The 144,179-nt window shown below is 40.0% G+C and overlaps 9 protein-coding genes and 1 long non-coding RNA gene across 15 annotated transcripts in view; 6 read left to right on the top strand and 4 right to left on the bottom strand.

The window, feature by feature from the left end:
* Nucleotides 1-2,096: 2,096 nt before the first annotated feature.
* Nucleotides 2,097-14,047, bottom strand: LOC141757822 (G protein-coupled receptor kinase 3-like). The gene is made up of 7 exons (XM_074618670.1): nucleotides 13,955-14,047; nucleotides 12,681-12,782; nucleotides 11,173-11,247; nucleotides 4,795-4,856; nucleotides 4,637-4,688; nucleotides 2,484-2,575; nucleotides 2,097-2,378 (listed from the first exon to the last, which is right to left on the bottom strand). Exons 1-7 carry the CDS (start codon nucleotides 14,045-14,047, stop codon nucleotides 2,153-2,155), a joined length of 702 nt encoding a protein of 233 aa, XP_074474771.1. The 3' UTR covers nucleotides 2,097-2,152.
* On the top strand, nucleotides 8,572-10,066 carry LOC141757532 (uncharacterized). The gene is made up of 2 exons (XM_074618062.1): nucleotides 8,572-9,526; nucleotides 9,569-10,066. Exons 1-2 carry the CDS (start codon nucleotides 8,606-8,608, stop codon nucleotides 9,950-9,952), a joined length of 1,305 nt encoding a protein of 434 aa, XP_074474163.1. The 5' UTR covers nucleotides 8,572-8,605; the 3' UTR covers nucleotides 9,953-10,066.
* On the bottom strand, nucleotides 9,848-10,492 carry LOC141757533 (uncharacterized). Its single transcript, XR_012591666.1, has 3 exons — nucleotides 10,342-10,492; nucleotides 10,078-10,104; nucleotides 9,848-10,021 (listed from the first exon to the last, which is right to left on the bottom strand). It is a non-coding gene; the product is annotated as an uncharacterized LOC141757533 (long non-coding RNA).
* Nucleotides 14,048-19,687: 5,640 nt separating the features above from the next.
* On the top strand, nucleotides 19,688-28,727 carry LOC141757821 (scavenger receptor cysteine-rich type 1 protein M130-like). The gene is made up of 6 exons (XM_074618669.1): nucleotides 19,688-19,750; nucleotides 23,104-23,206; nucleotides 25,673-25,705; nucleotides 25,820-26,110; nucleotides 27,230-27,312; nucleotides 27,438-28,727. Exons 1-6 carry the CDS (start codon nucleotides 19,688-19,690, stop codon nucleotides 27,489-27,491), a joined length of 627 nt encoding a protein of 208 aa, XP_074474770.1. The 3' UTR covers nucleotides 27,492-28,727.
* Nucleotides 28,728-54,422: 25,695 nt separating this feature from the next.
* wdr45 (WD repeat domain 45) lies at nucleotides 54,423-60,573 on the top strand. 4 transcript variants are annotated; one of them, XM_074616742.1, is made up of 12 exons: nucleotides 54,423-54,577; nucleotides 54,706-54,831; nucleotides 56,181-56,255; nucleotides 56,532-56,636; nucleotides 57,718-57,823; nucleotides 57,920-58,014; nucleotides 58,090-58,169; nucleotides 58,250-58,458; nucleotides 58,609-58,710; nucleotides 58,796-58,941; nucleotides 60,148-60,279; nucleotides 60,335-60,573. In XM_074616742.1, the coding sequence occupies exons 2-11, from the start codon at nucleotides 54,783-54,785 to the stop codon at nucleotides 60,255-60,257; spliced, it is 1,077 nt and encodes a 358-aa protein (XP_074472843.1). In that variant the 5' UTR covers nucleotides 54,423-54,577; nucleotides 54,706-54,782; the 3' UTR covers nucleotides 60,258-60,279; nucleotides 60,335-60,573. The 4 variants fall into 4 exon arrangements, with proteins under 4 accessions (XP_074472843.1, XP_074472842.1, XP_074472844.1 ...); XM_074616741.1 differs by having other exon boundaries at nucleotides 54,432-54,577; nucleotides 60,367-60,573; XM_074616743.1 differs by having other exon boundaries at nucleotides 54,432-54,577; nucleotides 60,361-60,573.
* A 4,554-nt stretch (nucleotides 60,574-65,127) lies between these two features.
* Nucleotides 65,128-68,573, bottom strand: lage3 (L antigen family member 3). The gene is made up of 3 exons (XM_074616745.1): nucleotides 68,430-68,573; nucleotides 66,011-66,139; nucleotides 65,128-65,931 (listed from the first exon to the last, which is right to left on the bottom strand). The coding sequence occupies exons 1-3, from the start codon at nucleotides 68,462-68,464 to the stop codon at nucleotides 65,817-65,819; spliced, it is 279 nt and encodes a 92-aa protein (XP_074472846.1). The 5' UTR covers nucleotides 68,465-68,573; the 3' UTR covers nucleotides 65,128-65,816.
* A 2,624-nt stretch (nucleotides 68,574-71,197) lies between these two features.
* On the top strand, nucleotides 71,198-110,068 carry LOC141756839 (cGMP-dependent protein kinase 1-like). 2 transcript variants are annotated; one of them, XM_074616738.1, is made up of 21 exons: nucleotides 71,198-71,450; nucleotides 72,320-72,561; nucleotides 72,748-72,883; nucleotides 72,958-73,024; nucleotides 98,332-98,431; nucleotides 101,187-101,300; nucleotides 102,671-102,776; nucleotides 103,327-103,390; nucleotides 103,523-103,600; nucleotides 104,683-104,777; nucleotides 105,506-105,571; nucleotides 105,668-105,742; nucleotides 105,959-106,055; nucleotides 106,158-106,297; nucleotides 107,325-107,414; nucleotides 107,941-108,082; nucleotides 108,163-108,326; nucleotides 108,882-109,004; nucleotides 109,097-109,159; nucleotides 109,251-109,317; nucleotides 109,392-110,068. In XM_074616738.1, exons 2-21 carry the CDS (start codon nucleotides 72,348-72,350, stop codon nucleotides 109,488-109,490), a joined length of 2,100 nt encoding a protein of 699 aa, XP_074472839.1. In that variant the 5' UTR covers nucleotides 71,198-71,450; nucleotides 72,320-72,347; the 3' UTR covers nucleotides 109,491-110,068. The 2 variants fall into 2 exon arrangements, with proteins under 2 accessions (XP_074472839.1, XP_074472838.1); XM_074616737.1 differs by lacking the exon at nucleotides 71,198-71,450 and having other exon boundaries at nucleotides 72,285-72,561.
* A 1,991-nt stretch (nucleotides 110,069-112,059) lies between these two features.
* Nucleotides 112,060-120,676, top strand: LOC141756840 (scavenger receptor cysteine-rich type 1 protein M130-like). Its single transcript, XM_074616739.1, has 9 exons — nucleotides 112,060-112,181; nucleotides 114,687-114,719; nucleotides 114,835-115,128; nucleotides 115,403-115,717; nucleotides 115,811-116,098; nucleotides 117,005-117,328; nucleotides 117,422-117,715; nucleotides 118,823-118,905; nucleotides 119,031-120,676. Exons 1-9 carry the CDS (start codon nucleotides 112,139-112,141, stop codon nucleotides 119,082-119,084), a joined length of 1,728 nt encoding a protein of 575 aa, XP_074472840.1. The 5' UTR covers nucleotides 112,060-112,138; the 3' UTR covers nucleotides 119,085-120,676.
* A 4,832-nt stretch (nucleotides 120,677-125,508) lies between these two features.
* stc1l (stanniocalcin 1, like) lies at nucleotides 125,509-129,436 on the top strand. Its single transcript, XM_074618019.1, has 5 exons — nucleotides 125,509-125,711; nucleotides 127,359-127,501; nucleotides 128,269-128,376; nucleotides 128,471-128,574; nucleotides 128,687-129,436. Exons 1-5 carry the CDS (start codon nucleotides 125,606-125,608, stop codon nucleotides 128,985-128,987), a joined length of 762 nt encoding a protein of 253 aa, XP_074474120.1. The 5' UTR covers nucleotides 125,509-125,605; the 3' UTR covers nucleotides 128,988-129,436.
* Nucleotides 129,437-136,178: 6,742 nt separating this feature from the next.
* Nucleotides 136,179-144,179, bottom strand: part of fgfr1b (fibroblast growth factor receptor 1b) — a 19,572-nt gene continuing 11,571 nt past the window's right edge. For both annotated transcript variants that reach the window (XM_074617607.1, XM_074617608.1), the window contains exons 7-17: nucleotides 142,861-143,005; nucleotides 142,582-142,772; nucleotides 142,351-142,496; nucleotides 140,913-141,034; nucleotides 140,587-140,697; nucleotides 140,311-140,501; nucleotides 138,428-138,550; nucleotides 138,275-138,345; nucleotides 138,021-138,158; nucleotides 137,771-137,876; nucleotides 136,179-136,878 (exon numbers count right to left, since the gene is read on the bottom strand). In XM_074617607.1, the coding sequence (XP_074473708.1) occupies nucleotides 136,807-136,878; nucleotides 137,771-137,876; nucleotides 138,021-138,158; nucleotides 138,275-138,345; nucleotides 138,428-138,550; nucleotides 140,311-140,501; nucleotides 140,587-140,697; nucleotides 140,913-141,034; nucleotides 142,351-142,496; nucleotides 142,582-142,772; nucleotides 142,861-143,005 (1,416 nt within the window). In that variant the 3' untranslated portion in view covers nucleotides 136,179-136,806. The remainder of the gene's footprint in view (nucleotides 136,879-137,770; nucleotides 137,877-138,020; nucleotides 138,159-138,274; nucleotides 138,346-138,427; nucleotides 138,551-140,310; nucleotides 140,502-140,586; nucleotides 140,698-140,912; nucleotides 141,035-142,350; nucleotides 142,497-142,581; nucleotides 142,773-142,860; nucleotides 143,006-144,179) is intronic.

Here is a 144,179-nt window from a genome sequence, read left to right as displayed (position 1 = left end):
GGGGCGGAGGACGCCGTGGAGCTGTAAGTGCCAGGTGACTCCGGGGTGACACTGTGATTTACTGACACGACTCACAGTCACGGAGCTACTGTAACATGAATAATATACAGCAACAACAATATCATGTTGGGAGGTGGGGACAGATTCATACTGCTGGAAACTCTGAAGCAAATCAAAGGATTTAAAGAGTAAAAATAGACGTATTCAAACAACACACCTTATTACTGTCGTCATTATTACTAAAGGAGTCGTGCTTTAAGAAGCTATTTATCGTACATCCCATTATACTACTTATATCACTGTATAACCACCAGAAAATAACTAAGTACATTTACTGAAGTATAATTTTGAGGTACTTTATTTGAGTACAGGAAGGTCACGATACCAGAAACTTAGTAGTGAAATACCACGGTAATAAAGAAAACAATAAATGACACGTTCTCCAACGTCCACTCCTTTATTACTGTTATCATACTGGGTTTTGTTAGGAAGTTAAACAACTCATAATTCCCTCTATTATCTATTTTATATTGTTGTTAAAAACAACATCTTTTATGAAACTAAGAGAGTAGAACATTTAGGTTTCAAATAAAAAAGGTTTTGACAAGATACAGCGAGATACAATAAAGAACACATTAAAAAACATACCATTTAAAAGCAGACATGAGAAGAGGTTTGTTGCTCAATCAGCCAGGATGTGGTAGATCTGTAGAGTGATGAGGCTCGCAGCAACTTTCAAGTGATCAGGAAGCGACTTCCAGAGGCCTGCACCACGAAGCAGGATTTGGCGTTAGCGAGGTAACTTCAGGGTTTTCCGTCCTACGAAGCTGGATCACTTCTTACCAGGTAGATCGCCATGGTAACTGATGCTGAACAGCTGACCTGCTCCAGATCGCCATGGTAACTGATGCTGAACGGCTAACCTGCTCCAGAGCACCATGGTAACTGATGCTGAACGGCTAACCTGCTCCGGATCACCATGGTAACTGATGCTGAACGGCTAACCTGCTCCAGATCACCATGGTAACTGATGCTGAACGGCTAACCTGCTCCGGATCACCATGGTAACTGATGCTGAAAGGCTAACCTGCTCCGGAGCATGTTATGTTCCAGATAAGAGATCAACTCGTATAAAAGCACCTCCTACTGACCAATCAGAGCACGGTGCGGTGATCGTATAATATTACACAAACAAGAAGTTACAGTCATAATCAGACTAAAAACAAAACTGACAGATGGTATATATATATATATCACATTTATATATATATATATATATAGTATAGTCTAAGGTATGCCGTTCCCTGATTCTCTTCACGTCTTATGTATTCATATTTATTTTATTGAAATAGTTGTTTGTGTCTCTGGTGCTGCTGTAACGAGTCTGATCTCATCTCATCGACTCTTCTGTGTTGAATGTAAAGATGAGTGTGAGAAAGAGAGTAAAGAAGAGATAGAAGCACAAAACCAGAGGGAGTGTGTGTGTGTGTGTGTGTGTGTGTGTGTGTGATAATCCAATAACACATAAGGATGTTATCCTGTTAGAAAGTAGCCGTTGTGCTCGGGGGTCTGCTGTGACATGGTTAAATGTCAGACCCCATCTCTGCAGAGACTAATCGCATGAGAGGAAAACACACACACACACACACACACACACACACACACACACACACACACACACACACACACACACACACACACACACACACACACACACACACACACACACACACACACACACACACACACACACACTACTCATTGTGCAGTAAAATGTATTTAAAGTATCAGTAGTAAAAGTACTCATTGTGCAGTAAAATGTACTTAAAGTATCAGTAGTAAAAGTACTCATTGTGATAAGGTTAACATGTTTTTTTTAATGTAAAATCTTATTCTGTAAGGTAACTAAAAAGTACAAGTCACTCTGAAATGTAGTGAAGTAGAAGTAAATAAAGAATGATGAAATGGATATACTATATATATATAAATAACTGTAGGTATGACTCATTAATCTGTGCGTACATGGAGAGATGTGTGTAATATTATTGATGTAGTTTGAAGGAGTGTGAATGATGCGGTCGTGTTGACCTAACCGGTCGTCCAGTCTGACGTGAGTGGTGTAATGTAAGATAAACAGCTCGTATATTACCTGTCAGTGAATGTTGATTAATTCACTGTGTGATGCAACCTTCTTTAATGAATCTCCTCTGAGTTCTAACACACTGAGTGTTTCCTGAACGTAGTGAAGCAGCTGCAGGTGTGAATGTGTACGACTCACCCCTGTGCTGACTAACGACAGCATGATTCTCTCGTTGAGCGCTAGAGTCTCCCCCTGCTTCATCTTGATCCTCTTCTTGTCCAGACACTTCATGGCGTACCTGACATTCAGACAACAAAACGCCACAGGTTACACACCATTGGCAAAGGTCACGGCGCGGCGACCTGACCGTGTCCCTTTACAGACGTTTATTCTGCGTCCTTACATCTTCCCCGTGTCGGCCTTCCTGCAGCCGTACACCTCGCCGAAGCCGCCCCTGCCGATGATCCGATGCACGCTGAAGTCGTTCATGGTCAGCTGAGGATGGACAGAAGGAGAGGACGGACTTAAACAGACAAGAACCCCAAAACAACCTGTTCAAACAAAGTCAGGTGTGAAAGCTGTCTGGTACGGTCCGATTAGACGGGTTTATCGGCTATCGGTGATTGGATCAGTACATCGTTGGTTGCTGTTTTTTTCTGCGAATTTTGTCATTTTATTTTGCAAATTGAATAGTCTGCTTCCGAAGATATGGAGGACTGAACCAGCCAAACAAATAAATAAACAAATAAATAAATGTAGCATTAAATGTAGCAAAAATAATATTAAAAATAAATGTAGCCATTAATTAATTGATAAAATGTAAAATTGATATTTCTGTTTTAATTTGCTTCTTAATTTATTTATCTTCGCAATAATTCCCTTATTTATTTACTCTTTTGTTTAGTTTTCCCTTTATATTTATTTATGTTTACTTTTAATCATTTTTTTATTTATTTGCATTTATTTGTATATTTTTATTCATTTTTTAATTAATTAATTATTTATTTATTTTATAATGTAAGTATTTATGTAGCTATGCATATTTATTTATTTCTGTATTCTCTTTATACATTTCTGATTAATAAATAACTAAAAAATAAATGCAAAAATAAATAAATACATTTAAAAATTCATAAAGATAAATACATAAATAAATAAAAGGGAAAATTAAACAGAAGAGTAAATATATAAGGGAATTAATAAGATAAATAAAGACAAATAAAACAGAAATATAATTCCCTTATTTATTTACTCTTCTGTTTAATTTTCCCTTATATTTATTTATGTGTTTATTTTTTATTGATTTATAAACTAATTAATTAATTAATTAGCATTTATTTTCTAATATTTATTTTAAGATGTATGTATTTATTTATTTATTTATTAATGCATGATTTTCCCTTTGCATTTCACCCCTTATTTATTTCCCCAAACTTATTTATTCCTGTATTCTCTTTACTGTGTATATTTCTGATTAATAAATAAATAAATAAATAAAGAAATGCAAAAATAAATACATTTAAAAATAAATACATAAATAAATAAAAGGGAAAATTAAACAGAATAATAAAGAAATAAGGGAAATAATACAAAGATAAATGAATAAAACACTGTTCTGATTTTGACCCTGATGATGCAGGTTGAGTCCAATGAATGAGCTACCTGTCAGCCCGTATGATGTAATGTTTACACCTCTTGGTTCATTTGTAGTAAGTCAGTGTGAACATGAAATGGACTGGAACTAAAAGGCAACAGTGCATCTTTTATTTCTGTGTTTTGGTCTGGACCAGATGTTTTCATACGGAGGCGAGAGAGCTGAGGCAAAGATAGATGTCATAACGCAGTCAAATCTAAAAACACGCAGACATGAAACACACATTTTAGGTTCAGTTTGAATTACACTTTCCGAGGGTTTCATAATTTCCGACGTCCACCACAAATAAACTCCCAGAAATCCACTTAGAAATCAGAGGAAAAAGACGCTCCTTATATTACAGAACTGGCTTGAGAATAGTCACGTTTTTAACTTTTCTTCAGTATCACAGTGATAGTTGTCTGTACATCCATGAGTACACTGCAAACAGGAGCTGCTACTAGTTAATTCGGCATACCTTTAATGGTGCTAATTTGCAAATATGGGTTTAAAAGTCTAAGCTAAGTGTTGAGTGAGAGTGGTGTGAAAAAACAACGGCTTGTATATCCGCCGTCCTCGCTCTTCCTGTTGCCCTTTCCTGAATGATGGATACAGATTACCGCCGCCTGCTGGCGTGGAGAGTTATTTCGCAGAACGTACGTGCTAACTGGCCGTCGGCTTCAGTGTTTGAGGTGTGTTCAAATGCAACTTGTCGGCCAAAACAAAGGAGAAGTGAGGCGACGCAACAGTCGGCCTTCGTCACCGCTAGTTCTCTGATGTCGGCTTGGTCTCACGATGCATCGACACTGTTCTTCTATTCCTGGACACTCTCCTCTATCCATGCATATACAGATCATCTGAACCTCTGGACCAAATGAACCAAACTACAGGTTGAGAAAGTGACGTTTAAAGCGTGTACTCACATGGATGTTGAGCTCCACGTTCTTCCACTGGCAAAAACGAGTAAACTTGTCACTGAGGGAAGAAAAAAAAACAAAACACAGAATATAATGTGAATTTACTGTATTAGGTGAAGACATGATGAAACTATTCCATCCTTCACCTCTCTCACCAGCCTCACCTCTCAATGAACTTCTGGAAGATCTTTCCTCTCAAGCTGTCGCAGATCTCCACTATGTATGGCTGCAGGGGGACAGACAGGTTTCTCTCAGTTACTGTGAGTGTGAATACATCCTCATGCAGTGTTGAAGTTAATTCACTTCACAGAAACGTCACAGAAGACGCCTCTTTGTTTCCACCTTACTACATTTGAGCGACACTGAGGGGCTCATAGAAACACACAGGAAACACTGACATGTAGTCAGCGAGGAGCTCCAGAAGAAGAGCCATGTTGTCTTCAGACGGAAGAAATAGTTGATTAGATTTACTGAGCTGAAAGAAAACAACCCTTGTTTTTAAAGTTGATTTTCCTGGGTGGCCTTTATGGCAATTTATGCTCCTCTCTATAAATGTATAATTACCAACGGCACGAATCGGGAGAATCTGAAAACAATGTTGACTCCCCGAGCTCGCACCCAAAGTTCAGCTGTGACGAATCCCCGCGTGGCGAATAGAAACGGGGCAGCCAGCCAGGCACGGAGGGCAAGAATGGAGGAATATTATTGTGTCTGACTGAATTCTCTGAACTGTAAAACACAAGTTCACGCTTGAATCGACACCTCGGGAGGAAAAGCACCGTCTCGGAAACACGTTTCCAACCAAGCAGGCATATCGGGTGTGTTTTAACAGGTAGGCTATATAGTGTAGAGCAGGGGTCTCCGACAAGTAGCTCGCTACCCGCTGACCGTATGGATATACATTTAGCAACACAAAGTCTTTTTGTGAACCTGTTTGAATTTCTATCCAATCAAATTCACAGACATCCCGCCTCCTTCCGACACAAAATGATGTCAATTAAACGAGTTACGCTGCGTTCAAGTTCGGTTAACATCAGGCCGGTGGTTCACAAACTATTTTCCTAAAACCTCGAACAAAATCTTCAGTTTGAATAAATGAATTCAGTGTATTAAATGAGCTATTTGTTTTATTAAATCAACTTTCTTTAATGAATAGAACTCGTCAGTTTCGTCAACATAAATAAAGTGATGATGACAGATTTGCCAACCTAATGCAGTTACATAATATGATCTTTTACTTATTTACCATAATATGATACGACTAAATTAATTTACTATAAAAAAGCCAAAATAATTTTTTTTTATTGTGATTAAAAAAAAATTGTTTATAGTGATAATACAGTTATGTGACATAAATTTATATTTCTGTTTTAATTTGTTTCTTCATTTATTTATATTTGAATTAATTATTTTATTTATTTACTCTTCTGTTTAATTTTCCCTTTTATTTATTTATTTATTTATTTTTATGATTTTTTAAAATGAATTGATTATTTTTTTTTGCATTTATTTATTTATTAGAAATGTATAAAGAAAATAATACAGAAATATATAAGTTTGGGGTAATAAATACGGGGTGAAATGCAAAGGGATAATTGAGCAAAATAAATACATTAATTTTAAAATAAATATAGAATAAAAAATGCAAAACATTAACAAAAATAAAAACATAAATAAATAAAAGGGAAAATTAAACAGAACAGTAAATAAATAAGGGAATTAATACAAAGTATAAATAAAGCAAATGTGAGCATGGCTCACTATTTTTATACTGTAAAATACATTTGTAGAATCTTTTGTAATATACAAAATCTGAACATGTTTATGAACCTATTGTATTACATTTTTATATATAGATAAATAAAAAAAAAAAACTTTGAACCTCCATTTTTCAGTTTTTCCGTCTGGAGAAGTCATGTGACCACAGTGCAATGTGACATCACATTTTGAAAAGTGACATCACATCACATTCTGAAACGTGACATCACATCCTGAAACGTGACATCACATCACATTCTGAAACATGACATCACATTCTGAAACGTGACATCACATCAGAATGTGGCTTAGTGACATCACATTAAACAGAATGTGGCTTAGTGACATCATAAAGTCACTAGAATGTTGTGTGTGCACCAGTAGAAGCTCCCGCAGTCTAACAACTCAGTTATAGTCGAACCTTCACCAGAGAAGCATCTCTCAGTGATAACAGAGCGTGTGATCAGAGCGACAGTTAGTCAATCTACTACATACCTGCTATAGCTACTTCAATACAGCGTTACTACTGTATTGTCCTCGTATAATACTACTGTATTATACTCCGTACAGCGTTACTACTGTATTATACTCCGTTACCACAACTAACACCTCCGTTGTGCTACGATGGAGAAGATCGTCCGTTCAAGAAACGAGGTGAGATCTTCTCAGCCAGACACCTTTAAACACACTTTGTTCAGCGTTACACTGATCTAGGCCTTTAAACACACTTTGTTCAGCGTTACACTGATCTAGGACTTTAAACACACTTTGTTCAGCGTTACACTGATCTAGGCCTTTAAACACACTTTGTTCAGCGTTACACTGATCTAGGCCTTTAAACACACTTTGTTCAGCGTTACACTGATCTAGGCCTTTAAACACACTTTGTTCAGCGTTACACTGATCTAGGCCAGCCCACAGTTTCATCTGTTGTTTAATCTTTTGTCTAAACTTTTGACAAATGCATGAGCAGTATAAGATACGTATGTGGACTAAAACAGGGCTGTTTTTTACAGTTAAATTAACAAAAAACAGAACTGAAAACATATTCTAAGCTTCACCAAAAGATTTTAGATCAACCTGATCTCCAAAAAACTGATCTGAAACTGAAGTTATTGACAGTATAAATGGTGTTCTGTGTGTATAGTATAAAGGAAACAGTAGAAAGATGTGATTCTGTGGTGTGAGGCTGAACTTGGCTAGACTCTTGTGACCAACTGAATCAGTGTGTTTCAGAAAAAGTAGCTTCACAGTGCTCTTTAGAAGCAGATGGAGTTGGCTTCAGTACTTTCAGCTGTCTCTTTGTGTGATCCAACATTAGGACGGGACTGTTTTCTCAACCTTTACATTTGTGTCTTTCAGTCACTTAACCAAGAGCTGGTTGAAGCCGCTACCCAGCAGGCTCCCAGCAAGGAGATGCAGTATCTCAGGAGAGCCCTGATGGACGTCCAGAAACAGAACTTTGAGCACGCCGCTGAAACCGCTGCCCTGAGGGAGCAGATGGCCGCCAAGGAGTCCAGCTGGGAAGAGGAGAAGATGAGGATCCTGAAGGCTCTCAGGTCAGAGAGACTCATCAGGAAAGAAGCCCAGAAGGGCCTCAAAGGACAGGATGAGCACAACCCTGACCTCCAGGTTCAACTCCTCCAGACTCCCAGCAACCAGCTGAAGGACTCTCACCAGCACATCACTGAGCCGGCCGCCGAAATCGCTGCCCTGAAGCAGCAGGTGGCCGCCAAGGAGTCCTGCTGGAAGCTGGAGAAGAACAAGATCCTGACACAGGTTCAGAACTACCTGCAGAACAAGGAGAAGGAGAATCAGAAGGTGATCAACTCTCTCAGGCAAAGTCTTCTTGAAAAGCAGAACGAAACGATGATGGTCAAACAGACTCCCAGCAACCAGCTGAAGGACTCTCAACAGGTCACCGAACTGGCCGCCGAAAACGCTGCCCTGAGGGAGCAGATGGCCGGCAATGAGTCCAGCTGGGAAGACGAGAAGATGAGGATCCTGAAGGCTCTCAGGTCAGAGAGACTCATCAGGAAAGAAGCCCAGAAGGACCTCAAAGAACAGGACAATCAAAACCCTGACCTCCAGGTTCAACTCCTCCAGACTCCAAGCAACCAGCTGAAGGACTCTCAACAGGTCACCGAGCTGGCCGCCGAAAACGCTGCCCTGAGGGAGCAGATGGCCGCCAATGAGTCCAGCTGGGAAGACGAGAAGATGAGGATCCTGAAGGCTCTCAGGTCAGAGAGACTCATCAGGAAAGAAGCCCAGAAGGACCTCAAAGGACAGGACAAGCAGAACCCTGACCTCCAGGTTCAACTCTTCCAGACTCCCAGCAACCAGCTGAAGGACTCTCATCAGCACATCACCAAGCTGGCCGCCGAAATCGCTGCCCTGAAGCAGCAGATGGCCGCCAAGGAGTCCTGCTGGGAGCTGGAGAAGAACAAGATCCGGATGGCTCAGAGAGCCATCAAGATACAGGCTCAGAAACAGGAGGTGACCGACTCTCTCAGCCAAAGTCTGTTTGAAAAGCAGAATGAGATCATGATAGTCAAACAGACTACCAGCAACCAGCTGAAGGACTCTCACCAGCACATCACTGAGCTGGCCGCCGAAAACGCTGCCCTGAGGGAGCAGATGGCCGCCAAGGAGTCCTGCTGGGAGCTGGAGAAGAACAAGATCCTGATACAGGTTCAGAACAAGGAGCAGGAGAAACAGAAGGTGACCGACTCTCTCAGTCAAAGTCTGCTTGAAAAGCAGAATGAGATCCTGATGGTCAAACAGCGCTGGACTGAAAAGTGTATAAAGGCCTGTGAAGCTTGGAAGGAGGAGAACAGGGAGATCAGAGAGACCTGTGAGAGAGAGCTCCAATCTGCACTTGATCAAAAGAATCTGATGGTCAAATCTCTGCAGGACGAGTCGGACAGGAAGGTGAGCCAGGTCGTCCTGGAAAAGGATGATCTGATCACCCGAATGACGACAGCCAAGATGGCTCTGGAGGCCGAGTGGACAACGAAACTCGCCGCTCTGGAAGATCAGACTCTAAAGAACGAGGTCCGGCTGAAGGAGAAGGAGATGCAGCTCCTCCAGAGCGAGGTCCAGCTGAAGGAGAAGGAGATGCAGCTCCTCCAGAGCGAGGTCCGGCTGAAGGAGAAGGAGATGCAGCTCCTCCAGAGCGAGGCCGAGTGGTCAACGAAACTCGCCGCTCTGGAAGATCAGATCCGGCTCAAGACCGACACCACCACAGACCTCCAGGCACAACTCCTCTGCCTCCAGGAGTTCCACCAGAAACTTGACCTGGGAGCGCTGCAGATGACCGCGGAGGAGATGAATGCCAAGAAGAAGGAGTTAAAGAAGCTGATTGTGGAGAAGGAGAAGGAGGAGAAGAGACAGAAGAAAGAGAGGGAGGAAAGAGAGAAGAGAGAGAAGAAGGAGAGGGAGGAAAGAGAGAAGGAGGAGTTGAAAAGTGTGAAGAAGGAAAAGGAGGCTCTGGAGAAAAAAGAGAAGGAGGACTTGAAAAGGGAGAAGAAGGAGAGGAAGGAGAAAGAGAGGAGAGAGAAGTAGCATCCTTTCTCTCCACATTCTTCCCCCATCCCCCTTCTGACCATCCCGCCCCTTCACCCCCTACACCCCCTACACCCACACCCCCTACACCCTACAACCCCTACACCCCCTACACCTACACCCACCAACCCCTACACCCCCTACACCTACACCTACACCCTACAACCCCTACACCCCCTACACCTACACCCACCAACCCCTACACCACCTACACCTACACCCTACAACCCCTACACCTACACCCCCTACACCCTACAACCCCCTACACCCTACAACCCTTACTCCCTACACCTACACCCTACCTGCTCTATGTGAAGTGATTTCACCCCCTTCACCCCCTACACCTACACCCTACAACCCCTACACCCCCTACTCCCTACACCCTACACCCCCTACACCCTACATGCTCTATATGAAGTGATTTCACCCCCTACACCCTACACCCCCTACACCCCCTACACCCTACCTGCTCTATATGAAGTGATTTCACCCTCCTCCCCACGGTGACGTGGTCGCCTCCTACCATCACCCCTCCATACTCTCTCCCTCCTCCCCACAGCGACATGGTGGCTGAGTGATTCGGCCCTTGTCTGCTGGGTTGAATCCGGGTGATCCGGTTTCCTCCCATAAATCATAGTATATAGTATATCATTAAAAAAAATATTAAAAAGTCATAGTATATAGTATGTCATTAAAAAAATATATTTAAAAGTCATAGTATATAGTATGTCATTCAAAAAAATATTAAAAAGTCATAGTATATAATATGTCACTAAAAAATATAAAAAATCATAGTATATAGTATGTCATTAAAAAAAAAAGGTGATAAAAAGTCTTAGACTTAAAAACGTAATTAAAAACAAAATCTACTACATCCATTTAGAAAAAGCAGCAAAGGTTAGTGTTAGTGTTAGTGTGTGTGTGTGTGTGTGTGTGTGTGTGTGTGTGTGTGTGTGTGTGTGTGTGTATAATTCACACCCTCACATGTGTTGAGGGTGTGAAGTACCAAAATAAGGGAAGTGTACAGTATTTCTAGTCAGTCATTGTCGACCAACACTGACCGGAGATCAAATCAGTTGTTGTGCTGAGAGTTCAGCTGTTTTCATTCCATTATTCTTTTACTGTTCCAGGTTATACAAATATTATTTTGAAAAATAATATCCGTATATTGCACAATAACATTAATATGTGATAAATGTGTAGGAAGCTTGTAGTTTTACCTGGAAGAGAGTCGGGGGAACCTGTTTCTTTGCTAGGTGGCTCTGCACGTGGTCCACGGCTTTCTTAGAAAATGGCTGAGACAAAGAAGAACAAATAAAAAGGAAGGGTCATTAAAAACAAAACAAAAAATGCAGCTTTACCAGTATTTTCACTTCTGTTTTCTGTGTGTGAGGATGTACAGTCCCCTAGTGCAACATGACCAGGACGCTACCACCAACAACAACACTAATATCTGTGTTTAATAACTTCCTCTCTTCAGACAGCAGCTCACTCATATGGACGACGGACGACGGTAGAGGAGCTGTGAGGATCTTCCCATCATCACTCTGGGTTCCAGTATGTGCTCGGATGTTTAACTTAACAATAAATCCACTTTCTTTGAGTTCATCATATGTACAGTGATTTTATTATATTATCAACTGATCCTGGTCTCAAGTCTGTGACTTCATCTGGACAACATTTAGGAATTATGTCAACTTGATAAAAAAACACAACAACTGAGAAATCAACAAACACTACTGTTGAACAGTTAATAATCAGCTGTTCTATTGATGCTTTCTTCTTTCCTTCAGTAATAACTATTATATTATATTATTATTACTTATAACAGAGATAAAAACAGAATAATTCAGACACCAAATCATTTATTTACATCTAATATCTAACATCCAACATCCAACATCCAACATCCAACATCCAACATCCAACATCCAACATCTAACATCCAACATCCAACATCCAACATCCAACATCCAACATCTAACATCTAACATCCAACATCCAACATCTAACATCTAACATCTAACATCCAACATCCAACATCCAACATCTAACATCTAACATCTAACATCTAACATCCAACATCCAACATCTAACATCTAACATCTAACATCTAACATCCAACATCTAACATCCAACATCCAACATCTAACATCTAACATCTAACATCTAACATCCAACATCTAACATCCAACATCCAACATCTAACATCTAACATCTAACATCCAACATCTAACATCCAACATCTAACATCCAACATCCAACATCTAACATCTAACATCTAACATCCAACATCTAACATCTAACATCTAACATCTAACTCAACTGTAGAGGGAAAACCATAGAAATATGAAATAGGAGTAGAAGGGTCGTTGAACTGTTCGACTATTACAAAAGAAAATGCTGATTGTTGTCATGGTGACAACAGAATGGGGCCATAAAGTGTGTGGTCGCAGCTCGCCGGTAGAGAACGGACGCAGCGCCAGGAGACAGCTGGCTGGCTAGTTAGCTAGGTAGCTTCTCCCCAGGCTCAACGCCACACTGCTTACAGAAAACTTGAGAAAAAAGTCGTCACTCATCTGGCGATAGCGTTGTGCTTTCCTACGCTGTGACAAGAGTGTGTGGACGTAGCATTAAGTTGTTCAGTTTGACTCATTTCCTCTGGCTCTCTATGCTTAATAACGTTACTGTGTACTGTGTGTGAATGCGGCCGTGACGGCGCCCTCACGTGTGAACAGGACAGCAGCTCCTTCATGATGTAGCCGTCGTAAATCTGCCGGCTGCGGCTCAACCTCTCCTCCTCCGAGTCCAGCTTCTCGTAGTCCTTAATCTGAAACACACGAGACACACGAGGTCATCGTCAACGCCGCAACAAAACAACGCTTCCTGGGAGAGCTAAAACCCAGAATGAGCGGGATTACAGGCCTAATCTCTCACCCATCCCACGATGCCCTCTAATCCCACACACACACACACACACACACACACACACACACACACACACACACACACACACACACGTATATGTTGTTATTGTTATTTAAGTTACTTAAATCAAAAAGTGATGGTCCCGTTTAGACCATAAAGCAGGGGATGCTTTAGGGCGGGGCTACCTGGTGATTGACAGGTCACCACCACGGCGTTGTCCGTGTTTTCGTCGTAGAGCTTTAACCCTTTCACAGTGTAAAGTTAATTATAACATTTTAGTCGCCTAAAAATGTCTTATTCAGCGTCCGGTTGCACTTAGCTCCGCCCTCTCTGTCACTTCTGGTTGCAAAATAACAAGAGTGACGGACAAAAACAAGATTTATTTTTTTATTGAAGATAATTACTTTACAAACATTAAGGCATTAGAATCTAAACTCAATACTTCTTACATACAAGGCACAATTGGATAGGAAAGAACTTAAATTATTAAAAATACTATAATAACAAAAATAAAAGAGGAAAGAAAATAATGAAAGGAACAAAAAAAGAAATGCATAAATAAATAAATAAATAAATAATAGTAAGACAGCACTCTTCCATAGTAGCTCTAGGGGTCATCATCATATATGTTCAGTACTTCATCAACTCTGAGGAGACACTTTGCATGTTGTCTCAAAAACCAAGATGGCGACGGATAAAAACCAAAATGGTGACTGCCAAAATGCCGAACTCGAGGCTTCAGAACATCACAGACCAGTTGGTGACGTCACGTTGACTGCGTCCACTTCTTATAGACATCCTTTGGGGGAAACGGAAAGCGGCCCGTTTGCCTTTGCGACAGCAGCGCCGACGATAAAACCACAAGAAGTGAAAAGTTTCCTGTTTCCACTTTAACAAGATAAACTCTCTCCGCTGCTCGTCACAAACAATCTACATATTCACCATCTCTTCTCTCGCCTCTTCAGCTGCAGCGGCGGCGGCGGACTGTCAGGTGTTAAATAACACCGGGACGGTTAACAGCAGCATGATGTTTTTAGTTCGTGGAACCAGCAGGTGAGTGTTTGGAGTGTGCACCTCCAGGACGAGCTGGAGGGCCGTGGAGCAGCACGAGGAGCAGCACGAGGAGCAGCACGAGGAGCTCATAACTGATTCGCTGGATATTTCCATGAGCGGCTGCTCGCGGAGAGCTCGAGGTGGCGGCTGTTAGTCATGCATTTATGCCGCTGGCAAGTCGAGCGATCTCTGCGAGACGCGTTGTGCTGACGCGGCGCTCCTTTAGGGTCACAGAGTCACGCTTTGCTTACACATTTCTCTGGGGGGGGCGGTTTCTGGGTGTTTAGCAGTTTTTCAACCTGAGTGGTTGTCATCGGTGTTCACTCTGCTTCCTCCAGCCATCTGTCCTGAGAGGCAGAACTGATGAAGTGAGCTGGATGAGAAAACCCCGTAACTCCACCTAACCGGGAGGTTAAGAGAGAGATGACCACGTGTGTTTATCTTCCTGTTATTAATGAATTAATCACTGCCTGAAAACAACAGTTCAATTAATATAATATGAGGATCAGACATGTGGCACTATTTAAGACGGACAGTAATAAAGCTTTATTTGTATAGCACTTTTCAGACGAATCAAATGTAACACAAAGTGCTTCTGACTATACGATATAGAATAGTTAAATAAATAAAGACTGAAAAGCTAGATACATACATAAATAAATACACAGATAAATAAATAAAGCTCATTTAAAAGCAAAATTAAAAAGGTAAAATACAACAAATAATTAGCCAGATAGATAGATCAATAAATATATTAATTAATTAATTAATAAAGCTCAGTTAAAAGCCAGACTAAAAAGGTAAAATAAAATAAATAAATTAACAAATACATATTTTAAAAATTGCGGAAACAAAACCTCACAAATTTTACATAAAAAAAACAGACAAACTTGGATATTCTCTGAAATTAAAATTGTAAATTTCAGAGAAAAAAATGCTAATTTTTACGAGAAAATAAACGTGGATAGTCTCTGAGATTAGAGTGGTACATTTACAATATCTGTCATTGTTTTGTGTTGTTAATTGATTTCCAATAATAGATATACATTTGCATAAAGCAGCATATTTGTCCACTCCCATGTTAAGAGTATTAAATACTTGACTAATCTCCCTTTAAGGTTCATTTAGAACAGACTAATGCGGTTAATCTCGATTAACTATGTTAATCGATGTACTGCCCTAACGATAAGGCTTTTCATCTCGCTCTTAGACAGAAAGCAAAGAAAGTGTATTTCTAAACATGTTGAATTATTCCATAAACTATACTGTTCTGTAGGAGTCCGTTTTTAGAAACAGTCATGTGGGCAAAGAAAGTAGAAGAAGCCTTCCTCTTCACCTCCTCATCGCTTTTTCACGTGTGACGTCAATCTGTGGCTGTTTTAAAACCCGACCCTCGGACCATTTTCTCCCTTCAGCAGCGTCCTCTTCTCTCCACCGAGGGTTTCATGATCCACTCTGAGCAGAGAAGATGATCACATCTGAGGGAGCTTCTCCTCATCCTGCCTTCATCATGCCCTCCTCCTCCTCCAGGTCACGCTGTGTGACTGTACCTGCCTTCAGCTCAGACACAGTTTTAGACTCCTAAAGAGGATAGTAGCCTCTTCCTGCTGCCGTCAGACTCTCATCAATGTGCTGCCTGCAAGCAGCAACTCTTCCAATATGTGTCACAGAAGAACTTTTTGAGGCCAAAAGCAGTCTGTCTGGAGGCAGCGCTGCTTTTTGTGTTCGTCTCCGTCTTCAGCCTTCAGACGCTGTGAACTGCCAGGTTTCTATCGCTGTGCTTCGGGCTCAGAGAACATGTGTCACGGTCCGGATTTATCAAACCGACGCAGGAGAAATGAAATGTAAAACTCACAAACTTAAAGTGAGACAATGGAAGTTTTGAAAGAAGAAATAATGGTAATAATATATAATAATCATTAATAAATGAGAAATTGATAGTTATTTAAACTTAATTAATAGTTATTTTACTGTTAACAGTCAGACAAAACCAAGATGGAGACGGCCAATGGTAATTTATAATAACCATCATTTATAAATGGTAACTTGATTAAGTTTTAGTTAATAAAACTTAGTTAATAGTTATTTTACTGTTAACAATGAAATGTAATGCTATAATTTATGTTATTTTAACAATTTATTGATGTATATATAACATATATAATATAAATATATATATAGTCACTCTTTATACTTCCTGGTTCAAGATTATGTGGATTATATACGAAGTACAGTGCTTTACTTTTATAAAATTTGTGAGTTTTATTGTTCAAGTTTTGTTTTTGTTTTGTTTTTTATTTATTGTATTTTACCTTTTTAATCTTGCTTACAACTGAGCTTTATTTTTTTGTATTTATTAATTCATTCATTCATTTATTTTCGGCATACTTTTAATGGAGACAGTTTGACTAAATGTAAACAAATAAAGGCTAAAAAGAGTTGTAGTCCACCGCTAACTGACTGACGCATGGCAACATCACACTTCCTGTTCACGTCCCCAAAGCATCATGGGAACTGTAGTTAGAAAAACTTGCACGCATGATCATCCCCTCAAATAGAAGTCAGACAAAGAAATCCTAGCAGTGATAAAATTCATGAATATTGATTCTATTGATAGATATAAAGACGATGGTCAACCTGTCTGGCATTATGAGAATTAATCTGAGAATTCAATTTGAAGAAGTTAAAGATACGAGAGAGAAACTGGCAAATAAATATACTGTATTTACTTTGTTACAGTAGTTTCTACCACTGAAAATATACTTAACTTCACGTTTATATAATAATATCACGAGTCTCCCCTTTACAGACATGCCCACTTTATGATCATCACATGCAGTTTGGGGCAAGTCATAGTCAAGTCAGCACACTGACACACTGACAGCTGTTGTTGCCTGTTGGGCTGCAGTTTGCCATGTTATGATTGGAGCATATTGTTTTATGCTAAATGCAGTACCTGTGAGGGTTTCTGGATCAATACATTTAAAGATTATATATTCTAATTGATTGACAGCCCTAGTTTTGGACTGTTGGACGGACAAAACAAGACATTTAAAGACGTCACCTTGGACTCTGATGAACTGTGCTGCACATTCTTCACTGTTTCCTGATGTTTTATAGACTCAATGATTGATTACTTATAGATTCATCAACTATTAATATAGTTGCAGCTGTAATTCAGTCTCCTCTCAATGACTCTCTGCTCATGTTAACACGTCCACCGGACACTGACAGCATTAATCTGAGCGGAACATCTCAGTCCGTCCTGGTTGTCATGGTAACAGAAACCACAGTTTTATAATCTGTAATCTGTCAGCATCTTCTTATCAAAATGATCAGTTCCACAGATATACAGCTCAGAGAAGTTAAAGGGACATTTCGCAATCCTTTACGTGGCTGTTCACTGACGGAATAAATTCATGCTACACTGACCCCTTATCAGTCGTGATGATTTAATTCTGGCTAGTTTCCAGAGTAAGTGATCAACAGAGGATTTATCTAGCTGTGAATGTGAACACATGAAAAAAAACCTTTTGATCTTTAAAGGGCCTATATGTACGTTTCTACACATATAAACATGTTTTAATTGTTTTTTATTGCCAGTGTGTGAACAGGTTGTAACTCAACCTAAAAAATGACTTTCTGCAACACAAACTCCACGGAAACACCAAAACAACAACGTTATATCTGGTGAAGCTCGTCTTAAAAACAGGAATGTGACCGGCGTCGGGGGGGAACTAGGAGGGACCGTCGTTTGGTTTTGGGTATCAAAGCATCACCGAGCTGGCAACATCCTATCGGACAGGTGAGCTAACGTTACTGCCCGGCATGTGAAATATACACTCACCGGCCACTTTATTAGGCACACCTGTTCAATTGCTTGTTAACACAAATAGCTAATCAGCCAATCACATGGCAGCAACTCGATGCATTACGTCATCTAGACGTGGTGAAGACGACTTGCTGAAGTTCAAACCGAGCATCAGAATGGGGAAGAAAGGGGATTTAAGTGACTTTGAACGTGGCATGGTTGTTGGTGCCAGACGGGCTGGTCTGAGTATTAAACTGCTGATCTACTGGGATTTTCACGCACAACCATCTCTAGGGTTTACAGAGGATGGTCCCAACAAGAGAACAGATCCAGTGAGCGGGGGTTGTGTGGACGGAAATGCCTTGTTGATGTCAGAGGTCAGAGGAGAATGGGCAGAGTGGTTGGAGATGATAGAAAGGCAACAGTAACTCAAATAACCACTCGTTACAACCAAGGTATGCAGAATACCATCTCTGAACGCACAACACGTCCAACCTTGAAGCAGATGAAGACCACCCGGTACTAGCAAGGTGTACCTAATAAAGTGGCCGGTGAGTGTATAGTGATGTTGTGGTTTTAGCTGCTAACGCTAATCAATATGAAGCCTGTCAATCACGTTCAGTCTCGAGTGCGTCGCCTCACCGTTTAGACCAGAGTTCAGCAACCTTTACTTTCAAAAGAGACATTTTAGGCAAAAACAACCAACGAAAAAATCTGTCCGGAGCCACAAAACTTGTGATCATGTGATGAAGGTGACACAGATTATAGTCTAAGTCAGCGGCGGCTGGTGGACATTCTTCTAGTTATGGCTGTGGTGCCACATCCAGTCAGTTTCAGCAAACATCCCGGTATCATTTAATGCAAGAAAAGTGAAGGTGTCAAAAACACATTACTACTTTTCAGTTAAAGAATTAACAATTATTTTATTCCAACAAGAGGAGTAAAGAATGCTTAGAGAAACACAACAGTATAACATGTACTCAGTGGTGGAATGTAACTAAGTACTTAAATACAATTTTGAGATACTTCTACTTTACTTGAGTATTTCCATGTTCTGCTACTTTCTACTTCTCCTCCACTACATCTCAGAGGGAAATATTAGACTTTCTACTGCACTACATTTATCTGACAACTTGAGTTACTTTACAGATTCAGAGTATTAATACAACATATAATCACATTACAATCTAATTACACATATTACTGGGTGCATTCCATATTTAAAACACAAATATTGACATTTTGTATAATTTGTATTATTATTATTATTATTATTATTATTATTATAAGTAGTAGTGTGTTTTTTTGTGTGTGACTAAGGGTCTAAGTATACAGTATAGTATATAAGTCTAATGCAGTGAGGGCCAAAGAGACAATGTACTGCGGAGTATTAGGGCCACATTGAGGGAAAAAACATCTGAGATTTACAGTCATAACTTTACGAGAAAAAAAGTTGTAATATTACGAGAAAAAAAAGAAAATAACACGTAAAATGACTACTTTATTATATTATGACTTTTTTTTCTCGTAAACTTCTTACTTTATTCTCTAAATCTCAGATTAATTTTTTTCCCTCAATGTGGCCCTAATACTCCGTCGTACCGTCGTACCGTCGTACCGTCGTACCGTCGTACCGTCGTACCATAGACCTACAACAATGATGAATAAAAATGAAAATGTAAACAAAGAAGAGTTATTCATTTCCATTTCCAAAAGTCCACAAGGAGCCGCTGGAGAGGAGCTGAAGAGACGCAGGTTGCTGACCGCTGGTTGCTGAGCGCTGGTCTAGACCGACGCTCGCTCACGTCTACGTAGTGCGAGAACAAGCGCGAGCAACAGGACGCTGACTGTCGTTGACTTTGGCTGTTAACAAGCTAGTTCTGATTCATAGAGCCCCTTTAAAGGTGAACAGACGGCCTTTAAACCGTTAAAAACATGTTGACATGTTTGCGTATAACAGCGAGTTCAGCAACATCTGTATCTGTTCAGACAGCAAGAATGATCAGGTGATCAAAATGATCAGATTATCCCAGAAGAGGAAAATCATTACTGAACAAAACTATTTGCATTGCAGCCGGACTAAGAACACACGTATGCATCATAAAGACACAAGCCCATGTGAATGTATGTTATCTGATTTATTTATTTATTTATAATCCCCCTGGTTAGTTCTTCTTTGTCCTCATGTTCATGTTGTTGTTCTTTAAATTGAATTCTCTAATCAGTCAGTAAAAGGAGGATTGCAACACTTTATAGGCCTACTGTATAGACACATCAGAACACAGTGGAAAAACAACATTTCTATCTGAGACGTAGTGGAGTAGAATAGTACTGCAGGCTAAAATTAAAGTACAAGTAGTAAGTATCTCAAAGAATATGGTACCTTATTTTATTTTATTTATTTATTTTGCACATATTTGCAACAGCATCGAACCAGACAGTCAATTCAAGAGGAGAAAGGTTTAAAACTTACAGAACTAATTTAATAATTATTTATTTAATGTTTCTTGTAAGGCACTTTGAGCTGCGTTTTTATTGGAGGATGGAACCTGCCAAAATAAAAAATAAATAAAATAAAATATACAAATGACATGTCATTAAAAATATAAAAAATAATATCAAAAATAAATGTAGACATTAATTAATTGATAAAATGGGACATAAATTGGTACTGACCTCATGACACATGTTGAGTAACAAACCCCTCATTTGCATAATGAGGCAGAAATGCATAAAGAAATATAAAAAGAAAAGAACAGAAATAAACATGCTAAGGAAAAATTGTGCATGAATAAATAAAAAATAGAATTAAAACCAATTAAAATGCATAGATAAATGCAAAAATAAATAAACTTCAAATTTATTAAAATAAATACATGAATAAATACAAGAGAAATGTAAACAGAAGAGTAAATAAGGGAATTGATACAAAGATAAATAAATAAAAAAGCAAATTAAAACAGAAATATCAATTTATATCACATTTTATCAATTAATTAATGGCTACATTTATTTTTATATTATGTTTTCTATATTTAATGACATATGTTTATTTATTGAGGCATTTATTTATTTATTTCTTATTATGGCAGGTTCTGTCCTCCATACTTTTATGTATGAAAGGTGCTGTATAAATAAAGTTTATTATTATTAATATTAAATGCAACATGATTAGACATCCTCCAGAATTAACTAGACATCGTTAATGAAATGTGATGAATTCATTGTGACTTACACTTCTTTCTCTCTGATGTCCATCGTGAATAAACGTCCATAAATCCTCTTAGAAAGCAGAGACTCCTCGTAGCTGCAGAACTCGCCTGAGAATAGTCCCGTTTTTAACTTTTCTTCAGTATCACAGTAATCCAGTGATAGTTGTCTGTACATCCATGAGTACACTGCAAACAGGAACTACTAAGAGATAATTCGGCATACTTTTAATGGAGACAGTTTGACTGAATGTAAACAAATAAAGGCTAAAAAGAGTTGTAGTCCACCGCTAACTGACTGACGCATGGCAACATTACACTTCCTGTTCACGTCCCCAAAGCATTATGGGAACTGTAGTTAGAAAAACTTGCACGCATGATCATCCCCTCAAATAGAAGTCAGACAAAGAAATCCTAGCAGTGATAAAATCCATGAATATTGATGCTATTGATAGATATAAATAAATTAATTAATTAATTATATCTTTAATTAAATATAACAAAATTAATATACAAAATTAATGTAGCCATTAATAATTTATCAAATGTGACATGAATTGACATTTGTGTTTAAATAGGCTTCTTTATTTATTTATCTTCATATTAATTCCCTTATTTATTTACTCTTGTTTAATTTTCCCTATTATTTATTTATAATATTTTTGCATTTATTTTTAATTTATTTATTCATAATAAATTTTCAATTATTTTATATCTATTTTGTAAATGTATTAATGTATTTATTTATTTATGCACAATTATCCCTTTGCATTTCATCTCTTATTTATTCCCCCAAAGTTATTTATTTCTGTATGCTTTTCTTTTTACATTTCTGCCTCATTATGCAAATGAGGGGCTGTCACTCAACGTGTGTCATCGTGGGGTCAGAGTACATAGATCGGCTATATGCTGGCCAGCTAGCTGCAATAAATGTAGAAATACATACAAAATATGAGCAAAAATAAATGCAAATTATGTTGCAAAAATTAATACATACATTTTAAAATTAATAAAAATAAATACATGAATGAATAAAAGGGAAAATGAAACAGAAGAGAAATTAAATATATAAATAAATAAGAAAATGAAACGGAAGAGAAATAAATAATGAAGCAACAAAACAACATTTCTATCTGAGATGTAGTGGAGTAGAATAGTACTGCAGGCTAAATTTAAAGTACAAGTAGTAAGTATCTCAAGGAACATGGTACCTTATTTTATTTTATTTATTTATTTTGCACATATTTGCAACAGAATCGAACCAGAAAGTCAATTTAAGAGGAAAAAGGTTTCAAACTTACAGAACTAATTTAATAATTATTTATTTAATGTTTCTTGTAAGGCACTTTGAGCTGTGTTTTTATTGGAGGCTGGAACCTGCCAAAATAAAAAATAAATAAAATAAAATAAATGACTTGATAAATAAACATGTCTTTAAAAACAGCATAAATAAAGTGAAAAATAAATATAGACATTAATTAATTGATGAAATGGGACATAACTTGATATTGTAAAGAAATGTAAAAAGAAAAGAACAGAGAAATAAATACGCAAAAGAAAGAAAAAATCGTGCATTAATAAATAAAACAAATAAATATAAAACAAATTAAAATACATAAATTAATGCAAAAAATAAATAAACTTCAAATTATTAAAATAAATACATGAATAAATAAAAGGGATAATTAAACAGAAGAGAAAATAAATAAATGAATACAAAGATAAATAAATAAATAAAGAAGCAAATTAAAACAGAAATGTCGATTTATGTCACTTTTTAATCAATTAATTAATGGCTACATTACTTTTTAATATTCTTTTTTCTACATTTAAACACATATTTATTGATTTATTGATTGATTTTTGATTTTGACAACCACAAAGAGACTCTCAACCTTCCTCCTACTATAGTTCTACACTACTACTGAGCAGCAAATACAAATAAACACACAGATTTGTGTGTCAGCCCAAAGAGAGAACAGAGACTGGACACCAGTATGAAAACTGTGTGATCCTCTGGTCAAACTGTGAACACGGCTGACAGGAAAACAAGGTGAACACGTGACAGAGACTCAGTCGGACGAGGACTATTGGCTGTAAAACTGCAATCAGATATATTCCAGTAAAGCTCCACCTCTTCCTGTACGCAGATATACACTGAGGACAGCACATGTGATGATCAGAGCAGAGAGACGGTCTACCTGGACGTCATGGATCACCTGTTGGTGCTGATGCTGTTGCTGTGGAGCTCAGGTAGGACTCTGCTTTAAACATGATGAGTTATTATTCACATATTTCATCTTTAAATCAGAGAACAAACTGATCACACACACCAACATCACATCAAATGTTCAAAGGACGACTAAAAGGGGAAATGTCCAGGGTTCATACAGCTTTTATAAAGTCAAATTACATACAAAAAAAGTGGGATTAGCTTGTGATTAATCACGATTAACTATGGACAATCATGTGATTCATTTGTGATTAAATATTCTAATTGATTGACAGCCCTAGTTTTGGACTGTTGGACGGACAAAACAAGACATTTAAAGACGTCACCTTGGACTCTGATGAACTGTGCTGCACATTCTTCACTGTTTCCTGATGTTTTATAGACTCAATGATTGATTACTTATAGATTCATCAACTATTACTATAGTTGCAGCTGTAATTCAGTCTCCTCTCAATGACTCTCTGCTCATGTTAACACGTCCACCGGACACTGACAGCATTAATCTGAGAGGAACATCTCAGTCCGTCCTGGTTGTCATGGTAACAGAAACCACAGTTTTATAATCTGTAATCTGTCAGCATCTTCTTATCAAAATGATCAGTTCCACAGAAATGCAGCTCAGAGAAGTTAAAGGGACATTTCGCAATCTTTTACGTTGATGTTCACTCAGTGCTGATGGTAAATGTAGTCCACCGCCATCTTGGTTTTTAGCTGTCACCATCTTGGTTTTTGGTCCTTTTTACTGTTTACTCTCCTGCAGCCGTATCATTAATTTACTGCTAATGCTAACACAACATTTCCTGCTGCTACTGCTTCACATTAAAACACCTCAACTGGACGAACCATAGAAGAAGTGGACCGCCAACTGGTTTTGAAGCCTTGAGTTTGCCGTTTTGGCCGTCGCCATCTTGGTTTCTGGCCGTTGCCATCCTGTTTTTGGCTTCTGCCATCTTGGTTTCATGTCGCCACCATCTTGGTATTTGGCCATCCCCATATTGGTTTTAGGCCGTCGCCATCTTGGTTTTGGCCGTCGCCATCTTGGTTTTTGATCGTCCCCTTCAGCATTGGCTTCACTTCTCAGACCTGGCGGTAGCCCACTGGGACAAACACGTAGACAGACGGGGCTTTTATTGTGAAGCAGTCACAGGAAACACAATGTATTCACAAAACAGGACAGCAGCCATTTTGTTAATTTTGTTGTCTGTGGATCAATCTGAAATATTATCGGGAGTAACAGACGGATTATGAGACAGCGTGCAATAACAACGCCATTCTTACTTTTGGCGTGTCATTTCACGCCATGTAGTCTGTACTGAGAGAAATGTAAATGCATCCGTGTGAACAACAAATACCAGAGTTTTAACCAGGAGACCAGTGTCTTGACTTGTAAGTTACGTTAGTGACTTTGGCACATGACGACTGTCACGTGTTCTTTAGTGACGTTTGTGACATGTTTTCCGTCGTTGTGTTACGTTGATTCCGTACGTTGATTCTGTACGTATTTGATTTCCGTACTTATTTTAAGCCCAACAATGAAGTTTTTCCTAAACCTGACTGAATGTAATGTTGTGTTATTTGTACGCTTCCCCGTGAGACCGGGTTTCTACTTCACAACTAGTTACCTTAATTATTTAATTGTGGCTGTATAAACATCTTAACTGTGCTGATTGTGATTGTTTTAAACTGTAGCATGCAGAGATTCCTTTTGTGATTATTGCTGCTTCTCAGCTAAATGGGAACAGGTTGGAAATAGCCGCCTACAGACGGCATGAGGTTAGACTTGATCAACACGCCGTCCTTTGGTTAGTTAGTTACTCACTGTTTGATGATCCACGATGGTTCAGGTGGTCCAAGAGATGTTTGAATGGTGTACTGCGAGATACTGGGTTAGGCTATAAACTGCTTTAGCTGAATGTAGCGTCATGAACAAAATCAAAACCCCAAACAAACTAAATAAACACAATAAGTTCAAATCAGTGAAACAAATTCATCCAAGAAAACTTTGATGCCGCAGTACAATTAGCCAAAACACATGGCGGGTGAAGGCTGTTTCCTTGTGGCGTCTTCCATAGTCCACTGATTTCAGCACACCTGCCTTCAATACGAGCTTCCTGAGATACGAGGTCAGGTGACACTGTGCACTTGGTTTAACTCCAAAAGTACCACTATTTACTTTAAAGTAACTGAAGCTAATATGAAATTATAAGAGCTTGCTAGAAATGGCTTTAACAGTGATGTTGCACTGTAAATGAGCTGAACTGATGAGGACATGTGATGAAATGTTGAAGTATTCCTTTAACTCTGTATGAACTGACTTGTGTTCTGTGTATCCACATGTTCACCTGTTAAACTGGTCAAACGGCTCCAGAGTGAGTTCACTGAGGGGTTTCTGAGCTGCTAGGAAATGATTTTTCAAAACAACCTGAGAGTGTTTGTTCTGTCCACGGCTGTGATCCAATCATGCTGCTTTATCATTTTCTCCTCAGGACTCCAGGCTGAAGGAGAACACAACTCAACAGGTAGATAGAGAAAGAAAAGACATTAAAGAATCATTAAAGCAAAATCAATCAAGTTTTAGTTTGATCTGAATTAAATTCACTTCTTTTACTGATGACTCTCTTGTTTCTGTTCAGAGTCTGATGATGTCAGGTTGGTGGGAGGAGACAGTCGCTGTGCAGGAACACTGGAGGTGAAACATCAGGGAGACTGGAGACCAGTGGGGGGCTTCGACTGGACCCTGAAGGAAGCAGCTGTTGTCTGTAGAAAGCTGGACTGTGGCTCTGCTGTTTCTGTAGGATGGAGAGTCTCCTCAAAGAGATCTGTGTGGAGGATCAGGTACCGCTGTGTTCAGTCTGGATCTGCTCTGGGGGAGTGTGCAACAACATCAGGGTCCTCTCCCTACATCCTGGATCTCACCTGCTCAGGTAAGCCCAACGGTGACATCATCTATGACATCATCTATGACATCATCTATGACAGTAATGTACCCAGGTTGACTCACACATGCAGCAGCTAGAATGGCAGCAGACTGACTCCAGCAGCCATGACGGAGTCTGATGAGCTGCTGCCTCCGTAAATCAGCTGCTGAATGCAGCGTGATATATATCTGTATATATGAAACATACATGTCTGCTGCTTCAGGAGTCCCCTGGGCCGACCAGCAACCAGCCTGAAAGGACTCCTTCTTCAGCTTGACAGCTTTCTTAGCCACTGGTTTCCACCAGCAGCTTCTTTGGTTGCCACCATAAAGGCCCAGACACACCAACCCGACATCAAAGAACTAGCAAAGGCAAAGACGAAGGCCACCAGTCACGTCGCCTCACGTCTCCTTTGTCTTGGCCAAAAAGTTGAACTCGAACTCACCGCAAAGACGACAGCAGACGGCCAGTTAGCACGAACGTTCTGCGCCTACGTGAGATGAAATAACTCTCCACACCAGCAGTTCACGGTAGTCTGTATTTGTCATTAAAAAATGGGACGGCGGATATAGAAGCCGTTGTTATGATACGTACATAAAACAAAGCGGCGCTTGTCGACCATTTTCACACCACTCTCACCACTCAGAGTAGACAGATAGGCCAGTAGGACAATAACTAGAGCTGTCAATCGATTCACATATTTAATAACGGTTAATGACATGACCATCCATATAGTTAATCCTGATTAATTGCATGAATCGCAATTTTTTTCATCTGTCAAAATGTAAATTAAAGGGAGATTTGTCTAGTATTTAATCCTCTTATCAACATGGGAGTGGACAAATATGCTGCTTTATGTAAATGTATGTATATATTTATTATTGGAAATCAATTAACAACACAAAACAATGACAGATATTGATCCAGAAACCCTCACAGGTACTGCATTTAGCAGAGCAAATCTAAGCGCAAGCAGGGGCTATTTGAGTGCAAGGACAGGGTTTTGAGGGAAAGCATTACAAAATGTGGATCTGAAAGTCATGATCTCAAATTGAAAGACTACACTGTTGAATGAAGATAAGAAAAAAGCTCTATAATGTGTTGACTGTCCATGTGTTTGATCAGATCTAAGGCCTTTCATCATCAGAGCCATCGTCCTGCCGCTGATTCTGCTGTTGGCGAACATTGGCCTTTACTTCTACTGTAAGGTACTGACACACGTCTGTTGTTCAGACCACTGACTGACATGAAGCTCTCAGTCTGTGTTCATTGAAGTGAAGAGAGAGAGGAGTGATGCAGGAAGTCACATCTGTGTGCTGTCATGTGTCTCCAGGCCACCAGGGGGCAGAGGCCGGGCAGACGGGAGAAGGCCGAGCCGGATTATTAGAACCTGGGTGTTCCTGCAGCTGAAGGAGGGCCGACTGAAGAGGAAGGAGCTCAGGGAGCAGAGTAGCACCTCCACGGAGCTCATCTCACATCCAGATGGATTTATAACACACAACCCAGCAGCAGATCATTTTATACGCATGTTCCCTTTAAACAAGCTGTACATATTATATTACATTATATACTATATTATTATTACTCTCAACATGAAAACCAACAATGTGTTCGTCTCTTCATACGTTCTGACTTCCTGTCAGCTTCCATCCCATTGGTTCCTACTGAAGACGTAATTCTTTAAAAACACCTCACAAATATTTAGTTTCATTTGAAAACTAGCCTTTAAAGCAGGAATACCGAAGTCCAAGCAGCCGGCACAACTTGAAACTAAAGACACACCGACCCAGGCCGATGGGAACATCCATCCATCCATTATCTGTAACCGAACATTAATCTACCATGTTCAACCCAAAATACAAGTATGAACCTGGAAATGAGCATGATAAGTCCTCTTTTGCTTAATTTTGTAGTTAAGGAATATACTTAAATTTGTGAACAAGACATTTGCTTATTTTATATGAATTTTGCTTAACTTTGTACATTAAGGGATATATTTAAATTTGTGATCGAGAATTTTACTTATTTCACAAGAATTTTGCTTAATTTTGTAGTTAAGGAATATACTTAAATTTGAAAAAAATAAATTTGATATTTTCATGAGAATTTTGCTTAATTCTGTACACAAAGTAATATACTTAAATTTTTGTACAAGAATTTTGCTTATTTCATGCGAATTTTGCTTAACTTTGTACATTAAGGGATATGTTTAAATTTGTGATCAAGAAATTTGCTTATTCATGAGAATTTTGCTTAATTTTGTACACAAAGTAATATACTTAAATTTGGGATCAAGAAATTTGCTAATTTCACAAGAATCTTTGCCAAATTTTGTAGTTAAGGATTATACTTAAATTTGTGATCAAGACATTTGCTTATTTTATATGAATTTTGCTTAACTTTGTACATCAAGGAATATACTTAAATTTGTGAACAACAATTTTGCTTATTTCATGAGAATTTTGCTTAACTTTGTGCTTTAAGGGATATATTTAAATTTGTGATCGAGAAATTAGCTAATTTCAAGAGACTCTTGCTTAATTTTGTACATTAAGGAATATACTTAAATTTGAAAAAAAGAAATTTGATAATTTCATGCGAATTTTGCTTAATTTTGTACACAGATATATACTTAAATTTGTGATCAAGACATTTGCTTATTTTATAAGAATTTTGCTTAATTTTGTAAATTAAGGAATATACTTAAATTTGAAAAAAAGAAATTTGCTTATTTCATGCGAATTTTGCTTAATTTTGTACATTAAGGAATATACTTAAATTTGAAAAAAAGAAATTTGATAATTTCATGCGAATTTTGCTTAATTTTGTACACAGATATATACTTAAATTTGTGATCAAGACATTTGCTTATTTTATAAGAATTTTGCTTAATTTTGTAAATTAAGGAATATACTTAAATTTGTGATCAAGAATTTTGCTTATTTCATGAGAATTTTGCTTAATTTTGTTCTTCAAGGATTTTGGGACAAGATGTCCTCATTACTAATCCAATAATGTGAATAAAAATATGAACACATATGCAGCAGCAGCCTTCAGAGATGATAAAGATTAAAACATTAATAAAAATGTGGTTTATTCTACGTGGAGAGGACGTCACTTTAGGACGTCTGATCAAAACCATTTAAAGACAATATGAGAACATTCTTATGACAGAATAAAAGACAAAACACACATACTTGTATTGCACAGAGACATTTAGTACTAGTACTACTTTAACAAAGTTCTTTTTGAAGTCGGGTCCAGGTGGATCATTATTGGACGACGCATGTGACCCGTCCGCTCACAACCATTTAACAACCAAAACCAAAGCAGAGCGTCATCAGAAGGAGAACTTTACACTCACCTGTGCAGATCTGTGTTCAGATGTGCTCCAAATATTCAGTTCTCAGGTCACCATTGTTGCTGTTGGATCAGGACTCATGTTTGCTGGGAGAGATGAAATGATTCAGATCACTGTAATAAATGTATCACCATCATCTGCTGTGTTCAAAGAAATAAAACCGCTTTCAGAAGCTATGAAACTCTGTGAATGAGCTCATTTTAACGTTGTGAAAACGTAAAATACATAATAGCTAACGTACATTGGCTAAGTTTAGCTAGATACCAACATTACACATGAAAACAAAGTCATTTTGAGGTTAGCGAACGCTAGAAAACAAGACTTACTGCTCCCAGTTGCTGAATTTCTGAAGTTCGTCCTGCTGAAGTAGGACCTGACGAAGCAGCTGGGTGTACTGAAGCACCAGCTATCAGCCTCGCAGGGTCCTGACCTCCGTCACAGCTCCGGGAACATGGAACCCTCCTCCGGTGCAAACTGAGTTTTCATTACAGGTTCAGCAGTGAAGTGTCTGCAGCTGAATGCTGAATGTTGAAATGCAATCGGAAAACTACCAAAAAAGGTCAGACTCACTCATAACGCTCAGTAAAGATGAACACTGGGAAGTACGGCAAAATGCAGTGCACTCAAAGTACCCGGATGTTGTACTCAGAACGGTCAGATCGTTGAGTGTGGAACGCTGGACACTTTCCATACTCAGCTGCCTCCATCTTGGCTGCGTAGCGGAAGGGGCGGAGCCACGACCACGACCACTATTCAAACATACGTAGATAACAGAATAAAACAATACGTAAACATACCAGTACATTTCCAGCCAACAGGAGGACACATCGTAGGCGACGACGTTGGAAACGATTTCCACTCTGCTTTCATTTTTTTCTTCAACAAAGCAGGCAGATATGTTGGCGGGTAGTTGGCGGGTAGTTGACCATGTAGTTGGCGGGTAAAACCTGAAGGAGGCAGCAGCAACACAAAGGATGCCAGCACCGTAAAACCCCGAAGAAGATATTTTGGCGGGTAGCGAGCCGCGGTGAAATGTAGCGGTCGTCATTTCCGGTCAGTGCGCCGCAGAGTATTCCATTTGAGACGACCCTACCCCGCTGAAATACACGCACTACTCCAGTAAGTACAGAGTCACACAGTGCACTACATTGAAGTGTACTTCAGGAAGTACGTGGATTGGAACACACTCGTACACATTAACACACTAACGTGGCTAACGTGCTAGCGAGCTAACTGGTTCTTTGGTGTTCACATGTGGTGGTGTTGACCGTGTTCACGGAAGAAACGCCCCCCCTCATGTCGTATTCACAACAACGACTGAAAATGTATGCAAAAATAAATAAATAAATAAAAAATAAACACAAAAATTAATTAATTAATTAAAAATTCATAAAAATAAATACATAAATAAAAAGTAAATTAAAAAGAAGAGTAAATGAATGAGGGAATTCACACAAAGATAAATAAATATCAATTTATGTCACATTTTATCAATTCATTAATGGCTACATTTATTTTTAATATACTTTTTGCTACATTTAATGACATTTATTTATTTATGGAGTCATTTATTTATTCATTCTGGCAGGTTTCCTTCCTCCATACGTTGTTAGCTGCCGTCTGTCTTTAAATATGACTCGTTCTCTCTCTGCCTTTAGTGCGTTCATGCTGCTGTACGTTCACCTCCGCATCACCGCTCAGTATTTGCAGATTCATCATTTCATCAGCCTCCCAGTCTCAGCAGAATCACCACCACCAGAGTCTGGCCTCCATTTATCTTTCTGCTGCTCAGAGCAGACGGCCCTCGATTACAAATCTCCCAGTAGAGTCTACGACTTTCTGTCAAGACTTTATTATCTCACATCATCTGTTATATTAAATAGTTATCCGCTCTTCATTCACTTCTCTCTCCTGATTGAAAAGGCAGCGAGTGGAGCTGGAACGTCTGTTCAATGGTTCACTTATAACGCAGGAAACACGGTGACAAACAGATATGTTGTAGACTCCACTTGGACTCTAGCTCAAAGACTTGAGACTTGACTTGGACTCTACTGAGACCCGACAAATTACTACTTTATAATATTATGACTTTATTATCGTAATATTCTGACTTTTTTCACGAAACCTCAGATTTATTTTTTTCCTCAATGTGGCCCTAATACTCCGTCGTACCGTCGTACAATAGACCTACAACAATAATAAATAAAAATGAAAATGTAAACAAAGAACAGTTATTCATTTCCATGTTTAAAATTCCACAGAGAGCCACTGGAGAGGAGCTGAAGAGACACAGGTTGATGACCTCTGACCTAGAACAACCTGACCCTAAAGAAGACTAACATGTTATGTTATTATAGGTTTACGATGGCACTGAGGCACCGGTATATAAAATCTACCTCAGCTACAAACACATGTACAGAATATAAAGAAGGAACGACGGGAACGAGCATCATGAGATAATCAATCAGTACAGAAACACTGCAGATATACCAGCGTCAGACATACGACCCCACCGACACAGACACACCGGCAAACTAAAAGCAAGCTTGAAAAACATTAAATGATGGCGGCCATTAATTTCAGATTACTGCACAGAGCACATAAAAGTCATCCATTAAGGTGAGCCAGCATCGGGGACGGAAATGAAAGCGGTTGCCAGCATTATTAACCACAGTGAGATCTATCATGGCGGAGAACAAACACTATTCATTTCTGTCCAGAACTGCAGATAAAGATGAAACACAAACGCACACGTAAACGGAAACTGCACTCTCTGATCTAATGTGTTTGGAGGTTATAATTACTCCACTTTTTTATATATATATATATATGTATATATACATATATATATATATATATATATACATGTTTTTCTCTTACTACCGAAATCTTTTTTTCCATGTTGGAAACATAATAATAAATCACAAAGTAAAAACATTAACTCTGATGGAGAGGAGGTGGTGAGCCAGGAAAGAGAGGTGAAGCACGGGGCAGTCAGCTGGGAGAAATGACGGATGGAAGGTAGGTGGGTGGTGCAGTACGGATCTAATAGGATGCTACATATTAAATGTATGAAACTGAGGGATTCATGGAGAACATTTGCTCGGATTTATCCGGGCTGTTCTGCTCTGGACTGAGAATAGTAGTAAAGTAAAGTAACAGTTATAGACTGCATATATAAGAAGCAGAAGTAGTCACCGTGACGTCACCCATTGATTTGTGGACGGCTGTTTTGAAGCCTCAAGTGTGAAGTCGATCGGATGAACGGTTGTTGAGGACAGACGTACGGCCTGACTCTCCGAAAAACTACAAACACCACGTAGGGAGAGGGTCGGGGTGGATGGGAGGGTCAAAAAACACCAGCCCTTCGCCCAAGAGAACACATGTCCCGTGTGAAACCAGTGATTTATTCTTCACGTAACTTCCGTACTTAAGTAACGCCACTTACAACGAAGTCGTTTTTGCTACAAAACTTCCGCCACTTCCAGTGTGGCGTAACTTAACCAGGATCTTTTCCTAAACCTATTTAAGTAATTTTGTTGCCGAAACCTAATCAAGTTGTTTCCTGTGAAGACGGAACTTTATTTTGAAAAGACTGGAGCGAAAAGTGACGATGGACATTCGTAGAAAAACGCACGAAAAATGAGGAATAACTTTTCGTAAGATATCATACAAACCGTTGTATGAGGATACGTTGGTATTTAATGTAACCAAACTTTGGTTTATGTCCGTCGTCATCTTGGTTTTTAACCCACAACCCAATCTTTTCCTAAATCTAACTGAGTCGTTTTTGTCACATAACTCCCGTTCTTAAGTTACGCCAATTCCGGTGTCAACTTACCACTTTCGGTGTGGCGTAACTTTTGTATAAGTATACGTTGGTATTTAATGTAACCAAACCACTCCGACCTCGACCATCATTTATTTGTTGTTATAGACATTTTGCAGAATCGTCCAACACCAATGTTCTTTCCAGGCTCCGTTTTAAGGTCACTGTGGTTAAAACAATCCTTTTGTCCAACATTTGAATAACAATGCTTTTATTGAAGCCTGCGGTGGCGAGCTGCAGTCTAGCCCACACTGAGGGGGCCCTGACGCCGTTTCGGCGGCGCTGTGGGTGGAGGGTCCGAGGGGTTGTCCACTTCACAACTTTAACGCAACACTTCATCATCCGAGTCTGTGAGGAGGTTGTTTTTCTTTTGGCACCGAGCTTCGTAAAATTTGAAATGTAAATTAAAACATGAAAGCAAACACACATTGCCGGAGCGCTCCTCGCACTTATGTGAGTTCTACTGTACGTGTTAATTTATGCACAGAAAAACAGCTTCAGCCTTTAAGAGACCGTCCTGTGAGAATATTCTCCTCGTTTCCAGACGTTCATTTATCTTAATTGATGTATGAATTATGTATAATCTGTCCAATCTGTATTGCTCCTCTCTCTTTTGTCTTCAGGAAACAGAAGCTCACAAATGTCTTTTTTTTTTTTTCTGACACAACAGACAAATGATTCACTCACCAGGAGGATGGGCGCGATTTTTTAATATGCCACCATTAGGAGCGCTGCCCACACCTCCGGAGAACTCCTACATCGTGAGCTTCTCCCCTGTGAGACCTTATGTGGGTGCTTTTAATTCTGCCTCGCCGTGGGAAGCCATGGTGCTGCCGTCCTTCACTGTCACTCCTGATTGTTCACATTCAGAGCAGGAAAACGTACGATTTCACAATAAAATATGATGTTATAGATTAAAGTGCCTTTACTTGAGTATTTCCATTTTCTACTTCTACTCCACTTCATCTCAGAATATAATCAACTAATAGATTATTATGTCATATTAAACTTTAAGATGAGACTTTACCACAGACTGTATATAAGAAGTGGACGTTATCTTGGTTATCTTGGTTCTTTTAGCCGACATCATCTTGGTTTTTGTCCGTCGCTATCTTGGAGTGTGTTCCAATCCACGTACTTCCTGAAGTACACTTCAATGTAGTGCACTGTGTGCACTCTGTACTTACCTGAGTGGTGCGTAAATTTCAACGGGGTAGGATCGTCTCAAATCGAATACTCTGTGGCGCACTGACCGGAAATGACGATCGCAACATTTGACCGCGGCTCGCTACCCGCCAAAATATCTGCCTGCTTTGTTGAAGAAAATAATGAAAGCAGAGTGGAAATTACGTTTCCAACGTCGTCGCCTACGATGTGTCCTCCTGTTGGCTGGAAATGCACCGGTATGTTTAAGTATTGTTTTGTTTTATTCTGTTATCTACGTATGTTTGAATAGTGGTCGTGGTCCCGCCCCTTTTGTATTGGTTGTGTCTAGAAGGTAACCTGCAAATTGCAAAATCTGATCTGAGATATGCAGAATCTCTCGCAAGACTAGCTGCCCGACGAAAAGGTATTTCTGATTTGTAAAAGACAATCCAAACCTAACTGAGAATTTAATTCAATTGTATGGGAATGTCATTTTTAAGAGACAGGGCTGACCTGCGTATACACACCACCATACCTCTGAATGTGTCCTGTATGTGGAGAAGCTGACGGATGAATCATTCCAGCTGAAACTGAGCGATGTCAGGAACGATTCGCCTCTTCACACCGGGCTGACGGAGTGCAGTGAACCGCAGATGAACGAATATGTGCTCTGCAGCAGCCGTGGTATTAGATGTGAAACAAACATTCACCACACTTCCTACCAAACTCAACTCTCTCTCTCTCTCCCTCTCTCTCTCCCTCTCTCTCTCCCTCTCTCCCACACTCTCGTTATTCGCCGGCTGCACTTTGGACTCTTTCTGGAACAGACATGAAAAAAAAGGCAGCAATCGCAGGTCAAAGGCAACGACTCCTGCTGGATGTTTCTTCCCTCGGTGAAGTCTGAGTGCTTCTAACCAGAAAGATGCTCTCTCACCACTTCCATTTGGTTTTTATTGTCCTTTACACCACACAGTATTTCTGTTAATATTCCAGCAGAAGCTTCTGTTGAAGAACTCACAGAAACCTCCTCTGCAGATGAACATACGTAGTCATACAGTACGAGAGAGAGATCCGTCGTATGAAGTGTTAATGATCATTAGTGTGCTTTCATATCGTGTGCACTGAAAGGCTCAGCTGGTCTTATAACATATTAATGTTACGCACATGTTTTCCAATTCACTTCTCAGGCTGCTATCTGCAGCTGTGCATGCTCATTGTGTGTGCCTGTATCTCCATTATCATCCTGTATCTTCCCAGAGGTGTTCCTCATGTATCCCAACGTTCACATGTTGCTCAAAGTGTGTTTGAGCATCAAAATGATGTTTTCCTTCTAAAAACCTTTTTCCCACATGATGACCTGACGGAGGTTTCTACATGATGGCGCTGCAACATGTACAATATATATATATATATACATCCTTATAGTCAGTGTATTAATACAGTAACTGAGATGGCGGTCGGCGTGCTCCCAGTTTGGGGAAGCAGACAGGAGTAGCAAAAACAGTTACTGTATCGATTTCAAATCATTGAATCGTATCGTATCGTTACACCCCTAATATTTATAGCTACTAACGGTGGATGAGAACAGCATGAAATGTAACAAGGAAAACTACGACACACAAACCACAATAACCATTAGGGATGCACCGATACCCGATACCAGTATCGGGTATCTGGGCAACTGTGCTCATGTACTCGTACTCGCAAAATGGCTCCGATACAACGGCACTGATACCACTTTACGGCAGCGTGACGTTAACCTCTCATCACCATCTTCCTCACGCTCCACCTCCCCGACGGTGCGGGCGAGACGGGCCGGTGGTGCGCCCGACCCCGCTTGGCCGGGATCCCACCTCACTTTCATTGCGCCACGGGGTTTTGCTTGCACCCTCTGACTCGCGCGTGCGTTAGACTCCTTGGTCCGTGTTTCAAGACGGGTCGGGTGGGTTGCTGACCTCGCCGCAGACCCCTGGCGCCTTTTACATGGGCCGCGGCACGACACGGTTGGAGCGCACTGAGGACAGTCCTCCCCGGTCGACAGTCGCACCGGGAGCAGGGAACCCCGTCACGGTGCGGCGAGGTCCGGGCGGGGAGCGCTGTAAAGCACCTCCGCCCCGAGCCTTTCCAAGCCGACCTAGAGCCGGTGGCGGCGCAGCGCCTCGTATGCGGGACTCCCCAGCCTGCCGTGTGTCGCTCACACCCTCCAGCTGGCTGTTAACGAGGGTCTTTAGACACAGAGAAGTACTCGTATCGGTACTCGGTATCGGAGAGTACCCAAATGTTAGTACTTGTACTCGGTCTGAAAAACAGTGGTATCAGTGCATCCCTAATAACCACCATCAAAAGGATAAAGGTGAATAGACTCGCACTCTCTGGGAGGATCCGTGGTCACACACATCTATAAAGATATTTTATGGTCTTGAAAACACAAAGGTGACCCAGCTTCACCCGCTGATCATCGGCCTGATCGCTGGAAGAATTAAAGAGAGCGATCCACAGACGATTACCCTCCTAAACTATATCACCACCTATACCGTACATACATCTCCATTATAACACGCAGGACGAGTTAGAGCCAAATGTAGAGTCATTACCTCGACCACAACACCGTGGAGTCGGAGGCTGATACTCCTCATCCTGCTACTGTGAAATGTGCAAATGCACGAGGAAAGAAAAGCAACGTGAAAAATGATGAGAAATATCCATTCATTACAGAGACTGCTGACCTCGCCGGCAGAGAGGCACACGGCGAGGAGAATCACTGAGGAGTAGATTCAATCTCCCTTTATCTTTCTGCAGCGCTCTGCCTTTATCTCTTCCTCATCTTTACAATCTATTTCTCTCCTACTGCTTCCTCTATTTGAGTTATTCTTTCATCACAGAGATCATTCCTCCATGAGTCATTGATATAATGTTTCCTCTCCTCAGCTTTTCCTCTGCAGGATTTGATGCTGCTCTGAACGTAAAGATTCATTCCCCTTCAGTTGTGTGTAAAATGCAACAAATGTTCCATTTCCATTAAAATGGCCGGTGTTGTTTTTTTTCCCATGAGTGGCGGGTACAAGCTGGCATTTCCGTGGCTTTCAAAGAGCACGGCGAGCGTGAAGAGCTGCAGCGCCACATCCCATAAAGACAGCTTTATTGTGTTGCCGTGTCCAGGAGGTGAGGATGATTACAGGTTTCCTGGTGACCTGCTGTCGCCGCCGAGCTGTCTGCTGTCTCTCTCTCAACAAGAGAGACAACAACCAATATATATATATATATATCAGTGCTCCGGGTCCATGTAAACGTTTATCACTTCAACTTTACAATCAAAAACATTCAAAATAGCCAACTGATGCGATGCTGAGCCTGCCCCCTTAATTACTGTTTACAGCCGACGATCTCTCACAGTACAACAACGGGGCTGAGTCCAACATGATAATCACGACTGTTACGATCAATACTGAGGTCACACCAATGTACAAATCATCACATCGAAAACCAAGATGGTGACGACCAAAAACCAAGATGGAGACAACCAAAAACCAAGATGGTGACGACCAAAAACCAAGATGGAGACAACCAAAAACCAAGATGGAGACGGCCAAAAACCAAGATGGAGACAACCAAAAACCAAGATGGAGACGGCCAAAAACCAAGATGGAGACAACCAAAAACCAAGATGGTGACGACCAAAAACCAAGATGGAGACAACCAAAAACCAAGATGGTGACGACCAAAAACCAAGATGGTGACGACCAAAAACCAAGATGGAGACGACCAAAAACCAAGATGGCGACGAGTTGGAGAAATTTCAAGTAACCAAAAACTGTTCAACTTCCTGTCTGTGCTTCCCTCCGAGTGCTCGCCGTCTGCATGAGTCATGACTCTTGTCACCATGTGCGTATGATGAAATGAAAGGAAGGCGTACCCGTCAGCCCGTCTACATATTACCAATCTTGTTGGGAAATCTGCTCGCCGTTCTTCTTCCCGGGCCGCCCTGCTGGAACACATATACATCTGTTCCATGTATTCATGACTTCTCTGTGGCTACAGACGTATACACCCATCAGATAGATGGAGGGGGAAAGTCATTTTAAATCAACATGAGCAGCAGACGAGAGATCTATTGTGTTCTCAACAAGAGAGGAAATAGATATGAGGAAGAAGAAATATGGAGACTCCCCTCTGGTCTCTTTATATCCTCAACAAAGACGGAGCTTTCTCGCTCTGCATGCTGTCCATCGTATCGTTCAAACGTTTTAATCAAATCTTCTTGTTCAACCCAGTTAACAGAAGAAAGCTGCATGTCCTCGACACTACAAACTGGAGACAGTGAACGCAGCATCGTAGCTGCTGAGTTAACGCTCCCAGAGGGTGAACTGGAGACAGTGAACGCAGCATCGTAGCTGCTGAGTTAACGCTCCCAGAGGGTGAACTGGAGACAGTGAACGCAGCGTCGTAGCTGCTGAGTTAACGCTCCCAGAGGGTGAACTGGAGACAGTGAACGCAGCATCGTAGCTGCTGAGTTAACGCTCCCAGAGGGTGAACTGGAGACAGTGAACGCAGCATCGTAGCTGCTGAGTTAACGCTCCCAGAGGGTGAACTGGAGACAGTGAACGCAGCGTCGTAGCTGCTGAGTTAACGCTCCCGGAGGGTGAACTGGAGACAGTGAACGCAGCGTCGTAGCTGCTGAGTTAACGCTCCCGGACGGTGAACTGGAGACAGTGAACGCAGCGTCGTAGCTGCTGAGTTAACGCTCCCGGAGGGTGAACTGGAGACAGTGAACGCAGCGTCGTAGCTGCTGAGTTAACGCTCCCGGAGGGTGAACTGGAGACAGTGAACGCAGCGTCGTAGCTGCTGAGTTAACGCTCCCGGAGGGTGAACTGGAGACAGTGAACGCAGCGTCGTAGCTGCTGAGTTAACGCTCCCGGAGGGTGAACTGGAGACAGTGAACGCAGCGTCGTAGCTGCTGAGTTAACGCTCCCGGAGGGTGAACTGGAGACAGTGAACGCAGCGTCGTAGCTGCTGAGTTAACGCTCCCGGAGGGTGAACTGGAGACAGTGAACGCAGCATCGTAGCTGCTGAGTTAACACTCCCGGAGGGTGAACTGGAGACAGTGAACGCAGCATCGTAGCTGCTGAGTTAACGCTCCCGGACGCTGAACTGGAGACTCCAGCCAACGAATATCTGTTGTGCTCCTGCAGCTGGTACACCGCTGCATGCGACGCACAAATGTTGTCGGTTAACGGTTAATAATCGGTTAACGAGGGTCGATTATCGGTCAAGAACTTCGGGGAGGAACGGGGCCCCCTGCTCCCGGTGCGACTGTCGACCGGGGCGGACTGTCCTCAGTGCGTCCCAACCGCGTTGTGCTGCCAGATCGGGGCTCGGCCCACGTGAAAGGCGCCAGGGGTCTGCGGCGATGTCGGCAACCCACCCGACCCGTCTTGAAACACGGACCAAGGAGTCTAACGCATGCACGAGTCAGAGGGTGCAAGCAAAACCCCGTGGCGCAATGAAAGTGAGGGCCACCGCGCGCCGGCTGAGGTGGGATCCCGGCCCAGCGGGGTCGGGCACACCACCGTAAAGTGGTATCGGTGCCGTTTTGCGAGTACGAGTACATGAGCACAGTATTGGACCCGATACCCGATACTGGTATCGGTATCGGTGTATCCCTACTCACAAGATGGTTAATGTTAGGCGTTGACCTCGAATGGTTGAGGTTAGGATAGGTCGTTGGGCAACGAGGCTCACCAGAGATTTTGCACATTTTTTTGCGGGTGACCCCTGGACACGACCCCTAGACACGACCCCTAGACACGACCCCTGGACACGACCCCTAGACACGACCCCTGGACACGACCCCTGGACACGACCCCTAGACACGACCCCTGGACACGACCCCTAGACACGACCCCTGGACACGACCCCTAGACACGACCCCTGGACACGACCCCTAGACACGACCCCTGGACACGACCCCTGGACACGACCCCTAGACACGACCCCTAGACACGACCCCTGGACACGACCCCTAGACACGACCCCTGGACACGACCCCTAGACACGACCCCTAGACACGACCCCTGGACACGACCCCTGGACACGACCCCTAGACACGACCCCTGGACACGACCCCTAGACACGACCCCTGGACACGACCCCTAGACACGACCCCTGGACACGACCCCTAGACACGACCCCTAGACACGACCCCTGGACACGACCCCTGGACACGACCCCTAGACACGACCCCTGGACACGACCCCTAGACACGACCCCTGGACACGACCCCTGGACACGACCCCTGGACACGACCCCTAGACACGACCCCTGGACACGACCCCCGTCCTCCCAAAGCAAGGAGCTCATGAGGTGTCTGGGTTTTCCTCTGGATGTTACATTAACCCACATGAATGGACTGAACTGACCTCAGAGAGACACGCAGAGTTCATTATTCAATATTTCCCATCAGCTGTATATATATAAATATATATACATATATATATAAAACACAGATCACATATTCAATCCCGAGGTAACTCCTGTTGAATCGTTGATGCCGAGGTGAGGTGACTTTGAGCCGAGGGTCCGACAACATCCCAGCAGCGTGACTGCAGTGGCTGAACCCTCTGAATACTGCATGTCCACGTTCTCCTTTATTCAGGGAGGTCGCCGCATCAGGTCTCTATTTATCTCTCTTCTCTCTCGCTGCACAAACACAAAGACGCGTTTAACAGCCATAAAAACAGATGTACAGTGTTTAGGTTGGCATTAACACTCGTGCATGAAACTTTTCTGGAACGCTTTTAATACTTTAAATCACCATCGCACCGACTCATCCGCCGCTTTCATTAACCTCCGCTCATAAAGAGCTGCTGCGAGAAGAGATGCAATATGACAAGAAGACAATGAGCGTCGTGTCGGAGGAAGCCGGAGAGATGTATTGCAGCCGAACTTAATAAGATCCGTTTAATATTAATGTACCATCCTGCAGTTCGTCGACGCCTACGCGGCCACGGTTATGAGGACAGAAAAGCCATATTCATTAAAAAATATGATCCTATCGTCAATTAATGGGCTTTTATGTGTTATATTTCTGTTTAGTGTTGTTGTGTGTCACCTGGCTGTCGGCAGACGTTCCTCATCACCACGACTACAAGCAGACAAACACAATAATAAACTGCCTGATCCGTCACAGGACTGTCTGGAGACGCTGCTCTTTCCTTTATACTGCAGGTCATTCCTGTTCTACAGCAACATGTCAGCCTCATGACTTCCACTGATACCAGCTCCTCATGAAGGAGGTTAAATACGCTCCAAAGTTACGCTAAATGTTGGCGATGGAAAAACTGCCATGTCCATTTTCAATGGGGTCCCTTGACCTCTGACCTCCAGATCAGTGAATGTAAATGGGTTCAATGGGTACCCACGAGTCTCCCAGTTCAAAATGAACCTTAAAGGGAGATTAGTCCAGTATTTAATCCTCTTATCAACATGGGAGTGGACAAATATGCTGCTTTATGCAAATGTATGTATTTTAGGTCCGTCAGCGTTAACGCGATAATCATTTTAACGCCACTAATTTCTTTAACGCAACTTGTGTTTTTTAGGTTGTAGACAGATCAGTTTTAAAGCTACAGTGAAGATAGAGGTATCATATGAAAATCACCAAAATGTATCCGAAAAAAGGCGGAAGAAAGACCGAAGAAAGGTCCAAAAAATGTCCTTAAAATGTCCGAAGGTAAAATATCCGAAACATTTCTGAAAAATGACCGGAAAAAAACAACCATGTCAGACTAGCTGGTCATGAAGGAGGTTAAATAACGCTCCAAACTTACACTAAATGTTAGCGAGGAAAAACTGTCATGGTCATTTTCAAAGGGGTCCCTTGACCTCTGACCTCCAGATCAGTGAATGTAAATGGGTTCTATGGGTACCCACGAGTCTCCCCTTTACAGACATGCCCACTTTATGATAATCACATGCAGTTTGGGGCAAGTCATAGTCAAGTCAGCACACTGACACACTGACAGCTGTTGTTGCCTGTTGGGCTGCAGTTTGCCATGTTATGATTGGAGCATATTGTTTTATGCTAAATGCAGTACCTGTGAGGGTTTCTGGATCAATATCTGTTATTGATCTGTGTTCATTGATTTATAATAATAAATATTAACATACATTTTGCATGAAGCAACATATAAGTCCACTCCCATGTTGATAAGAGGATTAAATACTGGACTAATCTCCCTTTAAGGTTCATTTAGAACAGATAAAACATGTGAGATTAATTTGCGATTAATCGCGATTAAATATTTGAATCGATTGACAGCCCTAATATATATATATATATATATATATATACACATTTGTAATCAGAGAGAGTTTAACATGGCCTACACATTAATTAAATAATATTTTGCATATGTTTTAATTTGATGGTTTATAATTCCTGCAGAAGTTGATCACTTTGCACCGGAGACGTGGTAAAGTTGAGCACATGTAGTGTTTTTAATGTGCATTATTCTTTATTTATGTTCTAAAGAAGACCTTAATCTGTAATTTAAGACATTTGTTATAAATATTTGACAGATTTTAAAGAGAATATGAGGAAGTAATTCATGGGGACAGAAGTGTTGCCCTAATGTACTACAGTATGTGAGAGTTAATCAGTGTCTTAATGTGTGTCCTCGCCGGGTTCTTCGGTAGAGACGGCGTTCATGAGGTGGCGCTCGCTGTAAGTGGCCATCACGTCTTCTGAGAATCAGGAGTCTCGTCATTCTCTGTCTGATCGGTTACAGGAGACGTCGTCGTGGTTAACCAGCACGCTGTTCTAATGTTAGAATAAACTGTAAAAGGCCTGAATACCAGGAATTCAGATCTCAGTATTTACCATAAACTCTCACCAAAGTCTTTCCAACTGTCTGGTGGAGATACCCGCAGGAGTCTGGGACGCTGATGTGTCTGCCTCGGTCTGTCTGTTCAAAGCTCATTAAAGCTCCCACACAGCCGTCACCATACCAGCAGACCTTCTTACAATATCTGTCATTCACTGAAACTTTATGACTTCATGATCCTCTGACTTTCCATCTACCGCCGTCATCAGGTCGTTTAACGTCTCCAAGACTCTGGTTTATGAATATAGACTGTATCTATAGTTTACCAGGAAAGTCGTAATATTATGAGAGTAAAGAATCACTCGTCTTGTAGGCTGTGAATAGTTATAAACAATAACAAAATAGTCATCCATTAATTCTTATTATCTTCCTTCATGCCTTCAGAGAACATACCAGAGCTACTAAATGGTTCCCTGAGCTTTCAGCTGTCACAGCGCTCCAGATGTTCCGTTTAAAGCGAGGCCGACAGCGGAGCAGCGAGATGATTTTATCTGCTTCCTGTTTAGAGGTGGCGTGGCCCCGCCATCACTCACTGACCCCTGAACGCACGCTTCACTCCGTCTGCCCATACTAGGAGTGGAGGTGTGAAGAAGAGGAGGATGAAGAACGAGCTGCAGCTCTTTCTCCTCATTGTTTGGAGGAGGTGATTAGTTCTGGCTCCAGTCTGCCTCGACACAGCGCTGTAACGTCTGGGTGAAGAAGGCCATGAAGAGCCGGTAGAGAACTTTAAAGGGCCGCTCCATTATGTGATTTTAGGTTTTTATACTGTATACTGTATATCCTTATAGTAAGCATATTAATACAGTATATATATATATATATATATATACATCCTTATAGTCAGTGTATTAACGTTACACAAGGTAACTCAACTATACGATGACTTTTTTTATGACTTTTAATTTAAGTAACGTACTGCTGTTGGTTCAGATCAGAAAGTCACACAATAACACAAACTAACTAACCGATGGATGCAGCGGTCGACCAGCTCTCCTCTTCTGAGAGGTCAAATTACTGTTTTTGTGGATGGAGTCTGGTGGCTTTGACGACGGCGATATAACGGCTTTAGTTATTTTAGTTAGGGGAAAATATTCCGAATATAGCGTACACTTAAACGGACTGTTTGTAACTTTTTAAGCGTATAAATGTACCGGGTCGGGACACATGCGCGCTGTCTCGTCTCCTCTGCCTGCCTTCACTCACACACCGCGCTCCTTCTCTCTCTCTCTCTCCACCTCTCACGTGCATGCTGCTCACTCCACACTGCAGAAGAGTTAGTTTAGCTCTGAGAATATCTAGTGAATGTTCAGTGGACGTTTGTGCAGAAATAACTGCTGCAGCTCCTCCAGACCAACAGAGGTTTCCCGTGTCTTGTGAAGTGACGGGGCTCCGCAGAGAGAAACGTTATCGTCTCCCCCGTTCCCTCCGGCCGCGGTCGGGAGGCTGAGGCGGGAAAAGCCAACACTAGGATCAGCATTGATTCATGGAGAGACCTTGGTCTGGTCAGATAACATTACTGCCAAGCAGCTGAAACATAGAGTGATATTGTGCTTTTAGCTGACGTGTGTCTCCTCACTGTGTTGAGCGATGCTCCTTCATGTCTATGTAGAGCGAGCACAAGCGCCAGCAACAGGACGCTGACTTTAGTTGACTTAACGGCCACAGGTGAAGCTGTTAACAACACATTAGGATTCTTACAAATAGTCCCTTTAAACGGATATTGATTTTTTTAGGAGGAAAAAATATGTTTTTCTTTCCCTTTACTTTGCGGTCAGACGGCCCTGTCTGACGGGGAACTGAAGCCGTTACATCGCTCTCTTCAAAGCCACCAGACTCCATTCACAAAAGCAGTAATTTAACCTCTCAGAACACGGGAGTATACATACTAACCCTTTAACATTGACTCACACTCACTACATTATATAATGAATGATTAATATTAAAGTCAGGTCCCCTGGAAGAAGTGTCTTCTTCTTCTTCATGGATTGTTTATCTGGCGGCGTTACAGAGGTCATCGCCACCTCTCCTCCTGGATGTGACGCTCATCTCTCTTTAATCTCGTTCATCTCTTCCAAGTGAGATTGATGTCATGGGAGAAGCAGATCAATATCCACGTTCCCCCGGGGACAGAGATTAATGCGGTTGGAAGGCAGTTAAGTGGAACCCCCCCCCCCCCCCCCCCCCCGAAGGAGATCATTCACATCTTAATTAGCTGCTAATGGGACAGAAAGTGACATCATGTGTGCATATGTGTTTCTGTCATATCAGCACTTAATAAGATTGAAAGTCGCTGTATAAACTCCCCGGTGGGCGACAAAGAAGCTCCCGTCGTTGAGGGATTATTAATTAAAGACGACGCAGCGTTAAATGATGATAATAGTACCTGCACCCTGCAGGGTCTGCCTTTACCTACAGGAGGATCACAACATGGAGGGCTCCATGTGAAAACTACTCATCAATAATCAGCCCGGTCGTCGATCACAGATGGATCTTACCGAGGAGGTTTCGTGCCGTCTGCACCGCTGACTGAATGAATAAAGTACTCGGAGAGCTAAAGCACCTAAATCGGCCCTTTGAGGCGGCTCTATAACACCTCGTTGAGATCATCAGTCGCTGTCTGTCACTTTAAAGCATTACTACAAGTTCAGTACTTTCATAAAGCTGAAGGACGCGTTAGAGACAGATTCAATAAGTTTCAAGGCTTCAAAGGTGGATTAGTCATCAACGTTCATAAATCAGCTTAGAAATCTGATTTGACTTATAGCTGCAGAAGTGTTCTTCAGTATCACAGTAATCCAGTGATAGTTGTCTGTACATCCATGAGTACACTGCAGACAGGAACTACTAAGAGATAATTCAGCATACTCTTAATGGTGCTAATTTGCAAATATAAACCCAAAAGTCCCTGTCTGTTACTTTAAAGCAGCACTACAGCAATTTAGTAATTTGCTGCTATAGAGCTGAAAAACTGAAGAGACATATTCAACAACATTCAAGGGTTTCTTCGTCATCAATAAACATCCATAAACCAGCTTAGAAGTCATCAGACAAAGACGCTCCTTATAGCTGCAGAACTCGTCTGAGAAGAGTCACCTTTTTAAGTTTCCTTCAGTATCACAGTAATCCAGTGATGGTTGTCTGTACATCCATGAGTACACTGCAGACAGGAACTACTAACAGATGATTCAGCATACTTTTAATGGTGCTAAACTTAAACGGGCGGCACCAACGGCTAAAACTTAGCCATCCATGGTAACTTCCTGTTTACATCCCAAAAAGCATTACAGGAACTTTAGTTTAGAGTATTATCCCAAATATTGTTTTACTTCTATCCCCCAATTAATCCATCCATCCATCCATCTTCAACCTCTTATCCGGGATCGGGTCTCGGGGGCAACAGCTCCAGCAGGGGACCCCAAACTTCCCTTTCCCGGGCCACATTAACCAGCTCTGACTGGGGGATCCCGAGGCGTTCCCAGGCCAGTGTGGAGATATAATCTCTCCATCTAGTCCTGGGTCTTCCCCGTGGCCTCCTCCCAGCTGGTCGTGCCTGGAACACCTCCCTAGGGAGGCGCCCAGGAGGCATCCGTACTAGATGCCCGAACCACCTCAACTGGCTCCTTTCGACGCAAAGAAGCAGCGGCTCTACTCCGAGTCCCTCACGGATGACTGAACTTCTCAGCCTATCTCTAAGGGAGACGCCAGCCACCCTCCTGAGGAAACCCATTTCGTCCCCTTGTACCCGTGATCTGGTTCTTTCGGTCATGACCCAACCCTCATGACCATAGGTGAGAGTAGGAACGAAGATTGACCGGTAGATCGAGAGCTTTGCCTTCCAGCTCAGCTTCTCTTTTCGTCACGACGGTGAGGTAAAGCGATGCAATACCGCCCCCCGCTGCTCCGATTCTCCGACCAATCTCACGTTCCATAGTCCCCTCACTCGCCAACAAGACCCCGAGGTACTTGAACTGTCCCCCAATTAAGTGAGACAAAAAACATTAATAAGGATAACAAAATCTAGTTTCCATGTGTTTCTATCCCTGGAATACTGACACTATGTCTGAACTCCTGCTGCCGCCCCACAGAGGACGTTACACAACTGTCTTATATGTAAATGATCAACGCACCAAGACACTATTTTTACATGCTGGTTCCATTTGTCTGCTCTAATAACAGATTACCGAACACTTCCTGTAGAAACCAGAAGAGCGACCACATACATCTCTGGAGTGGGCCCACTCAGGAGTACGCAGCACTCCACGGTGTTGTCAGGAATGTGAGTCATGTGCTTACACAACATGTAGTCCTGCAGGTCCGTTAATGTGGAGGAAAAAAGGAACCGTCTTCCTGCCTCATCCGGGCCGGAGCAGCCCGACCGACCGGCCGAGCTCCGGGCCGAGCAGAACGAGTGGGAGGACGCTCGATTGTTTTCTAGTGAGTCAGACGCTGCTGTCATGTAACGGTTACAAAAGGGCTCAGATATTGTTTAACAGCGATTAATGCTCCGGGGAGACGATGAATGGCAGCATGCAGCTGTTTAACCAGCTGGCCTTTATTCCTACATTACTGAGAGAATACACAACTCTGGGTGACATTTATTCTGCTGATATATTAACCCTCTGAGACCCGACTCTACTGCCTTCAGCTGGCTCAGTGTTAAGGCTAGAGTGAAGTTACTGGTATCATATGAAACTAGAAAACCTAAAGAATCCATCGGTACCAACCATGTCAGACTAGCTTGTCATGAAGGATTTTAAATATTGCTCCAAAATTAATGCTAAATGTTGTTGAGGAAAAACTGTCATTGACTTCTTTAACGCAACTTGTGATTTTTAGGTTGCAGTGGGCTCAGTTTTAGAACGAGAGTCCAAAAAAGGTCCTAAAAAGGTCCTAAAAATTACCGCAAAATATCCCGAAAAATGTCTGAAAAATGACGGAAGAATGTCCGAAAAAAAAAGGCGGAAGAAAGGCAGAAGAAAAGTCCGAAAAATATCCTAAAAAGGTCAGAGAAAAAGGTCCGAACAACGACACTAAAATATCCGAAAAATGTCTGAAAAATAACCGAAGAAAGACAAAAGAAAAATCTAAATAATGTCCGAAAAAGGGCAGAAAATATCCAAAAAAATTCTGAAAGATGACTGAAGAATGTCCGATAAAAAGGCGGAAGAAAAGACCGAAAAATGTCTGAAAAATTACCGGAAAAAAAAAACTGATGAATCCATCGGTACCAACCATATCATACTAGCTTGTCGTGAAGGAGGTTAAAAAACGCTCCAAACGTGTGCTCAATTTTGGCGGGGAAAAACTGTCATGGTCTGTCAACTGTCAAAATCACAGCATGGCTTCTTCTATGGTGTTCCTCAAGGTCTTGGTGTCTTAATGTGGTATTTTAGAGGGATTATTGATAATTTTTATGAATTCTCCAGCGGTAAAAAATGGTTAAATTTAGCTCCGAATCTGTGTAACAAATGGAATCAACACAAAACCTGCTGCAACAACTTATGAGACATAATAGAGCATGGGGATGACCATCAGATATTTCTATCATCATGTTCATAGCACTTATACACTAGAACAACTAGACCCTCACTGCTGACCTGCTATCTCCCCATAAAGACCCCCTGGACCCCCTAAAGAAGACTAAAACAGCCTTATTGTGGGTCTCAGAGGGTTAAAAAGAGATTTGTAGTGATGATAAGAGCTTGGCGCCAGATCCCCGTGCTCCACCGCCGGTGACTTATCTACATGAACATGAAGCGTTTATTACGTGCTCCAGATATCCTGTGAGCACATAAAATCAGATTAAACCGGATCAGAAGGTTAACTGAGGATGACATCATGGCTCGTTAGAGATGAAATAAGATCGTCTGCTGATATTTTACACCACAACTTAATTCTCGATTGCGCCTCCTTATCCGTGTGACCCCCCCGGCCCGAGCAGCTGAGGCTCTGAGAGGCAACACTTCACTTCACTGTTGATCTGATCTGAGCAACATGAAGCCTGAAGCCTGAAGTCTGCAGAGAAACCACGTTCATACGCTGCTAACAGCAAATATGTCCTGAAGAAAATTAATCAACAATATCGGACGGATTGCCGTGAAATTTGGTACAACCATTCATGTTCCCCAGAGGATGAATCCTAATGACTTCGGTGATCCTCTGACTTTTCATCTGGCGCCACCAGCTGCTCAAAGTTTGCGCTTATCCAGTTAAATATCTCAACTAGTATAGGTATAGGGCTGTCAATCGACTAAAATATTGAATCTCACATGTTTTATCTGTTCTAAATGAACCTTAAAGGGAGATTAGTCAAGTATCTAATACTCTTATCAACATGGGAGTGGACGAATATGCTGCTTTACGCAAATGTATGTATTTTATGGCTGTCAAAGTTAATGCAATATACGTTTAAACGCCCATAATTTCTTTAACGCAACTTCAGATTTTTAGGTTGTAGTGGGTTCAGTTTTAAAGCGAAAGTGAAGATACTGGTATCATATGAAAATCACCAAAAAAATATCCGAAAAATGACCGAAGAAGTAGGTAAAGGGCTGTCTGACGGCGAGGTAAAGGACTGTCTGATGGTGAGGTAAAGGACTGTGTGATGGTGAGGTAAAGGACTGTCTGATGGCGAGGTAAAGGGCTGTCTGATGGCGAGGTAAAGGGTTGTCTGATGGTGAGGTAAAGGGCTGTCTGATGGCGAGGTAAAGGGCTGTCTGATGGCGAGGTAAAAGACTGTCTGACGGCGAGGTAAAGGGCTGTCTGATGGCGAGGTAAAGGGCTGTCTGATGGCGAGGTAAAGGGCTGTCTGATGATGAGGTAAAGGGCTGTCTGATGGCGAGGTAAAGGGCTGTCTGATGGCGAGGTAAAGGGCTGTCTGATGGTGAGGTAAAGGACTGTCTGATGGTGAGGTAAAGGACTGTCTGACGGCGAGGTAAAGGACTGTCTGATGGCGAGGTAAAGGACTGTCTGATGGCGAGGTAAAGGACTGTCTGATGGCGAGGTAAAGGACTGTCTAATGGCGAGGTAAAGGGCTGTCTGATGGTGAGGTAAAGGACTGTCTGATGGCGAGGTAAAGGGCTGTCTGATGGTGAGGTAAAGGACTGTCTGATGGTGAGGTAAAGGACTGTCTGATGGCGAGGTAAAGGGCTGTCTGATGGTGAGGTAAAGGGCTGTCTGATGGTGAGGTAAAGGACTGTGTGATGGTGAGGTAAAGGACTGTCTGATGGCGAGGTAAAGGGCTGTCTGATGGCGAGGTAAAGGGTTGTCTGATGGTGAGGTAAAGGGCTGTCTGATGGCGAGGTAAAGGGCTGTCTGATGGCGAGGTAAAAGACTGTCTGACGGCGAGGTAAAGGGCTGTCTGATGGCGAGGTAAAGGGCTGTCTGATGGCGAGGTAAAGGGCTGTCTGATGATGAGGTAAAGGGCTGTCTGATGGCGAGGTAAAGGGCTGTCTGATGGCGAGGTAAAGGGCTGTCTGATGGTGAGGTAAAGGACTGTCTGATGGTGAGGTAAAGGACTGTCTGACGGCGAGGTAAAGGACTGTCTGATGGCGAGGTAAAGGACTGTCTGATGGCGAGGTAAAGGACTGTCTGATGGCGAGGTAAAGGACTGTCTAATGGCGAGGTAAAGGGCTGTCTGATGGTGAGGTAAAGGACTGTCTGATGGCGAGGTAAAGGGCTGTCTGATGGTGAGGTAAAGGACTGTCTGATGGCGAGGTAAAGGGCTGTCTGATGGTGAGGTAAAGGACTGTCTGACGGCGAGGTAAAGGACTGTCTGATGGCGAGGTAAAGGACTGTCTGATGGCGAGGTAAAGGACTGTCTGATGGCGAGGTAAAGGGCTGTCTGATGGTGAGGTAAAGGGCTGTCTGATGGCGAGGTAAAGGACTGTCTGATGGCGAGGTAAAGGGCTGTCTGATGGTGAGGTAAAGGACTGTCTGACGGCGAGGTAAAGGGCTGTCTGATGGCGAGGTAAAGGACTGTCTGATGGCGAGGTAAAGGACTGTCTGACGGCGAGGTAAAGGGCTGTCTGATGGCGAGGTAAAGGACTGTCTGATGGCGAGGTAAAGGACTGTCTGATGGCGAGGTAAAGGACTGTCTGATGGCGAGGTAAAGGACTGTCTGATGGCGAGGTAAAGGACTGTCTGATGGTGAGGTAAAGGACTGTCTGATGGCGAGGTAAAGGGCTGTCTGATGGTGAGGTAAAGGACTGTCTGATGGCGAGGTAAAGGGCTGTCTGATGGTGAGGTAAAGGACTGTCTGATGGCGAGGTAAAGGACTGTCTGATGGCGAGGTAAAGGGCTGTCTGATGGTGAGGTAAAGGACTGTCTGATGGCGAGGTAAAGCAGAGAAAATATTCTAAATATAGCGTACACTTAAACTGATATTGATTCTTTTAGGTGACGACCAGATAAAAATATGAGCTTGTAGAAGTTTGAAACAGAAAATGATGGCGGTATGAGAGGAGGCGGGAGCTGAGAGGATGCTCGCCGCTTCATTCTTGTGAAACTAGTCTCATGCGGCACATGGAGGAGGGTTTATCACGGAGGTCACAGTGTCAGAATAACTGAATAAATTCACTAGAATGAATCATCAAAATCATTACAATAAGTTAATTACGTAGACATCTGGTTCCCAGCTTTCTTTTGAAAATGTGGTTATGTAGGAGTTCAGTATTCAGTTTTCTGAACGAGCCTCCGTCGCAGACAGCGACCTTTAACCCCAAGGACCGACCTCTCGGAGAGGAGGAGGTCGAACTCTGATCACGGACGCTCTCCGTCTTCTGGCAGCCGCTCAGTGAAATGTTGTTTTTCTTTTTCTCTGCAGCTTTAATTATCAAAGACGAGCAGCTTGTTCTCCTTCTCTCTTTGGTCTGTTTCCATTTTCCTCCCACCTCATTCATCATGTTTAACGTCAGCTTGATTTGTTTTTCTACCGTACATTCGTGAAGCCGAGGGAACGGTACAGCGTCAGGTGAGAGGGGACAGGTGCATGCAGGTGGTGGGAAACTAGTTGTTATAGTTTGGCTGCTGACTTGACGCTTAATTAAAAATCACAACACATATCGAATCGGGAGAATCACAGGTGAATTACAGCGTTATCATGATGTGTTCAATTGTAATCTTGTAAAGTTTAGTTTTAGTTTGGAAACTTGAATAAATGCAGTTGTTTGAAGGAGATGTTTTCACATCAATATTAAATAGATATTAGAGATTTAACTTGACAAACAGCTTATAATACATCACTAAACTACTAATGCCAAAAACATTTAATCAAAGCAAATATTTAAATAATCATAATTATTTGAATTGTGTTTTTTTATGCAAATAACCACTATAGATAACAATAACAAAGTACAGTACAGTACTGTGTACAACATAGGGCTCCCCGGACGCTACGGTGTATATGTATTTTACGTCAAATATATCGAACATTGAATCGCTGGTGCATCCGTAACAGTTCAGGCGGAGAGCGGTACATCCGTAACAGTTCAGGCCGAGAGCGGTACTGCAGCGCGGGAGACGGCGAAAACAAAAACCCACAAAACGTTGATAAACTCAGATGAAGTTCTGTGAGAAGTTGAAGCAGGAAAAGCTGCTAAAATCCCGTCTCTGCCATCCGGCGGTTAGTGAAACAAGTTATTCAGAAACTTAATCTCAGCTGCGGTTGGACAGCATCTTATTTCACAAACTGAATTTGTTCAGTGTCCTCTGATTAAATATATTTTTTATGGTCTGGACGCGGGCCAAAGAGGCTTCCTTTAGTGCCTCCATGCTTATAATAAACCAGGTGAAGCTCCTTCGCCACAGATATTCATCATAGATTTCAGTTTGTGTGAGACTTCTATATATATATATATATATATATATATATATAACCTGAGGGCATTTTTATTGGCTGTTTTACAGGAGGTAAAAGAATCTTTACTGGCGCACAAGCAGCAGTCTGTAAAAATGTCTGACGTGACCCATTTGGACGGCATTAAAATGATGGAGATGCTCTGGTGGAAGTTATAATTCCCCCCGCCCAGATCCAAACAAACGGTCTGTTCTCATCCACTCACAGTCACTTCACTTCACTTCAGAGTAAATCAGTTCAGAGTTAAGAAGTAAAGGTTGAAAACTTCAGCTCCGTACGTTATAATCCATCTTATCTCCAGTTCAGATCACTTATATGTCTACAGATCAGAGTCTTCTGATTTAATCAATACAGACGGTACCAACTGAGTCTGCTGAGGCCTTTCACACATTAATTATATTCTGTTTGTGATGAAAGTGGGGGTTTAAATAGGGTCACTAGTCATACATATAATATGGTTCAAACTGCCCCGTTATCCCCAACTCACTGCCCTCTGTGCATCGTTGTTTTTTGTCTGGTCAGGTCTGTTTTTTTAATCATTATTTTGCTTATTCATAATAATAATAATTATTATTATTATTATTATTATTTTAATATGTTGATTTATTATATCATACTTGAGTTTCCCTAAAAAAAGATGACAAGTTTTCTTGTAATTTTGTATACAAAATACTTTTTTAGGTCTGTTTTTTAAATTATTATTTTGTTTTATTATTATTATTATTATTAATATTAATATTATTACTATTACATTATTATTATTATAATATGGGTTATCTTATTATATTTGAATTTGTTTGTCTGTTTGTTTCCTTAACATAAAAAGGTGGATATATGTGTTCCTGTACTTTTGTATACAAAATGTTTTTTAGGTCTGTTTTTAAATTATTATTTTGTTTTATTATTATTATTTTGTTTTATCATTATTATTATTATTATTATAAAACTAATAAGTGGGTAAAAAATTCATCATTGCAAAAATTACATTTATTTTCAATATCTAAGAATTTGGAGAAATAAAGATTTATTGAAATATTTAAAAAAAAAACATTTTAAAATTAAGTATAAAGTCCGTCATCATTATATTTAGGTTATTAGTTTTTTTTATTTTATTTATATATTTAAATTAAACTGTCTTTACGTGTGTTTTCATTCATATTTCATCACCTTTATTTTTTTTACATTTTAATTTAAAAGGAGAACAAACGAACAGGAAGCGGAACAAAACCGGAAGCACGTGTCGGTTACGTCACTGTTGGAAAACCAAAACAACTCAGATCTCAGCAGCAGCTGCTGTTGTTATTGTTGTTGTTGTTGTTATTGTTGTTGTTGTTGTCGTCTCACGCTGTTTGTCGACCTTTTAAAAGCCTCCGCGTCGTCTCGACTCTTCGTGTTCATGGTGAGACTTCATTTATTTAAAATATCGAAGTAAAAACGGAATCCGCCTCGTTTCTATCACATTCATCTGATGCTAATGGGAGCTAGCAGCTGCATGCTAACTGGATGTCTGTCTCTTTCTGTCCGCAGCTCGTCCCGGTACCGGGGGTCCAACCGGAGCTCTAGTTCACCGGGAACTTCACGGTGACGGTAGTTCAGCAGCCAACATGACTCAACAGAGAGGAGTCAACAGCCTGCAGTTCAACCAGGACCACAGTAAGCTAACCATGCTAACGATGCTAACATGATGAGCTAACGATGCTAATGATGAGCTAACTGTAGTTCAACCAGGACCAGAGTAAGATAACCATGCTAACACGATGAGCTAAGGATGCTAACATGATGAGCTAATGATGCTAATATGATGAGCTAATGATGCTAATATGATGAGCTAATGATGCTAACATGATGAGCTAATGATGTTAACATGATGAGCTAATGATGTTAACATGATGAGCTAATGATGTTAACATGATGAGCTAATGATGTTAACATGATGAGCTAATGATGCTAACATGATGAGCTAATGATGCTAATATGATGAGCTAATGATGCTAACATGATGAGCTAATGATGTTAACATGATGAGCTAATGATGCTAACACGATGAGCTAATGATGTTAACATGATGAGCTAATGATGCTAACACGATGAGCTAATGATGCTAACACGATGAGCTAATGATGCTAACATGATGAGCTAAGGATGTTAACATGATGAGCTAATGATGTTAACATGATGAGCTAATGATGCTAACATGATGAGCTAATGATGTTAACATGATGAGCTAATGATGCTAACATGATGAGCTAATGATGTTAACATGATGAGCTAATGATGCTAACATGATGAGCTAATGATGCTAACATGATGAGCTAATGATGTTAACATGATGAGCTAACGATGTTAACATGATGAGCTAATGATGCTAACATGATGAGCTAATGATGCTAACATGATGAGCTAATGAGGCTAACATGATGAGCTAATGAGGCTAACATGATGAGCTAAGGATGCTAACATGATGAGCTAAGGATGCTAACATGATGAGCTAATAATGCTAACATGATGAGCTAATGATGCTAACATGATGAGCTAATGATGCTAACATGATGAGCTAATAATGCTAACATGATGAGCTAATGATGCTAACATGATGAGCTAATGATGCTAACATGATGAGCTAATAATGCTAACATGATGAGCTAATGATGAGCTAATGATGCTAATATGATGAGCTAATGATGCTAACATGATGAGCTAATGATGCTAATATGATGAGCTAATGATGCTAAGCTAACTGACACTGCCTGTGATTAATTGATTAATTGACTCAGCTGTACTTGTATTAAACTTGTAGTTTAATTTATAACAAAGCATCATATTTTATAATCTCTTCATATGTTTTGGGTTTAAAAGATTAAATTTGCAAAGTTTCAAATAATGCACAGAAAAAAGAACCTCAAATTTGCACAGTACTCGAGTAAATGTACTTAGTTACATTCCAGCGCTGCAGGACATAGACATGCATTATTTAGATCAACGTTTTCTTTGGATAATCACAGGCTGTTTCTGCTGCGCTATGGAGACGGGGGTCAGGATCTACAACGTGGAGCCGCTGATGGAGAAAGGCCACCTGGGTGAGTCGGACTGGATTTTTTGGCATTTGCCATAAATAATAATAAATAATAACAATAATAATAAAGCTCCATTTTTTATACAAGAGGGAAGAATTATGATGTTCTATAAAACTGATATTAAAGTACTTAATTTTAATCCAGCCCAGTAGTAACCCTGACCGACAGTAATTAGTTAAAGTTTGTTAAGTAAGTGTGTGTGTGTGTGTGTGTGTGTGTGTGTGTGTGTGTGTGTGTGTGTGTGTGTGTGTGTGTGTGTGTGTGTGTGTGTGTTTCCAGACCACGAGCAGGTGGGCAGCGTGGCCGCGTGCTCCATGTTACATCGATCCAACCTGCTGGCCGTAGTTGGAGGAGGAGTCAACCCCAAATTCTCAGAAATATCTGGTGAGTTACATCAAGTCTATTATTATTATTATTATTATTATTATTAATAATAATAAAGGATAAGTCTACCTTAAAACAACACTCACATGTGTTGAAAGTAGAGCTGTCAATCGTGGTTAATCACAAATGAATCAATTAATCACACATGTTGTATCCGTTCTAAATGAACCTTAAAGGGAGATTAGTCAAGTGTTTAATCCTCTTATCAACATGGGAGTGGACAAATATGCTGCTTTATGCAAATGTATGTATATATTTATTATTGTAAATCAATGAACACAGATCAATGACAGATATTGATCCAGAAACCCTCACAGGTACTGCATTTAGCATAAAACAATATGCTCCAATCAGAACATGTCAAACTGCAGCCCAACAGGCAACAACAGCTGTCAGTGTGTCAGTGTGCTGACTTGACTATGACTTGCCCCAAACTGCATGTGATTATCATAAAGTGGGCATGTCTGTAAAGGGGAGACTCGTGGGTACCCATAGAACCCATTTACATTCACTGATCTGGAGGTCAGAGGTCAAGGGACCCTTTTGAAAATGGACATGACAGTTTGTCCTCTCCAACATTTAGTGTAAGTTTGGAGCGTTATTTAACCTCCTTCATGACCAGCTAGTCTGACATGGTTGGTACCGATGGATTCATCAGGTTTATAGTTTACTAGGATACCAGGTAAATCTGAACTATCCCTTTAAAACACCAAAGTCGCACAATAACACCATCAAACTAACTGATCGATGCAGCAGTAGACCAGCAGCTCCTGTGTTCGGAGAGGTGGATTACTGTTTTAGTGAATGGAGTCTGGTGGCTTTGAAGAGAGTGATATAACGTCTTCAGTTCCCCGTCAGAAACGGCTGTCTGAAATATAGCGTACACTTAAACTGATATTTTTAGGTGTCTAAAATCCGTCCACAGCAGTTCATTGCTTTGCTCCCGTACTGGTTCTATCCCTTTAACCCCGACATTCAGGGCGCCCCACGGCAACAACAACAGTTAAACTATGAACTAAACATTACTGACTTTTGCTCAGCATGTTATTTATGTTTCAGTGCCGTAACTGTCTGATTTCAGTGCTGGTCTGGGACGACGCTCGGGAGTGTCGGGACCCCAAAGACAAGCTGGTTCTGGAGTTCACCTTCACCAAACCGGTTCTAGCTGTTCGCATGAGGCACGACAAGTGAGTTTACTGTTACTGCAGTTAGTTCCTGTGCAGCCTCGTCAGATATCATTTCAGTGTAATAAATATCATTGTTGTCTTTGTTTTGTTTTTCAGGATCATTATCGTATTAAAGAACAGGATCTATGTGTACAGTTTCCCAGATAATCCTGTCAAACTGTTTGAGTTTGACACCAGAGACAACCCCAAAGGTAAACAGTCCGTCTCTTGTTCGGTCTGTTTTCCTTCCTACTGTTCAACGTTTCTAATAAAGTTAACTCTTCCAGGTTTGTGTGATTTATGTCCCAGTCTGGAGAAGCAGCTGCTGGTGTTTCCGGGTCATAAATGCGGCAGCCTGCAGCTGGTGGTGAGTTAAAAACACACAGACACTTCTACAGAACGTCGTTCAAATCCAAGGTCATATAAAAAAACTATTGTTGTCTTCAGGACTTGTCCAACACCAAACCCGGCACGTCATCGGCCCCTTTTACTATCAACGCCCACCAGAGCGAGATCGCCTGCGTGGCTCTGAACCAGCCCGGCAGCGTGGCCGCTTCGGCCTCTCGCAAAGGAACGCTCATCCGCCTGTTTGACACGACGACCAGAGACAAGCTGGTGGAGCTGCGCAGAGGAACCGACCCGGCCACCCTCTACTGGTACACACACCGGAGTAGTCATGGCTAGTTCACAGGGATAAGAACACACTCCCTCCAGAGCCTCAGGAGACGTTCATTAAAGAACTAAGTAGTGTTTGTGTTGAAGTTTAGTTCAGGCTCTGACAGTCTTTCTCTGTTTCTTATCTCCAGCATCAACTTCAGCCACGACTCGTCGTTCCTGTGCGCCTCCAGCGATAAAGGAACAGTTCACATCTTCGCTCTCAAAGACACCAAACTCAACCGGCGCTCAGCGTAAGACCGACCGCTGCTCACCTTTGACCTCCCGGACTGTTAGCTTACTGATGAATGTCTAATCTCTGTAATGTTTGTTTGTCAGGCTGGCGCGTGTCGGGAAGGTGGGCCCTGTGATTGGTCAGTACGTGGACAGCCAGTGGTCGTTGGCCAGCTTCACCGTGCCGGCCGAGTGCGCCTGTATCTGTGCTTTTGGAAAGAACACGTCCAAGAACGTCAACTCGGTCATCGGTGAGGAAACTAAACACACGTTGTGTTGCTGTGCTTTCTTTCTCTAGTGATGACGTTGGTCGTATGACTGAGTGTGTGAATGATAGTTAATATTTAATCATGTCTGTAATGACTGACGACAAAAATCATGAATCATTTATTATTAATGATCATTTTGTCTCTAATTTGGTTCTCTTAGAATTTAATCGGAATTATCACCAAATATTGTTTTATTTGAAAATAGTATCCACCCTCCCATCAGAGACCAAACTCTAAATCCAGTCAGATTGATTACTGATGAAAATGATCATCATGGTGTGATCACACCAAACGCTGTATTCACCGTATCGAACAAATCACACGTCGGCTGAATTAATCAGGTTTACTACTGTGGGATGAACCCAAAATAAACAGATTGAGCTGTGATTTAATATCAATAAACAGATCAAAATGATGCTGATTAGTAAAAAGTCTGAATTCATGCTTTGTCAGGTCTGTTACCATGACAACAAGCAAATAACTTTTAAAATGCTTGTTTTCTGAATGGAGTCTGGATGGATCAGTGCCAGGCGATGCAGCTGCTCCATCAACACTCAACGTGACGTCATCGAGGCAGAAATACGGCAGCGCTGACTTCGGTCCGGTCTATAAACAGATATGATGAACTATCGTAGCGCTCGGTCCCAACAGACAGCTACAGTCGTTTGTGATTCAACGACGTCAGGACCAGGGTTATTATCATTAACTAAAACTCAAACTAAAAATATTGTTCGTATAACTAAAACTAAAAATGAATAAAAATAAAGTAAAAATGAAAGTAAACTCATTTCACTTTTAGTTTAATATATCACTACCAAAAACATGGGACTGCATGAACTTCCGTCAGCTCTCGTGACGTTGAACCCGGACTTGACGTTCCTGCAGATTGATTTAATGAGAACAAAGTCATAACTTTACAAGAAAGCATTAGTCAAGATGAAATCTCCCTTTTCATACCTTCTTAAGTTGAAAAACTATTAAAGCCAAATGATCTTTAAGTAGTTGATTTAGATTTATTGTTTGACTTTAATCCTGCTCCAACACTTCAGATGGACGTTGATCTAAATGTGGCCGCATGCCACTCATCAGCGGGCCAATCACAGCGCCGAACGCCAACAGATCCGACGTGTTTGTGTCCCTCGGAGTGCGTTGCTGCTGATATTGAACTGGTTTTGTGTCCTCCTGCAGCCATATGTGTGGACGGGACCTTCCACAAGTACGTGTTCACCCCGGACGGGAACTGCAACCGAGAAGCCTTCGACGTGTATCTGGACATATGTGACGACGACGACTTCTGAGGAGCGATTAAAGGACGACGATGTGAGGAGGAGGAGGAAGAGGAAGAGGAAGAGGAGGAGGAGGAGAGAAAGAGGAGGAAGAGGAAGAGGAGGAGGTGAGAAGGAAGAGGAAGAGGAAGAGGAGGAGACACGAATGACTGGAGTTAATGATGATTGTTGTGTTGATGCTGAGGCCTGTTTTATAATGGTGTCTGTAATCACGTAGCAGTGTGAATATAAATACACTTCAACCTGAGAAGAGAAGAGATGTTCTGTATTTATGAGGAGGTTACCTGTTCAAATCAAACTGAAATTAAAACTCATTTTTGATAAGAAATCAGTGCTTCCATCCCCGCTGTTTGTTTTAACTTGTTCACGTATCAAACGTGTGATTACCAACAAGAAGAAGGTTTTCATAAAGCGTCCTATAAAACCAGAACTGATGGAATAATAATAATAATAATAATAATAATAATAATAATGTGACCACACAGCTCAATAAATAAGAAGCCAAAACAAGTTCTCTCCACACGAAACCCTGCAGCATCTCTGCTGTCACTTTATCTCAACTCCCTTTAAATCAGAGGTCAGCACCAGACCTCACTGTACACATGAATCCTTTAAAGATTCAGGTGATGATGAGTATTCTCACTGACTGGGCAGGAAAGTAAAGGTTAATATAATATAATATAATATAATATAATATAATCAGATCTCATTACGGCGCCGACTGCTTCATGGACTCTGAATGAATCAGAATGGAATTAGAGTCGCTGCAGGTTAATTACAAGCTGTAATTATTTTAACAGCTTCATTCATCACGTTCTAGTTTCACGGAGCAGGAGTTCCCCGATTTAAAAAAAAAAGGGCCTCGGATGATGAAAGAGGTAAAAATGAGACCACGATATTTCTGTTAAAAATCTTTCAAATTAAACAATCTGAGAAGAAAAACACTAGTTTTCAGTCAAACTGCTGCATTTTATGTGATTTATTGCAATTACATTTTTACCACTAGACCATGGGAAAAAGTTGAATCTTATATCATATACATATTTCGGCCTTTTTTTAAATTTATTGTATATTTTGACAATTTTGGCTTTTTTCCAGCCTTTGTTCAGATTTATTTTCAGACATATTTTGGCCATTTTTTAGACGTTAGCATGCAGCTTTAGCTCTTTTCCTGTCAATGTGTGAAACCCAAAGTGTTTCCATCCTTTACTGGATGTGTAGTGTTTACCACGCTGGATTTAACATGTGAGGGTGCAGGTTGTATCCACGCTGACCCTCCAACGGTTTAGACTCTCTGAGGTTTGTTTTGGTTGACGGATACGGAACGGATATGACGTCACGTTACTCAGACTACCACAATAAAAGCGGCAACTTCCTTCTACCTCCACATAGACTCAAATGAAGCAAACTGGGGATGCACCGACACCACTTTTTTTCAGACCGAGTACAAGTTCTTACATTTGGGTACTCTCCGATACCGAGTACTGATACGAGTACTTCTCTGTGCCAAAAGAGCCTCGTTAACAGCCAGCTGGAGGGTGTGAGCGACACACCCTCCAGCGTATCGGGCCCGATACTGGTATCGGTATCGGGTATCGGTGCATCCCTAGAAGCAAATATATCGATTCTGGCATTAAGGAATCTATTTCAAAAAGGTGAACTGATTTTTTCCCACCCCTACGGTGCAGCATCTGTCACCATGGTGATTTAACCCGGTTAAAAGTAAGCCAGCATCATGATACCAGAAAACTTGAGTTAAGCCCAAAGACAGCTGGAGAACACACTGATCTCACGTCTGTTTCACGTATTCATTCATGTCTAAACCTGTTTATTAGCGTTCTGGAGTCACTGCAGTTTGTACAAAACAGGTGAAGTTTTAAAGTTAAAAAACCAACTATGAAAGTTCACACAAAAACAATTCAAAGTTTCCTCCCAGCAGCTGCTGCCTCCTGCAGAGACCGGCATGTTAACTCCTCACCATCTGCTCAGTCAGTCTGTTAAACAGGCGCCGGCATCAAACCAAGTTTGAGGTTTAACTTTTAAAGTTTAAAGTATTCAAACGGGACATTTTTCAGACTTTTTTTGGACATTTTTCAGACTCTTTTTGGACATTTTTCAGACTCTTTTTGGACATTTTTCAGACTTTTTTTTAAATATATTTTTAGAACTTTTTTCAGACTTTTTTTTCGGACATTTTTCAAACTTTTGTTTTGGACATTTTTCAAACTTTTTTTCACATTTTTTTTACATTTTTAGAACTTTTTTTGGGCATTTTTCAGATTTTTTTTCGGACATTTTTCAAACTTTTTCTTTTTACATTTTTCAGACTTTTTTTTCGGACATTTTTCAGATTTTCTTTACATTTTTAGAACTTTTTTGGACATTTTCAGACTTTTTTTCGGACATTTTAAGAACTTTTTTTTGGACATTTTTCAGATTTATTTTTGGACATTTTTAAGACTTTTGTCAGACTTTTTTTTTGGACATTTTTCAAATTTTCTTTTTTTACATTTTCAGACTTTTTTTTTTTTACATTTTTAGAACTTTTTTTGGACACTTGGACATTTTTCAGACTTTTTTTGGACATTTTTCAAACATTTTTTTTTTACATTTTCAGACTTTTTTTAAAAAATATTTTTAGAACTTTTTTTTGGACATTTTTCAGACTTTTTTTCAGACATTTTTAGAACTTTTTTTTGGACATTTTTCGGACTTTTTCTCAGACTTTTTTTTCGGACATTTTTCAAACTTTTTTTTGGACATTTTTCAGACTGTTTTTGGACATTTTTCAGACTTTCTTTCGGACATTTTTCAAACTTTTTTTTTTACATTTTTCAATTTTTTTTTTTTTTTTACATTTTTCAGACTTTTTTCACTGTTTTTAATATTAAAATATCCCCGAAACATGATAGTTAAATAGCAGAAAAATATTAGCAAATTATCCCCAAAATATAAGTAAATAAAAAAAAATTATTCTTAGTAAAATATCCCCAAAAATATTAGTAAAATAGCAAAAAATATTAAGAAAATATCCCCCCCAAAAAATAACATATACAAGAAATAGTCAAATATCCCCAAAATAATGTGTTAAATAGCAGAAAAACATTAGTAAAAAAAACTTCCAAAATATTAGTAAAATATTAAAGAAACAAATATCCCACAAATAGTTAAAAATCTCCAAAATATTAGCAAAATAGCAAAAGAAATTAGGAAAATATCCCCAAAAAACAGTACTAAATATCCCCCCCAAAAAAACATTCAGTACACTCAGCACCAGCAGTGGGTTGGTGTTGGACTCACCTGTCTGATTGTCAGCCACGTGCACTTCCAAGTTCTCAACAAGCTGCTCCAGGTTCTCTAGTCCCAGTAGAACCGGTCCACAGACAGCAGAGAGTCCTCACTGGAGGTAGAAGTTCCTCAGAGAAGCAGAAGTCACCAGAAGTCTCCACCAGGACCATCTGATTTTAGCAGAACCACACCCAGCATGCACCTGTGTTGGGCATCATCGTGGGTGCGTTTGATTAGAGTCACAGAGCTTCCTCGCTGCGGGGTCTAAAGTATGCAAAACAAATATTAGTAAAATATCCAAAAAATAGTAAAATATTAAAGAAAATTTTAGTTAAATAGCAGAAAAATATTAGTAAAATATTAAAGGAAAAATATACAAACAAAAGTTAAATATCTCCAAAATATTTGCAAAATAGCAGAAAGATATTTGTAAAATATCGAAAAAAATACAAAAATATCCCCGACACATCATAGTTAAATAGCAGAAAATATTAGGAAATTATCCCAAAAATATAAGTAAATTAAAAAATAAATTCTTAGTAAAATAGAAAAAAAATATTAGTAAAAACAGTACTAAATATCTCCCCCCCCCCCCCCCCCCAAAAAAATAATAAAATTTACAAAAAATAGTCAAATATCTCCACTTTATTCACCTTTTGTTACGTTAATCTCCGCCACTGTCGCTGTCGGTTCTACTGGAGGAAGTTGGTGAGATTTCAAAGGGGATCTGTTTTTTTGTGCAGGGTATTTACTTACTTATTATACTTAAATGAAAAAATATGAATCTTAAAAATAATAGTAAAATATCACCCCGAAAATTGTAAAATATCCCTAAAAATATTAGTAAAATATCCAAAAAGAATAGTGAAATATCCCCAAACGTATTAGTAAAATAACAGATATTATTACTTAAAAATATTAGTAAAGTATAAAGAAAACCTTAGTAAAATATAAAAAAAATAGTAAAATATCCCCAAAATATAAGTAAAATATCCCCAAAAAAATAAAATTATTAAAATATCCCAAAAGTATTAGTAAAATATCCAAAACAAAATAGTAGTTAAATAGCAGAAAAATGTTTGTAAATTATCCCAAAAAAAATTGTTAAATATCAAATAAAATAGTGGAATATCCCCAAAATGTTAGTGAAATAGCAGAAAAATATTAGCAGTATCATACAAAAATTTGTAAAATATCCAAAATATCAGTAAAATATCCCTAAAGGATATTAGTAAAATGCCTGAAAGACATATTGGTAAAATATTCCAAGCATATTAGTAAATAAGCAGAAAAACATTATAAAAATATCCCCAAAAATGTTAGTGAAATAGCAGAAAAATATTAAAAAATGATCAGACAAAAAAGTAAAACATTAGTAAAATAATAAATTTGTAAAATATCACAAATTACTTTTACCAGCTGCAACTTTAAAGTTATGAACACATTAATGCATCAATAATTATAATTATTATATAATAATATTTATAGTATATTGTATGTCAGTTAGAGAAATGTGTTTACCCCACACAGTTAATGATGAGGACGGACAACTACACTGATTTAACCACAGAGCTGAAAGAGAGGTGAGACTACGTTAACAAAGAAATTAGATGTTTTTATTCCATATTTATTTTTGCTCTGAAACAAAATCAGGAGAAAAACCAAAGACTTTATTAATCCTCCAGCGCCCCCTGCTGGTCTGACAATGGGAATGTCATGATTATTACAACTCATCCTGAGAGGAACATGAATTCAGCGTTACAGCGGGGTTTTTACATTTTGTCAAGGAAAAACTGTCATGTCCATGTTCAAAGGGGTCCCTTGACCTTTGACCTCCAGATCAGTGAATGTAAATGGGTTCTATGGGTACCCACGAGTCTCCCCTTTACAGACATGCCCACTTTATGATCATCACATGCAGTATAAATGTGTTATTGTCTCCTATTTTAAAATGTTGTATCTGAATATTTCTGCATCCTGGGGTCCCTAAACAGTCTCTGAATTACATAAATTGGGTCTCACAGTAAAGCTGAGTCTCTTGTGGATCCAATGAGCCCAACTGGATTCATGCGTGATGATGTTAGTCCCCATAGGAGACATGCAATTCTTGCAGAAATCTCAAAATGTCAAAAGTTTTGCTGCTCAAACTTCCCTTTTCAGTCCTCACAGTCTCAGTGTTTTTCTTGAGTCGTGTCTAAAGACTGAAGCCTCCAGCGGAGGATGAGAGGATGAGGATGAGAGGATGAAGATGAGAGGATGAAGACAGTCCTGAATCATCAGGCTTCACTGGGAAACAGGCGGACCGAACATCTCCATGGTCTCCAGAACTAGCGACAGGTGATCCAGAAACGAGTTCACAGACACTCTGAGGATTCGAGCTTCGTCTGCGCTCCACCTCCTGAAACACATGAAGAAGAAGTTAAACAGTGTTGTGTTGTCAGATAAAGGCTGAGGAGGCGTGACGGTGTTTTCCTCACACAGACAGCGTGCTGCCGGTCACCGTGAGCTCTTTGCTGATGCCGCCCTTCCTCGGCTCGCGGTCCGGCGACAGAGAGCGCAGAGCGATGGCGGCCTCTCCAGACGACGGGAAGGGAACCTCCAGAGAGCTGCAGGAGGGTTAAGGAAGACCAGAGGAGCTCACTGACTTCAGGACCAGAGTCTCAACCCCGACCCAAACACAGACATAATACTGACATACCTACAGCAGCTCATCTTCTCTGCTGTCACTAAGTACATTTACTCAAGTTATGGACTGAAGTACATTTTGAAGTATTAGTATTTCCATCTTCTTCTACTTTCTACTCCTACTCCACAACACCTCAGAGGGAAATATTGTACTTTTTACTCCACCACATTTATCTGACAACTTTAGTTACTTTGCAGATTAATAATACAAAATATAACGACTAATCAATTATGTTGTAATATTAGATTAAGATGAAACCTTATTGATCTCTGGGGTAAATTAACCATGAGTATACAAAGTAATTAAAATGAGCTCCACCAAGTGATGAATGAATTACCATAAACATATTAGTAAAATATCCAAAAAGTATTAGTAATAAAGCAGAAAAAAATTAATAAATATCCAAAGATTAGAATATCTCAAAAAAATATTTTTATGAATATCCAAAATACCAGTAAAATATCCAAAATAATATCAGCAAAATATCCCCCAAAATATTAGTAAAATATTTATAAATCAGACAAAAATTTGTAAAATAACCAAAAATAACTGCAACATTAAAATATCCCAAAAAACAACATTAGTAATATATCCCCAAAAACACCAGTAAAATATCCAAAATAATATCAGAAAAATCTGAATAATGGAGAGAAGAGACAAGAGGAGAGGAGACAAGAGGAGAGGAGACAAGAGGAGAGGAGACAAGAGGAGAGGAGACAAGAGGAGGGGAGTTAAGAGGAGAGGAGACAAGAGGAGAGGAGACAAGAGGAGAGGAGACAAGAGGAGAGGAGACAAGAGGAGAGGAGACAAGAGGAGAGAAGACAAGAGGAGAGGAGACAAGAGGAGAGGAGACAAGAGGAGAGGAGACAAGAGGAGAGAAGACAAGAGGAGAGAAGACAAGAGGAGAGGAGACAAGAGGAGAGGAGACAAGAGGAGGGGAGTTAAGAGGAGAGGAGACAAGAGGAGAGGAGACAAGAGGAGAGAAGACAAGAGGAGAGGAGACAAGAGGAGAGAGGAGACAAGAGGAGAGGAGACAAGAGGAGAGAAGACAAGAGGAGAGGAGACAAGAGGAGAGGAGACAAGAGGAGGGGAGTTAAGAGGAGAGGAGACAAGAGGAGAGAAGACAAGAGGAGAGGAGACAAGAGGAGAGAGGAGACAAGAGGAGAGGAGACAAGAGGAGAGAAGACAAGAGGAGAGGAGACAAGAGGAGAGGAGTTAAGAGGAGAGGAGACCAGAGGAGAGGAGACAAGAGGAGAGGAGACAAGAGGAGACAAGAGGAGAGGAGACAAGAGGAGGGGAGACAAGAGGAGGGGAGACAAGAGGAGGGGAGTTAAGAGGAGGGGAGACAAGAGGAGAGGAGATAAGAGGAGAGGAGACAAGAGGAGACAAGAGGAGAGAAGACAAGAGGAGACAAGAGGAGAGGAGATAAGAGGAGAGGATAGGAGACAAGAGGAGGCAAGAGGAGAGGAGACAAGAGGAGAGGAGACAAGAGGAGAAGAGATAAGAGGAGAGAAGAGGAGAGGAGAGAAGAGGAGAGGAGAGGAGAGGAGAGGAGAGGAGAGGAAAGGAGAGGAGAGGAGAGGAAAGGAAAGGAGACGAGAGGAGAGGAGGAGAGGAGAGGAGAGGAGAGGAGAGGAAAGGAGAGGAGAGGAAAGGAAAGGAAAGGAGGAGAGGAGAGGAGAGGAGAGAGGAGAGGAGAGGAGACAAGAGGAGAGGAGAGGAAAGGGAAGGAGGAGAGGAGAGGAGAGGAAAGGGAAGGAGAGGAGAGGAGAGGAGAGGAGAGGAGAGGAAAGGAAAGAAAAGGAAAGGAGAGGAGAGGAGAGGAGGAGAGGAGAGGAGAGGAGAGGAGAGGAGAGAGGAGAGGAAAGGAGGAGAGGAGAGGAGAGGAGAGGAGAGGAGAGGAGAGGAGAGGAGAGGAGAGGAGAGGAAAGGAAAGGAAAGGAAAGGAAAGGAGGAGAGGAGAGGAGAGGAGAGGAGAGGAGAGGAGAGGAGAGGAGAGGAGAGGAGAGGAGAGGAGAGGAGAGGAAAGGAAAGGAAAGGAAAGGAGGAGAGGAGAGGAGAGGAGAGAGGAGAGGAGAGGAGAGTTACAGTCAAACTAACGTTCATTATTAGCGTTTCTCATTAATAACTGTCAGAAGATGACTTAATAACGCGAACAGAAGCAGGAGGTGGAGACCCGGAGCGCATGTGATTCTGATATTAAAGGATACAACTGCAGTTTGTTTCTGACTCCGTCTTTCGCCATCTTGTTTGTTGTGTTGAAGTAAATCAAGCTTCCGGTGAAGAAGAAGAAGCACTTCCGGGTCGAAACTTCACAACAGTGATGGCGCGCTGCTGCCCCGAGCGGCGGAGGGCGGTACTACACCTGTCTCACAGTAAAACACCTGTCTCTCAATAAAACACCTGTCTCACAATAAAACACCTGTCTCACAATAAAACACCTGTCTCTCAATAAAACACCTGTCTCTCAATAAAACACCTGTCTCTCAATAAAACACCTGTCTCACAATAAAACACCTGTCTCTCAATAAAACACCTGTCTCACTATAAAACACCTGTCTCACTATAAAACACCTGTCTCTCAATAAAACACCTGTCTCACTATAAAACACCTGTCTCACTATAAAACACCTGTCTCTCAATAAAACACCTGTCACTGCTGGAGGAAAAAAATACACCAATAAATATTAAATAACACAGAATAATATTAGAAAAATATTATATAAACAACCATAAAGGCACTTTAAGTATTTTGGATATAGTCTTTTATTATGAAATATAATTTATTATAAGATCAGTGGTGGAAAACATGTTCAGACATTTTTACTTTAGTAAAATTACTTTAACTCCGTTACAAGTAAAAATATTAATATTATCATCAAAGTGGTGGAAAGTACTGTAGGACTGAAGACAAGTTTAAGGTACATGTATTTCTTGAGTATTTCCATTTTCTTTTACTTTGTACTTCTGCTCTACTACATCTCAGAGGGAAATATTGTACTTTTTACTCCACTACATTTATTTGATAACTTTAGTTACTTTGCAGATTAATAATAGAAAATGCAATAAACTAATAAATGATGTTGTAATATTAGATTAAAATGTAACTGTATTGATCAGCAGTATATAAAATAATTGAAATTAGCTTCATCTTTACCAGCTACAACATTAAAGTGATAAAATATCCCAAAAATATTAGTAAAATAGCAAAACAATATTAGTAAAGTATCGAGACAAAAATTTTTTAAATATCCAAAATAATACCAGTAAAATATCCCAATTAACATCAGTTATATGTCAAAGAATATTGTTAAAATATCCAAAAACATTAGTAAAATATCCCAAAAGTAATAGTAAAAATATTAATAAATATTAGACATGAATTTGTAAAATATCCAAAACAATATCAGCAAAATAATATCATTAAAAACATTAGTAAAATATACCAAAAATATGTTTGAAATATCAGAAAATATTAGTAAATATGAGACATAAATTTTTCAAATATCCAAAATAATATCCTTAAAATATCCCAAATAGCATCAGTAAAAGATCCCAAGCTTTAGTAAAATATCAGAAAATATTAATAAATGATCAGACAAAAATTCATAAAATATTCCCAAAATAATTAGAATGAGCTCCATCATTACCAGCTGTAACTTTAAAGAGATGAACACATTAATGCATCCATAATTATAATACAATAATATAATATAGATTATTCTGAACAATTGTATTTTTGGTACTTGCTAATACTTTTGTACTTTTACTGAAGTAAAATTTTGAATGCGGTACTTTTACTTATATCAGAATATTTCTACTGTAGTATTGTTACTTTTACTGAAGTACAAGATGTGAGTATTTCTTCCACCTCTGAATCTTTCCAATCTTTTTTTTTTACTTCTCCTCTTGTTCAGAGCAGTAACTTTATATTAACAGGTCTATAGCTTTAATTATTATTATATTCATTATCTTTATGTTGCACAAAACTAATATTTGTAATTTGTAATATTTATTATACTTACTATCCAATGGTTTTGTTGTCGTATGATGATTGTCACGTCACGTCAAAATATCCAAAATTATATCGACAAAATATCCAAAATAATATAATTAAATTATCCCAAATAATACCAGCAAAAGATCCAAAATAATATCAGTAAAATATACCCAAAATATAAGTAAAATGTCAGAAACATGTTAATAAATCATCACACAAACAAATCGTAAAATATCCAGAAAATAATTAAAATCAGCTCCATCTTTACCAGCTGCATCTTTAATTATTATAATATACATTATCTTTATATTGCAAAACACTAATATCTCAATATATAATATATATCTATACATATGTATATAATCCAATAATACATATATTATATAATACATCATATACATATGTATATAATGTATATTTACAACATGTTTCCAGAAATAATATCCTGAAAATAACGATTATCTTTATATTGCAAAAAACTAATGTTTCAATATATAATACATATACATATGTTTATATATATATATACATATACATATATACATATATATACATATACTGTATATGTATTATATATATACACATATATATACATATACTGTATATGTATTATATATATTATATGTATATACATATACTGTATATGTATTATATATATTATATATATATACATATACTGTATATGTATTACATATATTATATATATATACATATACTGTATATGTATTATATATATTATATATATATACATATACTGTATATGTATTATATATATTATATGTATATGTATATATATATATATATTATATATTGAAATATTAGTTTTTTGCAATCTAAAGATAATCGTTGTTATTTTCAGGATATTATTTCTGGATGTTGTAAATAGTTTATTAAAATAAAAGTAGTGAAGTTTTCTGTATATTTCAAACACAGTTTCCAGACTTTCAAAATAAATCCGTGGTGGGACTTTTATTTTGTAGTAGTGCTGTCAAACTCAGCTGTGCGCGTCAGTGCGCGTCGCTTCATCCTCTGAAGAAGATCAGTCCTCCGACTCTTCCTCGCTGCTGCTGCTGCTGCTGCTGATGATGTTTGTATCCTGACTTCACCTCTACGTGTTGATTCATCGATAGCTCTGATTATTGATTAAGTTATTGATCAGTGAGGCCGATTAGAAGCGGAAAGCACCGAGGAGCGACTCGACTGGACGATCCAACTTCACCCTGAAGAAGAAGTGAGTACAAGATCCAACATTCACTCATTCACTGGCTCAGGATGAAACATCAACCAGCTGATTAAACAACTAAATATACAATCAATAACACACAAAACACAACCTGCTGTACAACAACAACAACAACAACAACAACAACAACAACAACAACAACAACACAGTAAACACACATAAAGACAGAAGTGTAACCAGGTGGATGTTTATAAAGCTGATGAAGCTTCAGATACACTGAAAACTACACAGTAAATATTAACTATATATTATATATATATATATATTACGGGGAATTTATTAAATACTTTGACAAAGGAACAACTTTGTGACTGAGAGGAACTTATACAAGTATTTTATCTGAATAAAATTATGTTTTCACTCGCAGTTTATCCTCGTAGATTAATCGCAAATTAATCACACAATGTTTGATCTGTTCTAAATGAACCTTAAAGGGAGATTTATCAAGTATTTAATCCTCTTATCAACATGGGAGTGGACAAATATGCTGCTTTATGTAAATGTATATATATTTATTATTGTAAATCAATTAACAACACAAATCAATGACAGATATTGATCCAGAAACCCTCACAGGTACTGCATTTAGCATAAAACAATATGCTCCAATCATAACATGGCAAACTGCAGCCCAACAGAACACATTTACATTCACTGATCTGGAGGTCAGAGGTCAAGGGACCCCTTTGAAAATGGACATGACAGTTTTTCCTCGCCAAAATTTAGCGCAAGTTTGGAGCGTTATTTAACCTCCTTCACTACAAACACTTAAATACCCCAATTATGTAGAGTACTTGAGTAAATGTGCTCATCACTGCCTACAGTAGTAACCAGTGTGTACTCTCCCTGCTGTGCAGTATACTACGGTACCCGTAGTATCAGTAGATGGCATCGTCTAAGAGCGGCGGCACCCTGCGGGACCTCCAGCTGGCGCTGCAGCTGAAGATCGAGGAGCTCCGGCAGAGAGACTCCCTCATCGATGAGCTGGAGCTGGAGCTGGACACCAAGGACGACCTGATCCGACAGCTGCAGGTAGAGCTGGACCGCCACCGCAACGCCTCGCAGCACGCCACCAACGCCGCCGAGACCGCAAACACAGGTGGGTCAACCTGCCAGTTAAAGGTGGACTTATTGCCGTCTTGGTTTTTGGCCGTCACCATCTTGGTTTTTCGCGGTCGCCATCTTGGTTTTTGGCCGTCACCATCTTGGTTTGTTTGGATGTGACGCCAGTTTGAATATGTTCTCTTTGTTTGTGTCTCTATAAATATGTCTATATAATATAAAGGAGCAGCGGTTCAGATGGCAGCAGCACCTGATGAGCCTCAGCGCACTAAGAGACAGGCCATCTCTGCAGAGCCCACAGCGCTGGACCCCTCACAGCTGACCGGGGTCACGCTCAAGAGCTACTGCAAAACCAAAGAGTGAGCACAGGAAACCACACACACACTAACACACACTAACACACACCTGGACTGACCTTATTGTGTATTTGTAGGTCCAGTGAGCTGATCCAGAGGGCTCTAATGGACAATGACTTCATGAAACATCTGGAACACGGGCAGGTAACCACAGCTGCTCTTTAATGGACCATCATCCTTCATCATGTGTGTGATTTAACGTGTTTAATGTGTGCAGATCATCACCATCATGTGTGTGATTTAACGTGTTTAATGTGTGCAGATCATCTCCATCATGTGTGTGATTTAACGTGTTTAATGTGTGCAGATCATCTTCATCATGTGTGATTTAACGTGTTTAATGTGTGCAGATCATCTTCATCATGTGTGATTTAACATGTTTAATGTGTGCAGATCATCTTCATCATGTGTGATTTAACATGTTTAATGTGTGCAGATCATCACCATCATGTGTGATTTAACGTGTTTAATGTGTGCAGATCATCACCATCATGTGTGATTTAACATGTTTAATGTGTGCAGATCATCACCATCATGTGTGTGATTTAACGTGTTTAATGTGTGCAGATCATCTCCATCATGTGTGATTTAACGTGTTTAATGTGTGCAGATCATCTTCATCATGTGTGATTTAACGTGTTTAATGTGTGCAGATCATCTTCATCATGTGTGATTTAACGTGTTTAATGTGTGCAGATCATCTTCATCATGTGTGATTTAACATGTTTAATGTGTGCAGATCATCTCCATCATGTGTGATTTAACATGTTTAATGTGTGCAGATCATCACCATCATGTGTGATTTAACATGTTTAATGTGTGCAGATCATCACCATCATGTGTGATTTAACGTGTTTAATGTGTGCAGATCATCACCATCATGTGTGATTTAACATGTTTAATGTGTGCAGATCATCACCATCATGTGTGATTTAACGTGTTTAATGTGTGCAGATCATCTCCATCATGTGTGATTTAACATGTTTAATGTGTGCAGATCATCTTCATCATGTGTGATTTAACATGTTTAATGTGTGCAGATCATCACCATCATGTGTGATTTAACGTGTTTAATGTGTGCAGATCATCACCATCATGTGTGATTTAACGTGTTTAATGTGTGCAGATCATCTCCATCATGTGTGATTTAACGTGTTTAATGTGTGCAGATCATCACCATCATGTGTGATTTAACGTGTTTAATGTGTGCAGATCATCTCCATCATGTGTGATTTAACATGTTTAATGTGTGCAGATCATCTTCATCATGTGTGATTTAACGTGTTTAATGTGTGCAGATCATCTCCATCATGTGTGATTTAACGTGTTTAATGTGTGCAGATCATCACCATCAAGTGTGATTTAACGTGTTTAATGTGTGCAGATCATCACCATCATGTGTGATTTAACGTGTTTAATGTGTGCAGATCATCTCCATCATGTGTGATTTAACATGTTTAATGTGTGCAGATCATCTTCATCATGTGTGATTTAACGTGTTTAATGTGTGCAGATCATCTCCATCATGTGTGATTTAACGTGTTTAATGTGTGCAGATCATCACCATCAAGTGTGATTTAACGTGTTTAATGTGTGCAGATCATCACCATCATGTGTGATTTAACGTGTTTAATGTGTGCAGATCATCTTCATCATGTGTGATTTAACATGTTTAATGTGTGCAGATCATCACCATCATGTGTGATTTAACATGTTTAATGTGTGCAGATCATCTTCATCATGTGTGATTTAACGTGTTTAATGTGTGCAGATCATCACCATCATGTGTGATTTAACATGTTTAATGTGTGCAGATCATCACCATCAAGTGTGATTTAACGTGTTTAATGTGTGCAGATCATCTTCATCATGTGTGATTTAACGTGTTTAATGTGTGCAGATCATCTTCATCATGTGTGATTTAACGTGTTTAATGTGTGCAGATCATCACCATCATGTGTGATTTAACATGTTTAATGTGTGCAGATCATCTTCATCATGTGTGATTTAACGTGTTTAATGTGTGCAGATCATCTTCATCATGTGTGTGATTTAACGTGTTTAATGTGTGCAGATCATCACCATCATGTGTGATTTAACGTGTTTAATGTGTGCAGATCATCTTCATCATGTGTGTGATTTAACGTGTTTAATGTGTGCAGATCATCTCCATCATGTGTGATTTAACGTGTTTAATGTGTGCAGATCATCTCCATCATGTGTGATTTAACATGTTTAATGTGTGCAGATCATCACCATCATGTGTGATTTAACGTGTTTAATGTGTGCAGATCATCTTCATCATGTGTGATTTAACGTGTTTAATGTGTGCAGATCATCTCCATCATGTGTGATTTAACGTGTTTAATGTGTGCAGATCATCTCCATCATGTGTGATTTAACATGTTTAATGTGTGCAGATCATCACCATCATGTGTGATTTAACATGTTTAATGTGTGCAGATCATCTTCATCATGTGTGATTTAACATGTTTAATGTGTGCAGATCATCACCATCAAGTGTGATTTAACATGTTTAATGTGTGCAGATCATCACCATCATGTGTGATTTAACGTGTTTAATGTGTGCAGATCATCACCATCATGTGTGATTTAACGTGTTTAATGTGTGCAGATCATCACCATCATGTGTGATTTAACATGTTTAATGTGTGCAGATCATCTTCATCATGTGTGATTTAACATGTTTAATGTGTGCAGATCATCACCATCAAGTGTGATTTAACATGTTTAATGTGTGCAGATCATCTCCATCATGTGTGATTTAACGTGTTTAATGTGTGCAGATCATCACCATCATGTGTGATTTAACGTGTTTAATGTGTGCAGATCATCACCATCATGTGTGATTTAACGTGTTTAATGTGTGCAGATCATCTCCATCATGTGTGATTTAACATGTTTAATGTGTGCAGATCATCTTCATCATGTGTGATTTAACATGTTTAATGTGTGCAGATCATCACCATCATGTGTGATTTAACATGTTTAATGTGTGCAGATCATCTTCATCATGTGTGATTTAACGTGTTTAATGTGGGCAGATCATCTCCATCATGTGTGATTTAACGTGTTTAATGTGGGCAGATCATCTCCATCATGTGTGATTTAACATGTTTAATGTGTGCAGATCATCACCATCATGTGTGATTTAACATGTTTAATGTGTGCAGATCATCTTCATCATGTGTGATTTAACGTGTTTAATGTGGGCAGATCATCTCCATCATGTGTGATTTAACGTGTTTAATGTGGGCAGATCATCTTCATCATGTGTGATTTTACGTGTTTAATGTGTGCAGATCATCTTCATCATGTGTGATTTAACGTGTTTAATGTGTGCAGATCATCTTCATCATGTGTGATTTAACATGTTTAATGTGTGCAGATCATCTTCATCATGTGTGATTTAATATGTTTAATGTGTGCAGATCATCTTCATCATGTGTGATTTAACGTGTTTAATGTGTGCAGATCATCTTCATCATGTGTGATTTAACGTGTTTAATGTGTGCAGATCATCTTCATCATGTGTGATTTAACGTGTTTAATGTGTGCAGATCATCACCATCATGTGTGATTTAACGTGTTTAATGTGTGCAGATCATCACCATCATGTGTGATTTAACGTGTTTAATGTGTGCAGATCATCTCCATCATGTGTGTGATTTAACGTGTTTAATGTGTGCAGATCATCACCATCATGTGTGTGATTTAACGTGTTTAATGTGTGCAGATCATCTCCATCATGTGTGATTTAACATGTTTAATGTGTGCAGATCATCTCCATCATGTGTGTGATTTAACGTGTTTAATGTGTGCAGATCATCTCCATCATGTGTGATTTAACATGTTTAATGTGTGCAGATCATCACCATCATGTGTGTGATTTAACATGTTTAATGTGTGCAGATCATCACCATCATGTGTGATTTAACGTGTTTAATGTGTGCAGATCATCTCCATCATGTGTGATTTAACATGTTTAATGTGTGCAGATCATCACCATCATGTGTGATTTAACATGTTTAATGTGTGCAGATCATCACCATCATGTGTGATTTAACGTGTTTAATGTGTGCAGATCATCACCATCATGTGTGATTTAACGTGTTTAATGTGTGCAGATCATCTTCATCATGTGTGATTTAACGTGTTTAATGTGTGCAGATCATCTCCATCATGTGTGATTTAACGTGTTTAATGTGTGCAGATCATCACCATCAAGTGTGATTTAACATGTTTAATGTGTGCAGATCATCTTCATCATGTGTGATTTAACATGTTTAATGTGTGCAGATCATCACCATCAAGTGTGATTTAACATGTTTAATGTGTGCAGATCATCTTCATCATGTGTGATTTAACATGTTTAATGTGTGCAGATCATCACCATCAAGTGTGATTTAACGTGTTTAATGTGTGCAGATCATCACCATCAAGTGTGATTTAACATGTTTAATGTGTGCAGATCATCTTCATCATGTGTGATTTAACATGTTTAATGTGTGCAGATCATCACCATCAAGTGTGATTTAACATGTTTAATGTGTGCAGATCATCTTCATCATGTGTGATTTAACGTGTTTAATGTGTGCAGATCATCTTCATCATGTGTGATTTAACGTGTTTAATGTGTGCAGATCATCTTCATCATGTGTGATTTAACGTGTTTAATGTGTGCAGATCATCACCATCAAGTGTGATTTAACATGTTTAATGTGTGCAGATCATCTTCATCATGTGTGATTTAACATGTTTAATGTGTGCAGATCATCTTCATCATGTGTGATTTAACGTGTTTAATGTGTGCAGATCATCACCATCAAGTGTGATTTAACGTGTTTAATGTGTGCAGATCATCACCATCAAGTGTGATTTAACATGTTTAATGTGTGCAGATCATCTCCATCATGTGTGATTTAACATGTTTAATGTGTGCAGATCATCTCCATCATGTGTGATTTAACATGTTTAATGTGTGCAGATCATCTTCATCATGTGTGATTTAACGTGTTTAATGTGTGCAGATCATCTTCATCATGTGTGATTTAACGTGTTTAATGTGTGCAGATCATCTTCATCATGTGTGATTTAACGTGTTTAATGTGTGCAGATCATCTTCATCATGTGTGATTTAACATGTTTAATGTGTGCAGATCATCTTCATCATGTGTGATTTAACATGTTTAATGTGTGCAGATCATCACCATCATGTGTGATTTAACATGTTTAATGTGTGCAGATCATCTTCATCATGTGTGATTTAACGTGTTTAATGTGTGCAGATCATCACCATCATGTGTGATTTAACATGTTTAATGTGTGCAGATCATCTCCATCATGTGTGATTTAACGTGTTTAATGTGTGCAGATCATCACCATCATGTGTGATTTAACATGTTTAATGTGTGCAGATCATCACCATCATGTGTGATTTAACATGTTTAATGTGTGCAGATCATCTCCATCATGTGTGATTTAACGTGTTTAATGTGTGCAGATCATCACCATCATGTGTGATTTAACGTGTTTAATGTGTGCAGATCATCTTCATCATGTGTGATTTAACGTGTTTAATGTGTGCAGATCATCTTCATCATGTGTGATTTAACGTGTTTAATGTGTGCAGATCATCTTCATCATGTGTGATTTAACGTGTTTAATGTGTGCAGATCATCTTCATCATGTGTGATTTAACATGTTTAATGTGTGCAGATCATCTCCATCATGTGTGATTTAACATGTTTAATGTGTGCAGATCATCACCATCATGTGTGATTTAACGTGTTTAATGTGTGCAGATCATCACCATCATGTGTGATTTAACATGTTTAATGTGTGCAGATCATCACCATCATGTGTGATTTAACGTGTTTAATGTGTGCAGATCATCTCCATCATGTGTGATTTAACATGTTTAATGTGTGCAGATCATCTCCATCATGTGTGTGATTTAACGTGTTTAATGTGTGCAGATCATCTCCATCATGTGTGATTTAACATGTTTAATGTGTGCAGATCATCACCATCATGTGTGTGATTTAACATGTTTAATGTGTGCAGATCATCACCATCATGTGTGTGATTTAACGTGTTTAATGTGTGCAGATCATCTCCATCATGTGTGATTTAACGTGTTTAATGTGTGCAGATCATCTCCATCATGTGTGATTTAACGTGTTTAATGTGTGCAGATCATCACCATCATGTGTGATTTAACGTGTTTAATGTGTGCAGATCATCTTCATCATGTGTGATTTAACATGTTTAATGTGTGCAGATCATCTTCATCATGTGTGATTTAACGTGTTTAATGTGTGCAGATCATCTCCATCATGTGTGATTTAACGTGTTTAATATGTGCAGATCATCACCATCAAGTGTGATTTAACATGTTTAATGTGTGCAGATCATCTTCATCATGTGTGATTTAACATGTTTAATGTGTGCAGATCATCACCATCAAGTGTGATTTAACATGTTTAATGTGTGCAGATCATCTTCATCATGTGTGATTTAACATGTTTAATGTGTGCAGATCATCACCATCAAGTGTGATTTAACGTGTTTAATGTGTGCAGATCATCACCATCAAGTGTGATTTAACATGTTTAATGTGTGCAGATCATCTTCATCATGTGTGATTTAACATGTTTAATGTGTGCAGATCATCACCATCAAGTGTGATTTAACATGTTTAATGTGTGCAGATCATCTTCATCAAGTGTGATTTAACATGTTTAATGTGTGCAGATCATCTCCATCATGTGTGATTTAACATGTTTAATGTGTGCAGATCATCTTCATCAAGTGTGATTTAACATGTTTAATGTGTGCAGATCATCACCATCAAGTGTGATTTAACGTGTTTAATGTGTGCAGATCATCTTCATCATGTGTGATTTAACGTGTTTAATGTGTGCAGATCATCTTCATCATGTGTGATTTAACATGTTTAATGTGTGCAGATCATCTTCATCATGTGTGATTTAACGTGTTTAATGTGTGCAGATCATCTTCATCATGTGTGATTTAACGTGTTTAATGTGTGCAGATCATCTTCATCATGTGTGATTTAACATGTTTAATGTGTGCAGATCATCACCATCATGTGTGATTTAACATGTTTAATGTGTGCAGATCATCACCATCATGTGTGATTTAACGTGTTTAATGTGTGCAGATCATCTTCATCATGTGTGATTTAACATGTTTAATGTGTGCAGATCATCACCATCAAGTGTGATTTAACATGTTTAATGTGTGCAGATCATCTTCATCATGTGTGATTTAACATGTTTAATGTGTGCAGATCATCACCATCAAGTGTGATTTAACATGTTTAATGTGTGCAGATCATCTCCATCATGTGTGATTTAACATGTTTAATGTGTGCAGATCATCTCCATCATGTGTGATTTAACATGTTTAATGTGTGCAGATCATCTCCATCATGTGTGATTTAACATGTTTAATGTGTGCAGATCATCTTCATCATGTGTGATTTAACATGTTTAATGTGTGCAGATCATCTTCATCATGTGTGATTTAACATGTTTAATGTGTGCAGATCATCTCCATCATGTGTGATTTAACATGTTTAATGTGTGCAGATCATCACCATCATGTGTGATTTAACATGTTTAATGTGTGCAGATCATCTTCATCAAGTGTGATTTAACATGTTTAATGTGTGCAGATCATCACCATCAAGTGTGATTTAACGTGTTTAATGTGTGCAGATCATCACCATCAAGTGTGATTTAACATGTTTAATGTGTGCAGATCATCTTCATCATGTGTAATTTAACATGTTTAATGTGTGCAGATCATCACCATCAAGTGTGATTTAACATGTTTAATGTGTGCAGATCATCTTCATCATGTGTGATTTAACGTGTTTAATGTGTGCAGATCATCTCCATCATGTGTGATTAAACATGTTTAATGTGTGCAGATCATCTTCATCATGTGTGATTTAACGTGTTTAATGTGTGCAGATCATCTTCATCATGTGTGATTTAACGTGTTTAATGTGTGCAGATCATCTTCATCATGTGTGATTTAACATGTTTAATGTGTGCAGATCATCACCATCATGTGTGATTTAACATGTTTAATGTGTGCAGATCATCTTCATCATGTGTGATTTAACGTGTTTAATGTGTGCAGATCATCACCATCATGTGTGATTTAACATGTTTAATGTGTGCAGATCATCTTCATCATGTGTGATTTAACATGTTTAATGTGTGCAGATCATCACCATCATGTGTGATTTAACATGTTTAATGTGTGCAGATCATCACCATCATGTGTGATTTAACATGTTTAATGTGTGCAGATCATCTCCATCATGTGTGATTTAACGTGTTTAATGTGTGCAGATCATCACCATCATGTGTGATTTAACATGTTTAATGTGTGCAGATCATCACCATCATGTGTGATTTAACATGTTTAATGTGTGCAGATCATCTCCATCATGTGTGATTTAACGTGTTTAATGTGTGCAGATCATCACCATCATGTGTGATTTAACGTGTTTAATGTGTGCAGATCATCTTCATCATGTGTGATTTAACGTGTTTAATGTGTGCAGATCATCTTCATCATGTGTGATTTAACGTGTTTAATGTGTGCAGATCATCTTCATCATGTGTGATTTAACGTGTTTAATGTGTGCAGATCATCTTCATCATGTGTGATTTAACGTGTTTAATGTGTGCAGATCATCTTCATCATGTGTGATTTAACGTGTTTAATGTGTGCAGATCATCACCATCATGTGTGATTTAACATGTTTAATGTGTGCAGATCATCACCATCATGTGTGATTTAACGTGTTTAATGTGGGCAGATCATCTTCATCATGTGTGATTTAACGTGTTTAATGTGTGCAGATCATCTTCATCATGTGTGATTTAACGTGTTTAATGTGTGCAGATCATCTTCATCATGTGTGATTTAACGTGTTTAATGTGTGCAGATCATCACCATCATGTGTGATTTAACGTGTTTAATGTGTGCAGATCATCTTCATCATGTGTGATTTAACATGTTTAATGTGTGCAGATCATCACCATCATGTGTGATTTAACGTGTTTAATGTGTGCAGATCATCACCATCATGTGTGATTTAACATGTTTAATGTGTGCAGATCATCTCCATCATGTGTGATTTAACATGTTTAATGTGTGCAGATCATCACCATCATGTGTGATTTAACATGTTTAATGTGTGCAGATCATCACCATCATGTGTGATTTAACGTGTTTAATGTGTGCAGATCATCTTCATCATGTGTGATTTAACATGTTTAATGTGTGCAGATCATCACCATCAAGTGTGATTTAACATGTTTAATGTGTGCAGATCATCTTCATCATGTGTGATTTAACATGTTTAATGTGTGCAGATCATCACCATCAAGTGTGATTTAACATGTTTAATGTGTGCAGATCATCTCCATCATGTGTGATTTAACATGTTTAATGTGTGCAGATCATCTCCATCATGTGTGATTTAACATGTTTAATGTGTGCAGATCATCTCCATCATGTGTGATTTAACATGTTTAATGTGTGCAGATCATCTTCATCATGTGTGATTTAACATGTTTAATGTGTGCAGATCATCTTCATCATGTGTGATTTAACATGTTTAATGTGTGCAGATCATCTCCATCATGTGTGATTTAACATGTTTAATGTGTGCAGATCATCACCATCATGTGTGATTTAACATGTTTAATGTGTGCAGATCATCTTCATCAAGTGTGATTTAACATGTTTAATGTGTGCAGATCATCACCATCAAGTGTGATTTAACGTGTTTAATGTGTGCAGATCATCACCATCAAGTGTGATTTAACATGTTTAATGTGTGCAGATCATCTTCATCATGTGTGATTTAACATGTTTAATGTGTGCAGATCATCACCATCAAGTGTGATTTAACATGTTTAATGTGTGCAGATCATCTTCATCATGTGTGATTTAACATGTTTAATGTGTGCAGATCATCACCATCAAGTGTGATTTAACATGTTTAATGTGTGCAGATCATCTTCATCATGTGTGATTTAACATGTTTAATGTGTGCAGATCATCTTCATCATGTGTGATTTAACATGTTTAATGTGTGCAGATCATCTTCATCATGTGTGATTAAACATGTTTAATGTGTGCAGATCATCTTCATCATGTGTGATTTAACGTGTTTAATGTGTGCAGATCATCTTCATCATGTGTGATTTAACGTGTTTAATGTGTGCAGATCATCTTCATCATGTGTGATTTAACATGTTTAATGTGTGCAGATCATCACCATCATGTGTGATTTAACATGTTTAATGTGTGCAGATCATCTTCATCATGTGTGATTTAACGTGTTTAATGTGTGCAGATCATCACCATCATGTGTGATTTAACATGTTTAATGTGTGCAGATCATCTTCATCATGTGTGATTTAACATGTTTAATGTGTGCAGATCATCACCATCATGTGTGATTTAACATGTTTAATGTGTGCAGATCATCACCATCATGTGTGATTTAACATGTTTAATGTGTGCAGATCATCTCCATCATGTGTGATTTAACGTGTTTAATGTGTGCAGATCATCACCATCATGTGTGATTTAACATGTTTAATGTGTGCAGATCATCACCATCATGTGTGATTTAACATGTTTAATGTGTGCAGATCATCTCCATCATGTGTGATTTAACGTGTTTAATGTGTGCAGATCATCACCATCATGTGTGATTTAACGTGTTTAATGTGTGCAGATCATCTTCATCATGTGTGATTTAACGTGTTTAATGTGTGCAGATCATCTTCATCATGTGTGATTTAACGTGTTTAATGTGTGCAGATCATCTTCATCTTGTGTGATTTAACGTGTTTAATGTGTGCAGATCATCTTCATCATGTGTGATTTAACGTGTTTAATGTGTGCAGATCATCTTCATCATGTGTGATTTAACGTGTTTAATGTGTGCAGATCATCACCATCATGTGTGATTTAACATGTTTAATGTGTGCAGATCATCACCATCATGTGTGATTTAACGTGTTTAATGTGGGCAGATCATCTTCATCATGTGTGATTTAACGTGTTTAATGTGTGCAGATCATCTTCATCATGTGTGATTTAACGTGTTTAATGTGTGCAGATCATCTTCATCATGTGTGATTTAACGTGTTTAATGTGTGCAGATCATCACCATCATGTGTGATTTAACGTGTTTAATGTGTGCAGATCATCTTCATCATGTGTGATTTAACATGTTTAATGTGTGCAGATCATCACCATCATGTGTGATTTAACGTGTTTAATGTGTGCAGATCATCACCATCATGTGTGATTTAACATGTTTAATGTGTGCAGATCATCTCCATCATGTGTGATTTAACATGTTTAATGTGTGCAGATCATCTCCATCATGTGTGATTTAACATGTTTAATGTGTGCAGATCATCACCATCATGTGTGATTTAACATGTTTAATGTGTGCAGATCATCTTCATCATGTGTGATTTAACGTGTTTAATGTTTGCAGATCATCTTCATCATGTGTGATTTAACGTGTTTAATGTGTGCAGATCATCACCATCAAGTGTGATTTAACATGTTTAATGTGTGCAGATCATCTTCATCATGTGTGATTTAACATGTTTAATGTGTGCAGATCATCACCATCAAGTGTGATTTAACGTGTTTAATGTGTGCAGATCATCACCATCATGTGTGATTTAACGTGTTTAATGTGTGCAGATCATCTTCATCATGTGTGATTTAACGTGTTTAATGTGTGCAGATCATCTTCATCATGTGTGATTTAACGTGTTTAATGTGTGCAGATCATCTTCATCATGTGTGATTTAACGTATTTAATGTGTGCAGATCATCACCATCATGTGTGATTTAACATGTTTAATGTGTGCAGATCATCTTCATAATGTGTGTGATTTAACGTGTTTAATGTGTGCAGATCATCTCCATCATGTGTGATTTAACGTGTTTAATGTGTGCAGATCATCACCATCAAGTGTGATTTAACATTTTAATGTGTGCAGATCATCTCCATCATGTGTGATTTAACGTGTTTAATGTGTGCAGATCATCACCATCATGTGTGATTTAACGTGTTTAATGTGTGCAGATCATCACCATCATGTGTGATTTAACGTGTTTAATGTGTGCAGATCATCTCCATCATGTGTGATTTAACATGTTTAATGTGTGCAGATCATCTCCATCATGTGTGATTTAACATGTTTAATGTGTGCAGATCATCACCATCATGTGTGATTTACCGTGTTTAATGTGTGCAGATCATCTTCATCATGTGTGATTTAACATGTTTAATGTGTGCAGATCATCTTCATCATGTGTGATTTAACGTGTTTAATGTGTGCAGATCATCTCCATCATGTGTGATTTAACGTGTTTAATGTGGGCAGATCATCTCCATCATGTGTGATTTAACGTGTTTAATGTGGGCAGATCATCTTCATCATGTGTGATTTAACGTGTTTAATGTGTGCAGATCATCTTCATGATGTGTGATTTAACGTGTTTAATGTGTGCAGATCATCTTCATCATGTGTGATTTAACGTGTTTAATGTGTGCAGATCATCACCATCATGTGTGTGATTTAACGTGTTTAATGTGTGCAGATCATCTTCATCATGTGTGATTTAACATGTTTAATGTGTGCAGATCATCTTCATCATGTGTGATTTAACATGTTTAATGTGTGCAGATCATCTTCATCATGTGTGATTTAACGTGTTTAATGTGTGCAGATCATCACCATCATGTGTGATTTAACATGTTTAATGTGTGCAGATCATCTTCATCATGTGTGATTTAACGTGTTTAATGTGTGCAGATCATCTTCATCATGTGTGATTTAACGTGTTTAATGTGTGCAGATCATCTTCATCATGTGTGATTTAACGTGTTTAATGTGTGCAGATCATCTTCATCATGTGTGATTTAACGTGTTTAATGTGTGCAGATCATCTTCATCATGTGTGATTTAACGTGTTTAATGTGTGCAGATCATCACCATCAAGTGTGATTTAACATGTTTAATGTGTGCAGATCATCTTCATCATGTGTGATTTAACATGTTTAATGTGTGCAGATCATCACCATCAAGTGTGATTTAACGTGTTTAATGTGTGCAGATCATCACCATCAAGTGTGATTTAACATGTTTAATGTGTGCAGATCATCTCCATCATGTGTGATTTAACATGTTTAATGTGTGCAGATCATCTTCATCAAGTGTGATTTAACATGTTTAATGTGTGCAGATCATCACCATCAAGTGTGATTTAACGTGTTTAATGTGTGCAGATCATCTTCATCATGTGTGATTTAACATGTTTAATGTGTGCAGATCATCACCATCATGTGTGATTTAACATGTTTAATGTGTGCAGATCATCACCATCAAGTGTGATTTAACATTTTATATGTGTGCAGATCATCTTCATCATGTGTGATTTAACATGTTTAATGTGTGCAGATCATCACCATCAAGTGTGATTTAACATGTTTAATGTGTGCAGATCATCTTCATCATGTGTGATTTAACGTGTTTAATGTGTGCAGATCATCTTCATCATGTGTGATTTAACATGTTTAATGTGTGCAGATCATCACCATCAAGTGTGATTTAACATGTTTAATGTGTGCAGATCATCTTCATCATGTGTGATTTAACATGTTTAATGTGTGCAGATCATCACCATCAAGTGTGATTTAACATGTTTAATGTGTGCAGATCATCACCATCAAGTGTGATTTAACATGTTTAATGTGTGCAGATCATCTTCATCATGTGTGATTTAACGTGTTTAATGTGTGCAGATCATCTCCATCATGTGTGTGATTTAACATGTTTAATGTGTGCAGATCATCTTCATCATGTGTGATTTAACATGTTTAATGTGTGCAGATCATCTTCATCATGTGTGATTTAACATGTTTAATGTGTGCAGATCATCTTCATCATGTGTGATTTAACGTGTTTAATGTGTGCAGATCATCTTCATCATGTGTGATTTAACATGTTTAATGTGTGCAGATCATCTCCATCATGTGTGATTTAACATGTTTAATGTGTGCAGATCATCACCATCATGTGTGATTTAACATGTTTAATGTGTGCAGATCATCTTCATCAAGTGTGATTTAACATGTTTAATGTGTGCAGATCATCACCATCAAGTGTGATTTAACGTGTTTAATGTGTGCAGATCATCACCATCAAGTGTGATTTAACATGTTTAATGTGTGCAGATCATCTTCATCAAGTGTGATTTAACATGTTTAATGTGTGCAGATCATCACCATCAAGTGTGATTTAACATGTTTAATGTGTGCAGATCATCTTCATCATGTGTGATTTAACGTGTTTAATGTGTGCAGATCATCACCATCATGTGTGATTTAACGTGTTTAATGTGTGCAGATCATCTTCATCATGTGTGATTTAACGTGTTTAATGTGTGCAGATCATCTTCATCATGTGTGATTTAACGTGTTTAATGTGTGCAGATCATCTTCATCATGTGTGATTTAACGTGTTTAATGTGTGCAGATCATCACCATCATGTGTGATTTAACATGTTTAATGTGTGCAGATCATCTTCATCATGTGTGATTTAACGTGTTTAATGTGTGCAGATCATCTTCATCATGTGTGTGATTTAACGTGTTTAATGTGTGCAGATCATCTCCATCATGTGTGTGATTTAACGTGTTTAATGTGTGCAGATCATCACCATCATGTGTGTGATTTAACGTGTTTAATGTGTGCAGATCATCTTCATCATGTGTGATTTAACATGTTTAATGTGTGCAGATCATCACCATCAAGTGTGATTTAACATGTTTAATGTGTGCAGATCATCACCATCAAGTGTGATTTAACGTGTTTAATGTGTGCAGATCATCACCATCAAGTGTGATTTAACATGTTTAATGTGTGCAGATCATCTTCATCAAGTGTGATTTAACATGTTTAATGTGTGCAGATCATCACCATCAAGTGTGATTTAACATGTTTAATGTGTGCAGATCATCTTCATCATGTGTGATTTAACGTGTTTAATGTGTGCAGATCATCACCATCATGTGTGATTTAACGTGTTTAATGTGTGCAGATCATCTTCATCATGTGTGATTTAACGTGTTTAATGTGTGCAGATCATCTTCATCATGTGTGATTTAACGTGTTTAATGTGTGCAGATCATCTTCATCATGTGTGATTTAACGTGTTTAATGTGTGCAGATCATCACCATCATGTGTGATTTAACATGTTTAATGTGTGCAGATCATCTTCATCATGTGTGATTTAACGTGTTTAATGTGTGCAGATCATCTTCATCATGTGTGTGATTTAACGTGTTTAATGTGTGCAGATCATCTCCATCATGTGTGTGATTTAACGTGTTTAATGTGTGCAGATCATCACCATCATGTGTGTGATTTAACGTGTTTAATGTGTGCAGATCATCTTCATCATGTGTGATTTAACATGTTTAATGTGTGCAGATCATCACCATCAAGTGTGATTTAACATGTTTAATGTGTGCAGATCATCTTCATCATGTGTGATTTAACGTGTTTAATGTGTGCAGATCATCACCATCATGTGTGATTTAACGTGTTTAATGTGTGCAGATCATCTTCATCATGTGTGATTTAACATGTTTAATGTGTGCAGATCATCTTCATCATGTGTGATTTAACGTGTTTAATGTGTGCAGATCATCTTCATCATGTGTGATTTAACGTGTTTAATGTGTGCAGATCATCACCATCATGTGTGATTTAACATGTTTAATGTGTGCAGATCATCTTCATCATGTGTGATTTAACGTGTTTAATGTGTGCAGATCATCTTCATCATGTGTGTGATTTAACGTGTTTAATGTGTGCAGATCATCTCCATCATGTGTGTGATTTAACGTGTTTAATGTGTGCAGATCATCACCATCATGTGTGTGATTTAACGTGTTTAATGTGTGCAGATCATCTCCATCATGTGTGATTTAACGTGTTTAATGTGTGCAGATCATCTCCATCATGTGTGATTTAACATGTTTGATGTGTGCAGATCATCACCATCATGTGTGATTTAACGTGTTTAATGTGTGCAGATCATCTTCATCATGTGTGATTTAACGTGTTTAATGTGTGCAGATCATCACCATCATGTGTGATTTAACGTGTTTAATGTGTGCAGATCATCTCCATCATGTGTGATTTAACGTGTTTAATGTGTGCAGATCATCACCATCATGTGTGTGATTTAACGTGTTTAATGTGTGCAGATCATCTCCATCATGTGTGATTTAACGTGTTTAATGTGTGCAGATCATCACCATCATGTGTGTGATTTAACGTGTTTAATGTGTGCAGATCATCTCCATCATGTGTGATTTAACGTGTTTAATGTGTGCAGATCATCACCATCATGTGTGATTTAACATGTTTAATGTGTGCAGATCATCTCCATCATGTGTGATTTAACGTGTTTAATGTGTGCAGATCATCTCCATCATGTGTGATTTAACGTGTTTAATGTGTGCAGATCATCTTCATCATGTGTGATTTAACATGTTTAATGTGTGCAGATCATCACCATCAAGTGTGATTTAACATTTTATATGTGTGCAGATCATCTTCATCATGTGTGATTTAACATGTTTAATGTGTGCAGATCATCACCATCAAGTGTGATTTAACATGTTTAATGTGTGCAGATCATCTTCATCATGTGTGATTTAACGTGTTTAATGTGTGCAGATCATCTTCATCATGTGTGATTTAACATGTTTAATGTGTGCAGATCATCACCATCAAGTGTGATTTAACATGTTTAATGTGTGCAGATCATCTTCATCATGTGTGATTTAACATGTTTAATGTGTGCAGATCATCACCATCAAGTGTGATTTAACATGTTTAATGTGTGCAGATCATCACCATCAAGTGTGATTTAACATGTTTAATGTGTGCAGATCATCTTCATCATGTGTGATTTAACGTGTTTAATGTGTGCAGATCATCTCCATCATGTGTGATTTAACATGTTTAATGTGTGCAGATCATCTCCATCATGTGTGATTTAACATGTTTAATGTGTGCAGATCATCACCATCATGTGTGATTTAACATGTTTAATGTGTGCAGATCATCTTCATCAAGTGTGATTTAACATGTTTAATGTGTGCAGATCATCACCATCAAGTGTGATTTAACGTGTTTAATGTGTGCAGATCATCACCATCAAGTGTGATTTAACATGTTTAATGTGTGCAGATCATCTTCATCAAGTGTGATTTAACATGTTTAATGTGTGCAGATCATCACCATCAAGTGTGATTTAACATGTTTAATGTGTGCAGATCATCTTCATCATGTGTGATTTAACGTGTTTAATGTGTGCAGATCATCACCATCATGTGTGATTTAACATGTTTAATGTGTGCAGATCATCACCATCAAGTGTGATTTAACATGTTTAATGTGTGCAGATCATCTTCATCATGTGTGATTTAACGTGTTTAATGTGTGCAGATCATCTTCATCATGTGTGATTTAACATGTTTAATGTGTGCAGATCATCACCATCAAGTGTGATTTAACATGTTTAATGTGTGCAGATCATCTTCATCATGTGTGATTTAACGTGTTTAATGTGTGCAGATCATCACCATCATGTGTGATTTAACGTGTTTAATGTGTGCAGATCATCTTCATCATGTGTGATTTAACGTGTTTAATGTGTGCAGATCATCTTCATCATGTGTGATTTAACGTGTTTAATGTGTGCAGATCATCTTCATCATGTGTGATTTAACGTGTTTAATGTGTGCAGATCATCACCATCATGTGTGATTTAACATGTTTAATGTGTGCAGATCATCTTCATCATGTGTGATTTAACGTGTTTAATGTGTGCAGATCATCTTCATCATGTGTGTGATTTAACGTGTTTAATGTGTGCAGATCATCTCCATCATGTGTGTGATTTAACGTGTTTAATGTGTGCAGATCATCACCATCATGTGTGTGATTTAACGTGTTTAATGTGTGCAGATCATCTCCATCATGTGTGATTTAACGTGTTTAATGTGTGCAGATCATCTCCATCATGTGTGATTTAACATGTTTAATGTGTGCAGATCATCACCATCATGTGTGATTTAACGTGTTTAATGTGTGCAGATCATCTTCATCATGTGTGATTTAACATGTTTAATGTGTGCAGATCATCTCCATCATGTGTGATTTAACGTGTTTAATGTGTGCAGATCATCTTCATCATGTGTGTGATTTAACGTGTTTAATGTGTGCAGATCATCACCATCAAGTGTGATTTAACGTGTTTAATGTGTGCAGATCATCTTCATCATGTGTGATTTAACATGTTTAATGTGTGCAGATCATCACCATCAAGTGTGATTTAACGTGTTTAATGTGTGCAGATCATCACCATCATGTGTGATTTAACGTGTTTAATGTGTGCAGATCATCTTCATCATGTGTGATTTAACGTGTTTAATGTGTGCAGATCATCTTCATCATGTGTGATTTAACGTGTTTAATGTGTGCAGATCATCTTCATCATGTGTGATTTAACGTATTTAATGTGTGCAGATCATCACCATCATGTGTGATTTAACATGTTTAATGTGTGCAGATCATCTTCATCATGTGTGTGATTTAACGTGTTTAATGTGTGCAGATCATCTCCATCATGTGTGTGATTTAACGTGTTTAATGTGTGCAGATCATCTCCATCATGTGTGTGATTTAACGTGTTTAATGTGTGCAGATCATCTCCATCATGTGTGATTTAACGTGTTTAATGTGTGCAGATCATCTCAATCATGTGTGATTTAACATGTTTAATGTGTGCAGATCATCACCATCATGTGTGATTTAACGTGTTTAATGTGTGCAGATCATCACCATCATGTGTGATTTAACATGTTTAATGTGTGCAGATCATCTTCATCATGTGTGATTTAACGTGTTTAATGTGTGCAGATCATCTTCATCATGTGTGATTTAACATGTTTAATGTGTGCAGATCATCTTCATCATGTGTGATTTAACATGTTTAATGTGTGCAGATCATCACCATCAAGTGTGATTTAACATTTTAATGTGTGCAGATCATCTCCATCATGTGTGATTTAACGTGTTTAATGTGTGCAGATCATCACCATCATGTGTGATTTAACGTGTTTAATGTGTGCAGATCATCACCATCATGTGTGATTTAACGTGTTTAATGTGTGCAGATCATCTCCATCATGTGTGATTTAACGTGTTTAATGTGTGCAGATCATCTCCATCATGTGTGATTTAACATGTTTAATGTGTGCAGATCATCACCATCATGTGTGATTTAACGTGTTTAATGTGTGCAGATCATCTTCATCATGTGTGATTTAACATGTTTAATGTGTGCAGATCATCTTCATCATGTGTGATTTAACGTGTTTAATGTGTGCAGATCATCTCCATCATGTGTGATTTAACGTGTTTAATGTGGGCAGATCATCTCCATCATGTGTGATTTAACGTGTTTAATGTGGGCAGATCATCTTCATCATGTGTGATTTAACGTGTTTAATGTGTGCAGATCATCTTCATGATGTGTGATTTAACGTGTTTAATGTGTGCAGATCATCTTCATCATGTGTGATTTAACGTGTTTAATGTGTGCAGATCATCACCATCATGTGTGTGATTTAACGTGTTTAATGTGTGCAGATCATCTTCATCATGTGTGATTTAACATGTTTAATGTGTGCAGATCATCTTCATCATGTGTGATTTAACATGTTTAATGTGTGCAGATCATCTTCATCATGTGTGATTTAACGTGTTTAATGTGTGCAGATCATCACCATCATGTGTGATTTAACATGTTTAATGTGTGCAGATCATCTTCATCATGTGTGATTTAACGTGTTTAATGTGTGCAGATCATCTTCATCATGTGTGATTTAACGTGTTTAATGTGTGCAGATCATCTTCATCATGTGTGATTTAACGTGTTTAATGTGTGCAGATCATCTTCATCATGTGTGATTTAACGTGTTTAATGTGTGCAGATCATCTTCATCATGTGTGATTTAACGTGTTTAATGTGTGCAGATCATCTTCATCATGTGTGATTTAACATGTTTAATGTGTGCAGATCATCACCATCATGCGTGATTTAACATGTTTAATGTGTGCAGATCATCTTCATCAAGTGTGATTTAACATGTTTAATGTGTGCAGATCATCACCATCAAGTGTGATTTAACGTGTTTAATGTGTGCAGATCATCTTCATCATGTGTGATTTAACATGTTTAATGTGTGCAGATCATCACCATCAAGTGTGATTTAACATTTTATATGTGTGCAGATCATCTTCATCATGTGTGATTTAACATGTTTAATGTGTGCAGATCATCACCATCAAGTGTGATTTAACATGTTTAATGTGTGCAGATCATCTTCATCATGTGTGATTTAACGTGTTTAATGTGTGCAGATCATCTTCATCATGTGTGATTTAACATGTTTAATGTGTGCAGATCATCACCATCAAGTGTGATTTAACATGTTTAATGTGTGCAGATCATCTTCATCATGTGTGATTTAACATGTTTAATGTGTGCAGATCATCACCATCAAGTGTGATTTAACATGTTTAATGTGTGCAGATCATCTTCATCATGTGTGATTTAACGTGTTTAATGTGTGCAGATCATCTCCATCATGTGTGATTTAACATGTTTAATGTGTGCAGATCATCTCCATCATGTGTGATTTAACATGTTTAATGTGTGCAGATCATCACCATCATGTGTGATTTAACATGTTTAATGTGTGCAGATCATCTTCATCAAGTGTGATTTAACATGTTTAATGTGTGCAGATCATCACCATCAAGTGTGATTTAACGTGTTTAATGTGTGCAGATCATCACCATCAAGTGTGATTTAACATGTTTAATGTGTGCAGATCATCTTCATCAAGTGTGATTTAACATGTTTAATGTGTGCAGATCATCACCATCAAGTGTGATTTAACATGTTTAATGTGTGCAGATCATCTTCATCATGTGTGATTTAACGTGTTTAATGTGTGCAGATCATCACCATCATGTGTGATTTAACGTGTTTAATGTGTGCAGATCATCTTCATCATGTGTGATTTAACGTGTTTAATGTGTGCAGATCATCTTCATCATGTGTGATTTAACGTGTTTAATGTGTGCAGATCATCTTCATCATGTGTGATTTAACGTGTTTAATGTGTGCAGATCATCACCATCATGTGTGATTTAACATGTTTAATGTGTGCAGATCATCTTCATCATGTGTGATTTAACGTGTTTAATGTGTGCAGATCATCTTCATCATGTGTGATTTAACGTGTTTAATGTGTGCAGATCATCTTCATCATGTGTGATTTAACGTATTTAATGTGTGCAGATCATCACCATCATGTGTGATTTAACATGTTTAATGTGTGCAGATCATCTTCATCATGTGTGTGATTTAACGTGTTTAATGTGTGCAGATCATCTCCATCATGTGTGTGATTTAACGTGTTTAATGTGTGCAGATCATCTCCATCATGTGTGTGATTTAACGTGTTTAATGTGTGCAGATCATCTCCATCATGTGTGATTTAACGTGTTTAATGTGTGCAGATCATCTCAATCATGTGTGATTTAACATGTTTAATGTGTGCAGATCATCACCATCATGTGTGATTTAACGTGTTTAATGTGTGCAGATCATCACCATCATGTGTGATTTAACATGTTTAATGTGTGCAGATCATCTTCATCATGTGTGATTTAACGTGTTTAATGTGTGCAGATCATCTTCATCATGTGTGATTTAACATGTTTAATGTGTGCAGATCATCTTCATCATGTGTGATTTAACATGTTTAATGTGTGCAGATCATCACCATCAAGTGTGATTTAACATTTTAATGTGTGCAGATCATCTCCATCATGTGTGATTTAACGTGTTTAATGTGTGCAGATCATCACCATCATGTGTGATTTAACGTGTTTAATGTGTGCAGATCATCACCATCATGTGTGATTTAACGTGTTTAATGTGTGCAGATCATCTCCATCATGTGTGATTTAACGTGTTTAATGTGTGCAGATCATCTCCATCATGTGTGATTTAACATGTTTAATGTGTGCAGATCATCACCATCATGTGTGATTTAACGTGTTTAATGTGTGCAGATCATCTTCATCATGTGTGATTTAACATGTTTAATGTGTGCAGATCATCTTCATCATGTGTGATTTAACGTGTTTAATGTGTGCAGATCATCTCCATCATGTGTGATTTAACGTGTTTAATGTGGGCAGATCATCTCCATCATGTGTGATTTAACGTGTTTAATGTGGGCAGATCATCTTCATCATGTGTGATTTAACGTGTTTAATGTGTGCAGATCATCTTCATGATGTGTGATTTAACGTGTTTAATGTGTGCAGATCATCTTCATCATGTGTGATTTAACGTGTTTAATGTGTGCAGATCATCACCATCATGTGTGTGATTTAACGTGTTTAATGTGTGCAGATCATCTTCATCATGTGTGATTTAACATGTTTAATGTGTGCAGATCATCTTCATCATGTGTGATTTAACATGTTTAATGTGTGCAGATCATCTTCATCATGTGTGATTTAACGTGTTTAATGTGTGCAGATCATCACCATCATGTGTGATTTAACATGTTTAATGTGTGCAGATCATCTTCATCATGTGTGATTTAACGTGTTTAATGTGTGCAGATCATCTTCATCATGTGTGATTTAACGTGTTTAATGTGTGCAGATCATCTTCATCATGTGTGATTTAACGTGTTTAATGTGTGCAGATCATCTTCATCATGTGTGATTTAACGTGTTTAATGTGTGCAGATCATCTTCATCATGTGTGATTTAACGTGTTTAATGTGTGCAGATCATCTTCATCATGTGTGATTTAACATGTTTAATGTGTGCAGATCATCACCATCATGCGTGATTTAACATGTTTAATGTGTGCAGATCATCTTCATCAAGTGTGATTTAACATGTTTAATGTGTGCAGATCATCACCATCAAGTGTGATTTAACGTGTTTAATGTGTGCAGATCATCTTCATCATGTGTGATTTAACATGTTTAATGTGTGCAGATCATCACCATCAAGTGTGATTTAACATTTTATATGTGTGCAGATCATCTTCATCATGTGTGATTTAACATGTTTAATGTGTGCAGATCATCACCATCAAGTGTGATTTAACATGTTTAATGTGTGCAGATCATCTTCATCATGTGTGATTTAACGTGTTTAATGTGTGCAGATCATCTTCATCATGTGTGATTTAACATGTTTAATGTGTGCAGATCATCACCATCAAGTGTGATTTAACATGTTTAATGTGTGCAGATCATCTTCATCATGTGTGATTTAACATGTTTAATGTGTGCAGATCATCACCATCAAGTGTGATTTAACATGTTTAATGTGTGCAGATCATCTTCATCATGTGTGATTTAACGTGTTTAATGTGTGCAGATCATCTCCATCATGTGTGATTTAACATGTTTAATGTGTGCAGATCATCTCCATCATGTGTGATTTAACATGTTTAATGTGTGCAGATCATCACCATCATGTGTGATTTAACATGTTTAATGTGTGCAGATCATCTTCATCAAGTGTGATTTAACATGTTTAATGTGTGCAGATCATCACCATCAAGTGTGATTTAACGTGTTTAATGTGTGCAGATCATCACCATCAAGTGTGATTTAACATGTTTAATGTGTGCAGATCATCTTCATCAAGTGTGATTTAACATGTTTAATGTGTGCAGATCATCACCATCAAGTGTGATTTAACATGTTTAATGTGTGCAGATCATCTTCATCATGTGTGATTTAACGTGTTTAATGTGTGCAGATCATCACCATCATGTGTGATTTAACGTGTTTAATGTGTGCAGATCATCTTCATCATGTGTGATTTAACGTGTTTAATGTGTGCAGATCATCTTCATCATGTGTGATTTAACGTGTTTAATGTGTGCAGATCATCTTCATCATGTGTGATTTAACGTGTTTAATGTGTGCAGATCATCACCATCATGTGTGATTTAACATGTTTAATGTGTGCAGATCATCTTCATCATGTGTGATTTAACGTGTTTAATGTGTGCAGATCATCTTCATCATGTGTGTGATTTAACGTGTTTAATGTGTGCAGATCATCTCCATCATGTGTGTGATTTAACGTGTTTAATGTGTGCAGATCATCACCATCATGTGTGTGATTTAACGTGTTTAATGTGTGCAGATCATCTTCATCATGTGTGATTTAACATGTTTAATGTATGCAGATCATCACCATCAAGTGTGATTTAACATGTTTAATGTGTGCAGATCATCACCATCAAGTGTGATTTAACGTGTTTAATGTGTGCAGATCATCACCATCAAGTGTGATTTAACATGTTTAATGTGTGCAGATCATCTTCATCAAGTGTGATTTAACATGTTTAATGTGTGCAGATCATCACCATCAAGTGTGATTTAACATGTTTAATGTGTGCAGATCATCTTCATCATGTGTGATTTAACGTGTTTAATGTGTGCAGATCATCACCATCATGTGTGATTTAACGTGTTTAATGTGTGCAGATCATCTTCATCATGTGTGATTTAACGTGTTTAATGTGTGCAGATCATCTTCATCATGTGTGATTTAACGTGTTTAATGTGTGCAGATCATCTTCATCATGTGTGATTTAACATGTTTAATGTGTGCAGATCATCTCCATCATGTGTGATTTAACATGTTTAATGTGTGCAGATCATCTTCATCATGTGTGATTTAACATGTTTAATGTGTGCAGATCATCTCCATCATGTGTGATTTAACGTGTTTAATGTGTGCAGATCATCTTCATCATGTGTGATTTAACATGTTTAATGTGTGCAGATCATCTTCATCATGTGTGATTTAACATGTTTAATGTGTGCAGATCATCTTCATCATGTGTGATTTAACATGTTTAATGTGTGCAGATCATCACCATCATGTGTGATTTAACATGTTTAATGTGTGCAGATCATCTCCATCATGTGTGATTTAACGTGTTTAATGTGTGCAGATCATCTCCATCATGTGTGATTTAACGTGTTTAATGTGTGCAGATCATCTTCATCATGTGTGATTTAACGTGTTTAATGTGTGCAGATCATCACCATCATGTGTGATTTAACGTGTTTAATGTGTGCAGATCATCACCATCATGTGTGATTTAACGTGTTTAATGTGTGCAGATCATCACCATCATGGACTGCATGCATCCCACCAGCCTGGCGAAGGGCTGCTGTGTGATCCAGGAGGGAGACGACGGCTCCACCGTCTACGTTCTGGAGGGTAAAAAGACTCCCGGCTCGCTGTTGATCAACCACAACACAAGACACAAAGATATTCAGTTTAAACAGAGATCAGACATCAGATAGATAATAGATATACACTGACACAGCAGTACTTTTTCTTTAAGTACTTCAAGTATACGTTACTACACAATGAATACTTTTACTTTAAGTACTTTAAGTACATTTATCTGATAATACTTTTACATCAGTGAAGTTTTGAATGCAGGACCTTTACAGGAGTATTTTCACAGAGTAGTAGTGGTACTTTTACTGCTCATGCTGGTATATTAACGTTTAAATATTTGACTAAGACGAGAGTATAAATGTCTCCGTGCCACCAGAGGAAGAGTCACATCCTCTGAGTACCTCCATGTAGTACAGCCTGTTTGGTATTCTCAGTATTTTTGTGCTGAATGTACATGAAGACGCACCAACAAGCATGAAGAACTGTCCTCTGTCTGGACCCAGGCTGGTTCTGCTCATTAATATATATGATATAGACAGACAGCCCATCTGTCTGAGGACGGGCAACACCAGATTACCAAACAACCGGTACCGGCCGGAGTAAACAGAGACTCCATCACAGACGTTATGATGTGACACAGAGTGAAATGAGGAGGAAACAGCAGGAGGAGACTCATCATCTGCCAGTAGTGGAGGTGACATCACAGAGAGGTGATACCACAGAGAGGTGATACCACAGAGAAGTGTTTAGTGTGTAAAGTGATGAATAAATGTACGGAGACTTCAGTCTGGTGTTCCTGACACCTTCAGTCCTCTCGTTACTTGTTCTTCCCTCTCAAGGACAGCCGGTCTTTCACACTGAAGGCTGCCTCATCTCAGAGCTGTTTAAATCTGATGAATCCACATAGTTCAGTTCAGTCTCTCTGAGCTCTGAACAGAACCGCCGTCCTCTCTCGTGGCTTTCCTTCAAGCTGTTTAGAGACGATGGATACATTGTGATATCTATAAATTCTGTTACTTTATCATTACTTTGTGTAATATGAAATAATTAGTTTATATATTATATATTGTATCACAGCTGATTGGTTTTGTTTTGGCAGTTTAATTGGCCGTTGGGCTGGTTTTACTGGCCGTTGGGCTGGTTTTATTGGTCGTTGGGCTGGTTATATTGGTCATTGGGCTGGTTTTATTGGCCGTTGGGCTGGTTTTATTGGTCGTTGAGCTGGTTTTATTGGTCATTGGGCTGGTTTTATTGGCCGTTAGGCTGGTTTTATTGGCCATTGGGCTTGTTTTATTGGTCGTTGAGCTGGTTTTATTGGTCATTGGGCTGGTTTTATTGGCCGTTGGGCTGGTTTTATTGGTCGTTGAGCTGGTTTTATCGACTATTGGGCTGGTTTTATTGGTCATTGGGCTGGTTTAATTGGCCGTTGGGCTGGCTTTGGGCTGGTTTCATTGGGCTGGTTTCATTGGGCTGGTTTTATTGGTCGTTGAGCTGGTTTTATCGACTATTGGGCTGGTTTTATTGGTCATTGGGCTGGTTTTATTGGCCATTGGGCTGGTTTTATTGGTCATTGAGCTGGTTTTATCGACTATTGGGCTGGTTTTATTGGTCATTGAGCTGGTTTAATTGGCCATTGGGCTGGTTTTATTGGCCATTGGGCTGGTTTTGGGCTGGGTTTTCTTGGCCATTGGGCTGGCTTTGGGCTGGTTTCATTGGGCTGGTTTCATTGGGCTGGTTTTATTGGTTGTTGGGCTGCTTTTGGGCTGGTTTTATTGGCCGTTGGGCTGGTTATATTGGTCATTGGGCTGGTTTTATTGGCCGTTGGGCTGGTTTTATTGGTCGTTGAGCTGGTTTTATTGGTCATTGGGCTGGTTTTATTGGCCGTTGGGCTGGTTTTATTGGCCATTGGGCTTGTTTTATTGGTCGTTGAGCTGGTTTTATTGGTCATTGGGCTGGTTTTATTGGCCGTTGGGCTGGTTTTATTGGTCGTTGAGCTGGTTTTATCGACTATTGGGCTGGTTTTATTGGTCATTGGGCTGGTTTAATTGGCCGTTGGGCTGGCTTTGGGCTGGTTTCATTGGGCTGGTTTCATTGGGCTGGTTTTATTGGCCGTTGGGCTGGTTTTATTGGTCGTTGAGCTGGTTTTATCGACTATTGGGCTGGTTTTATTGGTCATTGGGCTGGTTTTATTGGCCATTGGGCTGGTTTTATTGGTCGTTGAGCTGGTTTTATCGATATTGGGCTGGTTTTATTGGTCATTGAGCTGGTTTAATTGGCCATTGGGCTGGTTTTATTGGCCATTGGGCTGGTTTTGGGCTGGGTTTTCTTGGCCGTTGGGCTGGTTTTGGGCTGGTTTCATTGGGCTGGTTTCATTGGGCTGGTTTTATTGGTCATTGGGCTGGTTTAATTGGCCATTGGGCTGGTTTTATTGGCCATTGGGCTGGTTTTGGGCTGGGTTTTCTTGGCCGTTGGGCTGGCTTTGGGCTGGTTTCATTGGGCTGGTTTCATTGGGCTGGTTTTATTGGCCGTTGGGCTGGTTTTATTGGTTGTTGGGCTGCTTTTGGGCTGGTTTTATTGGTTGTTGGGCTGTTTTTTTTGGCCGTTTAGGTTGTATTTAAGCACAGCAGTCCAGCTGAGGTTGATGGGAATGTCATTAGTTCTGCAGGTATTTGGTCATAAACCAAAGTGTTGGACACATTAAAATGTTGACCTGATGATGGCGCTAGATGAAAACACTGCTTTGCCTGCTAGCTTGGTGTCGACTCTGAGTGTTGATGTGTGTTCACAGAGGGGATGGTCGAGGTGACGAAACAAGGAAAGACACTGTGCACCATCGGTCAGGGAAAAGTGTTTGGAGAACTGGCCATCCTGTACAACTGCACTCGCACAGCAACTGTAACAGGTAAACACACACAAACACACACTTATTACACACCTGAACTAGAAACACAGCTGTTCACAACAACAAGCCTCTAATTTTATACCAATTTGATGTTCAGAAACTGTGAAAATATCTTTCAATTGTTTCCAATCAATGACCCTGAAAACACCAGTGAAGGTCACAACTGTACAATGCTGCAGGTAATGAAGTAAATTCAGGCTGTGAAAATGCTTTAATGGTTCAGTAATGTTTATTCATCCAGTAACAAATAGAAACTGTGATGAAGGTCGACCACAAACATCAGCCCTGAACAGTCTAATCTTCTCCTCTGATTTATAAACTCTCATCCGTCTAAAAGTCTTCCTCCCTTTTAAAAAGCTTCTTGCTTTCACAAGACACGTTGCTGTTGAGTTTGACTGATATCTCAAAGCCTGAGTAAATAAAACAGAATCTCTCAGCATGGATCGACACCATTAGTGAGATTCTTTTAGTGTGTGTGATTTGAGTGAACTTGCCCTTTAAAGGCAAAGCTGCTCAACGTGCCCTCATTCAACAATTCGTAAGATAACTTACAAGTTATTGCAACGAATGTCCAACGTCCACATGAGTCATAGTATCGTCAATCCTGTTAGTAACATGAGTTGCTTGTCAGTGAAGTTAACGTCAACCACGACCGTTTCCTAACTCTAACTAAGTGGTTGTGTTTAACAATGTCCGTTGTTTCCCTTTAATGTGATGGAAAGATTTCTCTAGTGCTTATAAGTGCGTTCTCTTTCTTTCACTCAGTCGGTCGGAGGACACTGAGCGACACAAGGACGCTCAGCGAGAGAGGCAGACAGACGAGAGTGAGTTCAGTTTAAAGATAAATGGGCTGTAAAGAGCTTTTCCTTTCTACCCCACAGAGCCAAGAACCAGAGAGAGAGCTGTAAACAAACTGTTGTCAGAGATGCCAGAAAACAAGCAGTGTTCTCAGTCAGGGTTTAGGCATCCCTCCAGCACATCAAAGTGACACACACAGATGAGTCTGACACGGCATTTAAAGCCGATCCATCAGCTGTAGCTCGACTGTCAGTCAGCGACGTTAAAGGGATTTGAAATGCAGAGTGTAAACCTGCAGAGTGTAAACCTGCAGGGTGGTGCAACGTCAACAGAGAGGTGAAGTGTGAAAGTCTACGGTAGACTGTAGACTGTAGCCGGATTGGGAGAAGAGTTGGTGGGGTAGAAAACGGCATCATCTGCATAAAAACATTTACATTTACACATTACAGCGTGGATCGGCACCGATCATATTCGGCTGTTTTCACCTCAGATTAAACATCTCCTCTGATGTAAACCACTGATCATCTGCATGTTGTCGTACCCGACCGTATAAAGAGCCTCTCTGTCTGCAGCTCTGACCGACATCAAGCTCTGGGCCATCGACCGACAGGGTTTCCAGACCATCATGATGAGGACCGGCCTCATCAAACATTCCCAGTACACAGACTTCCTCCGCAGGTACACAGCTCACACATAATGCTCCACCACTTCATCTGCTTTCAGCCCTTTCCACATGAGAACGATCTCTCACCCTAAACCAGAGGTCATTAACCTGCGTCTCTTCAGCTCCTCTCCAGTGGCTCCCTGTGGATTTATAAACATGGAAATGAATAACTGTTTTTTATTTACATTTTAATTTTTATTTATCAGGTAGGTCGGTAGGTCATGTAGGTCTATGGTACGACGGTACGACGGTACGACGGTACGACAGTATGACGGTACAACGGAGTATTAGGGCCACATTGAGGAAAATAAATACATCTGAGACCTGAGAAAGTTATGACTTTATTCTCGTAATATTCTGACTTTGTGTAAATCTCAGATGTTTTTTCCCTCAATGTGGCCCTAATACTCCGTAGTACATTGTCTCTTTGGCCCTCACTGCATTAGACGTATATACTATATACTTAGACTATAAACTGTGTTACTTTCATCACAATGCTCAAATGGCTCTGTTGATAGTAAAGGTTGCTGACCTCTGACCTCTCACCCTGAACTCTCCTCCCAGCGTTCCCTCGTTCCAGTCGCTGCCGGAGGACGTTCTCAGTAAACTGGCAGATGTTTTGGAGGAGGTGAGGATTCATCACTCCTCTTCTATAATAAGCAGTATCTGTTTCTGCCATCTGTTCTTCCATCTGACAGATACAGTATTATCTATCAGTATATACACATGATTCACCTCGTCTCTCTCTGGCCTCTCTCAGACTCATTACAGCGACTGTGATTACATCATCCGTCAGGGAGCCACCGGAGACACATTCTTCATCATCAGTGAAGGACAGGTGAGGAAGAGGCAGGTGAACGGAGGATTTATTAGGAGGTGAAAAGAGAGCTATTGACAGAGAGGGGAGGAGGAAGGAGACGGTGATAAACACATACAACTATGCAAGTACACTTGTGAGTTTTCTTTATCTTATAGTACTTAGCATGCATTACATAAAGAGACGTTTGCTATTCCACTTGATGTTTTGTGATGAGATAAAAATATAAAATTTGTTTTTCTTACACGGTGAACGAAGAACGCAAAAACTTAGAACATTTTTGAAGTTTTAAAGTAAATTAATATCAAAACATGCGTTTACAAACTCTCACACTCTGTTATCGGCTACTTGATCAAAAAGTAAGCATAAACCAAGTATACTTAGACTTTTCTGTATACTTGTCAGTAGAAACCAAGTATACTTGGACTTTTCTGTATACTTGTCGGTATAAGCCAAGTATACTTAGACTTTTCTGTATACTTGTCGGTATAAGCCAAGTATACTTAGACTTTTCTGTATACTTGTCAGTAGAAACCAGGTATACTTAGACTTTTCTGTATACTTGTCGGTATAAACCAAGTATACTTAGACTTTTCTGTATACTTGTCGGTATAAGCCAAGTATACTTAGACTTTTCTGTATACTTGTCAGTAGAAACCAGGTATACTTAGACTTTTCTGTATACTTGTCGGTATAAACCAAGTATACTTAGACTTTTCTGTATACTTGTCAGTAGAAACCAGGTATACTTAGACTTTTCTGTATACTTGTCGGTATAAACCAAGTATACTTAGACTTTTCTGTATACTTGTCAGTAGAAACCAGGTATACTTAGACTTTTCTGTATACTTGTCGGTATAAACCAAGTATACTTAGACTTTTCTGTATACTTGTCGGTATAAGCCAAGTATACTTAGACTTTTCTGTATACTTGTCAGTAGAAACCAGGTATACTTAGACTTTTCTGTATACTTGTCGGTATAAACCAAGTATACTTAGACTTTTCTGTATACTTGTCGGTATAAGCCAAGTATACTTAGACTTTTGACGAATGTGTGACAACCTAAAGAGATAAAACCTGTAGTGATGTGTGATGTGGACAGGTGAAAGTGTCCCAGCAGAACTCACCTGGTGAGGAGCAGGTGATCGTGAAGACGCTGTCTAAAGGGGACTGGTTTGGAGAGCAGGCTCTGAAAGGGTGAAACACAAACTATACTTCATCATACATTTCAACTTAGTACTTTAATATACTCTGATTTTTTTTTTTTTATTCATGTCCCACCACCCTGTTAGTTTAAATGACCCCAGAGGGACCTCTAGTGGTCGTATGAATTATGACCGCACATTAAAATCCTCCAAAACACGGACGCATTTTAATTCAGGATCAGGTATTTCCAGTAGTGGAAGAAGTATTCAGATCCTTTACTGCAGTTAAAGTACTATTACCACATTGTGAAAATACTCCACTACACGTAAAAGTCCTGCATTCAAAACCTTAAAGTGGAATAAAAAGTTTAAATACTTAAAGTAAAAGTATTCACTGTGCAGTAAAATATACTTAAAGTAAAAGTAAGTATTATCTGCTAAATGTAGTTAAAGTACTTAAAGTAAAAGTATTCATTGTACAAAAAATATACTTAAAGTACTTTAGTAAAAGTATTCATTGTGCATTAAAATGTACTTAAAGCTTAAGAAAGTATTATCAGCTTAATGTACTTAAAGTAAAAGTATTCATTGTGCATTAAATTATTCCACAGCATCATAATTAAACTGACAACATTAAAGTACATCCCTGATTATAATCCAAGTATATTTTCATGCTAATACTTTTGTACTACTGAAGTAGGGTTTCTACACTGTGTACTACTTTAGTACTTCATTACACTAGTCATACTATTATTATGTCCTTGGTGGTGTCGTTTGCAGCGAGGACGTCCGTACGGCCAGCGTCACGGCGGAGGGAGACGTCACGTGTCTGGTCATCGATCGAGAGTGAGTGATCGTCTCCATGGCGACCATCAGCACCAGTTTCTATACTGGTGGACTTCACTTCGTACTGGTCCTTTAAACGTCCTCTTTGTGTCGCAGGTCGTTCAAACAGCTGATCGGAGGTCTGGATGACGTCAACAACAAGGAGTACGACAGCGACGAGGTCAAAGCAAAGTGAGTTCATTCATATGTTTAGAGTATGTCATGTAGTATTATTGATTATGTATTCAGAGTGACGTAACTTAAGTACGGAACTTACGTGACAAAAACGACGTGGTTAGGTTTAGGAAAAGATCACATCTACTGTATAATACACTGACTATGGAGAAGTAGCTCATACTGAGAAACAGCTGAACTGTCCCTTTAATGTCCTCCACTGTTCCTGTATAGTGTTCAGGCAGAAGCAGATTTCTTCTCCAGCGTGTCACTGAGTGATTTCAACATCATCTGCACTCTGGGGATGGGAGGCTTCAGTCGCGTGGAGCTGGTGAGTTTATACTGGATATGAAGATGCTCTGTAGCGGCTGATAACATATATATAAATATATACATACTTCCTCTGGACTGTACTGAATAATTCTGTGTTCAGGTGCAACTAAAGAATGACCCCAATCGATCGTTTGCCCTGAAAGTGTTGAAGAAACGCCACATCATGGACACCAGCCAGCAGGGCCACATCCTGTCAGAGCGCCGCATCATGATGGAGACTCACAGTCCGTTCATCATCAGGTCACACTGCGTTCTTTCATCATCAGGTCACACTGCGTTCTTTCATCATCAGGTCACACTGCGTTCTCATGTCTCTGAGGATTTATCAAGGTGTAATTAAAGGAGCACTTCACACTTCAAGAGGTGACTTTTTGTTGGTTGTTACCACTCTGGAGAACCCGTTCTCAATCCCAACTCGTCAAATACCGCCGTTTGGTCAGCGCCCCGTGGCATCGGAAACCGACACACGGAGGCGCCTTTTAGCAACAGCATGTGACAAAGCGCGCTTTCATCAACTCCAATATAAACCCACCCGTGGCGTTATTCAATGGTCGGAGCAGTGATGTAGTATTAATAGTCCGTTCAGGGGGAAGGAGGGATGAGGAGACCGCTGTTCGTGTCTCGTGTGAAACTAAACGTAATGTTGACTTATTTCGTCATGTAAGTCTTTAGTCACGTGAGTCGTCGGTATCGTCAGTCCCGTGAGTCATGTGAGTCACGAGTCAGTAGTCATGTGATCGTTAGTTATGTGAGTCGTTAGTATCGTGAGTCAATAGATCACGTGAGTCGTTAGTATCGTCGGTAACGTGAGTCACGTGAGTCGTAAGTATCGTGAGTCAATAGTCATGTGAGTCGTTAGTATCGTCGGTAACGTGAGTCATGTGAGTCGTTAGTATCATCGGTAACGTGAGTCGTTAGTATCGTCGGTAACGTGAGTTGTTAGTATCGTCGGTAACGTGAGTTGTTAGTATCGTCGGTAACGTGAGTTGTTAGTATCGTCGGTAACGTGAGTTGTTAGTATCGTCGGTAACGTGAGTCACGTGAGTCGTTAGTCAGTGAAGTTAACGTCAATCACGACCGTTTCCTAACCCTAACTACAGTATGTGGTTGTGTTGCCTAAACCTAACTTCCTGTGGAAACAGAAGTTTATTTTGAAAGGACACTATGTAACGTAAATGAGGACGTAGAGGAGGACGTAGAGGAGGACATAGAGGAGGACGTAGGAGGCAGACATTGGGACAGACACTCACTCTTTGTCTTCCTGCAGGTTGTATCGGACGTTCAGAGACTCTAAATATCTCTTCATGCTGCTGGAGGCGTGTCTCGGAGGAGAGCTGTGGACGCTGCTGAGAGACAGGTGTGTGATCGTGTTGTGCGAGACAGGTGTGTGATCGGGTTGTGAGAGACGGGTGTGTGATCGTGTTGTGAGAGACAGGTGTGTGATCGTGTTGTGCGAGACGGGTGTGTGATCGTGTTGTGAGAGACAGGTGTGTGATCGTGTTGTGAGAGACGGGTGTGTGATCGTGTTGTGAGAGACGGGTGTGTGATCGTGTTGTGCGAGACAGGTGTGTGATCGTGTTGTGCGAGACGGGTGTGTGATCGTGTTGTGAGAGACAGGTGTGTGATCGTGTTGTGAGAGACGGGTGTGTGATCGTGTTGTGCGAGACGGGTGTGTGATCGTGTTGTGAGAGACAGGTGTGTGATCGTGTTGTGAGAGACGGGTGTGTGATCGTGTTGTGAGAGACAGGTGTGTGATCGTGTTGTGAGAGACGGGTGTGTGATCGTGTTGTGAGAGACAGGTGTGTGATCATGATGTTTGAGTGTTAGATAAATAGATAGATAGACCGTGACATCATCAGCGTCGGGCTTCACCTGTGTTTCAGGGGATCGTTTGACGACGGCACCACTCGCTTCTACACCGGCTGCGTCATCGAGGCGCTGGCGTTCCTGCACTCCAGAGGGATCATCTACAGAGACCTGAAACCGGAGAACATCATCCTGGACCGCCAAGGATACGCCAAGCTGGTGAGGACACACAACAACACAACGATGTGGTCAGATACTTCACAGAGAACATGTTCATAACGTGTGTTTCTGTTCATCAGGTGGACTTTGGCTTCGCTAAGAAAGTAGGTCTGGGTAAGAAGACGTGGACGTTTTGTGGGACTCCGGAGTACGTCGCCCCGGAGATCATCCTGAACAAAGGTCACGACAGCTCGGCCGACTGCTGGTCTCTGGGGATACTGGTCTTTGAGCTGCTCAGTGGCAGGTACTGTACACCAGCAGGTGTTTTCATTAATGTCAGCAGGTTTCTCAGGACCAGAGGACCCGTTTCTGTATGAAATCTGAAGTTTCCTCCATCGGGTTATCTAGGTCAGGTTCTGGTCCTCCTCAGGGCTCTTTAGGAACTACTTTTATGCCTGATTAATCACATGATTAATCACGATTCATTTTGTATCTGTTCTAAATGTACCTAAAAAGGAGATTTGTCAAGGCTTTGTCTACTGCCTTTCTTTCAGACATTTTTTGGGATATTATTTATTTTATTTAGGACAATTTTGGACGTTTTTTTTATTTTTCTTCTGCCTTTCTTCCGCCTTTTTTTCTGACATTTTTTGGTAATTTTTAGGACATTTTCAGATATATACAAATTATTAAAATATAATAATCAGAATGTTTAACGCAATAAACTGTCTAGAGAGTCTAATTTTGGAAGCTTTTTATTACGATTTGCATGGAGTCATCAGAAATGTGTAAAACAATAAATACTATTATTGCCCAGCTGTGGTGGACATGAAACCCAGTTTGTCCTCCCTGTCTCCAGTCCTCCGTTTTCAGGCTCTGACCCCATGAAGACCTACAACGTCATCCTGAGGGGCATCGACATGATCGAGTTTCCCAAGAAGATCACCAAGAGCGCCGCTAACCTCATCAAACGCCTCTGCAGGTCGTCCACAGGCCGACAGACCGTTATTACATAAACGACAGCATGAAGCTGCTTTTCCTTTTTAAACATCTCTACGTGTGTCTTTCTTTCAGGGACAACCCGTCAGAGAGGCTCGGGAATCAGAAGAATGGAGCGAAGGACATCCAGAAACACAAGTGAGAGACACATCATCATGGGATGTCACTGTGAGTGCTCTCTGCAGGAGATAAGAGACTGTAGTCATGGCAACACGTCTTTGTCGTTCAGGTGGTTCGAAGGCTTCAACTGGGACGGCCTCCGCCAGGGAACCATCGGCTCTCCGTTCACCCCCCCGGTGGGTGTCCTTCAGCGTCTCTCTGAGGTAACGGCACACAGACAACGGCTTTAATGTCTCGTTTTCTCCACCAGGTGGACGGACCGCTGGACAACAGCAACTTTGACTATTTCCCAGAGGACGTAGAAGACCCTCCTCCTGATGAAGAGTCCGGCTGGGACCTCGAGTTTTAAGCGTGACGTGATAATCATCTGAAAACTGAACAGAAAATACATTCTTGCGAAAGAGAAAGTGAAGCCATATCAGAGAGCGTTTTACTCCTTATCGGTGTTCACATCGAAGCCGAAGGTCAAAACAGAGACGGTAAACACATGAAGTGTTATCACAGAGCAACATGAGGACGTCGGAGCATCAGGGGGACTGTTAAGAAAATATTATTAAGAATAAAATCAAAATATTTAAAGGAAAAGATCATAAACTTGAATAAAAAGTCATAATATTACAAGACAAAATTTGTATAATTAAATCATAATTTATGAGAAAACATCAAGTCGTAAAATATAGACAATTAAGTCGTACTATTTCAAGAAATAATCATAATATATAGTCATCATTCTACAGGAAAAAATCTAAATGTTGAGATTAAAGTACTATTTTGAGAAAAAAAAGTCATATCTTTTGAATAAAGATGTAATTCTTACAAAAAACATTCATATTTAGAGAATAAAGTCATGTCAAAGATAAAGTCATAATTTTGCAATGCAAATCATAATATGTGAAGAATAAAGTCGTACAATATCAAGAAAAAAAAGCACAAAGTCGTAATTTGTTAGAACAAATTCGTATTATTTCATGCAAAGAGTCATAATATCTCAAAAACAAGTCGTAATTTTACCAAAATAAAATAACATATCATGAATAAGGCTGTACTATTTGGAGAAAATACTATTATTGTTATTATAGTGCAACATTATGACGTCGGAGGATCAGGGGTACTGTTAATACAAAAAAATAATTAAGAATAAAATCTAAATATTTAAAGCAAAAAGTCATGAATTTGAATAAAAAGTCATAATATTACGGAGTATAATATCAGGGCTCATAAATCAGTAAATTCAATTTCATAACTATTTTACGAACGGCTGTGACTGAATAGAAAATAGTGAAGTTTGTGTGTTTGAATAGTTGTCAGTTTAATCGTGTTTTTAAAAAGTATATTTTGATATTTTTGCACTGAAACCACGTGTTGAAACTCCATTATAGTTTAGTTTAGTTTGGACCTTCAGGGTTCGTCTCTCTCGACAGTAACACACTCCTCGTGGTGGTTTCATGTACGTCACTGAATCGTGTGTTTATGACGACGTCACTGTGTTAAGTTTGAATCAGGGAATTAAAAGATTAAAACACGGGTCTTTTTTCTGGTTCTGAAGCTTTACAAGGGACAATAACTGTGTTTTCTTGTTTTTGTCTTGAAATAGTTAATCTAATAAACAAGGAAACCAAAACCAAACAACAAGTCTTCATTCTGTTTTTCTTTTCTTTTGTGCCGTTTCTCTGCTGTTCGCACGGCCATTTTCAAAAGGCTCCTTCGACCTCTGACCTCCAGATATGTGAATATGTGAGGGCTTTTGTCCAAAATGTCAAAAAGTCAGAAAAAAAACTCAGGAAAATATTAAAAAATGTCAAAAGAAATTTGAAAAAAGTACCATAAAAGTCTGAAAAATTTCAGAAAAAAAGTCCCATTATGGTCACAAAATTGTCTGAAAAAAAAGTTAGAATAATGTCTTAAAATATCCGAAAAAAGTCTGAAATATACTAGCTTGTCATGAAGGAGGTTAAATAACGCTCCAAACTGTCATGAACTGTCATGACCATGTTTAAAAGGGTCCCTTGACCTCTAACCTCCAGATATGTGAATGTGTGAGCGTTTTTGTCCGAAAAAAATTCCAAAAACTTTCCGAAAAAATGTCTGAAAAATGTAAAAAAAAACAGAAGAAAGTATGAAAAATTGTCCAAAATAAATCCTGAAAATTTTTAGAAAAATGTCAAAAGAAAGTCTGAAAAATTTAAAAAAGGAGTCCGAAAAATGTCTGAAAAAGCCTGAAAATTGTCCAAAAAATTTCAAAAGCCAGAAAAAAGTCTGAAAAAAAAAATGAAATAAATAATGTGACACACTGACAGCTGTTGTTGCCTGTTGGGCTGCAGTTTGCCATGTTATGATTTGAGCATATTGTTTTATGCTAAATGCAGTACCTGTGAGGGTTTCTGGATCAATAAATTTAAAGATTAAATATCTTAATTGATTGACAGCCCTAGTTTTGGACTGTTGGATGGACAAAACAAGACATTTAAGAAGAGAGCAGTATGTAATAGTAAATGGTAGTGCTTCAAACTCAGTTCATATAACATGTGGTGTACCACAAGGATCTATTTTAGGACCCTTATTATTTCTTATTTACATTACCACAAAGGGACTCAAAACAACCACAAAGAGACTCAAAACAACCACAAAGAGACTCAAAACAACCACAAAGAGACTCAAAACAACCACAAATAGACTCCCAACCTTTCTCCTACTATAGTTCTACACTACTACTGAGCAGCAAATACAAATAAACACACAGATTTGTGTGTCAGCCCAAAGAGAGAACAGAGACTGGACACCAGTATGAAAACTGTCTGATCCTCTGGTCAAACTGTGAACACGGCTGACAGGAAAACAAGGTGAACACGTGACAGAGACTCAGTCGGACGAGGACTATTGGCTGTAAAACTGCAATCAGATATATTCCAGTAAAGCTCCACCTCTTCCTGTACGCAGATATACACTGAGGACAGCACATGTGATGATCAGAGCAGAGAGACGGTCTACCTGGACGTCATGGATCACCTGTTGGTGCTGATGCTGTTGCTGTGGAGCTCAGGTAGGACTCTGCTTTAAACATGATGAGTTATTATTCACATATTTCATCTTTAAATCAGAGAACAAACTGATCACACACACCAACATCACATCAAATGTTCAAAGGACGACTAAAAGGGGAAATGTCCAGGGTTCATACAGCTTTTATAAAGTCAAATTACATACAAAAAAAGTGTGATTAACTTGTGATTAATCACGATTAATTATGGACAATCATGTGATTCATTTGTGATTAAATATTCTAATTGATTGACAGCCCTAGTTTTGGACTGTTGGACGGACAAAACAAGACATTTAAAGACGTCACCTTGGACTCTGATGAACTGTGCTGCACATTCTTCACTGTTTCCTGATGTTTTATAGACTCAATGATTGATTACTTATAGATTCATCAACTATTACTATAGTTGCAGCTGTAATTCAGTCTCCTCTCAATGACTCTCTGCTCATGTTAACACGTCCACCGGAAACTGGCAGCATTAATCTGAGAGGAACATCTCAGTCCGTCCTGGTTGTCATGGTAACAGAAACCACAGTTTCATAGTCTGTTATCTGTCAGCATCTTCTTATCAAAATGATCAGTTCCACAGAAATGCAGCTCAGAGAGGTTAAAGGGACATTTCGCAATCCTTTACGTTGATGTCCACTCAGTGCTGATGGTAAATGTAGTCCACTGCCATCTTGTTTTTGGCCGTCGCCATCTTGGTTTTTAGCCGTCACCATTTTGGTTTTTGGCCGTCACCATCTTGGTTTTTAGCCGTCGCCATCTTGGTTTTTAGCTGTCACCATCTTGGTTTTTAGCCATCGCCATTTTGGTTTTTGGCCGTCACCATCTTGGTTTTTTGCCGTCACCATTTTGGTTTTTAGCTGTCACCATCTTGGTTTTTAGCCATCGCCATTTTGGTTTTTGGCCGTCACCATCTTGGTTTTTAGCTGTCACCATCTTGGTTTTTGGCCGTCACCATCTTGGTTTTTAGCTGTCACCATCTTGGTTTTTAGCCATCGCCATTTTGGTTTTTGGCCGTCACCATCTTGGTTTTTAGCTGTCACCATCTTGGTTTTTGGCCGTCACCATCTTGGTTTTTAGCCGTCGCCATTTTGGTTTTTGGCCGTCACCATCTTGGTTTTTAGCCGTCGCCATTTTGGTTTTTGGCCGTCACCATCTTGGTTTTTAGCTGTCACCATCTTGGTTTTTGGCCGTCACCATCTTGGTTTTTAGCCGTCGCCATTTTGGCTTTTGGCCGTCACCATCTTGGTTTTTGTCCGTCACCATCTTGGTTTTTAGCTGTCGCCATCTTGGTTTTTGGCCGTCTCCATCTTGGTTTTTAGCCGTCTCCATCTTGGTTTTTGGCCGTCACCATCTTTGTTTTTAGCCGTCACCATCTTGGTTTCTAGTCATCGCCATCTTGGTTTTTAGCCGTCACCATCTTGGTTTTTAGCCGTCGCCATTTAGTTTTTTGGCCGTCACCATCTTGGTTTTTAGCCATCGCCATATTGTTTTTTTGCGGACGCCATCTTAGTTTTTGTCCGTCATCTGTTTTTTTTCTTGTTTTTTGTCTGTCAACAAAGTACAACTGAACTCCCAGACCGGACAACGACGCAACAATCAATCAGCAGGTAGCCCCGCCCTAAAGCATCCCCTGCTTTATGGGGGATATATGGGGTACCGGGGTCGTTATTACGAGCCGTCCGGTCCTTGTATAACCAAAGTGACAGCTGTGTACGTATACTTGGCACAAAGTCACACACGTTTCCAGTGGGTGTTGGCCTCCGCCAGGGTTGTCCCTTGTCGCTGAGCCTGTTTGTGATTTTCACAGACAGGATCTCCTAGCGTAGCCAGGGGGAGGAGAGGGCCCTCAGAATTGTGTCTCTGCTCTTTGCAGATGATGTGGTTCTGTTGGCTCCATCAGACCGTGACCTTCAACGTGCACTGGGGCGGTTTGCAACCGAGTGTGAAGCGGTCAGGATGAGAGTCAGTACCTCCAAGTCTGAGGCCATGGTTCATACATGGTTGGAGCGGGAGATGGACAAGCAGTTCAGTGCGGCATCTGCAGTTATGCAGGGGTTGTACCGGTCACGATTTACCAGTCCATCTACGTTCCAACCCCACCTATGGTCATGAGCTTTGGGTAATGCCCAAAAGAATGAGATTGTGGCGAGAAATGAGCTTCCTTCGTAGGGTGGCTGGACTCAGCCTTAGAGAGAGGGTGAGGAGCTCAGACATCTGGAGGGAGCTCGGAGTAGAGCCGCTGCTTCTTCGCGTCAAAAGGGCCCTGCTGATGTGTTTCAACCTCCTGGACTCCTCCCTTTGGTTAGTTGGATGTGCCAAGGGTAGCCCCGGGGCAGACCCAGAACACACTGGACAGATTATATATCTCGTCTGGCTTGGGAACGCCTCGGGGTCCCCCAGGAAGAGCTGGAAAACGTTCTTTACAAAAGAACCTGAGAGTGTTTGTTCTGTCCACGGCTGTGATCCAATCATGCTACTTTATCATTTTCTCCTCAGGACTCCAGGCTGAAGGAGAACACAACTCAACAGGTAAATAGAGAAAGAAAAGACAATTAAAGAATCATTAAAGCAAAATCAATCAAGTTTTAGTTTGATCTGGATTAAATTCACTTCTTTTACTGATGACTCTCTTGTTTCTGTTCAGAGTCTGATGATGTCAGGTTGGTTGGAGGAAATAGTCGCTGTAATGGAACACTGGAGGTGAAACATCAGGAGGTCTGGAGATCAGTGGGTGACGTTTACTCTGTCTGGACCGTGAAGGTAGCAGCTGTTGTCTGTCGAAAGCTGGACTGTGGCTCTGCTGTTTCTGTAAGACGGAGAGAGGACTCACACAGATCTGTGTGGATCTTCAACTGTGACTGTGTTCTGTCTGGATCTGCTCTCAAGGAGTGTGTAGTATCAGATTTATTTTCTTCCTTCCTGGATCTCACCTGCTCAGGTAAGCCTAACAGTGACATCATCTATAACATCATCTATGACAGTAATGTACCCAGCTTGACACACACAGGCATCTGGAATGTAATTCGACATCTGGAATCCGAAATTGCTGAAATCAGTAGTATTGTAAAGATGTGTTCTGTTGTTAATGATGAACTCATGTTGGAACTGTTCTGAGTCCAGTTTGAATCACTGAATTGTTGTTTCATGACATCTTTATTATTTAGTGTCTGGTGTCTTTTATCTCTCTATTTGATCTTCTCTCATCTCTCCAGACTCTGTCAGGCTGGTGAATGGGACTAGTCTGTGCTCAGGCAGACTGGAGGTGATGTCTAACCCGTCCAACCAGTGGTGGTCCTCAGTGTGTGACGCTGACTTTGACCAGCAGGATGCAGAGGTGGTCTGTAGGCAGCTTGGCTGTGGGGCTCCTTTAGTCCTCCAGGGGGCGCTCTATGGAGACGTGGAGGCTTCAATGTGGACCAAAGAGTTCCAGTGTGGAGGAACTGAGTCTGCTCTCCTGGACTGTAGAAGCTCAGGCTCAGAGAGAAACACCTGCTCACCTGGCAAAGCTGTTGGACTCACCTGCTCAGGTAGAAGAGGAGCTGCAGCTCTGATCTGGTTCATTTCTGTTCTAATGAAACTCACTTTATTCTTTTACTGATGACTCTCTTGTTTCTGTTCAGAGCCTGATGATGTCAGGTTGGTGGGAGGAGACAGTCGCTGTGCAGGAACACTGGAGGTGAAACAGGGAGACTGGAGACCAGTGGATTACTCTGACTGGACCCTGAAAGAAACAGCTGTTGTCTGTAGAAAGCTGAACTGTGGCTCTGCTGATTCTGTAGAACGGAGAAAGGAGTCCTCATACAGATCTGTGTGGTGGATCAGCTCTGACTGTGTTCAGTCTGGATCTGCTCTGAGGGAGTGTGCAACACCAGATTACTCTCCCTACAGTCTGAATCTCACCTGCTCAAGTAATCCTAACAGTGACATCATCTATGACATCATCTATGACATCATCTATGACAGTAATGTACCCAGGTTGACACACACATGCAGCAGCTAGAACGGCATCGGAGGAAACATGCTGTGAGATCATATTGGTGCCCCGTGTGAGGCATAGTATTGTTGGCAATTATTCATAATTGTGTGATATTCATTTTCAGCATTATTTTTGGTCAAAACCTACATTTTTATTCCGCTTCCAAACTAGCCAAAAGTGTTAACCTTCAACACCACTAGGCTGCCACAGCAGTAGATGTCCAGCTTTACATATAAACAAGTGCGTTGTGGTGAGAATTGATTCATTCAAATTCAACTAAAGCACTTTGAGGGATTTGTATTATTGATAACACTTTAAGTCTCATAATGTTATTCTAAGTACTTGATATTGATGCTAGCCATTCAAGTTAAACCTACTCTTTAGAACTTGTAAGAATTTTGGTTAAGCAATCGAAAACCAGGTATTCAATGCAATCTAGTCAAGCTATCACAATTTGCTGTTAATTCAACTGCTCCTTTAATTAAGACACAGCGTACCGTCGGCCCTGTGCAATACTGACAACTCTCAAATTCATCCAGTTATTATATCAGACCATGGACCAATCAGCTTCGACCTAGTGCATGAAACAGACCCAACCCCTCCAAGTAGGTGGCAGTTCAATACCTCCCTCCTAACAGTCAAAGATTTCAACAACCTCATCTCCAGAAAGTGGACATCCTTTCTTGAATTGAACGACTCTCCAGAAACATCACCATCTAGGCTTTGAGAGACAGCTGAAGCGGTTCTTAGAGGACATATTATCTCAAATTCTACACATAGAAGAAAAATCTCTCTCTCTCTCTCTCTCTCTCTATTTGATCTTCTCTCATCTCTCCAGACCCTGTCAGGCTGGTGAATGGGACTAGACTGTGCTCAGGCAGACTGGAGGTGAAGACTAACCAGTCTAACCACTCTAACCAGTGGTGGTCCTCAGTGTGTGACGCTGACTTTGACCAGCAGGATGCAGAGGTGGTCTGTAGGCAGCTTGGCTGTGGGGCTCCTTCAGTCCTCCAGGGGGCGCTCTATGGAGACGTGGAGGCTTCAATGTGGACCAAAGAGTTCCAGTGTGGAGGAACTGAGTCTGCTCTCCTGGACTGTAGAAGCTCAGGCTCAGAGAGAAACACCTGCTCACCTGGCAAAGCTGTTGGACTCACCTGCTCAGGTAGAAGAGGAGCTGCAGCTCTGATCTGGTTCATTTCTGTTCTAATGAAACTCACTTTATTCTTTTACTGACGACTCTCTTGTTTCTGTTCAGAGCCTGATGATGTCAGGTTGGTGGGAGGAGGCAGTCGCTGTGCAGGAACACTGGAGGTGAAACATCAGGAGGTCTGGAGACCAGTGGGTGTTCGTGGCGTTTACTGGACCCTGAAGGAAGCAGCTGTTTTCTGTCGAAAGCTCGGTTGTGGCCCTGCTGTTTCTGTAAGACGGAGAAAGGAGTCATACAGATCTGTGTGGTGGATCAGGTCTGACTGTGTTCAGTCTGGATCTGCTCTGAGGGAGTGTGCAACACCAGGGAACTCTTCCTCTATGCTGTATCTCACCTGCTCAGGTAAGCCTAACAGTGACATCATCTATGACATCATCTATGACAGTAATGTACCCAGGTTGACTCACACATGCAGCAGCTAGAATGGCAGCAGACTGACTCCAGCAGCCATGACGGAGTCTGATGAGCTGCTGCCTCCGTAAATCAGCTGCTGAATGCAGCGTGATATATATCTGTATATATGAAACATACATGTCTGCTGCTTCAGGAGTCCCCTGGGCCGACCAGCAACCAGCCTGAAAGGACTCCTTCTTCAGCTTGACAGCTTTCTTAGCCACTGGTTTCCACCAGCAGCTTCTTTGGTTGCCACCATAAAGGCCCAGACACACCAACCCGACATCAAAGAACTAGCAAAGGCAAAGACGAAGGCCACCAGTCACGTCGCCTCACGTCTCCTTTGTCTTGGCCAAAAAGTTGAACTCGAACTCACCGCAAAGACGACAGCAGACGGCCAGTTAGCACGAACGTTCTGCGCCTACGTGAGATGAAATAACTCTCCACACCAGCAGTTCACGGTAGTCTGTATTTGTCATTAAAAAATGGGACGGCGGATATAGAAGCCGTTGTTATGATACGTACATAAAACAAAGCGGCGCTTGTCGACCATTTTCACACCACTCTCACCACTCAGAGTAGACAGATAGGCCAGTAGGACAATAACTAGAGCTGTCAATCGATTCACATATTTAATAACGGTTAATGACATGACCATCCATATAGTTAATCCTGATTAATTGCATGAATCGCAATTTTTTTCATCTGTCAAAATGTAAATTAAAGGGAGATTTGTCTAGTATTTAATCCTCTTATCAACATGGGAGTGGACAAATATGCTGCTTTATGTAAATGTATGTATATATTTATTATTGGAAATCAATTAACAACACAAAACAATGACAGATATTGATCCAGAAACCCTCACAGGTACTGCATTTAGCAGAGCAAATCTAAGCGCAAGCAGGGGCTATTTGAGTGCAAGGACAGGGTTTTGAGGGAAAGCATTACAAAATGTGGATCTGAAAGTCATGATCTCAAATTGAAAGACTACACTGTTGAATGAAGATAAGAAAAAAGCTCTATAATGTGTTGACTGTCCATGTGTTTGATCAGATCTAAGGCCTTTCATCATCAGAGCCATCGTCCTGCCGCTGATTCTGCTGTTGGCGAACATTGGCCTTTACTTCTACTGTAAGGTACTGACACACGTCTGTTGTTCAGACCACTGACTGACATGAAGCACTCAGTCTGTGTTCATTGAAGTGAAGAGAGAGAGGAGTGATGCAGGAAGTCACATCTGTGTGCTGTCATGTGTCTCCAGGCCACCAGGGGGCAGAGGCCGGGCAGACGGGAGAAGGCCGAGCCGGATTATTAGAACCTGGGTGTTCCTGCAGCTGAAGGAGGGCCGACTGAAGAGGAAGGAGCTCAGGGAGCAGAGTAGCACCTCCACGGAGCTCATCTCACATCCAGATGGATTTATAACACACAACCCAGCAGCAGATCATTTTATACGCATGTTCCCTTTAAACAAGCTGTACATATTATATTACATTATATACTATATTATTATTACTCTCAACATGAAAACCAACAATGTGTTCGTCTCTTCATACGTTCTGACTTCCTGTCAGCTTCCATCCCATTGGTTCCTACTGAAGACGTAATTCTTTAAAAACACCTCACAAATATTTAGTTTCATTTGAAAACTAGCCTTTAAAGCAGGAATACCGAAGTCCAAGCAGCCGGCACAACTTGAAACTAAAGACACACCGACCCAGGCCGATCCAGGCCGATCCAGAACAATGTTGGCCAATCTGGGTTCGGTGAACATCTGTTTGTTAAAAAGTAATAGTAGTCACAGTAATTCCAGTAATTTTGGTAAAGTAAATAGTATTTTTTGTAACAAAGGATTTTTCTTATTTCATGAGAATCTTACATTCATTTTGTAGTTAAGTATTTTGATCATTTCATACGAATTGTACTTCATTTTGTACTGAGGAAATTTACTTGTTTTTGTACTTATGGAATTCACTTAATTCAGTAAGAAGGACTTTCAATGTTTCAGAAGAATTTTCCAAATTTTGCATTTAAGGATTTTGCTTACTTTGTAACAATTTTGCTTATTTTTATAATTAAGGGTTTTGCTTGTTAGAATATAGTAATTTGTTTAAGTTTGTAAATAAGAGCGAGTAGTAATAGTCATTTTAGTTAAGTAAATAGTATTTTTTACAATTAAGGATTGTGCTTATTTCATGAGAATCTTAATTTTGTAACTAACGAATTCTATTAATTTTGCATTTAAGGATTTTGCTTTCTTCATAACAATTTTGCTTATTTTTGTAATTTAGCAGTTTTCGTTCTTATAAAAGAATTTCCTAATTTTGTAATTAAGGATTTTGCTTACTCAACAAATTTACTTAATTTTGTAATCAGTTTTTTTTATTTCATGAGAATTTTACTCATTTTTGCACTCTTAATTTTGTTCATTTTGCAAAGTTTTGTTCTTGTTTTATAATTAAGAATTTTGCTTATTTCATAAGAATTTTGCTTCTTTTCTTTGTTGTGCTTAAAAAGTTTTTGATAGAAAATATCCTCATTACTAATCCAATAATGTGAATAAAAATATGAACACATACAGTACGTAGCAGCCTTCAGAGATGATAAAGATTAAAACATTTTGAAGTCGGGTCCAGGTGGATCATTATTGGACGACACCATGTGACCCGTCTGCTCACAACCATTTAACAACCAAAACCAAAGCAGAGCGTCATCAGGAGGAGAACTTCACACTCACCTGTGCAGATCTGTGTTCAGATGTGCTCCAAATATTCAGTTCTCAGGTCACCATTGTTGCTGTTGGATCAGGACTCATGTTTGCTGGGAGAGATGAAATGATTCAGATCACTGTAATAAATGTATCACCATCATCTGCTGTGTTCAAAGAAATAAAACCGCTTTCAGAAGCTATGAAACTCTGTGAATGAGCTCATTTTAACGTTGTGAAAATGTTTGGTTTGGTTTCTTTGTACGTGAGCGCTCTGCATTCACCAGAGAAGAAGACGTCAAGGCTTTGGTTAGGACTTACTAGAGCAGGGGTCAGCAACCTGCGTCTCTTCAGCTCCTCTCCAGAGGCTCTCTGTGGATTTATAAAAATGGAAATGAATAACTGTTCTTTGTTTACATTTTCATTTGTATTTCTCATTGTTGTAGGTCTATGGTACGACGGTACGACGGAGTATTAGGGCCACATTGAGGAAAAAAATACATCTGAGATTTCGAGAACAAAGTCGTAATATTACGAGAACAAAGTCATATTATAAAGTAGTTCTTTTCTTTTTTTCTCGTAATATTACAACTTTCTTTCTCATAAAGTTGTGACTTTATTCTCGTAAAGTTCTGACTTTATTGTGTAAATCTCAGATGTTTTTTCCTCAATGTGGCCCTAATACTCCGTAGTACATTGTCTCTTTGGCCCTCACTGCATTAGACTGATATACTATATACTTAGACTATAAACTGTGTTACCTTCATCACAATGATCACATGTTTTGCAGCTCCAGACAGATTTTTTTTTTATTTGCCTAACATGTCTCTTTAGACGGTAAAGGTTGCTGACCTCTGGACTAGATCTTAAGTCATTCTAAACAAACCATTTGACTGGAAACAAGCCTGAGAGATGGTTGTTTTTCCCACATGGCTGGTCTGAGGAGCTGAGTGTGTGCTGGAGGGGGAGTTAATGAAAACTGAAGTGTGAGAGATGTTTATCAGCCCGTTGACCTCCAGGCTACTGAGGTTCACTGGTTCCTGTGGTTAAAGGCCACGATGGAAACGCAGCCGCCTCCACTAACGACTCTCTCACACTTTACCGATAACTGACTCACAGATAAGACACACCGACTTTTCCACATCTCCTGCAACAACAACAGCTGGTTTACAGCTGGACGTCTAAAGTCATTCACCGCTGACACTTTAACATCATCTTCTTGTTTTAGAATAAACCAGAAGTTCAAACTAAGAACAAAGAACCGAAAAGACAATAAAAGAAGAAGAAAGAAAAGAGATATTAAAGGCAATAAAATTCAATAGAATCAGAAGTTCCATGGGTTTTTAAATGTACTTTTGTTTTCAGCTTCACTTTGAGCAAATGAGCAGAACCTCTTGACTATGGACCGCCATCTTGAAGCCTCAAGTTCGACATTTTGGCCATCGCCATCTTGGTTTTTGGTCGTCTCCATCTTGGTTTTTGGCCGTCGCCATCTTGGTTTTTGGTCGTCTCCATCTTGGTTTTCCTCCATCGCCATCTTGGTTTTCCTCCATCGCCATCTCGTTTTTCGTCCGTCACCATCTTGATTTTCCTCCATCGCCATCTTGGTTGTTGTCCATCGCCATCTTGGTTTTCCTCCATCGCCATCTTGGTTTTTGTCCATCGCCATCTTGGTTTTCCTCCATCGCCATCTTGGTTTTTGTCCATCGCCATCTCGTTTTTCGTCCGTCACCATCTTGATTTTCCTCCATCGCCATCTTGGTTGTTGTCCATCGCCATCTTGGTTTTCGTCCATCGCCATCTTGGTTGTTGTCCATCGCCATCTTGGTTTTCCTCCATCGCCATCTTGGTTTTTGTCCATTGCCATCTCGTTTTTCGTCCGTCACCATCTTGATTTTCCTCCATCGCCATCTTGGTTGTTGTCCATCGCCATCTTGGTTTTCCTCCATCACCATCTTGGTTGTTGTCCATCGCCATCTTGGTTGTTGTCCATCGCCATCTTGGTTTTTGTCCATCGCCATCTTGGTTTTCGTCCATCACCATCTTGGTTTTTGTCCATCGCCATCTTGGTTTTCCTCCATCGCCATCTTGGTTTTCCTCCATCGCCATCTTGGTTTTCGTCCATCGCCATCTTGGTTTTTGTCCATCGCCATCTTGGTTTTCCTCCATCGCCATCTTGGTTTTTGTCCATCGCCATCTCGGTTTTCGTCCGTCTCCATCTTGATTTTTGGCCGTTGTCATCTTGGTGTTCGTCCGTCACCATCTTGGTTTTTGTCCATCGCCATCTTGGTTTTCCTCCATCGCCATCTTGGTTTTCGTCCATCGCCATCTTGGTTTTTGTCCATCGCCATCTTGGTTTTCCTCCATCGCCATCTTGGTTTTTGTCCATCGCCATCTCGGTTTTCGTCCGTCTCCATCTTGATTTTTGGCCGTTGTCATCTTGGTGTTCGTCCGTCACCATCTTGGTTGTTGGCCGTCACCATCTTGGTTTTTGGCTGTCACCATCTTGGTGTTCGTCCGTCACCATCTTGATTTTTGGCCGTTGCACAATGAGTACTTTAACTGATGATACTTTAGTGTAGCTACGTTTTACTGCACAATGAGGACGTGTACTGCATGAGGCTGAGAATACTTGTGTACTTTTACTTGCAGTTAGTAGGATTTGAAAGCTTTTACTTGTAATGGAGAATGTAAACATTGTTGTATTTGTACTTTTACTGCAGTACAGGCTCTGAGGGTCCTGCTGTGTGTTTCTACTCGACTGAACGACTTCACAGGAAAAACAGACGTGACTTGAATTAGAAAGCGAGGCTTCCTGTTTCCTCTCGTCCTGCTATTTTTAGAAAGTAATACAGATAACAAGAAGTCCAAAACTTATTTATGTTCTTTATTACCATCTGATCCGTTAATAATAAAACATACTGTAGTAAAACTTGCTTTATGGAAACTTTATTTGTATTTTGGTGGAATTTTTTGCTTTTATTCAACTGTTTTCTTGTTGCGCAATATAAATATAATGATGGTAATAATAATAATCCTTACAAAAAAGAAGTTTATTCAAGTAGCTATTAGTTACTTACTAATACTTCTTAATACTAATAATACTACTAATATTTCTTTTAAACTTAAAATTGCTTTCAGATGACTTTTTATGTACTTAATAGAGATAAACTTAACAAAATTATACTTGAGTATACTTGGCTTATACGGACAAGTATACAGAAAAGTACATTTGGCTAAGTACTATAAGTTCACTTAAGAAAACTTACAAGTATACTTGCAGTAAAAACTATTAAACCAGTAGTTTACTGAGAGTATACTTTAAAGTGTACTTTCATTAACTAAAAAATGGGCTACAAGTATATAACTGAACAGCTTACCTATAAGTTCACTTGTAGTATAGTTCATATTATAGTTGCAGTGCAAAATACAACTTTGATATAAACTAGTTGTGTACTCAGAGTTTACTACTCTTATATTAAAGCATACTTTTATAAACTAAAAAGAGGGCCAATTTAGTACCAAGAAGTATTGAAGTAGTAAACTTACAAGTATACTACTAGTACATTGATATTAGTATACTTATTACATAAAGTACACTTTGGAATATATTTAAAGTTTACTTAAGTTTACTTCATAAAATAAACTTTTTGCAGGGGTAGTAGGTTAGTGGTGATTCTGCACAAAACAAACTCATTTTATCATATATATATATATATATATATATATATCATATATTATATTATAATATATTATATTATATCATATTATATTATATTATATTATATTATATTACATTCTATTATAATATATTATGATATATTATATTATATCATATGATATTATATTACATTCTATTATAATTCATTATATTATATAACATTATATTACATTATATTGTAATATATTTTATTATATTATATTATAATATATTATATCATATCATATTTTATTATATTATATTATATCATATTATATTATATTATATTATATTATATTACATTATATTATATCATATTATATCATATTATATTATATTATATTACATTATATTATATCATATTATATTATATTATATTATATTATATTATATCATATCATATTTTATTATATTATATTATATTATATCATATATTATATTATATTATATTATATTATATTATATTATATTACATTATATTATATCATATTATATCATATCATATTTTATTATATTATATTATATTATATTATCATATATTATATCATATCATATTTTATTATATTATATTATATTATATTACATTATATTATATTATATTATATCATATCATATTATATTATATTATATTATATTATATTACATTATATTATATCATATTATATCATATCATATTTTATTATATTATATTATATTATATTATCATATATTATATCATATCATATCATATTTTATTATATTATATTATATTATATTACATTATATTATATTATATTATATCATATTTTATTATATTATATTATATTATATTATCATATATTATATCATATCATATCATATTTTATTATATTATATTATATTATATTACATTATATTATATTATATTATATTATATCATATTATATTATATTATATTATATTATATCATATTATATTATATTATATTATATTATATTATATTATATCATATCATATCATATTTTATTATATTATATTATATTATATTATATTATATGATATTATATTATATTATATCATATTATATTATATCATATTATATTATATTATATTATATCATATTATATTATATTATATCATATTATATTATATTATATTATATTATATGATCGTGCTGCTGCACTTTAAAAGTCTAAAATTATCTCGTGACTCCACTGCTCGGAAACCTCGTGCATCCTGCAGTTCGCGTGGAAATATCCAATTATCTGTTGGAGTTAATTACAGCCTGAATGAACCATTAACAGCCCCCCCCCCCCCAACCCTCCCTGGTCAGTCCCACGCAGACTGGGTATAAGTATCAGGTGTGGCAGCAGACAGACAGTCAGTCAGACAGTCAGGACCAGCAGGGACCAGCAGCAGGAAGACCAGAACCAGAACCAGCTCCAGCTCCAGCTCCAGAACCAGACAGACCATCATGCTGCTGCTGCTCCTCCTGCTCGGCCTCAGCACCGCTGCAGGCTTCGAGCTGCTGCCGGAGGAGGCTGCTCCTCGCCGGGCTCGCTTCTCCTCCAACAGCCCCAGTGAGTCCCGGTTCTATTCACCTTCTATACTTCAACTCTGTTTGACTTTTACACGACCAGCTCGGTGGGTTTACACGTTTATTATAGTTATACTGCAGTGTTTTTATATTTTATACACTGGAAACAACTGCAGCAGGATTTCAACAGTATTAAGCTGTTATTGCTAAAAACAGTGCTTTACTGGTAATACAAAAGAAAACCTGTTAAATTAAGAACTGAACTATAAAGTATTCTTAAAAAACATCACGTTCCTGCTGATCAACTGTCTAAAGTATCATCAGTAACAGTTTCATGCAGTATTTTTAAGTGCCTTTAATTGTATTTAGTGTGACTATTCCTATGTCTGTAACCTGCTAAGTCTATTCATCTAGGCAAAAAATAATGTTTATTAAAATGTATGTAAAAAATAAATAGTGCATTAAAACAAATCAGTGATAAGATAATGTAAAAGAAAGGTGAAAAACACAGCTATATAATGTATCTTTAAACAGTAAATGAACTGTAAAATACTGTGAAATTAATTTGAAAAAAACAGTATTTTTCATTAACAGTACAAAGCTGTAAATGTCAGCTACAGTATGATAATGTTAATTTTACAGTAACATAAAGGCAACCCTGCTGCCAGTTCTTTGCTGTTATTTTACTGGGAGATTCTTAACAGTGTACCTCTAGTGTAACACTTGTGTTTATATTTATTTATTACATCTACTTTACCTGTTTTATTTGCTTTATAAGATAAGATAAGATAGAACTTTATTAATCTCGAATGAACTTCTTGTGTCAGAGATTTGCTCAAAAATACAACAGAATTACAATTAAATTCAAGTGTATAAAATAAGAAAGTACTATTTCTAGCACCAGTGCCTAATAGAATAAGATACATTTAGTAAAATGAGTAAATAAGATAAGATAAATAAAATAAAATATATTTTTTTATTTATCTTTTAACAATTAATTTATTCATTATTATTGCATTTTTTTATTTATTAATTTTCTGCAATTATTTTGAATATATTTATTTATTTTTTGCATTTTTTAAATTGATTTTATATTTATTTTTAAATGCATGTATTTATTTATTTCTGCACGACTTTCCCTTTGCATTTCACCCTTTATTTATTTCTGTTTTCTTTTCTTTACTTTATTTATTTATTTACTAGATATAGTATGATAAAAAGAAAAAAACATGGCTGTATCTCAGAAACTACAAAGAGCACAATCACGTATTTGGTATTTATGAACTCAGAACAAGTTGAATATCAAACTTATGAACACATATGTAGTGTAAAATAAATATTTCACATAAACATTTAATAAACAATGTTCAAGTTTTTCCTCTTTTTTCAAAAATCCAGACTTTGACTATTAATAAAAGTGTGATTTTTCATGCAATCTAAAGATGTCCATGTTGTACTGTTAGATACTCGCCCAGAGTCTGTCCGTACCGAGTTTCAAGAGTTTTGTCCAATCAGAACAAATGTTGTGGTATTTTTCCTCGTCATACTGGATATAGTCTTTGGGCATAAATTAGATTTTATTTAGTTTCACTTTACTGAAAATTGTTTTCTCTGCTTATTTTTAATTTTTAGTTTCAGTTTTAGTTTCCTCTAATAACCCCGATGTGTCTGTAAACCCGTCTGCTTGCAGCTGATGTGGCCAGATGTTTGAACGGAGCCGTCGCTGTCGGCTGTGGATTCTTCTCCTGTCTGGAAAACTCCACCTGCGACACCGACGGGATGCACGAGATCTGTGAACTCTTCCTCCACTCAGCTGCTACCTTCAACACCGAGGTCAGTCTGTCCGTCCATCCATCCGTCCATCCACCTGTCTGTCCACCTGTCCATACACCCGTCCATCCACCTGTCTGTCTGTCCGTCCATCCACCCGTCCATCCACCTGTCCGTCCACCTGTCCATACACCCGTCCATCCACCTGTCCGTCCACCTGTCCATACACCCGTCCATCCATCTGTCCATCCACCCGTCCATCCACCTGTCTGTCTGTCCGTCCATCCACCCGTCCATCCACCTGTCCGTCCACCTGTCCATACACCCGTCCATCCATCTGTCCATCCACCCGTCCATCCACCTGTCTGTCTGTCCGTCCATCCACCCGTCCATCCACCTGTCCGTCCACCTGTCCATACACCCGTCCATCCATCTGTCCATCCACCCGTCCATCCACCTGTCTGTCTGTCCGTCCATCCACCCGTCCATCCACCTGTCCGTCCACCTGTCCATACACCCGTCCATCCATCTGTCCATCCACCCGTCCATCCACCTGTCTGTCCACCAGTCCATCCACCCGTCCATCCACCCATCCATCTACCCGTCCATCCACCTGTCCATCCACCTGTCCATCCACCTGTCTGTCCACCTGCCCGTCTGTCTGTCCACCTGTCCGTCCACCTGCCTGTCTGTCCATCCACCTGTCCATCCACCTGTCTGTCCACCTGCCCGTCTGTCTGTCCACCTGTCCGTCCACCTGCCTGTCTGTCCATCCACCTGTCCGTCCACCTGTCCGTCTGTCTGTCTCACCTGTGTGTGTTGCTCTTCAGGGTAAAACGTTCGTGAAGAAAAGTCTTCACTGCATCTCTCAGGGAATCTCAGCGAAGGTTTTCCAGACGATCCGCCGCTGCAACATCTTCCAGAGGATGATCGCCGAGGTTTGTGACCTCAGACTCTTTACACATGAAGACAACAACTGTCCTCTCTGTCGTTGTTCTTTTGGTCTCTGAGTTTCTGTCTCTTTAAAAACAGGTGCAAGAAGAGTGTTTAACCAGTCATGACATCTGCACTGTGGCTCGAACCAACCCGGACGCCATCGGAGAGGTGGTGCAGGTTCCCACGCACTTCCCCAACAGGTGAGCACTGATGATACACACACCTGATTGGTTCACACAGCCTGCCGTAACCATGGGAACACACCTACCTGCTGGTGTTGTTGCTGACTTCCTGTTTGGCGTTGTGGTCCAGGTACTACAGCACTCTGCTGCAGACGCTGCAGGCCTGCGACGAGCAGACGGTGGCGGCGGTGAGGACGGGCGTCATGGCCAGGTTAGGCCCCGACATGGAGACCTTCCTCCAGCTGGTCCAGAACAAACCCTGCGCCGCCGGCTCCGGCTCCGGCGCCGCCGCCTTCAGCAACCCGTCCAGCTGGAGGAACATGCCCGTGTTCAACATCCAGCCGGGCTTCAGAGGCCGGGACCCCACCCACCTGTTCGCCAGGAAGAGGTCTGTGGATGACACGGAGGGGGGGGTTTACGCCGAGCAGTAGATGACGCCATCACGCCCGCTCACGTGCACTCCTGAATCCCACGCCGATACACAAACATGCAGCTTTCTCCTCAAACTGATGATAACCGTCAGCAACCAGCAGCTTTAGATGATTCAGGGTGATCATCACTTCTTATTATTATCATTATGATTATTATTACTATGAGACCGACTACCTGACATTTCAAAAGAGTGATTAGAAGTGATATTTATTTTCTTAATTTATGAGGCGGTGATATTTAATGTAGTGGGGGGGGGTCCATGCTGGTCGTGGAGCTCTTCACGTCTCCTGTTGGTCTGAGATCTCTTTATTAGTTAAAGGTGGATGTGATGTTTCAATGAGAGGTTACCGTGGTTACTGGTGTTACTGTGGTTACCGTGGTTACGTAGAAGATGGAAGCCGACTGGTTTGTGTTAGAAATAAATAAATAAATGATGTTATATGACTGATTCTGGCTCCTGTGACTTTCATCTGATCAAAACCTGAAATTATATATATATATATATATATATGGTAAAATAATGTGATATACTGACACATAAAAGCACAAAATGGAATGTAAAATAAAAAGACTTCTTCTTCTTCTTCTACTACTACAACCATAGTAGTAGAAACTTAGTACAAAAAAGAAGTTTAGTCAAGTGTGCTAGTAGTATACTTCTTTTAAAACTTAAAATAAGAGAGTATACTTTCAGTTTACTTTGTATGTGTTTATCAGAGATATACTTAACAAAATGATACTTAATACCAACAAGTATACAGAAAAGTCTAAGGCTTACTTGGCTTATACTGAAAAGTATATTTGACTAAGTACAATAACTTAACTTAAAGAAAACTTACAAGTATACTTGCAGTGAAAAAACTACTAAACTAGTAGTTTACTGAGAGTACACTTTAAACGTCCCATATTGTAAAAAAGTGACATTTTCATGGCTTTTATTTATTAGAGCTCGTATTCAGAAACTGAGCTTTTTTCAGAAACAAGCCGTCAGGATTTCTGTCCATTTGTGATGTCACAAATCTATAATATATAGACCATTTCAAAGTTTTAAATGTAAACATTCTGAATGTGTCCCCGTTTATTTCCTGTTGCACTGGATGTGAATGTCATCAGCTGACAGGAAGTAAATATGGAACCAAGCTGTTGCCTAGCAACGCAATTCTATTGCAATTCCATTGAAATGTACTAAAACGGAGCGTTTCAGACAGAGAGTGAATACAGGGATATACAGGCAGACAGTACGAGGAACATAAAGGTTTTTTTAAACTTTAAAGTGTGTAAACATGTTCTAGTAGAAACACAAAATACAAGTATGAACCTGAAAATGAGCACGATATGGGACCTTTAAAGTGTACTTTCATAAACTAAAAGGTGTGCTACCTGAACAGTATACCTACAGCATGAGTTCACCTGTAGTATACTTCATATTATAGTTGCAGTACAAAATACAACTTGGATGTAAACTAGTTGTGAACTCAAAGTTTACTACTCTTATATTTAAAATATACTTTTATAAACTATTGAAGTAGTACACTAACACGTGTCCTATTAGTACATTGATATTAGCATACTTATTACATGAAGTATACTTGGGAATATAATTATATATATACAGTGGAAATGTATATTGTATATATATATATACTGTATATATTGGAAATATACAGTACATGTGCACATACAGTACATATATACACACACGGTACATATATACATACAGTAGATGTACACATACAGTATCTAGTGGTCCATAAACTTCATGCTAATCTTTATTGGTGTAGTTTGTAGAAGATCCACCAGGTGACATTAATGTGCAGAAAAATATCATTTTCTCAAACTGACCTTTTTCTAACTACCCAGAACCTCTACTATACTCCCACGTTTGAACAGCAGTGTGGAAAGTAACTAATTACATTTACTCAAGTAGTGTACTTTAGTGGTACATGTTTGAGGTATTTGGGTGCCTTCATTTCCTACTACTTCATACTTATGTCTGGGCCAATGGATTCTGTCCACAGAGGAGGAGGCCTGAGACACAGACAGGTAGACGACAGGTAACTCACTCTGAGGTGATGAAACAGGAACAGGCAGTCTGAAGAGATAAATCCAGACAGGTGAGCAGATCAGGAACAAGGTAACAAGGTAACAAGGTAACAAGGTAACAAGCAGCAGAACTCAGCACCAGAGAACCACCTGACGACTGGCCTCAGGTGGACTGACCGGGCTGACGAGGGGAAGTGGAGACAGGTGAGACAGGTGAGACAGTCTGAGGACACCTGGTGGACTCATTGTGCAGTAAAATGTACTTATAGTATCAGTAGTAAAAGTACTCATTGTGCAGTAAAATGTACTTATAGTATCATCGGTAAAAGTACTCATTAGTACATAATTACATTTTACTGCACTCTGAGGACTTTTACTGCATGAAGCTGAGAATACTTGTGTACTTTTACTTATAGTAGGATTTTGAATGCAGGACTTTTACTCATACTGTACGTGTCTCTCATCAAACGTCCCAAACTGAGATCTCTGTGTGTCTCTGTAACTCGCAGCTTGTTGGACATTAACACACATTCAAACAGAGCAGGTGACAATGTGTGAACTCCTCCTCCTCTTCCTCCTCTTCCTCCTCTTCCTCCTCCTCTTCCTCCGTCCTTCATCCCTCCTCAGTGTTTGTTCACGCCTGTTGGCTCCATGCTGGAGGTGTGAAGAGGCTCCATGATGACTCAGTCACCATCTGTCACAGCTGTAATGGCTGACCCATAATGGATGCTCACCTCCATGTTACGGCCCATTAACCTCCATCAGACAACCAGCCCCCCCTCTCAGCCTCGTTTCCAGGAACTGGAGGTCAACCTGCAGCTCTCAGAGGACACGCTGCTCTCTGTGCTGACTGAAGCTCTCTGAAATAAGGAAACAGACTTGATTCCTGCAGCTGACGTGTTTTATAGCCAAAGATATTAAAATTCATATTGAGGGGAACATTTAGGAATAAAAGTGTCAGAAACACGAACAGGTACCTTTTCAGCCAGGTCTGTGATTAAGAATGGTTATTATTTTATTTTATTGTATTTAATTTGTATAATTTTATTGTTATTTTTTTAAACAGCTATTTTAATATGTTTGATTTGTTTAATTTAATTATATTTATTGTTTTTTATTAATCACTTATTTGATTGTATTTCATTTGTATAATTTTATTATATATTTTTTATTTTTTATTAATCATATATGTTATTGTATCTAATTTGTATAATATGAATAACTGCACAGCAGATGTTTACTGAAGATCTGCAGCAGCATCTTTTCTAAAGAGAGCGTTTCTCTGGAAATGATTGAGATCATCAGGGAAGACAGAAGATCTCTGGACGGTTTTACTGCTGACAGGAAGGAGACAGAGGACGGAGACAGAGGACGAAGGAGACAGAGGACGGAGACAGAGGACGAAGGAGACAGAGGACGGAGACAGAGGAAGGAGACAGAGGACGGAGCCGGAGGAAGGAGACAGAGGACGGAGACAGAGGACGAAGGAGACAGAGGACGGAGACAGAGGAAGGAGACAGAGGACGGAGACAGAGGACGAAGGAGACAGAGGACGGAGACAGAGGAAGGAGACAGAGGACGGAGCCGGAGGAAGGAGACAGAGGACGGAGCCGGAGGAAGGAGACAGAGGACGGAGACAGAGGACGAAGGAGACAGAGGACGGAGACAGAGGACGAAGGAGACAGAGGACGGAGACAGAGGAAGGAGACAGAGGACGGAGCCAGAGGAAGGAGACAGAGGACGGAGACAGAGGAAGGAGACAGAGGACGAAGGAGACAGAGGACGAAGGAGACAGAGGACGAAGGAGACAGAGGACGGAGCCAGAGGAAGGAGACAGAGGACGGAGCCGGAGGAAGGAGACAGAGGACGGAGACAGAGGACGAAGGAGACAGAGGACGGAGACAGAGGACGAAGGAGACAGAGGACGGAGACAGAGGAAGGAGACAGAGGACGGAGCCAGAGGAAGGAGACAGAGGACGGAGACAGAGGAAGGAGACAGAGGACGAAGGAGACAGAGGACGAAGGAGACAGAGGACGGAGCCAGAGGAAGGAGACAGAGGACGGAGCCAGAGGAAGGAGACAGAGGACGAAGGAGACAGAGGACGGAGCCAGAGGAAGGAGACAGAGGACGAAGGAGACAGAGGACGGAGCCGGAGGAAGGAGACAGAGGACGGAGACAGAGGACGAAGGAGACAGAGGACGAAGGAGACAGAGGACGGAGACAGAGGAAGGAGACAGAGGACGGAGCCAGAGGAAGGAGACAGAGGAAGGAGACAGAGGACGGAGACAGAGGAAGGAGACAGAGGACGGAGCCAGAGGAAGGAGACAGAGGACGGAGCCAGAGGACGGAGCCAGAGGAAGGAGACAGAGGACGGAGCCAGAGGACGAAGGAGACAGAGGACGGAGACAGAGGAAGGAGACAGAGGACGGAGCCAGAGGAAGGAGACAGAGGAAGGAGACAGAGGACGGAGCCGGAGGAAGGAGACAGAGGACGGAGCCAGAGGACGAAGGAGACAGAGGACGGAGACAGAGGAAGGAGACAGAGGACGGAGCCAGAGGAAGGAGACAGAGGAAGGAGACAGAGGACGGAGCCGGAGGAAGGAGACAGAGGACGGAGCCGGAGGAAGGAGACAGAGGAAGGAGACAGAGGACGGAGCCAGAGGAAGGAGACAGAGGACGGAGCCGGAGGAAGGAGACAGAGGACGGAGACAGAGGAAGGAGACAGAGGACGGAGACAGAGGACGAAGGAGACAGAGGACGAAGGAGACAGAGGACGGAGACAGAGGAAGGAGACAGAGGACGGAGCCAGAGGAAGGAGACAGAGGAAGGAGACAGAGGACGGAGACAGAGGAAGGAGACAGAGGACGGAGCCAGAGGACGGAGCCAGAGGAAGGAGACAGAGGACGGAGACAGAGGAAGGAGACAGAGGAAGGAGACAGAGGACGGAGACAGAGGACGGAGACAGAGGACGGAGCCAGAGGAAGGAGACAGAGGAAGGAGACAGAGGACGGAGCCAGAGGAAGGAGACAGAGGACGGAGCCAGAGGAAGGAGACAGAGGAAGGAGACAGAGGACGGAGACAGAGGACGGAGCCAGAGGAAGGAGACAGAGGACGGAGCCGGAGGAAGGAGACAGAGGACGGAGCCAGAGGAAGGAGACAGAGGACGGAGCCGGAGGAAGGAGACAGAGGACGGAGCCAGAGGACGAAGGAGACAGAGGACGGAGACAGAGGAAGGAGACACAGGACGGAGCCAGAGGAAGGAGACAGAGGAAGGAGACAGAGGAAGGAGACAGAGGACGAGGACGGAGCCGGAGGAAGGAGACAGAGGACGGAGCCAGAGGAAGGAGACAGAGGACGGAGACAGAGGACGGAGCCAGAGGAAGGAGACAGAGGACGGAGCCGGAGGAAGGAGACAGAGGAAGGAGACAGAGGACGGAGCCGGAGGACGGAGCCGGAGGAAGGAGACAGAGGACGGAGACAGAGGAAGGAGACAGAGGACGGAGCCAGAGGAAGGAGACAGAGGACGGAGCCGGAGGAAGGAGACAGAGGAAGGAGACAGAGGACGGAGCCGGAGGAAGGAGACAGAGGACGGAGACAGAGGACGGAGCCGGAGGAAGGAGACAGAGGAAGGAGACAGAGGACGGAGCCGGAGGAAGGAGACAGAGGACGGAGCCGGAGGAAGGAGACAGAGGACGAAGGAGACAGAGGACGGAGACAGAGGAAGGAGACAGAGGACGGAGCCGGAGGAAGGAGACAGAGGACGGAGCCAGAATAAGGAGACAGAGGACGGAGCCAGAGGACGGAGCCGGAGGACGGAGACAGAGGAAGGAGACAGAGGAAGGAGACGGAGGACGGAGCCGGAGGACGGAGACAGAGGACGGAGACAGAGGACGGAGACAGAGGACGGAGACAGAGGACGGAGACAGAGGACGGAGCCGGAGGAAGGAGACAGAGGACGGAGCCGGAGGAAGGAGACAGAGGACGGAGCCAGAGGAAGGAGACAGAGGACGGAGCCGGAGGAAGGAGACAGAGGACGGAGCCGGAGGAAGGAGACAGAGGACGGAGCCAGAGTAAGGAGACAGAGGACGGAGCCAGAGGACGGAGCCGGAGGACGGAGACGGAGGACGGAGCCGGAGGACGGAGACAGAGGACGGAGACAGAGGACGGAGACAGAGGACGGAGACAGAGGAAGGAGACAGAGGACGGAGACAGAGGAAGGAGACGGAGGACGGAGCCGGAGGACGGAGACAGAGGAAGGAGACAGAGGAAGGAGACGGAGGACGGAGCCGGAGGACGGAGACAGAGGAAGGAGACAGAGGACGGAGACAGAGGACGGAGACAGAGGACGGAGACAGAGGACGGAGCCGGAGGACGGAGACAGAGGACGGAGACAGAGGACGGAGACAGAGGACGGAGCCAGAGGACGGTCACTAAATACGCAGCACAGCAGGTAGGAATCAGTAGAGTCAGCCAGAGGCTACAGAGGGAAGAAGATGTCACAGACAAGAAGAACATGATGGATGTTCAGTCGTGTGTGTGTGTGTGTGTGTGTGTGTGTGTGTGTGTGTGTGTGTGTGTGTGTGTGTGTGATGGATGATGCAGCGGCCCCTCAACAAGCTTCTCTTCCTGTTGGAGCCACTGGGACTCATGTTTCATCTTCCTCCCCCAAGGGCTCCGTTCAACACTAAACGCTGGTCGTCATGGCGATATCGTTTATATAATATATGGGGATATTTTCAGACAGTCTCTCCTGGAAGACTTTCAAAGACGGAGTTGTAGCTGCTGGTAAACATGAAAAGTGACAGAAATAGTTGTGAATGTTGGACCCTACGAATCCCCCACCGAGGGGGGAAGGTTTCTGAAGCTCATGGCCAAAAATCAAGATGGCGACGAAACCAAGATGGCGACGGCCAAAAATCAAGATGGCGACGAAACCAAGATGGCGACGGTCAAAAACCAAGATGGCGACGAAACCAAGATGGTGACGGCCATGAACCAATATGGCGACGGCCAAAAATGAATACAAAGGCCGAAAACCAAGATGGCGACGCCCAAAAATCAAGATGGCGACGAAACCAAGATGTTTTTAAATGCAGACAAATTCTAAGACACAAAAATCCCATTTCGTCCATTTAAATCACAACGACTTTATAAGAAAAGGATTTTAATACTGTTATTAATTATTATTTGACACATTCAACTAGAAGCATGTTGAGTCATCAGCTGGAGGAGAAGCTCAACGTTGAAGTGAAACACTGGCAGACGTCAGAGAAATGCATAAATAAATTAATGAATACAAAGAAATAAATGTAATAATGAGTAATAACGTGTTTCCAGATTAATACACATTTATACATTTATTTACATCTGGTTCTCCCTTTACTTACTTTCCCTTTCATTTCATGTGTCTCTTATAAATCCAGTTTAACATCCATATAACACAAACTATTATTTACAATATTCACACTGAGGACATTATTATTATTATTATTATTATCATTATTATTAATATGAACATAGTGAAGCGGTGATGCAGCTCAGGAGCAGCTCTCGGTGGCTGAACTCAGTCTTTGTGTCCTCTCTGGATGAGCTGCTGCTTCCTGAGTCCTGAGTCCAGCTCAGTCCAGCTGTTCTTCACATCAGGCTGCTGCTGATAGACGGCAGCGAGGCGGCTTCGTCTGAGCTCCGGAGCCTCATCTGGGACCGCCGCCGCCGCGCAGCAGCAGAGGAAACGGGGTGAAGGTGATCCGGGAAGGGGAAGAGATCCCAGGAGGCCTATGTGGAGTTACAGGAAGGAGGCGAGACCGTCGAATACTGGACCAGAGGAGCGGCCAGGTCCAGGTACTCCTGCAGAGACCAGAACCAGAGGATCACAGTTAGAAGCTCAGAGCGTCTCAGAGCGTCTCAAGCCTCAGACACACCAGGAACGTCAGGAGTGCGAGGCGGCTGCGTGATTCACACGTCGGGTGTTCACACCAGCTGCATTTCAGCTGCAGCTGCTGCTGTCAGCTCTTTCTTTCTACATAGTTTGCCTTTTAATGGCCGTTTCATTTCATTATAAATATCATTTATATTTATTTTAGACAGAGAAAGGTTTAGACGCGTGTGGTAATTTATAAATAATAGTAATAATCCACATTTAAGACTCCGTACTATATTCATTCATGGAGCTCTGCAAGTCACTGCATGTTCTACAACACTGTCCGGCTCATATTTCAGAATAAAAGCCTCGTGTTAATAAATGAAGGAATTCTATCCACAGAAAAATCGCTTAAGGGCTTTTATTTTGAAATGAAAGCAGGAAGTGTTGTCTTAAAAATAAGTCTTTACATTTTTTTCATCTCCGTACCATATTCTACAGATAGACATGTAAACCGTATTAATGTAGCTGATATGATGTTAATATACAGTCAATAGATCACCTCCACTGTCTGTTGTTGCTGTGAGACGCACGGCTCGCGGCAAAAATAGGCGAGACCTCGAATCTCTAGAAGAGACGCAGCTGAGTCGTGCGTCTCCCGCGGGCAGTGTGGCTGCTCTAACCTGTTAACACGGACGCCGAAATAAAAACAACAGGTAACGCAGCCGCCACGCTGCTGACGCTCCCAGTGTGTCCACGCTGTCAGGGAACAGAACTACTGGACTCTCTCTAGAAAAATACAAACAACTTCTGATGGAACGAACTCCGGATGAGTCGATTAAACGTCAGATCAGCTGCTCTTCGGATAAAGAACGTTACCTGGTTGGCCATGAGAGAGAGGGCGCGGTCTAAGTCCTCGACCAGCTGTAGGAACGTCGGTCGGCGAGACGGGACGGCGTTCCAGCAGTCTCTCATCATCAGGTACCTGAGGAACCACAAAGCAGCGTTCACACACGTGAACAAGGAACATTACCGGGTCCGTTTATCTCTTAACGTCTCTGACTGATGGATTATTAGACTGGAAGCGTTCATGTCTCCATCTGGAGGACGGACTTTGTGGCGTACTCACAGCTCCTGAGGACAGGCGGAGGGTTTCTCCATGCGGTGTCCTTCCTTCAGCAGCTTGAAGAGCTCCTCCACGGGGACGCCGGGGTACGGAGATCCCCCCAGGGTGAAGATCTCCCACAGCAGGACGCCGAACGACCACCTGCAGCAGCAGCACACGGAATACACTCAGCACACTCAGACATAAGACGTAATCATATTTAACATTTACGTAACGAGTTTAATGAAACACAGAAAGTCTTTAGAGCTGAGACTCACACGTCACTCTGGTGTGTGTAGATGCGGTCGAATAAAGCTTCTGGTGCCATCCACTTCACCGGCAGACGACCCTGTAGAACATCAACACACCGGTCACAACGTTTATCAGCACACACGCCCCCCACCCCCAGTCTGATGAAGACGTCTCCTCACGTTGGTGGTCTTCTTGTAGTAGTCGATGTGGTGGACGTCTCGGGCCAGGCCGAAGTCAGCGATCTTCATCACGTTGTCTTCGGTGACCAACACGTTCCTGGCTGCCAGGTCTCTGTGAATACACTGAGAGGAGACACAGCAGCTTCACACCCAACTCTTCATCAACCACAGAGAGACTCACATAGTCTTAGTCACATAGAAGTGGTGAACATCCTCTGAATGCTCTAGGTCTCTAGTTTGATCCATCCATCCTCTGAATGCTCTAGGTCTCTAGTTTGATCCATCCATCTTCTGAATGCTCTAGGTCTCTATTCTGATCCATCCATCCTCTGAATGCTCTAGGTCTCTAGTCTGATCCATCCATCCTCTGAATGCTCTAGGTCTCTAGTCTGATCCCTCCATCCTCTGAATGCTCTAGGTCTCTAGTCTGATCCATCCATCCTCTGAATGCTCTAGGTCTCTAGTTTGATCCATCCATCCTCTGAATGCTCTAGGTCTCTAGTTTGATTCATCCATCCTCTGAATGCTCTAGGTCTCTAGTCTGATCCATCCATCCTCTGAATGCTCTAGGTCTCTAGTCTGATCCATCCATCCTCTGAATGCTCTAGGTCTCTAGTTTGATCCATCCATCCTCTGAATGCTCTAGGTCTCTAGTCTGATCCCTCCATCCTCTGAATGCTCTAGGTCTCTAGTCTGATCCCTCCATCTTCTGAATGCTCTAGGTCTCTAGTCTGATCCATCCATCCTCTGAATGCTCTAGGTCTCTAGTCTGATCCATCCATCCTCTGAATGCTCTAGGTCTCTAGTTTGTGGCTTTAAAGTTTCATGAGGCTGTGATTTTATACAGTGAGGTCAATGAAATGTCTCCTATGGGGACTATATGTAGTATATGTACTTACTTATGTATAATGAAATATATATAAATAAATATAGATATGAAAAATTAAAATTAAAAGCAAAAATGAATAGATAAATAAGAAATATAAAAAAATTAAAATGGAAAATAAAAAGTAGATAAATAAATAAATATATATATAAAAAATATTAGTCAATGAACAACACAAAACAAAGACAGATATTGATCCAGAAACCCTCACAGGTACTGCATTTAGCATAAAACAATATGCTCCAATCATAACATGGCAAACTGCAGCCCAACAGGCAACAACAGCTGTCAGTGTGTCAGTGTGCTGACTTGACTATGACTTGCCACAAACTGCATGTGATGATCATAAAGTGGGCATGTCTGTAAAGGGGAGACTCGTGGGTACCCATAGAACCCATTTACATTCACTGATCTGGAGGTCAGAGGTCAAGGGACCCCTTTGAACATGGACATGACAGTTTTCGAAAACATTTAGTGTAAGTTTGGAGCGTTATTTAACCTCCTTCAGGACCAGATAATCTGACATGTTTGGTACCGATGGATCCATCAGGTTTATAGTTTACTATGTTTCTTTACATTTTTCAGACTTTGCTTTCGCTTTTTTTGGAAATGTTTCGGTCATTTTTCAGACTTTTCTTCTGCCTTTCTTCCACCTTTTTTCTGACATTTCTTGGTATTTTTTTGGACATATCTGGATATTTTTTGGACATTTTTCTGATATTTTTTGGTCATTTGTCAGACTTTTCTTCTGCCTTTTTTCCTCTTTTTTGGAAATTCTTTGGACATTTTTTCGGTCATTTTTCCGTTTCATATGACGCCAGTATCTTGAAAAACTGAACCTGTTTACAGCCTCTGAAAGACGGTAAAGTTGGTCTCAGGGGGATAGTTATTAGCAGCTGGAGGAGACTAAACGGTGCAGAAATGTTGTTATATTTAGTTTAAAGTTTGGCTGCCTAAAGCAACTTTGACCTTCATCGACCTTCAGCCTTCAACTGACCTTCTTGGAGGCGAGGTAGGCCATCCCTCTGGCCACCTGGTACGCCGCCGACACCAGCTCCCTGACCTCCAGATTGCCCAGAGTCGTCTGCCTCGACCCGCTCCAGTACTCCAACCCGACGGGCCGCCGAGTGCGGAGGTACTCCCTAAGGTTCCCCTGGGAGGCGTACTCCACCACCACGTACAGAGGGCCTGACGGAGGAGGGGGGGGGACACCGTTAAACATCTGTACATCACCACTGACCACTGGCCGTTAACTTGTGACGAGCACGCTCACCGTCCTGAGTGCACGCTCCCAGCAGGTTGATGATGTTCTTGTGTTTGCCAATCATCTTCATCATCTCCATCTCAGAGATGAGGTCAGACAGGTCCTTCTCCGTGGCGTCCGCTGCACGACAACAACAACAACAACAACACCACTTAAAGGTCTTATTCTCACATGAAACGGGTCAAAGTGGGTCAAAGTGGGTCAAAGTGGGTCAATGTGGGTCAAAGGGTCAAAGTTGGATTAAGAGTCGGGGTTTGGATCAATAACCGGTCACAACTGGATAAAGACTCACAGATTCATAAATGATCAGAATGCAGATGTTTTTCCAGACTCACATTTCAGCATCTTCACCGCCACCTTCGTGAGGCGCGTCGGTTTATTCCTGTCGACCCCGACAGCCTCGGCCAGAACCACCTGACCGAAACATCCCTCGCCAAGAGCCTTCCCCAGCGTCAGCCTGAGGACGGAAAGAAAATATAAAAAAATTAAATAAAATTAAATAAAATAAATGCAAACATTTAAAAATTAATGTAAATAAATAAAAAATACATAAAAAATTAAATAAATAAATAATGCAAAAAATAAATACATTTAAAAATTAATAAAAAGAAATAAAGAAATAAAGAAGTAAAAGGAAAAATAAAACAGAAGAGTAAATAAATAAGGGGATTAATTTAAGATAAATAAATAAATATAGCCATTAATTAATTGATAAAATGTGATATAAATTTGTTTTAATTTGCTTCTTTATTTATTTATCTTTGTATTAATTCCCTTATTTATTTACTCTTCTGTTTAATTTTCCCTTTTATTTATTTCGGTATTTATTTGTATTCATTTTAAAATGTATTTTTTTATTTTGCATTTATCATTTATCATTTATTTATTTATTTTTGCAATTTATTTATTTATTTATTTATTTATTTACTTACTTACTTACTTACTTACTTACTTACTTACTTACTTACTTACTTACTTACTTACTTACTTACTTACTTACTTACTTACTTACTTACTTACTTACTTACTTACTTACTTACTTACTTACTTACTTACTTACTTACTTACTTACTTACTTACTTACTTACTTACTTACTTACTTACTTACTTACTTACTTACTTACTTACTTACTTACTTACTTACTTACTTACTTACTTACTTACTTACTTACTTACTTACTTACTTACTTACTTACTTACTTACTTACTTACTTACTTACTTACTTACTTACTTACTTACTTACTTACTTACTTACTTACTTACTTACTTACTTACTTACTTACTTACTTACTTACTTACTTACTTACTTACTTACTTACTTACTTACTTACTTACTTACTTACTTACTTACTTACTTACTTACTTACTTACTTACTTACTTACTTACTTACTTACTTACTTACTTACTTACTTACTTACTTACTTACTTACTTACTTACTTACTTACTTACTTACTTACTTACTTACTTACTTACTTACTTACTTACTTACTTACTTACTTACTTACTTACTTACTTACTTACTTACTTACTTACTTACTTACTTACTTACTTACTTACTTACTTACTTACTTACTTACTTACTTACTTACTTACTTACTTACTTACTTACTTACTTACTTACTTACTTACTTACTTACTTACTTACTTACTTACTTACTTACTTACTTACTTACTTACTTACTTACTTACTTACTTACTTACTTACTTACTTACTTACTTACTTACTTACTTACTTATTCATTCATTCATTTATTCATTTATTGATCGTACCGGTCACGAGGAAGCTCCCAGAGGGGATCGTAGGGAAGTTCGTACTCCGACACTCCCGTCAGGACGCTGCCCGCGGCGCTGGAGAGGCGAGACGGACGCATCAGACACATCCCGGACTGGAGGGAGGACGAGGACTCGACGGACACCTGCAGAGGGAGGACAGAAGACGCTGTGAGAGTCTCCGGATGCAGCGACGAGGGAGGAGCGGTCTGACCTCTGACCTGACCTCACCTGTCTCCTCAGATGGACGCTCTTGGCTAGTTTCTGGACGACTAACGGGCTTCCGAAGTCGCTCTTCTTCGGGGCGCAGCAGAGTCTGCAGACGACGGCCGTGGCGGTGAGGACGATGATGATGAAGAAGCCGAGGCAATAGATGAAGATCTCCAGGTATGTCTGAGAGGGCAGCGGGGCGGGGGGGAGATCTGAGACCAGAGGAACATCACATCAGTCAGTCAGATCCAGAGTAAAGGTCATAAACTCTAGTTTAGCTTCTGAAGGACGGGAACGTACCGTCGACCACGGAGAGCCACGCCGAGTGATGAGAGACGCCGATGGAGTTTCCCGCCAGGCAGGTGTACTCTCCTGAATCGGTCAGAGTCACGTTCCTCAGAGTCAACACCTCCATCTCTTTATCGGTGGTGTTCAAACCTGCAGTCTGGAACAACGACAGAGACGTGGAGACGTGGTGGACGAGTTCATTTACAGGATGAAAGCTGCAGTTATTATCAATAAATACAATATGTTCTGACTTCCTGTCTGAAAAAAAGTTGTACATTTACGAGAGAAAGAAAAATAGAAAAATTACTAAAAATATTCTCTGAGATTATAAAGTCTTAAATTTGCAAGGAAAAAAAATCGGAAATATTTTTAGCTTAAAAAATTTAATTTAAATGAAAAATGAAAAAATGAAAAAATCTGGATGTGTTTTCCCTCAAAGTGGCCCTAATACTCCGTAGTACATTGTCTCTTTGGCCCTCACTGCATTAGACTGATATACTATATACTTAGACTATAAACTGTGTTACCTTCATCACAATGATCTTTTTATTTTATTTTTTATTTATTTTATTTTTTAGCAGCAAAATGCGATTTTAAATTCCAGTTGAAGTTATTTTTATTTTATTTTTTTTATATTTTCCATTTTTATTTTTTTACTTTTTATTTATTTTTCATATTTATTTTTTATTTTTTATTTTAACATTTTTAAGTATGTTTTATTTTTAAGTCTAATGTTGTGTTGTTGGCACAACTGACAGCCGTAACCATCATGAAATAACTGTTAGACTCTGGTGCTTCTCACATTTCTGGTTAAGAGCTGATTGAATAACTGGTTTAAAGTCTTTTCATTGTATTCATCCTAAAGGAACATAATGATAACCATAATGATCGGTGCAGGGCTGCTGGCTGCTGGCTGCTGGCTGCTGGCTGCGTGCCCGACACAACCGACCACAGAGTCTTTGGTCACAGCTCAGATGTGGTTTTTACTCTGCAGGATGAAGAGCGGCTGAATCACCACGAGGTCTGCAAGGTAACAAACACACTTCACTTTCACAGCGTTGAGTCACGGCAGAGACCTCGTGCACGTCGTCATCCCGACACGCTGCTGCCAACCGGAGACCAGATCTGTAACCGGCTCTTTAGCTTTGGTTTGTTTAGTTTCAGGCCAGAAGCGATGCCACGTTTCCAAATAACAGTCCAGAGTTTCACCAGCTCAACTTCAAGTTGCACCGTTAAATCTTAAGGAGTATCTTAGCGGTAAAGGTTTTATTAGGGATGCTCTTAGTCGATTAGCCGCTCGTTTTGGTTTCAGTTCACTGAGATTTCTTTCG

The sequence above is a fragment of the Sebastes fasciatus genome, chromosome 19 (genome assembly GCF_043250625.1).
Source record: "Sebastes fasciatus isolate fSebFas1 chromosome 19, fSebFas1.pri, whole genome shotgun sequence".
Taxonomy (NCBI): Eukaryota; Metazoa; Chordata; class Actinopteri; order Perciformes; family Sebastidae; genus Sebastes; species Sebastes fasciatus.
Note: the sequence above shows the minus strand (reverse complement) of the source record. Positions and strands in the feature narration are given on the sequence as shown.

Bases quoted from the DNA above. Each gene is read 5' to 3' on its own strand.
- LOC141756840 (XM_074616739.1), top strand. From the start codon at position 112,139: ATGGATCACCTGTTGGTGCTGATGCTGTTGCTGTGGAGCTCAG. The intron at 114,720-114,834 runs GTAAATAGAGAA...GTTTCTGTTCAG, and splicing joins AGGAGAACACAACTCAACAG to AGTCTGATGATGTCAGGTTG. The intron at 118,906-119,030 runs GTACTGACACAC...ATGTGTCTCCAG, and splicing joins GCCTTTACTTCTACTGTAAG to GCCACCAGGGGGCAGAGGCC.
- wdr45 (XM_074616742.1), top strand. From the start codon at position 54,783: ATGACTCAACAGAGAGGAGTCAACAGCCTGCAGTTCAACCAGGACCAC. The intron at 56,256-56,531 runs GTGAGTCGGACT...GTGTGTTTCCAG, and splicing joins GATGGAGAAAGGCCACCTGG to ACCACGAGCAGGTGGGCAGC. The intron at 58,015-58,089 runs GTAAACAGTCCG...TAACTCTTCCAG, and splicing joins CACCAGAGACAACCCCAAAG to GTTTGTGTGATTTATGTCCC.
- LOC141757822 (XM_074618670.1), bottom strand. From the start codon at position 14,047: ATGGAAATATCCAGCGAATCAGTTATGAGCTCCTCGTGCTGCTCCTCG. The intron at 4,857-11,172 runs GTAAAACTACAA...GTCCCCCTGCAG, and splicing joins TTCCCCCGACTCTCTTCCAG to CCATACATAGTGGAGATCTG. The intron at 4,689-4,794 runs GTGAGGCTGGTG...TTCTTCCCTCAG, and splicing joins TTCCAGAAGTTCATTGAGAG to TGACAAGTTTACTCGTTTTT.
- LOC141757821 (XM_074618669.1), top strand. From the start codon at position 19,688: ATGTTTGCGTATAACAGCGAGTTCAGCAACATCTGTATCTGTTCAGAC. The intron at 23,207-25,672 runs GTAGGACTCTGC...TTTTCTCCTCAG, and splicing joins GCTGTTGCTGTGGAGCTCAG to GACTCCAGGCTGAAGGAGAA. The intron at 27,313-27,437 runs GTACTGACACAC...ATGTGTCTCCAG, and splicing joins GCCTTTACTTCTACTGTAAG to GCCACCAGGGGGCAGAGGCC.
- stc1l (XM_074618019.1), top strand. From the start codon at position 125,606: ATGCTGCTGCTGCTCCTCCTGCTCGGCCTCAGCACCGCTGCAGGCTTC. The intron at 127,502-128,268 runs GTCAGTCTGTCC...GTTGCTCTTCAG, and splicing joins CTGCTACCTTCAACACCGAG to GGTAAAACGTTCGTGAAGAA. The intron at 128,575-128,686 runs GTGAGCACTGAT...GTTGTGGTCCAG, and splicing joins CCCACGCACTTCCCCAACAG to GTACTACAGCACTCTGCTGC.
- LOC141756839 (XM_074616738.1), top strand. From the start codon at position 72,348: ATGGCATCGTCTAAGAGCGGCGGCACCCTGCGGGACCTCCAGCTGGCG. The intron at 72,884-72,957 runs GTGAGCACAGGA...GTGTATTTGTAG, and splicing joins AGCTACTGCAAAACCAAAGA to GTCCAGTGAGCTGATCCAGA. The intron at 98,432-101,186 runs GTAAAAAGACTC...GTGTGTTCACAG, and splicing joins CACCGTCTACGTTCTGGAGG to AGGGGATGGTCGAGGTGACG.
- LOC141757532 (XM_074618062.1), top strand. From the start codon at position 8,606: ATGAGGATCCTGAAGGCTCTCAGGTCAGAGAGACTCATCAGGAAAGAA. The intron at 9,527-9,568 runs GTCCGGCTGAAG...CTCCAGAGCGAG, and splicing joins TGCAGCTCCTCCAGAGCGAG to GCCGAGTGGTCAACGAAACT.
- lage3 (XM_074616745.1), bottom strand. From the start codon at position 68,464: ATGGCGAAAGACGGAGTCAGAAACAAACTGCAGTT. The intron at 66,140-68,429 runs GTATCCTTTAAT...ACCCTCCTGCAG, and splicing joins GTCAGAAACAAACTGCAGTT to CTCTCTGGAGGTTCCCTTCC. The intron at 65,932-66,010 runs GTGAGGAAAACA...CATGTGTTTCAG, and splicing joins ACCGGCAGCACGCTGTCTGT to GAGGTGGAGCGCAGACGAAG.